General features: G+C 45.5%; 7 protein-coding genes and 3 non-coding genes across 19 annotated transcripts in view; 3 read left to right on the top strand and 7 right to left on the bottom strand.

The window, feature by feature from the left end:
* The window catches only part of LOC139564838 (uncharacterized), a 6,579-nt gene extending 5,409 nt beyond the window's left edge, over positions 1–1,170 (top strand). The window contains exon 2 of the mRNA XM_071384680.1: positions 953–1,170. Coding sequence (XP_071240781.1) covers positions 953–1,170 — 218 coding nt within the window. The remainder of the gene's footprint in view (positions 1–952) is intronic.
* Positions 514–10,377, top strand: LOC139565202 (protein HEG homolog 1-like). The gene is made up of 12 exons (XM_071385355.1): positions 514–1,159; positions 1,361–1,603; positions 1,714–1,820; positions 1,916–1,974; positions 2,220–2,365; positions 2,793–2,930; positions 4,861–4,903; positions 5,120–5,157; positions 5,282–5,369; positions 6,052–6,256; positions 6,646–6,678; positions 7,262–10,377. Exons 2-12 carry the CDS (start codon positions 1,564–1,566, stop codon positions 7,391–7,393), a joined length of 1,029 nt encoding a protein of 342 aa, XP_071241456.1. The 5' UTR covers positions 514–1,159; positions 1,361–1,563; the 3' UTR covers positions 7,394–10,377.
* Positions 10,378–30,518: 20,141 nt separating this feature from the next.
* On the top strand, positions 30,519–63,617 carry LOC139565467 (MAGUK p55 subfamily member 3-like). Of its 5 annotated transcripts, none has more exons than XM_071385835.1 (20): positions 30,519–30,689; positions 43,922–43,979; positions 44,212–44,330; positions 46,134–46,211; positions 46,776–46,856; positions 47,858–47,995; positions 48,234–48,315; positions 49,917–50,002; positions 50,174–50,248; positions 53,141–53,337; positions 54,190–54,254; positions 55,623–55,643; positions 57,434–57,475; positions 58,738–58,803; positions 59,777–59,938; positions 60,415–60,495; positions 60,633–60,726; positions 60,840–60,948; positions 61,244–61,372; positions 61,648–63,617. In XM_071385835.1, the coding sequence occupies exons 2-20, from the start codon at positions 43,943–43,945 to the stop codon at positions 61,825–61,827; spliced, it is 1,842 nt and encodes a 613-aa protein (XP_071241936.1). In that variant the 5' UTR covers positions 30,519–30,689; positions 43,922–43,942; the 3' UTR covers positions 61,828–63,617. The 5 variants fall into 5 exon arrangements, with proteins under 5 accessions (XP_071241936.1, XP_071241938.1, XP_071241939.1 ...); XM_071385836.1 differs by lacking the exon at positions 30,519–30,689 and adding an exon at positions 30,931–31,112; XM_071385837.1 differs by lacking the exon at positions 57,434–57,475 and having other exon boundaries at positions 30,520–30,689.
* On the bottom strand, positions 36,635–42,304 carry LOC139565466 (uncharacterized). Of its 2 annotated transcripts, none has more exons than XR_011672908.1 (2): positions 37,104–42,304; positions 36,635–36,675 (listed from the first exon to the last, which is right to left on the bottom strand). XR_011672908.1 is itself a non-coding variant. In XM_071385834.1 (2 exons), exon 2 carries the CDS (start codon positions 41,342–41,344, stop codon positions 37,433–37,435), a length of 3,912 nt encoding a protein of 1,303 aa, XP_071241935.1. In that variant the 5' UTR covers positions 41,345–41,621; positions 42,050–42,304; the 3' UTR covers positions 36,966–37,432. The 2 variants fall into 2 exon arrangements, 1 of the variants encoding a protein (XP_071241935.1); XM_071385834.1 differs by lacking the exon at positions 36,635–36,675 and having other exon boundaries at positions 36,966–41,621; positions 42,050–42,304.
* LOC139565468 (sterile alpha motif domain-containing protein 14-like) lies at positions 62,199–96,082 on the bottom strand. Of its 2 annotated transcripts, none has more exons than XM_071385841.1 (10): positions 95,580–96,082; positions 89,728–89,780; positions 82,459–82,616; positions 79,791–80,124; positions 79,270–79,369; positions 79,081–79,149; positions 78,776–78,932; positions 74,864–74,992; positions 70,979–71,134; positions 62,199–62,574 (listed from the first exon to the last, which is right to left on the bottom strand). In XM_071385841.1, the coding sequence occupies exons 2-10, from the start codon at positions 89,765–89,767 to the stop codon at positions 62,569–62,571; spliced, it is 1,149 nt and encodes a 382-aa protein (XP_071241942.1). In that variant the 5' UTR covers positions 89,768–89,780; positions 95,580–96,082; the 3' UTR covers positions 62,199–62,568. The 2 variants fall into 2 exon arrangements, with proteins under 2 accessions (XP_071241942.1, XP_071241941.1); XM_071385840.1 differs by lacking the exon at positions 62,199–62,574 and adding an exon at positions 63,843–65,489 and having other exon boundaries at positions 95,580–96,073.
* Positions 96,083–103,676: 7,594 nt separating this feature from the next.
* Positions 103,677–118,824, bottom strand: LOC139564926 (suppressor of cytokine signaling 7-like). 3 transcript variants are annotated; one of them, XM_071384840.1, is made up of 9 exons: positions 116,988–118,824; positions 114,044–114,108; positions 113,733–113,837; positions 110,709–110,854; positions 107,847–108,015; positions 105,567–105,695; positions 105,107–105,242; positions 104,615–104,767; positions 103,677–104,429 (listed from the first exon to the last, which is right to left on the bottom strand). In XM_071384840.1, exons 1-8 carry the CDS (start codon positions 118,553–118,555, stop codon positions 104,638–104,640), a joined length of 2,448 nt encoding a protein of 815 aa, XP_071240941.1. In that variant the 5' UTR covers positions 118,556–118,824; the 3' UTR covers positions 103,677–104,429; positions 104,615–104,637. The 3 variants fall into 3 exon arrangements, with proteins under 3 accessions (XP_071240941.1, XP_071240942.1, XP_071240943.1); XM_071384841.1 differs by lacking the exon at positions 113,733–113,837 and having other exon boundaries at positions 114,038–114,108; positions 116,988–118,822; XM_071384842.1 differs by lacking the exon at positions 113,733–113,837 and having other exon boundaries at positions 116,988–118,820.
* Positions 118,825–120,768: 1,944 nt separating this feature from the next.
* Positions 120,769–140,892, bottom strand: LOC139564924 (importin subunit beta-1). Of its 2 annotated transcripts, none has more exons than XM_071384836.1 (22): positions 140,554–140,892; positions 139,432–139,490; positions 135,853–136,035; positions 135,412–135,612; positions 135,022–135,174; positions 134,684–134,752; positions 134,483–134,572; positions 134,052–134,162; positions 133,542–133,643; positions 131,790–132,014; positions 128,399–128,590; positions 127,785–127,915; positions 127,149–127,296; positions 126,818–126,889; positions 126,255–126,399; positions 125,318–125,400; positions 124,886–124,993; positions 124,426–124,569; positions 123,947–124,052; positions 123,366–123,480; positions 122,688–122,849; positions 120,769–122,290 (listed from the first exon to the last, which is right to left on the bottom strand). In XM_071384836.1, coding segments are annotated over exons 1-22 (2,640 nt in total). In that variant the 5' UTR covers positions 140,594–140,892; the 3' UTR covers positions 120,769–122,289. The 2 variants fall into 2 exon arrangements, with proteins under 2 accessions (XP_071240937.1, XP_071240938.1); XM_071384837.1 differs by having other exon boundaries at positions 134,693–134,752.
* Positions 123,649–123,793, bottom strand: LOC139565576 (small nucleolar RNA SNORA79). Its single transcript, XR_011672942.1, has one exon. It is a non-coding gene; the product is annotated as a small nucleolar RNA SNORA79 (small nucleolar RNA).
* On the bottom strand, positions 124,224–124,367 carry LOC139565575 (small nucleolar RNA SNORA79). The gene has a single exon (XR_011672941.1). It is a non-coding gene; the product is annotated as a small nucleolar RNA SNORA79 (small nucleolar RNA).
* Positions 125,098–125,241, bottom strand: LOC139565574 (small nucleolar RNA SNORA79). Its single transcript, XR_011672940.1, has one exon. It is a non-coding gene; the product is annotated as a small nucleolar RNA SNORA79 (small nucleolar RNA).
* Positions 140,893–142,173: the final 1,281 nt, after the last annotated feature.

The following is a 142,173-nucleotide window of genomic DNA, read 5'->3' as shown; positions in this document are numbered from 1 at the left end:
GATACAGGTACACATGAAACAACAGCCATCAATACAGCTACCACAGATACAAGTACCAAAGAGCCAGGTACACATGAAACAACAGCCATCAATACAGCTACCACAGATACAGGTACCAAAGAGCCAGGTACACATGAAACAGCAGCCATCAATACAGCTACCACAGATACAGGTACCAAAGAGCCAGGTACACATGAAACAACAGCCATCAATACAGTTACCACAGATACAGGTACCAAAGAGCCAGGTACCAAAGAGCCAGGCACACATGAAACAACAGCCATCAATACAGCTACCACGGATACAGGTACCAAAGAGCCAGGTACACATGAAACAACAGCCATCAATACAGCTACCACGGATACAGGTACCAAAGAGCCAGGTACACATGAAACAACAGCCATCAATACAGCTACCACAGATACAGGTACACATGAAACAACAGCCATCAATACAGCTACCACAGATACAGGTACCAAAGAGCCAGGTACACATGAAACAACAGCCATCAATACAGCTACCACAGATACAAGTACCAAAGTGCCAGGTACACATGAAACAACAGCCATCAATACAGCTACCACAGATACAGGTACACATGAAACAACAGCCATCAATACAGCTACCACAGATACAGGTACCAAAGAGCCAGGTACACATGAAACAACAGCCATCAATACAGCTACCACAGATACAGGTACCAAAGAGCCAGGTACACATGAAACAACAGCCATCAATACAGCTACCACAGATACAGGTACCAAAGACAGTGAGACCACAGGTACAGGGATCACAAAGTCCACCATCCCACCAACTGGTCAGACCTCTCTCCCGGTAACTGAGGGTAGTACCCTGTCTTCAACACCCCTCGCCGCCACTACAAGGGGCCCTGAGACCTCTCTCCCAGTGACCGATGGCTCCACGTCCTCATCCCCCACCGCTACCATTACAGGGAGCCCTCATACAGACAAAACCACTGGAACAGAGGGGACTACCGATTCTACAACCACAGCTGGCACTCCAGCTTCGCCCCCCACCTCCAGCTCTTCCTCCAGCCCACCCTCTCCAGGCTCTACCCAAACCCCAGGCAGTAGCACTGCTGCCCCCGTAGACACCTCCACCACCCCTGCCCCCTCTCCCACCATCACACCTACAGGAGGTATGCTTTGAAATGTAATTGTCCGTGTCATATGTTGTAAACATGATTGGATCTGTGTTATGTCTGAAGGAGAACTAAATATAATGCCGCAAACTGATTAAAAACAAAGATATTATCTTCCCTGTGAGATGTTAATCAATGTTGAAACTTCCTTTCTAGTTTGATCTTTGTTATGTCTTTCCTTCTTTTTTTTTACCACAGAAACCCATGGGCAACCAACTAGCAAAACTAGTGAGAGCCCTCTTCCTCCTTTCCACACCTCCACCTCCCCTACCGGTGGAAGTACCACCCAGCCGGAGTCAGCCGTCACTGCTGCCACCTCCCTGCCTCCACCCATCTCCATAGTGTGTCCCTCCACTCCCTGTCCGTATGATAGCATCTGTCTCAACGGCACCTGCCAGTGTATGTCTGGGACCTTCCTCTTAGAGGGCCGCTGTGTACAAGGTTAGTGCTAGTTGTTGGTGTTATAATCAAGACAACGATGGTGATGATGCTGAGGATTATAAGGATAAATGGTGATGATGATGACTCCTTTTTTCCCCCTTCATTTTCAGCCCAAGTGTTCTCTGGAGACCTGCATCTCAACCAGACATTTCAGGCTGAAATGAGCAACCGGTCATCAGTGATATTTCAGCGAACAGCAGCCAGGATCTCAGAGGCAGTAGGTCCCTGAGTCACAACGCCCAGTAGTTACAGTGTATTCTCCTCTCAGAGCCGACGGAGCGGGACAATAATCCTCTCTTATCTTGTTTTTAGCTGAGAAGAGCCTTGGAAAACGAGTCTGGATACAGCCAAACTGATGTCGTGCTGCTGAGGTAGGGTTCTCTACGCTACATTGTCAAGAACGGTTGTTATCCAATGTGTAGCCCACCGTGCCCGACGTCATTTCAACACCTTTTCCACGTTGGTTCAACGTCTTTTCAGTGAGATAACGTGGGAACAACGTTGATTCAACCAGTGTGTGCCCAGTGGGATTTGTTGTGATGACCAGGACATTGGTTTGACCGTGCATTTTATCAGCTGGCTTGTAATGGTGATTATGTACGGTCTTTGCCTACAGGCAAGGCAGTGTGATAGCGACCGTGAACAACGTGTTTAAACTAGGTTCCAGTGCCACCCAGACTTCGACCAATGCCGCTATAGATAAAGCCATACAAGCCTGTGGGTTGACCTGTGGGACCATACTGGAAAGAGCTGCATTTACCGGTGGGTACTGTGCATTACTGCTTCACCCTGTGTAGAAGGAGTGACCAGCAGGGAGATTCTTACTACCTGAGAGCTTGAACCATACTTTCTATTCATAGAAAATAATAGATAGATACCCACTTTATTGTACCAGAGGAGAATGTAAATGCCAAACAACAGTGTAGAAGGTGTAGAAGCTACACCTGCATTGCTTGCTGTTTGAGGTTTTAGGCTGGGTTTCTGTACAGCACTTTGTGACATCAGCTGATGTAAGAAGAGCTTTATAAATACATTTGATTGATTGATTGATTGATTGATTGATTGATTGATTGATTGACAAATTTCCTGACATTCTCGTACTTTGTAGCCATTAAAAAGTCCCATAAAACATGAAGTACCATCACATAGTGTCACTATCCTGACTGGTGTGTCCCTATCCTTTTCCCAGCCACTGACCTATGTGATCAGACCCCCCAACCGTGTGATGTCCGCTCTACTACGTGCGAGTACAAAGAAGATGGAGTGACCAGATGCTCCTGTAAGGCTGGCTACATCAACAGCTTCTACTCAAACCGAAGCTGCACAGGTGAGTACAAACCCGTCTCCAATGGTTCTATCCCTATTGAACGGTAATTCAAGATAGGACTCAGTGATTATATGTATTAGTAGTCTTTGTGGTTGTACGTACTGAGTGCATTGAAATGTTACACAAGACACAAGATAACAGCTTAGCTACTGTATAATAGAGCTGCTGAATACATTCCATTTGATAGAGAGAAAATATTAAAGGAGGTACAAACAGACAGAGACAGACTCAGAGCAAGGTCGAGCGCACTTGGTTTAGCATCAGAGTGAAGAAAATGGGAAAGTTAGCATCAAAAGAATGCATTTGTAATCATTTAAATACTTTTGTGCGCGCACATGCGTGTGCGTGTGCGTGTGCGTGTGCGTGTGCGTGTGCGTGTGCGTGTGCGTGTGTGTGTGTGTGTGTGTGTGTGTGTGTGTGTGTGTGTGTGTGAGAGAGAGAGAGAGAGAGAGAGAGAGAAAGATTGATTTTTATTGTTTATTTCACTCTTGTTTATTATCTACTTCACCAGCTTTGGCAATGTTAACATATGTATCCCATGCCAATAAAGCCCTTGAATTGAATTGAAATGAGAGAGAGAAAACACAAACAGACCCCACAGAGCCCCAGGACAGCAACACAATTAGACCCAAACAAATCATGAGAAAACAAAAAGATAATTACTTGACACATTGGAAATAATTAATTTAAAAAACAGAGCAAACTAGAATGCTAGTTGGCCATAAACAAAGAATACACCATGGCAGAATACCTAACCACTGTGACTGACCCAAACTTAAGGAAAGCTTTGACTATGTACAGACTCGGTGAGCATAGCCTTGCTATTGGTAAAAGGCGGCTCAAGAGAAGACAGGCTATGTGCACGCTGCACACAAAATGAGGTGGAAACTGAGCTGCACTTCCTAACCTGCCAAATGTATGACCATATTAGAGACACATATTTCCCACAGATTACACAGATACACAATGAATTTGAAAACAAACCCAATTTTGATAAACTCCCATATCTATTGGGTGAAATACAACAGTGTGCCATCACAGCAGCAAGATTTGTGACCTGTTGCCACAAGAGAAGGGCAACCAGTGAAGAACAAACACCATTGTAAATTCTACCCATATTTATGTTTATTTATTTTCCCTTTTGTACTTTAACTATTTGCACATAATATGACATTTGTAAGGTCTTTACTATTTTGGAACTTTTGTGAGTGTAATGTTTACAGTAAATTTGTATTGTTTATTTCACTTTTGTTTATTATCTAGTTCACTTGCTTTGGCAATGTTAACATATGTTTCCCATGTCAATAAAGCCCCTAACTTGAAAATGAAAACTGAAATTGAATTGAGAGAGAGAGAGAGAAAGACAGAGAGAGGGTCAAGTGCTGTGTAGACATGTCTCCTCTCTGACCCATGGCACTACAGTATATATCTCTTTAATGTATTCGTCGGCAAAGGGGGTGTTGCCCTGGTAACCAGTTGAAGAATCATGGTCGCTATCTGCCAAGCCAGGGGCTGGATTACTTTTGTCCAGCAGGGAAGTTATGGGTTGGGGAGAACTACTAAAACATAGATGACTCCGTTCCCCACAGGCCCCATGTTAAACTACACATACTGTAGGGCCTGTTCCTCAAATCTAAAATTGTACGTACTGATGTTACAACGTATATCAACTTCTCTAAGAGCAAGTGTTTATTATGTTGGTTAATGTGCAAATTTATTGAGCAAACGTTGGCGAGCTTCACCTGTTCTCTCCTGTGATAGCGGCGCTACAGTACACATAGTGGGTGTTAAGATCACAGTGTTAGTCACCCATGTTAGTTCCTCTCTGTGAAACGGTGACATCACTGTCTCCATAGAGATCCTGTAAGTCACATGGTTCTATATGTAATTCTATGGCTGTCTCTCACCTATGTTTCCTCTTTCTCCATAGCCTGTCCCAGTGGTCAAAGGTCAGAGGGAGACACATGTGTGCCGTGAGTATTTTATTTGAATCTCTTTTTGTTTGGTTGAGACAGGCAGAGTTCCCCTGTTGAGAATGCATTAAAGCATCGTAGATAGCTGCAAGTAAATAGCGCCCCCTTGTGCCCTTACTGTGTAATTGCACCAGGAACTACTGTCACCTAAAACAATGTATTGTGGTCAGATGATATGAAATGTGTATCATGTTTGCTATTATTGTTCTGTTCCAGATGCACGTTTGGCTACGCTGGATTCAACTGCGCTGACTGTAAGTTGGACTAAAGTTCCTCTTACTGAACCAAATGGGTCCAGAGATGTGATAAAAGTTAGTGTGGTGTTTGTATTTCCTTGTTATCTGAAGTGTCTTCATGTGTGTATCTCTCTCTGTGTAGCGGCTCTGTTGGCAGTGGTGGTCATCGCCTGTGTACTGGGGGGAGTCCTCCTCATCATGCTGCTGGCCCTGCTTGCATACTGCTGCTGGTAAGAATATAACACCCTTTTCTCCTCTCCCCTCTCCTCTCCTGTCCCGTCTCTCCTCTCCCTCCTCTCCTCTCCCTTCTTTCTTCTCCCTCCTCTCCTCTCCCTCCTCTCCCTTCTCTCCTGTCCGTCCTCTCCCTCCTCTCCTCTCCTCTCCCTTCTCTCCTCTCTGTCCTCTCCCTCCTCTCCTCTCCCTTCTTTCCTTTCCGTCCTTTCCCTTCCCTTCTCTCCTCTCCGTACTCTCCCTCCTCTCCTCTCCGTACTCTCCCTCCTCTCCTCTCCCTCCTTTCCCTCCTCTCCCTCCTCTCCCTTCTCTCCTCTCCGTCCTCTCCCTCCCCCTCCTCTCGCTTCTCTCCTCTCTGTCCTCTCCATTCTCTCCTCTCCATCCTCTCCCTCCTCTCCTCTCCCTTCTCTTCTCTCCATTCTCTCCCTCCTCTCCTCTCCTCTACCTTCTCTCCTCTCCTCTCCTCTACCTTCTCTCCTGCGAAGCCCTAACCTCCATTCACACTGCCCCTCATCAGAGGCCTTACCACCCTCCTCTAACCATTACTCTGTCAAGTGTTAGCTGCACCCCTGGCTCTACACCCACCCTACAAAATATTGGCGTCTCACCACAATGTATCATCAGAGAGACTTACCGATATAGGGCTGTGCATTTACATTGTCCTATCTGTGTGTCTCGGAGGTACCGGTCGCAGTCGGTGAAGAAGCCTTCAGCAGAGTTCAGCAGCCCGTACCCTGTGGAGGACTTCCAGGGCCCCTGGTCCACCACCCAGGGCATCACCCCAATCCCCCGGGCCAGCACCAACTGGGACTCAGCCCCCATGGAGATGACCGAGGGGGGCAGCACACACACCCTGTTTGACATGAAGCCCCAAACCAACGGAGCGGTGAGTCCCTTGTGATTAAGCCTGTGTTCTTCTGGCCTAATAGATTCTAGACCAGATAAACCTCCTGCTTGTACATTGCCCCAAATTGTAATTGTCCTGTCTGCTTTCCTCTCCCTGCTGTTGTCCTCGGGAAACCTAATGCGCTAACTCAAAGATCTTCTCTGTCTTGTGTGACATATTTAAGATGTTTTGAGGTTTTGTCTCCTTAAATGCTGTGATGCTACTTGTTATTTAACTCCTATATTACGCGGCAAAATCGTACGTAATATTTGATTTGCTTTTTGTGCTACGACTGTAGCTGTCATGGAAGAGAGTGTTGACGTTTGCTAGTTAGATAGCATGTATGTGCTCCCTCCCTTCCTTGCCTGACTCCCGGTGTGTTGCTTTAGGGATTCCACATCCTGCCTAAACGGGGGAAGAAGGTAAGGTTCTAAGTCTAGTAATGCTTTGCTTTCCCTCTCCTTACTAATCAAGCCTATAACCTCTGCTGACGATTTTACTAAACCTACCCTGTCCTTTGAGCTGGTGATGGGAGAGACCGAAACTTCATGAACAATTGATGGAACCGTCAATAGCTTCCAATACCTTATGTGATCCACTTGTTTTAGGAGGAAAATAATTCGTATTTCAATAGTTTCAATAGTTCAAAATATACCGGGAACACAAACGTTCATGAATGGTCAGTTTTGTCATCTTAATTTCATGTATGTTGCTGTTTGATTTGTGCTTTTGTGTGTGTGTCTGCATGTATCTGTGTGTCTGTCTGCGTGTGTGCATATGTGTCTGCGTGTGCGTGTGTGTGTGTGTGTGTGTGTGTGTGTGTGTGTGTGTGTGTGTGTGTGTGTGTGTGTGTGTGTGTGTGTGTGTGTGTGTGTGTGTGTGTGTGTGTGTGTGTGTGTGTGTGTGTGTGTGTGTGTGTGTGTGTGTGTGTGTGTGTGTGTGTGTGTGTGTGTGTGTGTGTGTGTCTAGCGCGATCTCTGACATTCCCGCCTGTCAATGTTTCAGACCGGGTCGTATGACCTGACCTCAGACAGCATGAACACGTTCAAGGGGAAGAACCAGTCTCGCTACTCCTACCTGATGCAGGGCCACGAGAACCCTTACTTCAAACCTGCAGATGAGAGGAGACCCGTATGAGAACCACAGTGACGGGAAGGTGGGGGCTATCGCACAGAAATGGCTAACGATCAAATTGAGAAGTCACTGACTTCTAGTAACTCTGGGTATAGGTACATCCTCTCACTGTATTTGTGTTGAATTGTGTAAAACTTTTTATTTTCATCAGGATGTTCGGATAGATGCCATGTACTGTCTAGGGCATCTGGAGTCATTCATGGTTTAATGACACGACTACAAGGGACTTGACAGCAGGCTTTTAAATATGTTCTTCTGGAATCCATTCTCAAAATCAGCTTTATGATTCAGAACGATTTGGAGTCCAACGTTCATTGACTTCACAGGGATTCACGTCAATAACTGACCCCACCAAAAAGGATTTTGCTCACTACAAATGTCATGGTTTACTTTTGAAACGTTCCGTTCATCTGATCATAGTCTTTATCCTGTTCTGCAATACAAAGAGAGGATTCGGAACAAGATTTGTAACAAAAATATACACTGCTCAAAAAAATAAAGGGAACACTAAAATAACACATCCTAGATTTGAATGAATGAAACATTCTTATTAAATACTTTTTTCTTTACATAGTTGAATGTGCTGACTACAAAATCACACAAAAATTATCAATGGAAATCAAATGTATCAACCCATGGAGGTCTGGATTTGGAGTCACACTCAAAATTAAAGTGGAAAACCACACTACGGGCTGATCCAACTTTGATGTAATTTCCTTAAAACAAGTCAAAATGAGGCTCAGTAGTGTGTGTGGCCTCCACGTGCCTGTATGACCTCCCTACAACGCCTGGGCATGCTCCTGATGAGGTGGCGGATGGTCTCCTGAGGGATCTCCTCCCAGACCTGGACTAAAGCATCCGCCAACTCCTGGACAGTCTGTGGTGCAACGTGGCGTTGGTGGATGGAGCGAGACATGTTGTCCCAGATGTGCTCAATTGGATTCAAGTCTGGGGAACGGGCGGGCCAGTCCATAGCATCAATGCCTTCCTCTTGCAGGAACTGCTGACACACTCCAGCCACATGAGGTCTAGCATTGTCTTGCATTAGGAGGAACCCAGGGCCAACCGCACCAGCATATGGTCTCACAAGGGGTCTGAGGATCTCATCTCGGTACCTAATGGCAGTCAGGCTACCTCTGGCGAGCACATGGAGGGCTGCCCCCCAAAGAAATGCCACCCCACACCATGACTGACCCACCGCCAAACCGGTCATGCTGGAGGATGTTGCAGGCAGCCTCTGTCACGTCTGTCACATGTGCATGTGAACCTGCTTTCATCTGTGAAGAGCACAGGGCGCCAGTGGCGAATTTGCCAATCTTGGTGTTCTCTGGCAAATGCCAAACGTCCTGCACGGTGTTGGGCTGTAAGCACAACCCCCACCTGTGGACGTCGGGCCCTCATACCACCCTCATGGAGTCTGTTTCTGACCGTTTGAGCAGACACATGCACATTTGTGGCCTGCTGGAGGTCATTTTGCAGGGCTCTGGCAGTGCTCCTCCTAATCCTCCTTGCACAAAGGCGGAGGTAGCGGTCCTGCTGCTGGGTTGTTGCCCTCCTACGGCCTCCTCCACGTCTCCTGATGTACTGGCCTGTCTCCTGGTAGCGCCTCCATGCTCTGGAAACTACGCTGACAGACACAGCAAACCTTCTTGCCACAGCTCGCATTGATGTGCCATCCTGGATGAGCTGCCCTACCTGAGCCACTTGTGTGGGTTGTAAGACTCCGTCTCATGCTACCACTAGAGTGAAAGCACCGCCAGCATTCAAAAGTGACCAAAACATCAGCCAGGAAGCATAGGAACTGAGAAGTGGTCTGTGGTCACCACCTGCAGAACCACTCCTTTATTGGGGGTGTCTTGCTAATTGCCTATAATTTCCACCTTTTGTCTATTCCATTTGCACAACAGCATGTGAAATTTATTGTCAATCAGTGTTGCTTCCTAAGTGGACAGTTTGATTTCACAGAAGTGTGATTGACTTGGAGTGACATTGTGTTGTTTAAGTGTTCCGTTGATTTTTTTGACCAGTGTATATAAAATTATGTTTTATTTGTGTCCATTAGGCTGTGTTTAGACTGGCAGCCCAAATCATTATTTTTTCTCTTTTGAAAAATATCTGGTGTGAAAAGATCTGAAGACCAACTAGTTGGGGGGGGGAAAAGGGGTCAGAATTGGACTGCCTTAAACGCAGCCTTATTAAATGAAGAGTGAGCTGAATATAGCTTGTCACAGCCAGTAGTTGTCGCCATTGTTCAGGGTAAAGCTTTTCTTTTTTTTCTTTTTTTACAGTATCCTGGTACATTTAGTTACCTGTATGTCTATGTCTTATTGAAGAGATTACTGATATATTTTATTGAAGATTGGTCCTCCTGCATTGTAGTTTCTACGCTCTCACAATCAACATAGTATTTCAAAGTGATTCATCTATTGCTAATTGCACTAAATTATGTATTTGTGTTTCACTACATGTGATTTGTTTGGGTGGGGGGAATCATAGACACATTCTCAGTGAGAGCAAATTTATTTTTATATTTTTACTTTAGGATTGATTGTGTTTTCATGAGGAGAGATGTGTGTGTGAAGGAGCTGGATCCCTAGTTCAGGGGTTTATACAGTAAAGGGATATTTTGTATTAGTCTGGTCTGGAGCTGAGTAGACCTACTCTACAGTCTATTAGTCTGGCCTGGAGCTGAGTAGACCTACTCTACAGTCTATTAGTCTGGCCTGGAGCTGAGTAGACCTACTCTACAGTCTATTAGTCAGCCTGGAACTGAGTAGACCTACTCTACCGTCTATTAGTCTGGCCTGGAGCTGAGTAGACCTACGCTACAGTCTATTAGTCTGGCCTGAAGCTGAGTAGACCTACGCTACAGTCTATTAGTCTGGTCTGGAGCTGAGTAGACCTACTCTACAGTCTATTAGTCAGCCTGGAGCTGAGTATACCTACTCTACAGTCTATTAGTCTGGCCTGGAGCTGAGTAGACCTACTCTACAGTCTATTAGTCTGGCCTGGAGCTGAGTAGACCTACTCTACAGTCTATTAGTCTGGCCTGGAGCTGAGTAGACCTACTCTACAGTCTATTAGTCTGGCCTGGAGCTGAGTAGACCTACATCCTCTGTTATTAGTACCTTCCCTGCTGAAGCTGCCTGCATCTACAAACGTGCCTGTTTTGATTGGTCTTTTTGAAGAATAGGAAAATTATGCAAAAAAAACTCTCGACAAAGCTTGTTCTCAGATGTGCCAATTACCATGTCTATACACTTCCGCAAAAATATGATGTTTATGGAAGTCTCATATGTCTGTGTGTATTTGTGAGTATGTGTCTTGTGCACAATTTTCTAAATGTATGTACAACTTTTGTAAATGAAACGTCTTACTGCAGAGAATGATGTAAGTGCGATGAAAATATATACATTCGAACACACAACATGACTTTGCCTTACATTATCATGCAGAAAAATGTCGTTAATAAACATTAGTGCATGTATCTGTGTATAGTCCACAGGTTACAAAGGAAATGCGTCTTTTTGCTCTAATCCCAACAACTTCGCTAGATAACCAACAAACACATGACACACATTGTCGAAAGGAGGACCGGGTCAGTCAGTCGCAGTGCAGAGCCCGTGAAGCCATGCCTACTACACTTTAATCAAGTCTGAGTAATTAGGAAATCCTGTGATGTCAGCCTCCAATTTAACTCATTTCATAGACGGAAGAACAGAGCTCTATGTTAGTGCTGGTAATCCACGGTAACACAGGGTGTAGCAGAGGGAGGTGCAGTGGATTTGGATTGAGCCCATATGGACAGAGTTGGAATGGCCCATCCTGCTGGTCCAAATAAATCTCCACTAAATTCATCAGAGGGTAGAGGCTCTGCTCTGACCTTGTTTAGGAAGAGTGCACTGCAGATGCCAGATGTGCTTTCGTGGAGATTTCATAGCAATGCTATCAGATACTGTACTTATTTGGTGTGAGACAACTCATCCTCGATCCAGATTCGGAATATAGAGAGAAGGGAGAGGGACGGAGGACGGATCCCCCTTTTAAGGATCAAGCGATTCACTCAAACGTGAGCAGAGCAACTTCCTGCACTGATATTAATGCTTCTCGGTTTTCTACCTTCTGTTCGTTCAGAATGGTTTGCGTTTCTTCACGCGGAAATGAGGAAGTGCAGTGAAAAAACAACATCTGCTGTGGTGAGCGTCAGGTTCCAACTAACAGACGCTACCTATAAATTCATTTGGCAGTTTTGTTTATGCTCTTTTTTTCAGGAATACATTTGGACTGAATTTCAACATGACTTCAATCTGCAGTCTGCACCAGCCGCAGCAGTGATGTAGGCCTACATAATGCATTTTACACCAGTCTATAAAAACCTGACTGGGTCGCCACACCAACCACAGTGTGAAGGAGGTCCTTCCCTACACATAGCCATTCATGTTATTGTTGTTCTCACAGCGTTTCAACTAGCATCCCTTTATTACACCGGCTGTACTACCTAGGTTGTGTCCCAAAAGGCACTATATTCCCTTCACGGTGCACTATTTCTGACGAGGGCCCATAGGTAATAGTACCTCTACCATTGTCACCCAGGATGGCCTGCTGCCCTGGTCTAACCTCTCCAGAGGCCTGCTGTGGGAAGAGGAATGCCTGTGAATATTTGGCAAGCAGAATGATGTTGTGGCATTAGGACTTAGAGTCGGATCCTCATATGCTCTTAAAGGCAAACAGGGACTCAGACTGGTGCTGGTAATGCTGGCTTTGTGAGGTCTTAATCTTGGCTAGTGGGGCACCAAAGCACACACGGAAACCCCCACACACAGAGGGGGCTGAAATCAGGGGCTGGCATATAAATCTCAATTTGTGTGTACGTGCATGCATGTGTGTGTTTTGTGTGTGTGTGTATCAGTGTGTGCATGTGTTAATCATTCTGTCCTGCAGCTTAACGTCCGTCCCTATTGGCATTCGTTTAAGGTTTTAACACCCTTCTGTCTGTAACTACACCCACACAAATCCTGCAGCCATAGCTCTCGTGAGTGGGCCCTATAGGAGAAAGCCCAGTACCTTCTGAAAGTATTCACACCCCTTGACTTTTTCCAGCCTGAATTTAAAATGGATAACATTTTGATTTTGTGTCGCTGGCCTACACACAATACCCCATTACGTAAAAATGTAATTATGTTTTTCACTTTTTTTTATTTATTTTTTACAAATTAATAAAAAATGAAAAGCTGAAATGTCTTGAGTCAATAAGTATTCAATCCCTTTGCTATGGCAAGCTTAAATAAGTTCAGGAGTAAACATTTTGCTTAAGCAGTCACGTAATAAGTTGCAAGGACTCACTCTGTGTGTAATAATAGTGTTTAACGTGATTTTTGAGTACAGTAACTACCTCATCTCTGTATCCCACACATACAAGGTCCCTCAGTCGAGCAGTGAATTTCAAACACAGATTCAACCACAAAGAACAGGGAGATTTTCCAATGCCTCGCAAAGAAGGCCACCTATTGGCAGATGGGTAAAAATAATAAAAGCAAACATTGAATATCCCCTTGAGCATGGTGAAGTTATTAATTACACTTTGGAATGTGTATCAATACACTCAGTCACTACAAAGATACAAGCGTCCTTCCTAACTCAGGGAAGGAAGGAAACCACTCAGGGATTTCACCACGAGGCTAACGGTGACTTTAAAACAGTTAAATAGTTTAAAATGGCTGTGATAGGACAAAACTGAGGATGGATCAACAACATTGTAGTTACGCCACAATACTGACCTAAATGACAGAGTGAAAAGAAGGAAGCCTGTACAGAATACAAAATAGTCCAAAACATGCATCCTGTTTGCAAAAAGTAAAACTGCAAAAAATGTGGCAAAGAAATTAACTTTATGTCGTGAATACAAAGCGTTATGTTTAGAGCAAATCCAACACAACACATCACTGAGTACCACTCTTCATATTTTTAAGCATGGTGGTGGCTGCATCATGTTATGGGTATCCTTGTCATCGGAAAGGACTAGGGAGTTTTTTATGATAAAAATAATCGGATTAGAGCTAAGCACAAGCAAAATCCTAGAGGATTTTTACAACAGACACTGGGAGACTAATTCACCTTTCAGCAGGACAATAACCTTAAACACAAGGCCAAATATACACTGGAGTTGCTCACCAACACAACATTGAATGTTCCTGAGTGGCTTAGCTACAGTTTTAGTAAGTAGGCTTGAAAATCTATGACAAGACTTGAAAATGGCTGCCTAACAATGATCAACAACCAACTTTGCAGAGCTTGAAGAACAGAATAATGGTCAAATATTGTATAATCCAGGTGTGCAAAGCTCTTAGAGACCTACCCAGAAAGACTCACAGCTGTAATCGCTGCCAAAGTTGATTCTAACATGTATTGACTCAGGGGTGTGATGCGATTTTTCTGTATTTCATTTTCAATACATTTTGAAAAGATTTTGAAAAACATGTTTTCACTTTGTCATTAACGGGTGAGATTTATTTTATTTTATTCAGGATGTAACACAACAAAATATGGAATAAGTCAAGGGGTATGAATACTTTGAGGCACTGTACATGGAAGATGCCTCATGCTATTTAGCCTACATCAGCCCATCCCAGCCCATAGGCACATCCAGTTGAATTAGTGTCCGTGCGCTACACATCCCAGTCTTTTGACCCGCCGGAGCTGTGGGAATGGGGACGCAGTCCAACAACTATCGAACCTGGAGCAACCAGAGCCAGGGCGTCGTCTCGAGGAACGTCCCCTGCTCCTTTTGAAAAGCCTTCTACAGCTTCCTCTTCATGTGTTGAACCGATAAAGAGATAAATTACCCAGAGATCCAGTCTGTCTCATTCAGTCAGACTCACACGGTGAGATAGAGCCGTGGTTTGGACATTTATCACACCACCACTGTCCCAGGGACATGGATTATCACGCCACTATCAGATGGACAGGGACTACATTCAAAACCCCATAGCAGAACCTCTATACCAGGCGGTGTCAAAGGATGGCCCACCCAAGTCATAGGCAAGTCGTAGACAAGTCTGGAACCAACAGAGCCCTGAACAGCTTCTACCCCCAAGCCATAAGACTGCTAAATAGCTAGTTAAATAGTTAACCGATAGCTACCCAAACTATCTGCATTACACTTTTTGCCCTAACTCTTTTGACTCATCACATACACTGCTGTTACTTTTTATTATCTATCCTGTTGCCTAGTCACTTTAGCCCTACCTAAACTGAGTGTACAAAACATTAGGAACACCTTCCTAATATTGAGTTGCACCCCCTTTTGCCCTCAGAACAGCTTCAACTCCACAAGGTGTCGAAAGCGTTCCACAGGGATGCTGGCCCATGTTGATTCCAATGCTTTCCACATTTGTGTCAAGTTGGCTGAATGTTCTTTGGGTGGTGGACCATTCTTGATACACACGGGAAACTGTTGAGTGTGAAAAACCCAGCAGAGTTGCAGTTATAGACAGAAACCGGTGTGCCTGACACCCACTACAATACCCCATTCAAAGGCACTTAAGTATTTTGTCTTGCCCATTCACCTTCTGAATGGCAAACATATTCAATTCTTTCTTTAACCTGTCTCCTCCCCTTCATCTACACTGCTTGACGTGGATTTAACAGGTGACATCAATAAGGGATCATAGCTTTCACCTGGATTCACCTTGTCGGTCTATGTCATGGAAAGAGCATGTTTTGTACACACAGTGTACAGTGCCTTCGGAAATCATTCAGACCGCTTGACTTTTTCCACATTTTGTTACGTTACAGCCTTATGTCAACTGCTACCGGAGGAGATTTGAGTGTTGAAATGTTGAGATGGGATGGAATAGGAACAACTATGTATTGCTAGGGGTAGTAGAGGCACCACAAACAGCTGCATGGAGAGCAGATGTCGAAAGGGCTGCTGTATGGGAGTGTAACACAGGCAGATGGTGGATGTTCATTGTTTACTATCACTATGACTTAAAGTTTAACAGTGCATGACAGATGATGATAATAATACAATCTAGTACATTTCTATGAAAGGGAAGACTGGTACTAGAAAGAGAGCTGGAGCCACCTGGCCTGGTCAACTATTTTATAGCTGTTAAAGGTTAGGATCCCGTCCACTGTCTCCTCTCTCCCTACTCCCTCCCTCTTCTCTCCTCCTTCCTCCCTCTCCTCTCTGTTTGGTGCAGACAGGCAGCAGGCAGACTGTAATTGGCTTAAATGAATGTATCCTACTCCTGCAGAACCGCAGCTTTAAACACAATTAAACATTTCCTAGCATCCCGGGTGGCAGCTGCCAAAACGCTGCATGGTCCACCTCACTGATAGAATTATACCCCTCCTTTCACTTCTTCAGTCATTTGTCCCGCCGATCATACAATCATCCATTTATACATCTGTTTATTTTCTCACCCATCATATCCGGAGGGCCTTGTTGCCCTTTTTGTGCTCTGCAATATTGACTTTTAATAAAAAGCGAAGCATTTGAAATGTAGTGTAAAGGAGAAAACGGGAGTGGATTAAATGAATTCCATGCCTTGCCTGTGGTTTGTTGTTTAAACACTGTATCCGTTCTACTGAAAATTGACCTAATTTGTGGTGCTATGAGTTCATCCTATTTTCTTGTCCACATGCAGTATCTCTGGCAAAGTGACTTATCTATCTGATAGCTTCAAACTCGAATGTGTTCCACTGTTATTGGTCGTATCGGATCACTCTCCTAGCTGTTATCTGCAGCAGCCTGGACAGAGAGGTGGAGATGGAGGGGCCTGAGTTGAGAGCTAGGCCTTGAGAAGGCTGTCTGCCAGGAGCTAATGCAGGGAGTGGTAGGGAGGGAGGAGATAGGCAATCATATCGAACACTCCTGGCTGCTGCAGGGAGAGAAAACAGGGAGGCTAAAAGTGCATTAAGCCTCCAGTCCAGCTAAACGACAGCAATCTGATTTATATGAGAGAGAGAGAGAGAGAGAGAGAGAGAGAGAGAGAGAGAGAGAGAGAGAGAGAGAGAGAGAGAGAGAGAGAGAGAGAGAGAGAGAGAGAGAGAGAGAGAGAGAGAGAGAGAGAGAGAGAGGGAGAGGGAGAGGGAGAGGGAGAGGGAGAGAGAGAGGGAGAGAGAGAGAGAGAGAGAGAGAGAGAGAGAGAGAGAGAAATAAATATGAGGGCAGTTAATATCAGGACATTTCAGCACAGTCGGCGCTGTGATTGCTCCTTTAATCCTTTCCTATTTTTATATATCAAATAATATAACCCCAATTGCTTCACACCCACTGGAAAATCCAATAATAACATCAGTAGTAATCAATTTTCATGAGATCATATTTTATCTAGACTAAGTGTACTACAAGATAAGGGCCATTCATTGAGTGCCTATAAAGGACTGGCGTCTTCCATAACAGAGGAATGCCTACGCTTCCTCTTAAATCAGTACTGAATCAAGTACAACTCTTGACAGAAGCTGATGCTTGGCAGTGGCACAGTCTATGTGCATTCTGTCTTTTTTATCGGCTGTTTGTTTATCTGTCTGAGTCTGTAAGTCATCCAGTCCTTGGAGAGAGTGGGGTGGGTGAGGAAGTGACTCATGCCCAGTGTGGGGGCCTGTTTTCAGGCTAGGATGTGTCACGACTCCCTCTCGACATGATCCAGGGGTTAGATCACGATGTGGCTCCTCTCGAAGGTTGTTATCGGGAGCTGTTGTTCATAGACGTAATGTCTGATCATTTCTATGTAATTGCTGTGATCCATTATGTAATGTTCTTGTTGCAGTGAGTCTGCTGGCTGTGGATATTGTGTTAGATGCTGATAGGCTGTACAGTACACAGTGCATTTGGGAAAATATTCAGGCCCCTTGAGTTTTCCCACATTTTGTTATTTTACAGCCTTATTCTAATGTATTAAATAGTTTTTTTCCCCCTCATCAATCTACACACAACACCACATAATATCAAGGCAAAAACAGGTTTTTAGACATTTTTGAAAATATTGTAATGACCTGACTAGATCATAAATGAACAATTGTCCAGACAGAGGCTTGAGTTTGCGAATTGACGGTTTATTAAACCAACTTTACACAGGCTACTGTTTGGGCCGTAGCACACGCCAAATAGATGACAGATAACCCACAAGCCAATCGTGACCTTCTCTTGTGAAGCCCAGACGTAAGAGAGAGAGAACAAAGGCTGAACCTGGTCTTAACTTCCAATGCTCCACCCCCCTGCCCAACCCCCCTCCACGCCACTCCGCCAACCACCAGGATGCCCGGCATCAGAACATTGCAGGCATTCCCGTGATTGGCAGATAGCAGGTTGATTGACATGTCGGACCCCGCGAACACCGGGTACTGGTCAGTACAACACAACCACCTCCTAGCCTAACACATAACACACAGCTGTCTGTGCGGGTCGCTACACAGCCCCCCCACCACAAAGTCCCTCGTCCCCGAGGGAACAAACAAAGTCTCTGAAGCGACCCGGAGGTCTCCTTTGCCTGCGTGGCCGTGATGGTCGCAGAGTGCCCCTCTGGGAACCAGGGGATGAAGGCAGGGATATGGGGGACAAGGAAGCGGGAACGGGTAATACAGTCCGTGGCTCTGGGGAACCACGCGGTGACACAGGGGGGGAGACAGGGGGAGTGGGCTGTCTGGAGCCTTGTCTGCGGCACCTGAGGGTGGGTGCCTGGAGAATGTCATTGCCAGAGAGGGGAATTGTGGGGGTTCCTGGGGTTTGGGGAGAAGAGGCCCCTCTGTATGGGGCTAACCTGTCCCGGTGCAGTGCCACCTTTCTCCCCCTGGGAGGAAGCTGCACCCGGTACACAACCTCCCCTACCCTCTCCAGGACACTGCAGGGTCCCACCCAGTGACTGTCCAACTTGGGGCATCTGCCTTTTTTCCTTAGGGGGCTGTAGACCCAGACCAGCTCCCCAGCCACAAAGTGCCTTCCCCGGGTGTGCACGTCATAGTTCCTTTTCTGCCTCACACCTGCATTCACCAGCTGCTCTCTGGCGAAGGTGTGGGCTGTCTCCAGGCGGTCCTGGAGTCTCCGGGCATACTCCGGCCCCGGAGGAACATGAGGGCTATCCAGGGAGCGACCAAACGCCATCTCCGCAGGGGTGCGGATCTCTCTCCCCAGCATGAGGAGGGCAGGCGTGCAGGAGGTGGAGTCTTGGACAGCGGAGCGGCATGCCATGAGGACCATAGGCAGGTGCTTGTCCCAGTCACGCTGGTGTTTGGAAGAGACGATGGCCAGCTGCTGTCCAAGCGTTTTGTTGAAGCGCTCCACAAGGCCATCACTTTGAGGATGGAGAGGAGTAGTGCGGGTCTTGTGCATACCCAGCCTCTCACACATGGTGGCGAACACACGGGACTCAAAGTTTCTGCCTTGGTCGCTGTGGACGGACTCTGCAGCTCCAAACCTGCTGAACATCCCCGCTGTCAGGGCGTCGACGATGGTCTCTGCCTCCTGGTCAGGCAGAGCATAGGCCTCGGGCCATTTTGTGAAATAGTCCATGGCCGTGAGCACCCAGCGGTTTCCACTGTCTGTGGTGGGGAACGGCCCAACTACATCCACTCCCACCCTCTCCATGGGAGCCCCCACTGGGAACTGTTGGAGCTGAGCATGAGAGCGGCCTGGGGGGCCCTTTCTCGCTGTGCAGTTGTCACAGCGGCGACAAAAGTCCTCCACATCCCTCTTGTGCTGCCCCCAGTAGAAGCCCTGACGGAGACGGCGCAGTGTTTTTGTGACCCCAAAGTGTCCAGTCCCCACCCCCCCATGAGTACTCTGGAGCACAGCCTCCCGCAATGCTTTTGGGACCACCACCTGCCACCTCTCCTCTCCCGTAGCTGACTCCTTCCATGCCCGCTGTAGCACGCCATCAGCCAGCCGCAGTCTCTCAAACTTCGACCACAACCCTTTGGTCGCGAGTGAGAGCGCTGTCACCTCTTCCCATGGTGGCCTCACCTGCGCCTCTACCCACTGTAGCACTGGCTGTAGGTCTGTGTCCCGTCCCTGCTGCTGCCGCCATTCAGCCACGTCGACAGTCTGCAGCTCACAGCAGACAGGCCCGCTCGCCCGACACACTGTGGCACAGACACCCTCCTCTGCCCGCAGCTCTCTCTCCCGTCCCTCTCTCCGTTCACAGTGGCGGCAGCCGTCTGCAGTACAGGGCCGACGGGACATGGCGTCGGCGTTGGAGTGGCGTGCCCCTGCCCTGTGCACCACCGTGAAGTCATACGGCTGAAGCTCCTCCAACCAGCGTGCCACCTGCCCCTCTGGCTCTCTGAAAGACATGAGCCACTGGAGAGCAGAGTGGTCAGTCCTTACAGTAAAGGGCAGACCACCCAGGTAGTACTTGAAGTGTTTGACGGAAGCCACAACAGCCAAGAGCTCCCGCCGGGTGACACAGTAGCGGCGCTCATGTTTGTCAAATGTTTTGCTGAAGTACGCCACCACTCTCTCCCCCTCTGGCCCCACCTGGGCCAGCACCCCACCCATGCCCACATTGCTCGCGTCTGTGTCCAGGATAAAGGGCAAGGTGAGGTCAGGGGGGGCGAGCACGGGGGCCTCGATCAGTGCACGTTTGAGGGTGTTGAACGCCTCCTCACACTCCACTGTCCAAGTGAAAGCCTTGTCCTTCGGCAGCAGGCGGTTCAGTGGAGCAGCAACGCTTGAGAAGCCCCGTACAAACCTCCTGTAGTACGAGGCCAGGCCCAGGAAGCTCTTCAGCTGACGCTGGTCGGTGGGGGTGGGCCAGTCTCTGACAGCCCCTACCTTGTCCTCCATGGTGCTGATCCCCTCCTTCCCCACTCGGTGGCCCAAGAAGGACACCTCTCTCCTCATGAAGTGGCACTTCTCGGGGTGGAGCTTCAGACCTGCGGCAGCCACCCTCTCCAGCACACGCCGTAGCGCCCCCAGGGCTGACTGGAAGGAGCTGCCATGGGCCAGGATGTCATCGAGGTATACCAGACACTGCTGTCGGGGGATGCCATCCAGCACCCTGTCCATCAAACGCTCAAAAGTAGCTGGAGCGTTGCACAGGCCAAAGCACAGGACCTTGAACTGCCAGTGTCCTCTGTTAGTGGAGAACGCAGTTTTGGCTCTGGCCTCTGGGGAGAGGGGCACCTGCCAGTAGCCACTGCGGAGGTCTAGTGAGGAGAACCAGGAGGACCCCCTAACCAGGTCCAGCGACTCATCGATACGTGGTATGGGGTATGAGTCCTTCCTGGTTACCTCATTCAGCCGCCTGTAGTCCGCACAGAACCTCAGCTTGCCCCCCTTCTTCGGAACCATGACGACTGGCGCCGCCCAGGGGCTGTCTGAGGGCTCAATGAAGTCTGCCCGCTGCATCTCCAACACAGCCTTGTCTGCCGCCTCCTGGCGTGCCAGCGGGATACGGCGGGGACGCATCTTGATGGGTCGAGCATCACCTGTGTCGATCTCATGCTGCACCAGATGAGTCTGACCCACCTCTTCCTCACTCAACGCAAAGCTGTCTCTGAATTCAAACAGCAACTGCCACAACCGTTCCTGCTGCTCGGGGTCAAGACCAACACAGTTCCTCCCCCATATCTCCCTCACTGCAGACAGTGTCCTCTCCTCTCCCATCTGGGGTAGCTGGGCTGGGGGGGTGCGGCCCGGGCTCACAGAGGGCTGTGTCATGGAGGTAGCTGGGGGAATGTAACACACCGCCGTAGGTGACAGGGGGACTGGGGAAAAGTCACACACAGCTGTGGGGGAGGGGGCGCAGCCATGAGTCTCTGCTGCTTTAACTGTTGGAGTAAAGGGTTTGTTGGGTTGAGTGAATGTGACATTAGGGGGGGCCATGGTGACTTCCGTCCCTCCCTGGAAGCTCAGTGTGCCCCTATTTAGGTCTAACTGGCAGCCTGTGCTCCTAAGAAAGTCCAACCCCAGGATACAAGGGTCCTGCACAGCCGCCACCCACACAGGATGACGCACAGTCCTGCCCCCTACTGTCAGAGTCATTATTCCCTTCCCTTTCATGGGTGCCAGCTCACCTGTGACTGTGCGGAGCTGCACAGTTGTAGGCTCACACTGAGTCCAACCTGGCACAATATCTGGCCTCACCAGGGTTACTGTGGACCCAGTGTCCACCAGGGCGGAGCAGGGCACCCCCTCCACAGTGACAGGGACATGACAAAAGTCCCCAACACAGGTCCGGCCCACCACAACAACAGGCTCCATCCGCTTGCCCTCGTCTGCTTCTGGGGGAAGTGGAGCCTTGCTTCCCCGTCTGTGCCGGTGGGCTCCTCCTGAAGATGATGGTGGTTGGGATAGAAAGCCAGGGGTCCGCACTACCCGGTCTATGCGGACCCCGAGCCGTTTCCCTGAGCTCTGGGGGACATGGGGCAATCTCGGCGCAGATGGCCTGGCTGGCCACAACCCCAGCAGACCCTGGGACCAGGGCGTGTGTTTCGTGCCGCCTGTAGCGACACAGCACGAATGAGTTCTGTCATTTCGGCCACCCAAGCAGGCTTTTCCGGCTCCGGGCTGCTCTGCCCCCCAGCTCGCACAGAGGGTGTGTCTCCCTGCACCCCCACCAAAGCCCCAGCTGAAGCCCCAGCCCACACCAGCTCCCTCTCCAAAGCCATCTCCAAGGCTGTCTGCAATGACTCAGGATGAGCCAGCTGGGTCTGTATGCGCAGCTCCGTAGGAGAGAGCGCCTGTATGAACTGGTCCCGTGCTAGCTCGCTCTGCACGGAGGGGGGCATGTGAGCATATGCCCGCCGAGAGAGGCTCTCAATGTCATTAGCTAGCACCCGTAGAGGCTCTCCAGGCTGCCTGCGTCTATTACTCAGTTCGGAGCGCAGTAGCCCGGGCTGTACACACTGTCCATAGCGCCTCCTCAGTGCTCCCACTAAAGCACCATAATCATGCCTGTCCTCGGGGCTAATCAATATCAAACAGGCCAGAGCTTCATCCGTGAGGCATAAAGCCAACTGCAGTGCCCTTTCTTCATCCGACCACCCCCTAAAATGAGCTAACAGTTCAAACTGAGCATGAAAAGCTTCCCAATCCGCCTTACCGGAATACTTCGGGGTCTTAACAGATACGGACGCAGCCGGGAACTGGGCGCCGCCATGTTTGTTTACATCCTGAGCCCCAGATTCCTCGTCACGCCGCGTCGACGTCACCACTTCGGTCCGCCCACCAGAATCCGCGCGAAATACAGTCGACGAAGCACTCATGCCCGCTTCAGCCGCCATCGCTCTAACGTCCTCCCTCAAGCGGCCTCTGCGCTCCGACGCCCTGGCGATCTCCTCAGACAGAACCCCCGACGTCCATTCACACGCACCTCCTTGGCCATAATCGTCCCCTACCTCCACCTTCACTTTCGGATTCCCTCGAAGCATTTTCAATCCCCGTTCTCACCTACGGTAGCTAGCCACATAAGTCAGCTAGCTAGCTGGCTAACTTGTATCAACGTTTTTACTTCTGACACCAATGTAATGACCTGACTAGATCATAAATGAACAATTGTCCAGACAGAGGCTTGAGTTTGCGAATTGACGGTTTATTAAACCAACTTTACACAGGCTACTGTTTGGGCCGTAGCACACGCCAAATAGATGACAGATAACCCACAAGCCAATCGTGACCTTCTCTTGTGAAGCCCAGACGTAAGAGAGAGAGAACAAAGGCTGAACCTGGTCTTAACTTCCAATGCTCCACCCCCCTGCCCAACCCCCCTCCACGCCACTCCGCCAACCACCAGGATGCCCGGCATCAGAACATTGCAGGCATTCCCGTGATTGGCAGATAGCAGGTTGATTGACATGTCGGACCCCGCGAACACCGGGTACTGGTCAGTACAACACAACCACCTCCTAGCCTAACACATAACACACAGCTGTCTGTGCGGGTCGCTACAATATATCAAATAATTAAACGGACATATTACATTTATTTAAGTATTCAGACTTATTCAGTACTTTGTTGAAGCACCTTTGGCAGCGATCACAGCCTCGAGTCTTCTTGGGTATGACGCTACAAGCTTGGCGCACCTGTATTTGGGGAGTTTCTCCCATTCTTCTCTGCAGATCCTCTCAAGCTCTGCCAGGTTGGATGGGGAGCATCGCTGCACAGCTATTTTCAGGTCTCTCCAGAGATGTTCGATCGGGTTCAAGTCCGGGCTGTGGCTGGGCCACTCAAGGACACAGAGACGTGTGTCCCGAAGCCACTCCTGCATTGTCTTAGTATCATAAAATATAGTTAATATAATATTTTTAGTTACAATGTACTAATAAAACTAAAGGTTTCTTTTTCTTTTCTTGTTTTTGGCAAAAAGTAAACATCCTGAGAGCCTCTGTTTTGCATACCCCCCCCCCCCCAAACCCACCCTACTTACATGAAATGGTTCGGTCCTGTCCCCAAGCCAGGTGCCTAAAGAAACGTCTGGCTTCCAAAAACAAAAAGAAAGAAAAGAAAGACAGGAGAGAGAAAAGAAAAGGCGACAGTATTTCACCCTATTTTTCACAAAGGAAGGTGGGTGTAGTCCGTGAGTGGTGGAAATTAACCTGTTAGCTAGCCTTAGTCCATAGTGAAATAGGCTACTTTTGCTCCCATAACATTAGTTACTTAATATCTTCACAGAAAATTCTGAGTGTTTACATTTTGCTCCTCTTTCAGCCGACATTTAATCAATGCAGGCAAGCTTTTCGCAAGCTATTCATACTAAATCAGTTGTCCCTGCCCCTGCCTGGTGCCAGGCCCAACAGATGCAGCTTCAGGCTCAGCAGCCCCTGTCTCCCCCTCCCCATACCCCTGAACCAGCCCTACTCCCAACTGAAGGAGGTGAGCAGCATTGTGTTGAATGACATGTCAGTTGGCATAATTGCAGGGGATCCGTGGGAATTCCTTTTTTTATTATTATGAAAAAACAAAAAATTATTAAATCCTTTTCAATGATAAGAATTAAAACACTGTACTTATTTTTTGTATTTTTGTTTGTATTGGATGCTGGATAGTTTGAAGCATTGAGTGACTCAGTCTGTATAAGTGACAGCCAATGTTAAAATAATACCTTCGTCATATGGCCAAAGTATATTTTCATGGCTTTGATGCAGACTGAAATATGGTCATTTACTGACATCTAGTGGTGGTAATACGCAACTGCAGGTAATTTGGGTCAATATTCTGCAGGATTCAGTGCTGTTTAATTTTTTCCGTGGTGCATGCAGATCATTTAAGTCAACAAAATGGTAGTAACTGAAAATGTGGTTATAATGTTATTACAAATGGTATTATATTATAGGACATATTATCATATGCGTCATGTACACTACAGAGCCAGGACCCTCTTCAAGTGATACAGTTTTGTCAGGAAGGAGTGTGGTTGTGGAGGAAGAGGTGAAATACAGTGCTGGCAGTACCAATGCAGATGATGAGGATGGAGCAAATGAGAGAAGATGCACAGGAAGAGACAGACAAAGTGAGGATGTTGAAAAAAAAGCTGATCAGTGACTTTGCTAGCAAGAAGGCTCGGCGCTGGGCTCTTGTTGAGTAAGGCTGAGCAAGGGCCAGGGATAACTGTTAAATGGCATGGCTATGGATATTGGATCACTACACACATGATTCCCACAGGCTGAGAACAAGATATATCTCAAAGTAATGGCTGGATTGCCATAGAATTTGTTGTGCACAATCAACACCCCAAGTGGAAGAAACCTATTGATTTGGTGACCTCTTGACCTTTCCTCTAGCGCCACCATCAGGCCTTTTCCATTTCCACTTTTACAGCTGCTTATTTTCTAGTTGGTATGTATACTTAGTTCAACAATCTGCTGCTGATTTTACTATTTTGTTTGTTATATCATTCTATAGATGATCATGTTCATTGATTTTAATTGAAGAGGTTAATGTATATTTGAGTTATATTTATTTTAAGTTTTTCATTCATGTTAAGAAAATTTTCTATTCAAGAATTTTACCATTAAAATTACATTTAGACTCGATGGTACGACTTCCGCCGAAGTCGGTTCCTTGTTCGGGCGAGATGGCCTTTAGCACATTTCTTACAGGGGGTATCAGTCTTGCATCAAATAGTGAATTCCACTGTATGCAGAATGTTGCTTGCATGTCTGCACAGTGTTATATTTTCACAGCTCACTGTCAGTAAATATCGTACAGGAAATATTGGACTACAAGAGGGTAGCGAGCCTGCAAAGGTAGAGCTTTTTAAAGCTTTGAATGGGTCGATTGGGTTCTGGAGGTGAGTGGTTACAGCAATTGCGCAGGGTTGGTGTGGCCTGTGGTGGTGGAGCCCAATGTTATATCTTTTCACGGGGCCCAAAATCCCCTGCTTAGGGTTGTTGTCCAATTGGAAGGTGAACCTTTGCCCCAGTCTGAGGTCCTGAGCGCTCTAGAGCAAGTTTTCATCAATGATATCTCTGTACTGTTCATCTTTCTCTCGAACCTGACAAGTCTCCCAGTCCCTGCTGCTGAAAAACATCCCCACAGCATGATGCTGCCACCACCATGCTTCACCGTAGGGATGGTGACAGGTTTCCTCCAGATGTGATGCTTGGCATTAAGGTCAAAGAGTTCAATCTTGGTTTCATCAGATCAGAGAATCTTGTTTCTCATGGTCTGAGAGTGCTTTTGGTGCCTTTTGGCAAACTCCAAGTGGGCTGTCATGTGCCTTTTATTGAGGAGTAGCTTCCGTCTGGCCACTCAACCATAAAGGTCTGATTGGTGGAATGCTGCAGAGATGGTTGTCCTTCTGGAAGGTTCTCCCATCTCCACAGAGGAACCCTGGAGCTCTGTCAGAGTGACTATCAGGTTCTTGGTCACCTCCCTGACCAAGGCCCTTCTCCCCCGATTGCTCAGTTTGGCCGGGCGGTCAGCTCTAGGAAGAGTCTTGGTGTTTCCAAACTTCTTCCATTTACAGTTTTTTGCGAATGCTTACACACTTGTTGCAGAATTTGGCTCATTGTGTCAAAACAAAGACACAACACTTGGAGATAAATATCTCACTTCTACGTCCAAATTAAACTCTGCCATCAAAATCTAACAATCCTTTTTCAAAATGGCATTTTTGCAACAAAATGAGACACACCTGCACCATTTGATTTACTCTTTCAAAGCAGCAACAACACACTGATGTACTTTATACAAAACACTGCTGTCTTTAGTACTTTGTAAACCTTTTTCATTTTTCTCATACAGGCTTCTGTGAAAGATTGTTCCAGAACAGTACATCCACTCACACTTCAATGAACACAAACATAGAAAGGCTTCAGAAAGAAATATATACAGCTTATTTATGGCTTTTGCCATTGCAGGTTTTTAAAACAACAACAAAAACACAAAGAAAAGTAGAATTACAGTATAGTAATCAATACTATATATTACTGTAAACTCACAGAAACAAAAATAATTACAGTAAAATTACAGTGCAATGGTAAACAAAAAGTATTGTAAGGGATGGGGTGGATGGTTTATGAATCCCGCCTTCTGTTAGGGTCTGGCCACATCACCTCATCCACATCACAAACAATGTCCTCCCTGGCTGGGCAACGGGGAAAATACTGCCAGTCCAACCCTGGACTGACCCCACCCCAATGTCTCCGCATGTCTCTTCCATTGCTTGCAGAAGAGGCAGGCGGTCATGTGGTTGGCGGTCATACACTTTCCAACGCCAAGCCGAAAGTAATTCCTCAATCGGAATGAGAAATGTGGAGTAAGGGGGCAAGTATACAACTGTGAAGTTATTGTGGTTGGTGAACCAGTCCCTGACCAGAGCAGCCCGGTGGAAACTAACATTATCCCAGATGACAACAAACCCGGGCTGCTCAGGTCCGTCCTGTACAGCTGCATTATGTAGTGCATCCAGACATATGAACATGTGAGCAGTATTGTAGGGACCCAGGGTGCCATGGTGATGGAGAACTCCTTGCAGACTAATGGGGGCACACAAGGTGATATTTCCCCCACGCTGCCCAGGGACATTCACAACGGCTCTTTGTCCTGTAACATTTCGGCCCAGACGCCTGTTTTTTTAGCTAGATTGAATCCAGCTTCCTCAATGGAAATGAACTCATGAGGCTGTGCAGCTGCATCAATGTCCAGGACTCTCTGTAACAGAAAATGCATACACTGTACCGTGAATATGTTGTAACTCAAAACACAGGACTACAATGTCTATGGGGGTGGGGGGGTGGGTTGGGTCAGACACATTCAGTCAAAACTACAAGCTACCGGCTGTCATACTGTACACAGTAACATCAAAACTGTATTACATGTACTTCACAGCACTATACCTATTTTTTTGTTCATTGAGGAGCATAGACCTAATATTGTAGGACTACGTTGTATTGTACTGTGATGTGCAACAATTACATAGGTACAGTCTAGTGTAGAAAGTTGAAGACATACCTGTTCTCCAGTCTAAATGTCCGTATTCTGGATGCTACCGTGTAGCGACTCAGGTTGGGCTGGACTCTCTGCCCAGCCTCCCTCATCGTCAGGCCATGATTTATGACATGGTCCACCAAAGTGGCCCTAATGTCGTCGGAAATACGTCTCCGTCTATTGCCTGGTCCCCTTCTTTGTTCTTGTCCTCGTCCTCCTCCCACTCCTCTCTCTCCTCCTCTTCCTCTCGCTCTCACTGCCTCCATGTTTGCAAAGTTCTCACCAAAGAGGTGATGTTACCTGAGGTCTATATGTAGCGCTGAGGCTCAGACTAACTGGTGTTCAATTACTGTAGAAGTGTTTTCATGTGTGTGTGGGTGTTGCCAATTTCGGGTATGTTTTGCATTTTGAATAAAAGTGTTTTCCCGATGATTGCAAGAGATTTCATTCTTCAACGAAGTGTCTAATGTAAGAAACAGTGTGTAGTGTTTTGCAGGTGTCTTGCAGAATTGCAAACAAAGTGCAAAGCAGGAAATGGGTTTGTACTTTTGGTGCCTTTGTTTAAGGCATGGTTACAAAAGGTTTGATGCTTTTGTCTAAGCATTCCCTTTCAGTGTTTAAGCAATCGTCAAAAACTGAAAGACTGATGGAGGCCACTGTGTTCTTGGGGACCTTCAATGCTGCAGAAATGTTTTGTTACCCTTCCCCAGATCTGTTCCTCGACGCAATCCTGTCACGGAGCTCTACAGACAGACAATTTCTTCCACCTAATGGCTTGGTTGTTGCTCTGACAAGCACTGACAACTGTGGGACCTTCTATAGACAGATGTGTGCCTTTCCAAATCATGTCCAATCAATTGAATTTACCACAGGTGGACTCTAATCAAGTTGTAGAAACATCTCAAGGACGATCAATGGAAAGAGGATGCACCTGAGCTCAATTTCGAGTCTCATCGCAAAGGGTATGAATACTTACTTTGCTTTTTATTTTAAATTTGCACCAAAAAAAACTGTTTTCACATTGTCATTATGTTGTATTGTACGTAGATTGATGAAGATTTTTATTTAATCCATTTTAGATAAGGCTGTAACATAACAAAATGTGGGGGGAAAGAAGGGGTATGAATACTTCCAAATGCACTGTATGTGGTGACGGGTGGTCCAGTCTATATGAGACATTGAATCCTTCTTTCTCATTCTAACCTGAATGATATGAATCATAGAAACAACACACGATAGGTAGTATTAGCCTGTCTCACCCTCAGCTGTCTTTGTAGACTGAGATATCAGTGTGTCACGTGTTAATTGCAGACCAAGTCTCTGTGACCTATATGTGAAATGGAGGGCCGGCTGAGAAAAGGAAAGAGGGGGAGAGGGATGCTATGAAGAAACAGACAAGCACATAATGTACAGTACAGAAAAACAAACAGATGGTAATGCCCCTTTTTCTATTGACACCCCCCCCCACACACACACACACACACTCCCCAAATCCCTCCATTGGTCCATCCTTTCTCCCCAGAGAGGATGAGGTTAACAGATGCCTGTGAATCAGATAGACCAGAGACCCATAACGACCTCTGCTGTAATTAACGAAGTCTGTTGTTGGCAGGAAGGAGGACACCCCTCGTATCATGTGACCTCTCAGAGGCCAGGGGTGTCATGATGCTGTTATACACACGTATTCCAGGTCAAGACAGCAACAGCGTGTGTCTGTGGGGGTGGGGGTGTGGGGGTGTGTGTGTGTGCTTGCCCCAGTGTCAGTGCACAAAGTCATAACATACAGAGAACACACTAAGACAGAGGAATGGCTGTCTGTCACATCTTCATCCTTTATTGATGTGTGTAGGTCTGTTTATGTTGTTTGTTTGGCGCAGCGGTCTAAAGCACTGCATCTCCGTGCAAGAGGTGTCACTACAGTCTCTGGTTCAAATCCGGGCTGTATCACATCCGGCTGTGATTTGGAGTCCCATAGGGCGGTGCGCAATTGACCCGGTGTCATCTGGGTTTGGCCGTCACTGTAAATAAGAATTTGTTCTTAACTGACTTGCCTGGTTAAATAAAATAAATACAAATATGTGAGAATGTGTTTCTTTATTGGAGAATTATGACTGTCTTTGTGTGTGTCTCTGTGCTGCTCACTTGTTACCCCGAGGACCCTGGGAGAAATCCTCACATGACACAAAAGCACACAGACAACACGTATTACCATGAGAATACAGGGGGGGGGAACCCCTTATTCAGACGCTGTGTGTCTCTGTGAGAGAGCTGCACGTTAGCGGACAAAGGAGAAGCGGCCGCTAGCTAGCCATCGTCCATAGCCTCAGCCAGCCAGCAGCCACAGCACCGACACAGGAGGAGAGGGGGAGGGGACAGCACTCTCTCTCTGTCTCTTTTTCATCCTCTAGACTGACTGTGAATGAGAGAGAGAATGAGCAGAGTATCGAAGACAGCCGGGTGAAGGCAATTAACCAGGAGGGCAGAAAGGAGAGGATAGGAGAGAGGGATTGAGAAAACAGAGGGAGAGAGGGCTAATGGAGGAGAATAGATGCTCTGTTCTGGAGGGTACTGACCATATACAGTATGCCCTGGAAATGTCATAACAGATAGCAATATAAAGATCCCAGCTGTCAGCTCCAATACAGCTCCAAAGCAGTCTCATGAGAGAGAGAGAGAGAGAGAGAGAGAGAGAGAGAGAGAGAGAGAGAGAGAGAGGTAGAGTGAGAGAGCTGGTGAAAGGGGAGGGGAGGGAGGACCGTGAGGGGAGAGTTGAGAGAGAGATTGAGAAGGGAGGAGGCGGACATTCTGTAGCAGCAGGTTTGTGAGCGCAGAAGCCGGGGGAGGAATCGGAGCGAGAGAAACAGTGTGGCTGCAGTGAGGAAGGAGAGACACATACAGAGAGAGGACAGAGAGACAGAGAGAACGGTAAGGAAATGTCTGTGTGTACATTACTGTCATGTTGGCTCCTGATGTTTTGTGTTTCTAGTCTGTCTGTGAAGCGTCAGCTAGAGGAAGACACTCTGTGTTCCTTCTCGGCCGGCCGGCCGGCGACGTGAGGAGCGCAGAGCATCGTAGCACTGCAGAGAGAGAGGAGGATGACAGAAGGAGGGAGGAAGAGGGAGAGAGGGCGCATCAGGCAGAGGATGCTACGCAGACAGAGGAAGTGGGGATGGAGAGAGGGAGAGGAAGAGAGGAAAAAGCAAGTGAGCCTGCCTGGCCATTAGAACGGTGTGGATGTTTTAGAGCGTGATGGAGAAGAGGAGAGGGACGGGGTGTGTTTGACTGACACCATGCAGCAAGGAGGATGTGAAATGTCAACACTGAAGGTTTTCCTCCATATTACACATGGTGAATGGTATTTGGATTCCCTGGACCACACTGCTACTTCTCCTGTGTGTTGTCAACATGAGATTCCTGATGTTGTCACCTCTCTGTGTGTGTGTGTGTGTGTGTGTGTGTGTGTGTGTGTGTGTGTGTGTGTGTGTGTGTGTGTGTGTGTGTGTGTGTGCGTGCGTGTGTGCGTGCGTGCGTGCGTGCGTGCGTGCGTGCGTGCGTGCGTGCGTGCGTGCGCGCTTGCGTTTATGCGCATGTGTGTGCATGCCTGTGTGTGTGTGTGTGTGTGTATGTGTGTGTGTGTGCGCGCTTGCGTTTATGCGCATGTGTGTGCATGCATGTGTGTGTGTGTGTGTGTGTGTGTGTGTGTGTGTGTGTGTGTGTATGTGTGTGCGCTTGCGTTTATGCGCATGTGTGTGCATGCCTGTGTGTGTGTGTGTGTGTGTGTGTGTGTGTGTGTGTGTGTGTGTGTGTGTGTGTGTGTGTGTGTGTGTGTGTGTGTGTGTGTGTGTGTGCGTGTGCGTGTGCGTGTGTGTGTGTGTGTGTGTGTGCGCGCTTGCGTTTATGCGCAAGCGCGTGCGTGCGTGCTTGTGTGATTGTACAAAAGAGACAGGGTTTTGGCTGTTTGCCAAGGTACATGTCCCAGCTGCTGTAAAATACATGTCGATTAGAGGAAGATTGAGGGGCCAGTAGTGAGGGGTAACGTGTGCTGCATCTGAAAGACACATTTGGACCTTGCCCAACTATGCTAACCGCTGCTGTCAGTGCTGTTTAGTGGCAGTGGATTAGTTGAGTGTTTGTGCAGACAGTAGCCAGTGTCGTAGAGCAGAGGTGTTAGACAAGACACAGTCTGCCTCATTATTGATCAGGGCTGTCAGTGAGAAACTGTTCATCACTTAGTCAGTGTGGTGGCAGGGGTACGTGGGTGCAGGGGGGGGGGGGGGGGGTAGGTTTGTCATCACTCACTGATTTTAGAGTTTGTATGCACCTTGTGTCATCACCCACTCACTGACTGTTGTGTAGAATGTTGATGTGCTGACATAGTTAGTTAGAAGCTATTTGGGATTGGCATCAGGCCACGCTCTACAGCAATTGGTGCCTGCAACATTACATTTGGTGCCTGCAACATAACATTTGGTGCCTGCTTTGTAAATGTCACTTCCCACCATATGCATAATATAAACCCACAGGCTCAGAACGGAAGCATTTGACCCTAAAAGTGGGACAGACAGTGTTGACCCAAGCCGTGAACTCGTCCTTCTCCAAACGGTAATCTGTTAAAACAGATTTGTTTCGTCATTTTGGGTACGCACGCGCACCCTACAGCCATAGATCACTGAGCTTCTAGTCTACGTACAGTATGTCCACTGGAGCAGCCCTCTGAGTCTCTCCTCATGCTGTATTCTCACCCAACGTCATCAGCCCAGCCACAAAATCTTTGCTCTCAGAAATCGCTGCCGTTTGCTGTGACGACGCTAGAACGACAACAACAACATACGTTGAGGAGTACGTAACACTCTAAAAAGGGCCTGGTAGGCCGGTAGCATACGGTGGCTGTACTGTAGTAGCCTGCCTGAGGGGCTCTTATGGGTGCAGTGTTGATAGAGAAGGAACAAATGGTGCTAGGGTCGGTTGATAGCAGAGAGACAGAGAGACAACATTATGTTATGTGCAGTTATGTGCAGTGGGGCACCAAGCTCCTCTCACTGCTGTAAAGACGCTATACATTCATATTCACCTAGGGATGGTCCCCTACTCATTTGTCCTCTGCTTCACACTGCTCCTATCCAGTATGCTGGCTTCTGTTCTATTCCGTTAAATCTAGTAGAGTCCTTATAATCTATGCTATAGTATGGATTGTAGTCTTTGATGTGGTTGGTGGTTAAAATGATGAAGATGATGACAATGTTCTGCTGATGTTTCTTCCGGGGCATACTCTAGCCTATCAATCAATCAATCAAATGTATTTATAAAGCCCTTTTTACATCAGCCGATGTCACAAAGTGCTGTACGGAAAGCCAGCCTAAAATCCCAAACAGCGAGCAATGCAGATGTAGAAGCCTATGACCGCTGTATCTCGTTGCCTGGGGCGAAGGGGTTGTGGAGCAGTACGGTGCCTGTCATACAGTATGGTGCCTGTCACACAGTACGGTGCCTGTCACACGGTACGGTGCCTGTCATACGGTATGGTGCCTGTCACACGGTACGGTGCCTGTCACACGGTACGGTGCCTGTCACACGGTACGGTGCCTGTCACACGGTACGGTGCCTGTCACACGGTACGGTGCCTGTCACACGGCATGGTGTCTGTCACACAGTATGGTGCCTGTCAGACTAGGAGACCCCTGCTGTTCCAAGAGAGAGGCTGAGGCTGTGGCAGGTCTACCCAGGCCAAGGTTACAACCTTGCTGTCAGCACAGGAGGTTGGTGGCACCTTAATTGAGGAGGACGGGTTCATAGTAATGGCTGGAAAGGAATACATGGAATGGTGTCAAACTCATGATACGAGTCCATTCACTATAATCCAGCCATTATTATGAGCCGTCCTCCCCTCAGCAGCCTCCTGTGGGTTGTCAGGTATACCCAGGCCTCTAATCAACACCCTCATTATCGCCTGGTTACGACCTAAGGTACTGATGCTTCTGCTACCTTGCTAAGGCACCACGTGGGCCTGCGAAGCGCTGGGTGTGTGCATGTCTCTCTGTTTGTGCGTGTTTCCCTGTCCTGTCCTCAGGTGTCTTTCTGTGTGCACGCCTTAGAGGCCCTTTCTCTTTCTAACCTCCTATTTGTTGTGTATCTTTGTGACTGCGTGGTTTTTCACATGTTCATTTGAGAGGATGATAAGTGTGTTGGAGGCACTGTGAGCCTGTCTTTCCTCTCTTCTCTCTGCAGCGCCAATTCTCTTGGGCTGTCTTTGTGCTTAGATTTATTAGGCATTCACACCCTGTCTTTATTCATCTCAGTCTCTGCACATAAGAAAATGATCTCTCTATTTCTGGTCCCCATCCACTGACTCTGCTGTTCAAAGGAGTGGTTAGAGGGAGGAGGGGAACTTTTAAAAGGATTACATACCCATCGTAGGTAATAGGCACGTATAACACATGTAAGTGAACGTTGATGTTGAAGCTCTCATGCAGGGTTTTGTCAAGAGTTGTCGTTGATTATAAACTGGGTGGTTAGAGCCCTGAATGCAGATTGGCTGACAGCCGTGGTATATCAGACCGTATACCACGGGTAGGACAAAACATGTATTTTTACTGCTCTAATTACGTTGGTAACCAGTTTATAATAGCAGTAAGGCACCTTGGGGGTTTGTGGTATATGGCCAATATACCACGGCTAAGGGCTGTGTCCAGGCACTCCGCGTTGCGTCATGCTTAAGACAGCCCTTGGCCGTGGTATATTGGCCATATACCACACCTCCTCGGGCCTTATTTCTTATGTATACTGCTTCAGTTAGATTGTTACCGACTGTCATTCTGGTGTATCTCCAAGAAAGAATTGTGTTCGTGTTTCTTCTTGTTGTCTTCAGTTTCTTGGTGAACAATGGCCGCCCTTGTGGTGTGGCACTTGGGAATAGAAGTTTCTATTCTCACAGTAGGTACTAAACAAGAAAGAGGCATCCATCGTCCCTCCCTCCTAACCTCCTCATTCTCTCATCTCTCCATCCCTCTCCCACTGTTTCATTCTCTCTGTTCATAATTCATGAGCTGGTTGCTGTCTCAGTAGGAGTTAAGCCTGCTGTAATGATGGAGCATCGCAGCAGCACGGTGAGGAGGGATCTGAAGCACACTAGGAGAATACACTCGGGGTTGCAGCACTGGACCTGTAAAGAGCTATTATTGTACCCGCTTAAACCGTACATGAAGAACGCTCCACCTCACTAGTTATTGTGCATGCAGAGCTGCATGCCGCCTGTCCTTATAAAACATCAAATACAGCGTTTATATATCACATATACTATGCTGTATAACCGTTTCCACGAGTGGAAGCTCTGTTTCTGCCAAGAGAGATGTGAAAGTGGGCCATGGATGTGTCAGTCTTTTGCATGAGAGAGAACAGGGCAATGCATTGTTATCCAACCCTATACTGTGTTTTATTTTGGTTTGACATGGAAGTTTAGCATCAACACCCTCGCAGGTGAGTGACAAACACCTCCATCCATCTCTCCGTCCACTTGCTCTGCCGCCTACCTCCTCCTTTCCCCTCTTCCCCTCCAGCTCCATCTATTACAGTTACTTGTGTTACTCTCTCTCTCTCTCTCTCTCTCTCTCCCTCCCTCTCTCAATTCAACTCAATTTAAGGGGCTTTATTGGCATGGAAAACATATGTTAACATTGCCAAAGCAATTGAAATAGATAATAAACAAGAGTGAAATAAACAATAAAAAATGAACAGTAAACATTACACAAAAGTTCCAAAGGAATAAAGACATTTCAAATCTCATTTCAAATGTCTCTCTCACACACTCTCTCTCTCTCTCCCTCTATCTCTCTATCTCTCTGTCTGTCTAGCTGGTTGGCTGAGTTGATGCTGGGGATTCTGTGTTTAGCTTGAACAAGTCAGGTCCTTTGTGGCCTCACTGTTTGAAGTGCCTGCCTGGCATCTGTGAGTGTGAGTGCGACCTGTGAGTGGATCTGCCTGTGTGTGTGTGTGCGTGTCTGTGTTTTTATGGGTGTAATGGGGGTAATTCAGATGCATAAGATGCACTTGCAGAAGTGGTCATTGTTGTTTATTCAAGCCTGTAAAACTGTTAGTTGAATTTCAATAGCGTTACAATAGTATTGAATCAGCTGTGGCTGTAGTGGTGGCATCAGTGTTAACACGGGCCTTGCTGGCAACAGTGGCTGAATATAGTCTACAGTACAGTGACACTATGCCGCCCACAGTCTAGATATGCGTTCCAAATGGCACTCTATTCCAATAGTGCACTACTTTCAACCAGGGCCCATAGGGCTGTGGTCAAAAGTAGTGGACTATATAGAGAATAGGGTGCCGTTTGGGACACAGTAGTCTGGGAGGGAGTATACCGGGTGGCTGTCTGTGATGTAGGCAGGTTAAAAGATGGAGTGCATAAAGAGGAGTGGAGATGGGGATTGATCCGTAGGCCTGGTGTAATATTACTCTGCGTTACCGTACATTATTCTACCGTATGCCTGGGTTACCCCAGGAGGAGAGGGGGAAGAGAGAGGGCTGGGGGAGCTGGGAGAAATATGCTGATGCTGTATTGGAATCAGTGTTTTTTTTCTTCTTCTGGAACCTTCTTTTAAAAAAGGTTCCAGAAGGGTTCTTTGCGGAGGGATAGGGTTCTACCAAGAACTGTTTTGATATGAAGAACCCGTTTTGGAAGACAAGGGTTCTAACTAGAACCTTTAACATCCTAAGGAACGTTTTTGGAAGAAAGGGTTCTTTGATGATTCTTTGGAAAGCAAGAAGGGTTCTGCTTTTCCCAGTATTCTGCCCTTGAGTTGCGTTCCCATGCAAAACTAGACAGATAGCTAACAACTAAGTCTTCAATAAAACTCCCAAGGCGTGACTTTTCTTGAATGAATATATTGAAAACGTTTATGTTGTAAAACTGCAAAATACAGAAAAGAATATACTTTAGTATTCAATTCAGACCGACATACTGTAGCTGTACATTATACATTTGAAGTTGCATGAATACAAAGCACGTGCTACGGTACCATGCATCTGGCATGATGCCAAACCATATAGCTAATTGCTTTCTCATATGGTAATTGACTAACTCATTTCATTACTCTAATAATGTACAACCATCTATGTAGAATAACAAGGCATATTACACTAGAAACAGTAACAAAAATACAGTATTGTATATTTTACAATTCGTTTGCATGATGCACGAGCAAAGTAATACAGCTAACATCATACATGAAAGGCATTGCAATTTGTGAGTAAATGCAACCAACCAACATTGATATGTAAGAAACTCTATCAATAACAAGATTATCATCATTAGCTAAATGCTTGAATCGAACTTACAAACAAATATTTTCCAAGGCTGAAGCGTGACAAGAAATAACTACACTGAAAGACCTGCACCGTAGCGTTGTTTTTAGCTGCTTCTAAGCGTGCAGAACGAATTCTCTACTTCCTGATTGCGTACAGTCTAAGTACCAGAAAGCTCCACTAGGGGGCAAATAACACCATGGAACACAATGAAAATCCATTTTAACTATTGTAATAAAATAATCTGTTACCTTCTAACAGGATGGCAGCACACTCCCCGCCTGGTATAATGAAATTGTGCCACTATGAAATAAAACATATCAAGAAACAAATAATGTCCTTTCTATTTTTATCTTTTGTCTCTAGGATGCTTCAGAAAGAAGAACAACAATCTCTGAGATTGGTCTCAGAAACACCTTAGCAGCTCCTTGCTTGACAATTTTTAGTTCTACTTTCCTAACCTTTTTGTCAGTACTGGGAAAGGTTTTGACCACAAGCCCGACTGGCCAGTCATTTCTGTGTGCCTGACTGTCTTTCAATAAGACAACATCTCCCACTTTTACATTTGGCTTTTCTGCTGTCCATTTTCTGCGTCTCTGCAGCGTTGTCAGGTACTCCTGTCTCCACCTTTTCCAAAAGGTGTCAGCGAGACACTGGACTTGCTTCCACTGTTTTCCATGAAGGTCGTTCATGCTGAAGTATCCAGAAGGGGCTGAGGTAGCGCTGGTCTTTTGTGTCAGTAACATTGAGGGTGTGAGAATGGCAGGCATGTCAGGGTCGGTTGACACTGACACTAGGGGTCTCGCATTGATTATTGGAGCCACGAACCCAAGGGGGTCATAAAGACTATTCACTGTGGACAGGATGCCTCTCCGCGTAAAAGGCTTCTCATTGTGGGACACCTGGAATGAGAAGCTGTCTGTTTCCAGGTTCCAGGAAAGTCCCAGACTCCGTTGAAAGGGGAGAGGATCCACTCCTAGGTCCAGATCTTTTAAGTCTTTTGCACGGTCCTCCATAGGGAAGGCTTCCATAACTGTTTTGCTATTGGATGCGATCTTGTGTAGTTTCATGTTGGACTCCGCCAACATTGCTTGTGTTTTTCTTAGAATGTTGATAGCTTCTTCTGTTGTAGCTACTGATGTCAGCCCATCATCGACGTAGAAGTTCCTCACTACATATTGCTTGGGTTCTGATCCGTGTTCCTTCTCACCCTGTAGCGCTGCTCGTCTCATGCAGTAGATGGCTACGGCTGGTGAAGGGCTGTTCCCAAATACATGGACTTTCATCCTGTACTCAGTTATGTTTCTATCTGGATTGTTGTCTTCATACCAGAGAAACCTTAAGTAATCTCTGTGATCCTCACGTACACCAAAACAGTAAAACATTTGTTGCACATCTGCTGTTAGTGCAATGCAATCCTTGCGGAAGCGCATTAGGACACCCAAGAGTGTGTTGTTTAAGTCTGGACCACTGAGCAGAACATCGTTAAGTGACACGCCTTGACACTTAGCACTGGAGTCAAATACTACTCTTATTTGTTCAGGCTTTTGTGGATGGTAAACACCAAATATGGGTAGATACCAACATTCTTTGTCTCCCTCTAGTGGCGGTGAAGGTTCGGCTTGGTCGTTATCCAGCATCTTTTGCATGAAGTCAATAAAATGACGCTTCATGTCAGGCTTTTTGTCTAAAGTCCTGCGAAGTGATGTGAGACGGTTTATGGCCTGCTCCCTGTTATTAGGAAGGCGACGTCGAGTGGGGCGAAAGGGTAGTGGAGCCACCCAGTTGTTTCCATCATCCTGGAAAACCTGTTTGTCCATAATGTCCAAAAAGGCTTTGTCCTCCACTGATGGTGCTGGTTTATCATCGTCTTGTGTTTTGTCGAACACGGAACATCCCAGGTTGTCTGTGTTCACAGTTGTGCTTGGATCTCTCGAGTGCACTGTAGAGGGAGAGATGTGTTTCTGAGCTACGCTGTTGTAGTTCTCTTTTACCTGGATGATGTCAGGGCAGGGGCTCAGATAGGATGTGCGACCATTTTGAAGTATGTTTGTCCTGAACACGTTAACATTGGCTGGTCGGTGAGCCGTTCCCAGACAGACCTCACCCACGATGACCCACCCGAGGTCGAGTCGCTGTGCATAAGGAGTGTCGTGGGGCCCATTGATTTGCTCTCGTACCTTGTGTACCCTTAAGATGTCTCGTCCTAAGAGCAGGAGGATGGGAGCGTCTGGGTCCACAGCTGGAATTTTGTCCATAACTGGTTGCAGATGGGGATGATGATATGCAATGTCGGGGGAGGGAATCTCCATCCTATCGTCTGGCATCATATCACACTCTATCAGAGTAGGGAGAGATAGCTGCATGTGTCCGTCTATAGACTCCACCATGAAGTTGACGGCTCTCCTGCCTGAAGTCTCTGTTACCCCAGAACAGGTCTTCATGGTGTATGGAGCAGAGTTGTCATTGATGTTGAAGAGATTGAAAAACTCTGTCTTGGCCAGAGATTTGTTACTCTGTTCATCAAGCACTACATACATTTTGGCAGCTTTCTCTCTTTCCCCAGCCGGATAAGCTTTAACTAGGCATATTTTTGAACATGATCTTGGATTAACTGCCTCACCACAGATCTCCGTACACTTTGAGGTGACAGATAGAAGAGCATCGTCACCTTGCTCCCCGCCATGCTCTTTCTCTGCTGTAGCAGTGTCTGTATTTGAAGGGGCTGGGCCTGGATGCAGAGCAGCAAGATGTCTGTCGCTGTCGCACTCAGAGCACTTGATTGACACCTTACAGTCTTTAGCTCTGTGCTGAGTTGACCCACAACATCGGAAACAAATTCCATTCTCTTTGAGATATGATTTGCGCTCATCTAGAGTTTTGTATCTAAACCCACGACACTTTTTAAGAGGATGAGGTTTGTTATGTATCGGGCAGTGATGGTCAGGGTTTTCAATCTTTGTCTTACTGGGTTTGGTTTGGTGGTCTGAGGGCTCAGATGACACATCGGTTGTGTATACAGTCACAGGTGTCTTGCTGCTGTACCTGGCAGGTTTCTCACTTTTCATAGACACCTGGTTAGTTGAGGTGTAGAGGGTGAAACTGGGGTCGTTTCTAGTTTTCGCCTGGTTCCTGATGAATCTCGAGAAGAACGAGAATGGTGGGAATGCTACCCGATAGTCCTCCTTGTATTTGGATCCCTGTGCAATCCATTTTTCTTGTAAACTGAATGGAAGTTTCTCTACAATAGGGTTTACCCCCCGAGATGTGTCCAGATAAGCGAGGCCTGGAAGGTACCCTTCTACTTTAGCACACTCCAGTTCGAGAAGAATGTCACCTAGTTCTCTTAGTTTGTGATTGTCTTTGTTAGCCAGTTTTGGAAAATCATCAATTTTCTTCAACAGTGCATTCTCGATCACTTCAGGTGTACCATAGCACTCTTCTAGTCGTTGCCAGACCATGTTAAGCCCTGCTGTTGCGTTGAAAATATGGACAGATCTAATTCTGTTTGCTTGCTCAGACGACTCTGCCCCTAGCCACTTGGTAATTAGATCTAACTCTTCCCTGGCTGATAAATTCAAGTCTCTAGTCGCATTGAGAAAGGATGCTTTCCATGCCCAATAATTTTCAGGGCGATCATCAAACTTCAGGAGTCCGGAACTCACCATCTCACGGCGTAGGAGGTACTTGATGAGGTCTGGTGCCACTTGTGACTCAGGGACGCTTTGTGTGTGTGACTGGAAGTGGGCTTGTTTTCCATTTACACCATGCTGCTGTTCATTTCTTTTGAACGGAGAGTCTCTGCTCATGTTCTGTTGTTTGCTACTTTCTGGATTATGGTATGTAGCTGGGTCAACACTAAGCTCTTGTTTCTCCACTTCAAATGGAAGTTCAGCAAAGTAGGGCCTAGCATGTTGTTGCACATACTCACAAGTACGCTGGACTGGACTTAAGGGCTGTGTCCCTGTGTCTAGTTCTTTGCGAAGCTCTCTGCGTTCTGATTCTACAGCTTCTTCAAAGGCTGCAGCTTCAGCCAATGCAGCAGCAGCTGTTCTCTCAAATTGGAGAACATATAAACTTGCCTCGAGGTCAGCCTTTTGTTTCATCACAGAAGCTTCCTTCTCAGCATAGGAGACTTGTGCACGCGCTGCGTCTGCTCTGGCGCGTGCTTTGATGGCTGCAGAACTCACCGTTGAGGATCTGCTTGACTGTTTTGATGACCTTGATCTTGTAGATTGAGACTTGGTCCCAATGTGCTGAAGAGGCTCCTCCATCTCTCTCTGTCGAACTCTTGGCTCTGGTTGTTGTACCGTAGACTGCTGGTCTTCCACAGGAACAGAGGCTTTGTTGGCTGATGAATGTAGAAACAAAACCACCGTGTGTGGTTATTCTTGAGCTTGAGCCCGCCGTGATGATGTTTTTTTACTATTCTGCCCTTGAGTTGCGTTCCCATGCAAAACTAGACAGATAGCTAACAACTAAGTCTTCAATAAAACTCCCAAGGCGTGACTTTTCTTGAATGAATATATTGAAAACGTTTATGTTGTAAAACTGCAAAATACAGAAAAGAATATACTTTAGTATTCAATTCAGACCGACATACTGTAGCTGTACATTATACATTTGAAGTTGCATGAATACAAAGCACGTGCTACGGTACCATGCATCTGGCATGATGCCAAACCATATAGCTAATTGCTTTCTCATATGGTAATTGACTAACTCCTTTCATTACTCTAATAATGTACAACCATCTATGTAGAATAACAAGGCATATTACACTAGAAACAGTAACAAAAATACAGTATTGTATATTTTACAATTCGTTTGCATGACGCACGAGCAAAGTAATACAGCTAACATCATACATGAAAGGCATTGCAATTTGTGAGTAAATGCAACCAACCAACATTGATATGTAAGAAACTCTATCAATAACAAGATTATCATCATTAGCTAAATGCTTGAATCGAACTTACAAACAAATATTTTCCAAGGCTGAAGCGTGACAAGAAATAACTACACTGAAAGACCTGCACCGTAGCGTTGTTTTTAGCTGCTTCTAAGCTTGCAGAACGAATTCTCTACTTCCTGTTTGCGTACAGTCTAAGTACCAGAAAGCTCCACTAGGGGGCAAATAACACCATGGAACACAATGAAAATCCATTTTAACTATTGTAATAAAATAATCTGTTACCTTCTAACAGGATGGCAGCACACCCAGCATGCTCTATTGCAAGGTGAATTTCAGAATTATTTGTTTTAATGTCTGTGTGTTTGCATGTACATTGATTGATTGATACACTTTATGCTCCACAGAGATAAAGAGCATACGTTTTTTTAAACTAGTCCAATCTGTTAGTTGGACTTATTGCACCCGTTACTGAGATGGTTGAGATAGTCTCAGTATTTAATCTTTTCTACCATGGCAGTCATTCTGAATAGAGGTTGCGGGTGATTTAAAATTCCACTTGTTGGATATCCTAACTCTGGCTGGATTCCAATAGGAATTAAACATCACTTTGCAAGCCAGCATAATGTTACTTGCAGGACTGATGTAGCCTGTAAACCAGGAGATTCCTAACACCCCTGTATTAGGTCAGGGGTTCCCAAACCTTTTCACTCAGGCCCCCTTTCCAGCATTGGGGAACATCCAGCGCCCTCCATGAGCATGCGCCACATCTATTTCTATGGGCACAATCACTGTTTGCAGATTTATAGCTCCTTTCATAGAGGGTTCTAGTAAGAACCCTCCAAAGATAAAAGGGTTCTCGGTAGAACCCTTCATGGAGGGTTCTAGGAAGAACCTTTAGATGATAAAATGGTTATTGGTAGGTCCCTTCATAGAAGGTTCTAGGTAGAACCATATACAGGGCGTTCTCTAAAGAACCCGACATGAAGGGTTCTAGGGAGAACTAGATGGTTCAACTTAGCACCTTTTTCTCTAAGAGTGTACTTTAGAAGTAAACACAATATAACATCTGTTTTGGGAGAATGTTCCAGTTTCAGTATGTGCAGTATTTGTTATATTTTGAGGGGTATATTTTGTTTTATATAAGCATTTTGCTTCATCCAGGATATGCCGTAATTCTCCCTGCCAACAGACCAGGGAGCTTTATGGGCATTCATTGTTAGTTTGACAGTGAAGGAATGGCTGTTTAAAGGGGTATATTGTCATGATTCTCCCACAGCGGACAGCAGACTTGAGTGTAAAGGATGTGGTTGTGTTGTTGGTGTTAGTGGACAGACGAAGCAGAAAGGACAGATTCAGCAGACACACACACACAGTCACTCACTCACTCACCCCTCTCACACACACACGCACACGCGCACGCACACGCACACACACACACACACACACACACACGTAAACAAAGCTTCCTTTGCATACCCTGGAGCCCACAGCACAGCGGACACGGTGCTAGCAGTCAATGTGATGAATGGTGCCCGGCTTTGAGAATGTATCACGCTACTTTGCGTCTCTATCTTGTTAACACACACATACACACACACTGAGGTGAGGCGTTGGCTGGTTACTGCACAGGAAGTCTAAGACGCAGGCTAGAACCTGTCTATAGAGGATGTACTGGCATCATTAAGAGTCTACCGCTCTCCAGATCCCAGCACATCTGTTCCAGACACACACACACACACACACACACACACGGAGGTACACACATCATTGGAGTATGCAGCACTTTTAGGATCACCTAAAATTGTCTGCAAAGCCCTTAAACAGTTTTCAACCCAGTGACATTCTCTTTAGGAATAACACAGTGTGTATGAGATGAAGAGAACTAAAGGGAGTATGTGACTCATTTTCATCCATTTTCTCTGCTTCTCTCTGCCAGGCCTCACCTTTTTGCTGACCCATGAAAGAAGCCATGCCGGTTCTCTCAGCAGGCACAGGTGAGATTAAATACACCACACATGCTGCAACCTTTATGGATCAAAATCGAATCCCAGGCTTACTATGTAGCTCAGTTGTCCAGGGTAGCGGGTTTTGACTGAAAATCTCTTTGGATAAAAGTGTCTGCTGAATGGTATCTATTATTATAGATTGCATTACTCAGTCCGATCTGAGGATGTAAACAAAAACGTATCCCAGTTCCTTCACCCTCCCTCCTCTCCTCCTCCGCAGGCCTGCACGAGACTCTGGCCCTTCTGACATCCCAGCTGCGTCCTGATGCCAACCACAAGGAGGACATGGTCTTCCTCAAAGACGTCTTCAGTGAGAAAAGCCTGGGCTACCTCATGAAGGTACACATAAGACTGGGTAGCAGGGGCGCATCTTTTGTTTTAGAAGTGGGGGGACATAACTATATATATACAGTACCAGTCAAAAGTATTATACATGGAACTTTAGATTAACCTCACCTTAATTAATGCAACCGCTGTGTCAGATTTCAAAAAAACTTTACGTAAAAAGCACACCATGCAATAATCTGAGTACAGCGCTCAGAGCCCAAACAAGCCATGAAGATATCTGCCATGTTGTGGAGTCAACAGATGTCAGAATAGCATTATAAATATTCACTTACCTTTGATGATCTTCCTCAGAATGCACTCCCAGGAATCCCAGTTCCACAATAAATGTTTGATTTGTTCCATAAAGTCCATCATTTATGTCCAAATACCTCCTTTTGTTTGCGCGTTCAGTACACAATCCATACTCACGACGCACGGGCAAGTCCATGCGAAAGTTCAGACAAAAAGTCATATTACAGTTCGTAGAAAAACATGTCAAACGAAGTATAGAATCAATCTTTAGGATGTTTTTAACATAAATCTTCAATAATGTTCCAACCGGAGAATTCCTTTGTCTTCAGAAATGCAATGGAACGCAAGCTAACTCTCTCACGTGAACACGCGTAGTCAGCTCATGGCACTCTGCCAGAGCCCTGACTCAAAGAGCCCTCATTCCCCCCTCCTTCACAGTAGAAGCACCAAAATAAATGTTCATTTAAATGTATTCCAGGTGACTATCAATCAATCAATCAATCAAATGTATTTATAAAGCCCTTCTTACATCAGCTGATGTCAAAGTGCTGTACAGAAACCCAGCCTAAAACGCCAAACAGCAAGCAATGCAGGTGTAGAATCACGGTCGCTTGGAAAAACTCCTTAGAAAGGCCGGAACCTAGGAAGAAACCTAGAGAGGAACCAGGCAATGAGGGGTGGCCAGTCCTCTTCTGGCTGTGCCGGGTGGAGACTATAACAGAACATGGCAAAGATGTTCAAATGTTCATAGATGACCAGCAGGGTCAAATAATAATAATCACAGTGGTTGTAAAGGGTGCAACAGGTCAGCACCTCAGGAGTAAATGTCAATTAGCTTTTCATAGCCGATCATTCAGAGTATCTCTACCGCTCCTGCAGTCTCTAGAGAGTTGAAAACAGCAGGTCTGGGACAGGTAGCACGTCCGGTGAACAGGTCAGGGTTCCATAGCCGCAGGCAGAACAGTTGAAACTGGAGCAGCAGCTCATGAAGTTTGTTGAGAGAATGCCAAGAGTGTGCAAAGCTATTATCAAGGCAAAGGGTGGCTACTTTGAAGAATCTCAAATATAAAATATATTTTGATTTGTTTAACACTTTTTTGGTTACTACATGATTCCATATGTGTAATTTCATGGTTTTGATGTCTTCACTATTATTCTACAACGTAGAAAATAGTAAAAATAAAGAAAAACCCTGGAATGAGTAGGTGTGTCCAAACTTTCAACTGGTACTGCATATATATATATATATATTTTATCCAGTTGGATAAACACTCCAAACAGCCTACCTGACCGCTCGGAGGTGTCCGCATGGTCCTAAAGCACATCGTGGCCTCGTTTGTATCACATTCCAATTATAAAACCCAGGGGGACCAAAATACAAATTCAGAATGTGGGGGAGGCATGTCCCCACCATCCCCAGTGAAAGTTGCACCCCTGCTGGGTGGCAACGTTGCCAATGTTAATGGAAGTTATGGTACACCTTATGTTGTTTAATTTGTGTATGTGTGCGTGCGTGTGTGTTGGACCTCCCTGACCTCTCCTGTGATTGGCTGCGTGTTGCAGATCCATGAGAAGCTGAGACAGTACGAGCGCCAGAGTCCTACACCTGTCCTTCACAGCGCCGCGTCCTTGGCTGAGGATGTAAGTTGAAGAACGCACGCACACAGACACACACACAAACACAAGGAACACACACACCACACACACACTGCCAAAGTGTGAAGCGCCCGTCCTATAGAGTCAGTCCCAGTGTGTTTGCTGAGACCGAGGAGCGGTAGAGGCAGGTAGTAAGGTACGGAGATTTATTAGGTTACCGTGCGGTAATGTGTTGTGGTCTGAAATTGCTGATTCATCTAAACACTAATGAGACTCTCTACACATCCTGCTTCTCCTCTCTCTCCTCACGCGAGTTAAGTGGGAAAGTGCTGAGCCATAAGTCCTGGCTGCTTATTCTCCTGTGTGTGTATTTGTGTGTGCAAGCACACTCTGTTTATTGCTGCTTTAGGCAACAGCCGTGCAACTCTACAGTATATATATATCTATATTTGTGGATTCTATTCCAGACTACTAACAGTCTGCTACACTTTCAGTATATATCTGCTACATTTTTCAGTTATATCCCAAGCCCACACTGTTGAACACACAGGTTAATACCAGGTCAGAGGTCATGGTCTGACTGACAGCTCTCTTGTGATTTGGCGGCAGGTGGCAGAGGAGCTGCAGAGTGGACCAATGAGTGTTGAGGAGAAGGAACTCCTACAGCTGTTGACGTCCCCCCATCTCAAGGTAAACAAAACACCCAATACACACAGAGAGACCTGGTTATGGAAGGTGGGGTGGCTATTCATGCATCCATTTGTATTGGATCGCTCAATCTATGTCAACCTCTATGTACACTAAGTATACAAAAGTGTTCCTAATGTTTGGTACACTCAGAATCAGTGGTGGAAAAAGTACCCAATTGTCATACTGGAGTAAAAGTAAAGATACCTTAATAGAAAATGACTGAAGTAAAAGTGAATGTCACCCAGTAAAATACTACTTGAGTAAAAGTATTTAAGTATTTAAAAATACTTAAGTATCAAAAGTAAATCTAATTGTTCAAATGTACTTAAGTATAAGTCATTTCAAATTCCTTATATTAAGCAAAGCAGAAGGCCACATTTTCAATTTTTTATTTACGGATAGCCAGGGGCACGCTCCAACTCAGACATAATTTACCAACAAAGCATGTGTTTAGTGAGTCCCTGTAACGATGTACGCTGCGAGTCGGAAGGAGCAAGTTCAGGGAGTGAATACATTTAATAAATAAACAAACATGAACAGAACAAGAGACAGATACAGAAACAATCACACCTGAGGACGGAACCAAAGGGAGGGACGTAAATAGGGCAGGTAATCAAGGAGGTGATGGAGTCCAGGTGAGTGTCAATAAGGGCTGGTGCGTGTAATAATCAACAGTCTGGTGACCCAGAGGCCAGAGAGGGAATACACGTGACAGTCCCCTAGATCAGAGATAGTAGGGATGACCACTCTTGATAAGTGTGTGATCCTTTTCCTGTCCTGCTAAGCATTCAAACTGTAACAAATACTTTTGGATGTCATGGAACATGTATGGACTAAAAAGTACATCATTTTCTTCATGAATGTAGTAAAGTAAAGTACAGATAGCCCAAAAAACGACTTAGTACTTTAAAGTATTTTTACTTAAGTACTTTACACCACTGCTCAGAATGCAGTTCTGCAATTCTAACATTAATCCTTCTCTCTCTGTCATCTCCCATCAGGCAGTTTTGTCAGTTCATGACACGGTTGCCCAGAAGAACTTTGACCCCGTGTTGCCACCACTGCCTGACGACTTCGAGGACGAGCTGGAGGAGGAGTCAGTGAAGATTGTCAGACTGGTCAAGAACAAGGAACCACTGGTGAGTCATTGTAACAGAGAGGATGACAGAGAGAAGAGATACAATTGTAGAGGATGGGAGGATGAGGGGATGAGGAGATATAGGGGTGGGGGAAGTGCGAAGTGGGACTGGGGCTGTGTTGATTGATTGGTTGATTGTAAAGAAAACAAAAGAATACAAGGAAGGAACAGAAAGAATAGATGGGACGAATGAGGATACAATCCCGGGAGGAGGAAACATCCATCTCTCTCTGTTCCAGGGGGCCACCATCAGACGGGATGAGACCACAGGGTCTGTGATCGTGGCCCGCATCATGAGGGGCGGGGCTGCAGACCGGAGTGGTGAGTGATTCAGTCCCATCCTGTCCCTCTCTGTGTCTGGTCTTAACCCACACTGTCTGACACGTCCTGATTCATCATCCCCTTCCTCTGTAACTTGCACAGACAAGACAGTACGTTTTTGTTGGTCTGTCAAATGAGATCTATGGACTGCTCAGATAATATTGCCATACATAATATGTCTGAAAGCATGGCTAACCGAGACGATGTAACTTCGACAAATAATCAGAGGTCTGGATATAAATGGCCTTCTATGCAGCAGTATACTGTAGCCTAAAGTATGTCAGTGGATATACATTTGAACGGTAACATCCTGTATAGAAACTGCAGCTGGGAGAATCCTCCACTGATGATTCCGAGATGCTGCAGAGATTAAAGCAGCAGCATAGCGAGAGAGAGAGATAATGGTAGACAGAGACAGACAGACAGACGAGGATCTCCGTCGTTATCAGGCTGTTTGAAGCTGTGTTCTGTCTTTCCCCTGAGAGCCAATCACATATCACACATTACACACTCTCTCTCCAACGAGCTGACCGCTGCTGTTACCATGGAAATATCATCTGCAGACGTGCGTGTCTTTAATATGTTTGGTGTGTGTTTAGTGTGTGTAGTGTGTGTGTGTGTGTAGTGTGTGTGTGTGTGGGGGGGGGGGGGGGGGGTCGTCAATAGAAAAAGGGGCATTACCATCTGTCTGTTTCTCTGTACTGTACATTATGTGCTTATGTGCCTGTCTGTTTCCTCTCTCCCTTTCTGCCCTCCCTCCCTTTCTCCCTCTCTACCCTCCCTCGATACCCTCCCTCCTTCTCTCCCTTTCTGCCCTCCCTCCCTCTCTCCCTCTCTGCCCTCCCTCCCCTTCTCCCTCTCTGCCCTCCCTCGATACCCTCCCTCCTTCTCTCCTTCTCTCCCTTTCACCCTCTCCTCCTCTCTGCCCTCCCTCCTTCTCTCCTTCTCTCCCTTTCTCCCTCTCTGCCCTCCCTCGATACCCTCCCTCCTTCTCTCCTTCTCTCCCTTTCACCCTCTCTCCCTCTCTGCCCTCCCTCCTTCTCTCCTTCCCTCCCTTTCTCCCTCTCTGCCCTCCCTCGATACCCTCCTTCTCTCCTTCTCTCCCTTTCACCCTCTCTCCCTCTCTGCCCTCCCTCCTTCTCTCCTTCTCTCCCTTTCTCCCTCTCTGCCCTCCCTCCCCTTCTCTCCCTCTGTGCGGTAATGAGATGAATTGATCCCATCGCTCATCCCTCTTTGTCAGGTTTCACTGTTGTGACTGCAGTAGATCATGACCGAGGAGAGTGATACCACCACTCCCAAGCCCTATTGTCCATATCTCATCCCAGTTAATAGTGGCATGATTGATATAGTACACCTGCTACTGATACAGTGCTGTGCAAGATCTCCTCGATACACGATACGGGGTGCAACCCAAATGGCACCCTAATCCCTATTACAGTCCACTACTTTTGACCAGATTCTATAGGCCCTGGTCAAAAGGAGTGCACTATATAGGGAATAGGGTGCCATTTAGGGAATAGGGTGCCATTTGGAACACAGGCATAGATCTCTACTACAGCTCGCCTGTTGTCTCCCCTCACCACCTCCTCCCCTCCATCCAGGACTGGTCCATGTAGGAGACGAGCTACGGGAGGTTAACGGCATCTCCATCATTCACAAGAGGCCTGATGAGATCAGTCAGCTTCTGGTGAGACTAGAGTAGAATACTTCATGTCTTCCTATTATTTTAGACCACCAGCTCCAGCAGCGCTGTTTTCCCTTGATTTCTGTTGGCAATGCATGCAGTATCAACTCTGTTGGGAAGATGTGTATTTCTGTGAAGCTAACATCCTGCTCCTCTCTGTGTGTTGCCGTTCAGTCCCAGTCTCAGGGCTCCATCACCCTGAAGATAATCCCAGCCGTTAAGGAGGAGGACCGTCTGAAGGAGAGCAAGGTGAGGAACACAACACAACGGTCTGGGCACGCTCAGTGCAGACAAACACAGACACAGCTGCTCTGGAATGGAGGAAGGGTCAGAATACAACCTGGGTTCAGGCTCACACATACAGCAGTAGAGTCAATGGCAGAGGAATTAAAACAGTTTGTGCCAACATGCACTGAGATGTGTAGGTGTAATTCGAGACGTGTTTCAGACGCACTACATGACCAAAAGTATGTGGACACCTGCTCGTCGAACATCTCATTTCAAAATCATGGGCATTAATATGGAGTTTGTCCCCCCTTTGGTGCTACAACAGCCTCCACTCTTCTGGGAAGGCTTTCCACTAGATGTTGGAACATTGCTGCAGGGACTTGCTTCTACTCAGCCACAAGAGCATTAGTGAGGTCGGGCACTGATGTTGGGCGATTGGGCCTGGCTTGCAGTCTGAGTTCTAATTCATCTAAAGGTGTTTGATGAGGTTGAGTTAAAGGCTCTGTGCAGGCCAGTCAAGTTCTTCCACACCAATCTTGACAAACCATTTCTGTATGGACCTTGCTTTTTGCATAGGGCATTGTCATGCTGAAACAGGAAAGGGCCTTCCCCAAACTGTTTGCCACAAAATTGGAAGTACAGAATCGTCTAGAATTTCATTGTATCCTGTAGCGTTAAGATCTCCTTAAACTGGAACTAAGGGGCCTAGACCGAACCATGAAAAACAGCCCCAGACCATTATTCCTCCTCCACCAAACTTTACAGTTGGCACTATGCATTGGGGCATATAGTGTTCTCCTGTCATCCACCAAACCCAGATTTGTCCATTAGACTGCCAGATGATGAAGCGTAGTTCATCACTCCAGAGAACACGTTTCCACTGCTCCAGAGTCCAATGCTGGTGAGCTTTACACCACTCCAGCCGTCTCTTGGCATTGAGCTTGGTGATCTTGGGCTTGTGTGCGGCTGCTTGGCCATGGAAACCCATTTCATGACCCGCCCGACAAATAGTTTTTGTGCTGACATTACTTCCAGAGGCAGTTTGGAATTCAGTAGTGAGTGTTGCAACCGAGGACAGACAATTTTTACACGCTATGCGCTTCAGCACTCGGTGGTCCCGTTCTGTGAGCTTGTGTGGCCTACCACTTTGCGGCTGAGCCGGTGTTGCTCCTAGACGTTTCCACTTCACAATAACAGCACTTACAGTTGACCGGGGCAGCTCTAGCAGGGCAGAAATTTGACGAACTGACTTGTTGGAAAGGTGGCATCCTATGACGGTGCCACATTGAAAGTCACAGAGCTCACCAGTAAGGCCGTTTTACTACCAATGTTTGTCTGTGGAGATTGCATGGCTGTGTGCTAGATTTTATACACCTGTCAGCAATGGGTGTGGCTGAAATAGCCAAATCCACTAATTTGAAGGAGTGTCCACATACTTTTGTATATATAGCAGAGGTGGGACCAAGTCATTGTTTTACAAGTCAGAAGTAAGTCTCAAGTCTTAGCACTCAAGTCCCAAGTCAAGTCCCAAGTCAAGACAGGCAAGTCCGAGTCAAGTCTCAAGTCAAGACCGTCAAGTACCAAGTCAAGTCTCAAGTCCTGAACTTTGAGTTTCGAGTCCTAAACAAGTCATAATGTCCTCTTCGCCAAATGTAATACCACTTCATATTTTTAACAAGTAGAGTAATAGTTAGTATATTACATTTACGCAAATCAAATGATTAAAAAAATATCTATAAATGTATTACTTTTCCATGGAAATACATGGGTAGAAAGACCCCCCCCCCCTCTGTAACAGCGGGAGAGACGTGGTAGGCTGGGTCGGGTCGTGCGGGGTGGTTGCATAGAAATACATCACCTACAACAGCCTTTGCCATGTAGAATAGAGAATCGAGTACAGATCTATGTATTGCATTTCTATCTGGAAAACTGAATCTGAATGCGGTGCCTCAGATGAAATAAACCGCTGTTTTTCATTATCAATGGAGAAAGCTCAAAACTGCAGAGGACAGCAGAGAGAGGGATGGTGGGATTTGTGTGAAGCATAAACACAATCAGAGGTTCAAGCACTCGCCGTAATCAGCAGGTTAGGAAGAGTACACAACCATTCTAGGAGGCAGTCTGCCACAAATGTGCTCATTTGATCTTTTCCAGCTCCAAACAGCGGGGTGGCGAGTCAATCTGTCTAATCTAGGCAAGCAGTGAGGAGGGCACATAACAATACAGGCTCCAGACGTCACAAGCCAGCAAAAAGAAACAAGTTACACACACACTCATAAACACACAACCTCGTGTGATGGATAGCTGTCGGCTCTATTAGCCACGACTTACCGTTCTTTGTGCAGCTTCTAATGTCAAACAAAGTTGGAAATTGTTGCGCCTCCGTCTGTAATTTTCTTCCCGCGTGTTTTGAAGTTGCAATCCATTTTTTGTTGATACAGCGTCGACTTTATATCCGAAAATAATAATTTTGGGTATCATCTTTCCAAGGGCTCCATCTGAATTCACCCGCCGACGTTCCTCTGCACTGCCACGCACAAATTGATTGGCTGCTGTCCGATTCAAACTGTAATCCGTTAAATGAAGAGTTGATGCTCTGCACACTTTTTTTAATAGCATAATTCTTTATATTTGGGCTTGGGGAGGGTATCAAGTCAGGTCGAGTCATAAGGCTCAAGTGCAAGTCAAGTTACGAGTCATTGGTGTCAAAGTCGAGTTGCAAGTCATCATATTTCTGACTCGAGTCCAAGTCATGTGACTCGAGTTTCACAGATAGACTCTGAAATCTATTTACAAAAGCATCACTTTCCCTCTCTCTAGTTTGAGGTGATCTGTCAATTATTTTCTGTACATACCGTATGTATTTCTGAGATGGTTTAACAGTTGTGTGTGTGTGTGTGTGTGGTCTCTCAGGTCTACATGAGGGCCCTGTTTGACTACATCCCTGCTGATGACAAGGCCACGCCCTGTCAGGAGGCGGGACTTCCCTTCAAGCGAGGTGACATCCTGCAGGTGGTAACGCAGGACGACCCCACCTGGTGGCAGGCCAAACGGGTGGGCGACAGCAACCTCCGGGCTGGACTCATCCCCTCCAAACTCTTCCAGGAGAGGTGAGACTATAGGCAGAGACGTCCATGGACAGGTGTTAGCTCATAGCTCAGAGAAGAGTCTAAGTACAATATGAAAATGATCAGATCAAGCCTAGTGGTTGTACCTTACTGTGTCACATTATGCCTCTTATGCATGTACTGTAGGACTCTTATATCATGTGCAGTATGTGGACTGAATTGTTTTCAAAACAGTGCAGATATCGCCATAGAGCTGTCTCTATCTGTTCCATATTCATGTGCTCCACTTTCAGGGGTCAAATGTGTTTTTAAATCAAGTATCAGAGCAGCTTGGATCTTGACACATGGATCTAAACACAGGCTGGAATGGGAACAGTCCGTTATGTCAGTGTCATAATCCCTCAATAGGATGAATATGTAAACATGTGGGGGTGCTCTGCATTGGGGGTATTAACACACCCAAGCCCCAACCCACTGCCCACTCTGTATTCATCTTAGCTAAGCAGGGGGGAGTGATACCGGCGGCTGCAGCCTGATTGCGGACACACACACACTCAAACACTCACACTGTGTTGGATTAATCGTGGTGGCTGAAATACAGAGAGGGGAACCTCAGCCAAGCCATGGGTTTAATCTCTCATACTAGCTTTGCTCCTTTCACTGAAAACACATTTGAGGCAGGGGTCAGTATGTGTTATATCTCTCTGTCTCTCTCATGGTCTAATCTTCTTTTTCAATCTCTTTGCCTCCCTCCTTCACTGCGTCTTTTCCTCCTATCTCTGTTTATCTCTCTGACACTGTCCTGGTCTCTCTCTTTCTCCCCCCCCCCCCCCCCCCTCTCTCTCTCTCTATTATTTCTTCTCTCTTTCTGTCCTCCTCTGTACATTTTCTCAGACGACTGGCTTACCGGATAAAAACGGGCACACTTCCGAACCCTAAATCCCCTAAAAATCCTACCTGTAAGTGTCCACAAATAGGTGCTATCAATAACCTTAAAGGGTTCTTCGGCTGTTCCCATAGGATAACCCTTTGAAGAACCTTTCATGGTTGCAAGTAGAACCCTTTTGGTTCTGGGTAGAACCCTTTTGGGTTCCATGAAGAACCATTTCTACAGAGGGTTCTACATGGAACCCAAAAGGGTTATCCTATAGGGACAGCCAAAGGACTCTTTGAAACCCTTTTTTCTAAGAGTGTACAGATATACAGACACGTGTTCGCTGTTGTACCCAATATCAAACTGAAGCGCAAGCATCTCTTTTGAAGTATAACGTCTTTGTCAGTGATGGTTCATGTTCGTTTTTTATAAGATATAGATTTCTCCACCCGATAGATGTTTTTATGTTGACATTTATTTACCCTTTTTTTGCTGGTAATTGGTGTCCTCGGGAGTATTAGTATTGACTGTTTATTCTCTGCTGTCATGAGGATGTGTTTAGAAAAGGGACGAGAGACAGAGAGAGAGAGGGAGAGAGAGGGGGGGGGGGGGGGAGGAACAAATAGAAAAAAGAGTGAGAGACGGCTTTGGGAGGGGGGAGAAGAGAGGGAGGGATCACAAAGATATGACTTAATCTTTCATGTCTGGTCCATCTGGCCGGTGAGCACAAAGTGTGTCTCTATAGTGAGAGAGACTACAACAGACTAGAACCAATTAACAGGATGAGTGTGTAACAATGTCCATTTTGTCCACTCTGTCTCTCTCCTGCTCTATGTTGTGGGGTAATAGTATTGGGTATGTCTGAATAGAAGTGGCCAGGTGAGTGTTCAATGAGAGCGGTGGCGCTTCGTGGTCCATAATCCACAGGCGATCCGATTAGGTCTGAGCCCCAGGGAGACAACAAGAGCTTAGCAATATGTCAGCTAGCCGGCTATACCATGGAGGCCCATGTCTGTGTGGACTCTCTCTACCAGTCTCTACCAGTCTCTACCTCGCTCTCTCTCTCTCTCTCTCTCTCTCTCTCTCTCTCTCTCTCTCTCTCTCTCTCTCTCTCTCTCTCTCTCTCTCTCTCTCTCTCTCTCTCATTTCCTTGTCACTAGAGAAGCTCCTGAGGTTGCCTTTTTAATGTGGGTCAGAGGCTCGACCCCTCGATGACGTCATAGAACAGAGGCTGAGACAGTTTGTGCATTTTAAAATCTATAATTCCCGTCTCTCTCTCTCTCTCTCACACACGTTTTTCTCTCATTCTCCAACGACTCACCTGCTAGAAAAGGTATATTTTAGAGAATGGAGAGAGGAGATAACACCAATATCCCGTGTCCCGTTGGGGTTTTTGTGTAACTGTTTGTCAAAGATTTCTCATCATCCTCCTTTCCCTCACTGCTTACCTCAGATGACCAGGGATGTGACAAAGGTGGGTATACTGGTGCAGAGATGTCTGCAATCCTCTCTCTCTTCTCTCTTCTCTCTTTCTCTCCCTCTCTTTGTCTCTCTCCCTCACTCACACATAACCAAGATCAGGGAATGAGGGCAGTGTGCCACTAGTTTTATTGCCACTGTCAGTGATTAGACAGGACATGGACATGCAGAGAATACTAGTAAGCATCCACAATTAGGCATAATCAGATACATGGACATGTGGTGACAGTTTATGTTCTATATTACTCTTATATCTCTCATGACTTCCATTTGACAATTTGAGCTCCGTGTTTTGAAACTGCTTGGCATGACTACGAGAGGACGGTTACTGTCTGCTTGCAGGCTCCTACTAGAAGGTATATTAGTAGAGGCATCAAAGCTCTCAGCCGTCTCTCTTTCGTTTGGTGTGTGTGTGTGTGTGTGTGTGTGTGTGTGTGTGTGTGTGTGTGTGTGTGTGTGTGTGTGTGTGTGTGTGTGTGTGTGTGTGTGTGTGTGTGTGTGTGTGTGTGTGTGTGTGTGTGTGTGTGTGTGTGTGTGTGTGTGTGTGTGTGTGTGTGTGTGTGTGTGTGTGTGTGTGTGTGTGCTGCGGGGGTGGATGAGACCCCATGGGTCCTGTACTGCTCTGCTTCCAGCTTAAATCCTCCCCCACTATAGGCAGCCTACGAGACCAGAATAGAGATTCACCGCGATTGCAGTGTGTGTGTGAGTAGGTGCGTGCGTGCGTTCTAATAACGGACTGGGCACACGCCAAAAAATCATACTTTTCAAGATTATTTTAAGCATCTTAACTCAAAATGTTCTGGTATGCGCCCCAACCTTCGTAAGGTATTCACTGTCTAAGTCGTGGACCAGCACCTACCCTACCTTATAAGAACATTACGTAAAGCATATTATGGCAATGCTTAAAGAGCCCATACTTTGAGAGCCTGTACCTTATTGTATGTGTGTAATGCTAAGGCAGGCCTGCAGACTGGAAAGCACGGCCTTAAAGATAGCAATGACCCATCCTCTCCATCATCATCATCATCAGCTTCTATTCTTTTGTTCTCTCTTTTCCTCTTCTCCTCTGTAATTCATCTTGTTCTGTCTACTGCAGTTTGCTATCCTCTTCTTCTCCTCACTCCTCTACTGTGTCTTGGTGACCTGTTCTTCTCCTTGCAGAGGATTTCTCGTTCTCCCTCTCCCTTCTCTGCTGTCGTCTTTTCTACCTGCCCCATTTTTCTCTGTCAGCTATTTTCTAATCAGTATCTCTGAGTTGTGAATCTACCATTGTCAGCACTTTTGTTGCATGTCCAGAGTTTCAGAGACATCAGATATTATTGCTTGGTTATTAAATATTGAATTCAGCAGTTCTGGAGTTGTAAATTGCAAAGGTTTTTGTATGCTAGCTACCATAGCTTTGTGAGCTGTCCATTTCACAAAGCCATGTGTGTGGACCAGGGAGACCCAGTTCCCTTTTCCAGTCGACTGCCTCCAGAAGTGCTCGGTGTGTCTGTGTGGTGTCTGTCAAACCTCCCCCATCATGGCTGCCACAGTGGCTGCGGGCTCCGGCTGAGGGCCTGTCCTGCTGAAACCTCCCTGTTCTGACCTGCTGGCTTAGTGACCTACCCTGCGCCCACCCCTCTGCCCGCCGCCCGCCTGCCCGACCCTGCCTGTCCTGCTTCGGGGCCCGCAGCCCCCCCCCCCCCCTCTGTACCCCCCTCCCCACCCCTCTGGTCCTTCCTCGAGGTTACTTACCCTCCGCTCACCCCCGCCCCCCTCTTCTCCCTGCTTGCCTCCCTACAGAGGACTGTGATTGTGAGGGCTATTTCAATGGACAGTACATAGGTGAGAGCCTGCACGTCTTCCTCCTTCTGCCACCTTTACCTCTTTTGCCGTCTGATGTCTATGTGTCCTCCAGGACCTTGCTGTGTGCTGCTGGCTAACTGAAATGCCGCTTTGGGTTGGGGAACGTATGGATGTCCTGAGGGTGGGACTGGCTGGAGTTGGGGTGTCTGTGTGGGGAAGTGATGGAGAAGGGAGGAGAGAGGTGGAGGAGAGAGGTGGCGGGGGGAGACAATGCTGAGAGGAGACGGAACTGATCCCAGTTCATTTGATAGGGAAGACTAGTATTGAAGGAGAGAGTGTGCATTCCAGCACCAGATTAATATGAAAGAGGGAGGGCGAAAAAGGGGAGTTTAGTCTCTCACTCCTTCAGGTGTCATTAACAAATCGGTCTCGTTACGTAATTAGGGTAATGAGAAAAGTGCTGAAGAGGGTGTGATAGAGTGCGAGTGCCAGACGTGAAACAGTTTTATCTCCAGTAGATATCGAGACACATGGCTGCTATGCGTCTCTGTCAGAGTATTAACAGGCTCATTAGGCTCATTATCAGTTCCCCAGACACCAGAGTAGCAGTCATTTCAGGGCATTCAAAAATGTTACTACTTGCTAATGAGCGTTATCAATTGGATTTAACCCTCAAGCTACCGACCTTGGTAAATACAGTTTGCATCCAGACTGAAATTGCATTGGCACGACAATATAACGCTTTTCCCATAATCCTCAGCCCCCTGCTGCCCTCCCACTGTCCTCCCCTCGCCTCCTTCACCCTTACATGACCTTGAGGCCCCTCCCCTTCCCCCATACCCCAGAAACTGTTGGAGTGAAAAGCAGAGCACACGGAGTGATCTGAACACAGCTGACAGTCAAACACTGCCCTCCCATGGCAATAAGACCAACTTTATTAGTCTACACCTCATTTGAGTGCCAGTAATCAAAGGGGTAAACATGTTTGTTTACCTTCGTAATGACACAGAACACTGACATCAACCAATCAGGTTACTCCTTATATATGGAGATTAAACTCAGCACCCTTGCCTTGCCCCAAACTGAAGCAGTGTTTGGATCCCCCTGAGACTCCCCTCTTGCCTCTTGCCTCTGCTGCTATGGCTGATGTGCACCCCTCGTATCCTCACCCCCTACGAGGGCCCTGCTGCGTTGGACGCATTGCACCCTCAACCAACCAGGCACGTTTTGCTGCTTGTTTCACCCTGTGTGGAGACTGAGGCGCGAGGCTGGTTTGTGTGATGCTCTAATGCCAGTTATAGTCTCTCCTAAGTGTAAAGCAGTGGCGCCCTCCTGTGGCCAGGTGTTTTCCTGGGAATTTTATTCAGGTACTGTTACCGGCTTGTTCCCTCAGGTATTCCCACTGTCCGCAGGCAGGGGGGGATGGGCACCCTTGGGCCTGGAGAGACTGTGTGTGCGGTCTGCGTATGTGCGTGTGTGCGTGTCACTCCCACTACACCGTGGTCTCCAGAGTCCGGCTGCCCTATCCCTCCTGGTCCACTCCTGTAGCTCTCTGTCAAGCAGCATGTCTCCGTTAGTACTGTATACTCTTACATGTGTTACAGACCAGACCATTGTCCTTCCGTGGCAAAGAAGCTCTCTCCTTTATCTTTACTGTAGCATTATTAGCTGTTCGTTGAGAGAAGCCAAGTCTCCTTTAAAACGAGAAAGGAGAGGCGGGAGCTTGATGTTGATAGCAGAAGTGTGTTCGCTTCCCTCTCAGTCCCAGAGCTTATTTCTCACTGTCCGAGTGGAGCTGCTAAACCCCCTTGTCAGATATCAGCTGCATGTGACTGATACGTGTTGGACACACGCGTGTAAATGAGCAGATTCAGTCGATATCTCACAATGCCGCCGGCAGCCCATTTACCTTAGAGATAAGCACGGGTCGGGCTGTCGGAACCTGTAGTACCACGCACTGATTAATGACGGATCACAGCTTACCACTCGTGTTTTAATGGTCACACGGTTCACTGGGGGGTTTTTAATGCATGATTATCAAGGGTTGCACTTTCTTTGTTATTTGATAACCAACACGTGATAGTAATGGTATGGTTACGTTAGGGTTTGATCTGCATGATAGCCTGATATGAAAGGACACTGGTATTGTGCATTTCAAATGTTTGAGAACAACCACAGGCGCTATCTAAAATGCCTTTCGAGAATACGGTTCATGATGTAGAAAGAGCATGTGTTAGACAGTGTATCAAATCACTTGATGATCATATCTGACCTTTTGACCCTGTGCCTCCCTGCCTCACTTTGCTCTCCCTGCTCCTTCCACCTACCTGTCCTGTGCAGCGGGTCTGAGGAGGAGTTTCCGTCTGAGCCGAAAGGAGCGGTCAGGATCCCTCGGAGGAGCGGCCAGCCGCGACCCCACCGACCCAGACTTTGCCACCTACGAGGAGGTGACTCGCTACCAGCACCGGCCCAACGAGAGACCCCGCCTGGTGGTTCTGATCGGTAAGACAACAGCTTCAGGATGACTATGGCAGTGTGGAGTCATTCTACTTTGATGATACTGCCCTCTAGTGGCCAATACTACAAACAGCAACTTCCTCTAGTTGTGTGGTAGGCTTGTGAGAACCAGCCCGATCTCGCAGCACATATTTTCGTTCACTTTAAGCAGTCAGTCTGCTTGACCAGGCCTGTGAGGTCTTATCTACAGTACCTAATGCTATTTAGGTTTCTGATAAGTTAATTAATCAAAGTGCACAACAAACGGCGCATCCAGTAACTAATCAGTTGGACTTAACTTGATGTTGATGCGGATTTTTCTCAGCAAATATCGATTATTTGTCCCTGACAGTTCTGTTTAAATAACTCTGCGTCACTCCCTCTCTCTGCTATCTCTTTCTGTTTCTCTGTCTCTCTCTCTCTCCCTTTCTTTCTTTCTTTCTTTCTTTGTCTCTCATTCTCTCTCTCTCACTCGCACAAAGGCTCCCTGGGAGCTCGTATCAATGAGCTGAAACAGAAGGTGATAGCAGAGAACCCACACCGCTATGCTGTGGCCGTACCGCGTGAGTTACACCTTCTGAATCTCGCCCTCTTCTTTCTACACTGACGGCGACACCCTCTGACACCCTTGTAAAGAACTGCCACACCAGTAAAACCATCACAGCTTTCCCGATATTCCCCCTATCACTTGTGTCTCCAGATACCACCAGGCCCAAGAAGCCTCATGAGAAAGAGGGGTTGGAATACCACTTTGTCACCAAACTGGCGTTTGACGCAGATGCTCTGAGCAACAAGTGAGTTCTCTTTGATACTATATGGCTGATCTGTAGGGCCGTACTGTCCCTGTCTCTATAGTACTCTGCTTTGTTTTGTCTGTTTCGTGCTTAGTTGTGTCCTGTGTGTCCAGGTTCATAGAGCATGGGGAGTACAAGGAGAACCAGTATGGTACCAGTATAGAGGCTATCCGCTCTGTACAGGCCAAGAACAAGATGTGCCTAGTGGACGTGCAGCCAGAGGTAGGGCCAAGGCACATTCTCTGCAGTGAAGCATATCCCATTCTGTCATAACGTCTGTGTCAAACCCTATTCTATGATGGCCCCTGACGTTTCTCCTGTGGTCTCTTGGTGAGAGTACTTCCTGTTTCAGTCAGGCTGGCTGCCACATTCGCTTGTGTCACAGTTATCCGTAGCATCTCTGACATCTCAAGAGGACATTTCTCTGATAGTATCTGTTCTCTAAACCCTGTGTACTCTGTGTGACAACCAAAGCAGACTGTGTGAAATTGCATCTGACTGTGCCCTGGCCCCTTAGGCTCTGAAGACGCTGCGGACATCTGAGTTCAGGCCCTATGTCATCTTCGTCAAGCCGCGTGTCCCGGAGAGCAGACGCCGTCGTAGTGCTGCCACTTCACCAGCAGGGGGAGATCATGGGCGAGTGACGGTGAGACCTGCTGTCTCTTTTTGTTACAGTGAGCGGAGTCTGAAATGTGCTCACATGAATGTATCAATGAGCTATTTAACCTTTTTTTCTGTTACTCAATCTTTTATTTTGCATGGCATGCTTTCTCCTTTCCTAATTTCTCCTCTCCTTAATCTGATATCACCTTTATAGCCTTCCTCACTCTTATGCTTCCTCATGTCTGACTGTCTGTCTGATTCTCCTCTGTCTGTCTGTTTGTCTGTCCGTCCATCCGTCCATCCATCCATACCTGTCAGGATGAGGACCTGCAGGAAATGCGTCAGTCAGCCCAGCAGATGGACCAGCAGTATGGCCACCTGGTCGACCGGGTCCTAATCAAGGAGGACTCAGCCAGCGCCTGCACAGAACTCCGAGGCATTCTGGAGCGGCTGGAGCGTGAGACCTTCTGGGTGCCCCTCTGCTGGGTGCGGACCTAACCCCCCTCTCCCCAACCACCACCCTCCAGAGGGGGGATCACAGCCCCCCAGCCCTTCATCCAGCAGGACCCCTACCCCATCCCTTTTCTGATCTCCTGGACCCCTTGGCTCCATGGGCCAGCCTGTAGGGTGTGGAAGATACTGCCCCAAACCCTGGCCTGATGCCGGGCCAGCCACACACTGGCACTAGGGGAGAAGGGCATGCGGCAAAACCCTTTGGAACATTTCTGTGTTTGGAATGTTCAAAGGGAAAGATTGTTGTTCTGGCTACTCCACCCAACCCACCCACCCACCCACCCACACACACACACACACACACACACACACACACACACACTCTCTCCATTGTTCAAATTCATGTTTTTCATATATTTATTCAAGTTGTTTTTTTATTATTTATGTCAGTCAGTCAGCCAAACATACAGACATCTTTATCGTGGAACCATGTGGAGTGTCATCTGTAGCTTCCTTTGGCCCGCAGTGTCTAGTACTTGAGTTTCCCCTTAATATAATAATATATGCCATTTATCACACGCTTTTATCCAAAGCGACTTACAGTCAAAAACCTCATACAGGAGTCCTGCAGGAAATCCTACACAATTTCTTCACAAAGACAACATGACTGTTTTGTCAGGTTTCCTCACCTACGTCCGTTGCTCGTTGATACAATGCATTCTGAGTGAGGCCTAGCCATTGTTATGTTGTTGAAATGTTATCCAAAAGCCAATCCACCTGCTTCCATTATACCTGGAGAATGAATAGAAATGCATACATAGTACGATTAACCAACACACTCTGTCAATAGTACAGTAGGATAGATGTAATGATACAAAAATAAATATATTATTTTATAATGCTTTATTTTATCAATTATTTTATGATTTGGACGACAACTTAATTATTTAAATCGCAGATGTAAATATTCTACATGCAAATCCTACCGTGCCAACGAACGATCTCGTAGCACTTCAATGCAACCTGCTGAACTTTGACCCTAAGTGTCTAATCCTCAGTGTGAATTACTTCAGTTCTGGGACTCTGGATGTGTGGATGTCATGTACACACACACACAAGTGCACTAAAACATGCTATGCTCCTTTTTGTGTACCAGGGAATGCACTTTGTATAGCTGACATCAGTCACGTGTTTAAGACGCAGGTGCAGTGTGGGTAATAGGGTTTTGAGGAGGGGTGGGGTGTGTTCTATGGTCCATCTTGATCATCAGGGTCCTTGTTAAATTGTTCTGTATGAGTTTTTATCTACAGGCGAGGACACTGGGGTTAGTGGGATATGGACACCTCCAAGTGTGATTGTGGGTTCAAGCCGTCCTTATAAATGCACACAGATGTGACGTGTTTCTTTGACGTTATCGTGGTGTTTACAGAGACAATGTTAAAAGCCATTTCAAGGTTACAAGGTAATACACAAGAAAAACAAATGACTCATGCTAGTCAAACTGTTGTCACTTGACTAAAGCAATCAGCGCCGTTTGGTGAAACTCCACCTGTTCTCAGTCTGTATATTGGCTCTGTCGTTCTGACCTACTGGTGATCTTCTAGAGACTCTGTATTCTCTCTCTCTGTGGGTGTGGGTGTGTGTATGGACTTCAAGTCTTGTTTCATGGTGGAGAACTGAAACTATCAACAGGAGCTTCCAGATCCTCCTTTCTCATCCTGTTCTCTTTTTAACATGCAATGTGTTCTTGATCTTTTACTGTGCTATGTAAACCAAGAAATCCAGAATGTTGACTTTGTAACGTGACATGTATAAAGTGCCATTGTAAAACCAGATGAACCAAGTGCTACTTTGTGTATGTTTTGTTATAGTCAAATCCTACCAAATTTTGAATTGGATTAACCTATTATTTTGAGTTGGACTACATTGTTATTTTGAGTTGGGTTAGGGTTCTAACCACACCCCCGATGTATCAGATGCGTTGCATATCAGTTGTACAAACCGAGTGTGAATCAGCCCACATGTTGAACTGAGAGACCAGAGACCAGACACAGCAGAAGTTTGGGAGTGCTGACATGCATTCTGCATTTTAAAACATATTTAATACATATTTCCATTTGACACAGGAGTTGAACATAAATGAACCAACCGCATCATGGGAGGACGGAAATCAAGGAACGAGTCCTAAGGATCATGTATGTGTAAAACCCGGAGCTAATGTCCATGTCAATGATTCTACTGACCACAAACCAGTCCAAGAATTCCATATGAAAACTGGGCAAAATGGGAATACGGTTTGGATAGTATGCTTGGATAGTATACGGGGCGCTGAATCCTCCAAAGAGGATCGATGTGTCTTTCTTGTCTTGTTCCAGCAGGATTCAAAAACTTCGAGTCTCTCAAGACAAAAACGTCTAAGATGACGATTGGTGCAACGTGGGAGTAGAGACAGAAGATTGACAACACCCAGAATTCTAAAGTGGCCACCTCAGAAGACTCCTTTCAGGAGAGCCAGTCCCATCCCCATACAGTCGTTACCAAATAAATTACCTCAGATAGCACATATGTACACATAAACAGACAGAATATCGTACGTCACAAACATGCACGTACACCACATACAGTATTTATAAATATGCTCAAAAAGCACATCTGTCTCATCAGCGTCTTATCTTGACAATGTCCTGGACAAATCTTCATGTTACTTCAAGTTTAACTCCTGTCCATTGACAGTGGCTTACAGAGTATTGATGCATACTACAATATGAATGTGGTTGGGTGTTACTGGCTTGTGGTTATGAGATTTTTAAAAAAAAGCTCAATTCTGTGATTATATTCTTTGTAAAATAAATAAATGCTAATTTCTGTAATTATATTATTCCTATAATAACTCAGACCATGGTTTAGGTTTTGATAGTGTGTTATTTGCTAGAATGTTCTGTATGCGAGTACAGTCAAATGTTATGGGAAAAGTATGATTTTGTCAATGCATTGAATGTGTGTAGAAGTCACATATAACACATATTCATTTCGAGTAACAAAATATTTGTCATTTTCCACAAGGGTGGATAACCTTACTGATTGACAAAGAAGAACACATTTGTCACAGCCAGGAAGAATGAGACGTGTGAACCCAAATATGGGCGGGACCTATCATGTTGCGTCAACCACTGATTGATTGGTCTCAAACACGGGTTTTTTAAGCTTTTTCACCTCTGGACCCAAATTAGAAATGGACAGTCCTGCCGTGATCTTGGTCTAAAATAAAGCCGTTTGACAAGAAGTTAATGGAGCTTTCATTCTGTTATTGATCATGTGTCAGTGATAGACAACACACTGTCCCGCCCATCACAGGGTTCAAAGCCTCACATCCAAACCGGAGGTACAGTACAAAAGTCTATGTGCAAATTCCAACGTTTTGCACAAAACTCCACTTAGCATCAATGCTATCATGATAATGTGAAAGTTGGAGATGGTCCCCCAGCACCAGTTTCTAGTCAGGAGTATTTCTGTGGTCATTTAGCGCCATCTGGTGGTTATGTCTAGCTTGTGTTTAGCCTGCGTAGTTCCTGTTCCTTTTTGCGCTGTTTCTCTTTCTGGCGTTCCAGTTTGTCCAGAGCCTTGCGCTCCTTTTCCGCTGCTGTGTGAATGTCTTTGATCCGCCTTTTCAGGACACTGCGGTCCGTCGAACTGTTCACTCCCAAACCCTGAGAATAAAATATAATAAAATATCAAATTTGTTTTGTCACATGCGCCGAATAGAACAGGTGTAGACTTTACCGTGAAATGCTTACTTACAAGCCCTTAACCAACAACGCAAAAAAGGAAGAACATTTTGTTAAATAAAAAAAGGTAGTTAGCTATAATAGTTCACAATAAAATAACGAGGCTGTACAAGGTGCACTGGTACCAAGTCAATGTGCAGGTGTATTTATTTAACCGTTATTTTACCAGGTAAGTTGACTGAGAACACATTCTCATTTACAACAACAACCTGGAAAATAGCCAACTGTTAACTGGGGATGATTAGGTGACCGTGATGGTAAGAGGGCCAGATTGGGAATTTAGCCAGGACACCGTGGTTAACACCCCTACTCTTACGATAAGTGCCATGTGATCTTTAGTGACCACAGAGTCAGGACACCCCTTTAAGGTCCCATCCAAAAGACAGCACCCTACAGTACACAGGGCAATGTCTGCCCTGGGGCGTTGGGATATTTTTTTTTTAGACCAGAGGAAAAGGTGCCTCCTACTGGCCACCCAACACTATTTCCAGCAGCATCTGGTCTCCCATCCAGGGACCACCCAAGACCAACCCTGCTCAGCTTCAGAAGCAAGCCAGCAGTGGGATGCAGGGTGGTATGCTCTGGTAATTGGGTGGGAGGTAATTGAGGTATTTGAGGTACGTAAAAAAGAAACATCCTCTCACTGTCAACTGCATATATTTTCAGCAAACTTAACATGTGTAAATATTTGTATAAACATAACAAGATTCAACAACAGACAAACTGAACAAGTTCCACAGACATGTGACTAACATAAATTGAATAATATGTCCCTGAACAAAGGGGGGGGGGTCAAAATCAAAAGTAACAGCCAGTATCTGGTGTGGTCACCAGCTGCATTAAGTACTGCAGTGCATCTCCTCTCGTGGACTGCACCAGATTTGCCAGTTCTTGCTGTGAGATGTTACCCTATTCTTCCATCAAGGCACCTGCAAGTTCCCGGATATTTCTGGGGGGACTGGCCCTAACCCTCACCCTCCGATCCAACAGGTCCAGACATGCTCAATGGGATTGAGATCCTGGCTCTTCACTGGCCATGGCAGAACACTGACATTCCTGTCTTGCAGGAAATCACACACAGAACGAGCAGTATGGCTGGTGGCATTGTCATGCTGAGGGTCATGTCAGGATGAGCCTGCAGGAAGGGTACCACATGAGGGAGAAGGATGTCTTCCCTGTAATGCACAGCGTTGAGATTGCCTGCAATGACAACAAGCTCAGTCCGATGATGCTGTGACACACCGCCCCAGACCATGACGGACCCCCCACCTCCAAATCGATCCCGCTCCAGAGTACAGGCCTCGGTGTAACGCTCATTCCTTGGATGATAAACGCGAATCCAACCATCACCCCTGGTGAGACAAAATCGCGACTCGTCAGTGAAGAGCACTTTTTGCCAGTCCTGTCTGGTCCAGCAACGGTGGGTTTGTGCCCATAGGCAACGTTGTTGCTGGTGATGTCTGGCAAGGACCTGCCTTACAACAGGCCTACAAGCACTCAGTCCAGCCTCTCTCAGCCTATTGTGGACAGTCTGAGCACTGATGGAGGGATTGTGCGTTCCTGGTGTAACTCGGGCAGTTGTTGTTGCCATCCTGTACCTGTCCCGCAGGTGTGATGTTCGGATGTACCAATCCTGTGCAGGTGTTTCACGTGGTCTGCCACTGCGAGGATGATCAGTGCTGTCTCAGGCGTCTCACTGTACGGACATTGCAATTTATTGCCCTGGCCACATCTGCAGTCCTCATGCCTCCTTGCAGCATGCCTAAGGCACGTTCATGCAGATGAGCAGAGACCCTGGGCATCTTTATTTTGGTGTTCTTCAGAGTCAGTAGAAAGGCCTCTTTAGTGTCCTAAGTTTTCATAATCGTGACCTTAATTGCCTACCATCTGTAAGCTGTTAGTGTCTTAACGACCGTTCCGCAGGTGCATGCTCATTAATTGTTTAGGATTGATTGAACAAACATGGGAAACAGTGTTTAAACCCTTTACAATGAACATCTGTGAAGTTATTTGGATTTTTCCGAATTATCTTTGAAAGACAGGGTCCTGAAAAAGGGACGTTTCTTTTTTTGCTGAGTTTGTGTATGTAGGCTTTGGTGTGAAGTACTTAAGTAAAAATACTTTAAAGTACTACTTAAGTAGTATTTTTGACAACTTTTACTCCACTACATTCCTAAAAAAAATATTGTACTTTTTACTCCATACATTTTCCCTGACAACCTAAAGTACTTGTTACATTGTGAATGCTTAGCAGGACTGGGATATGGTCAAATTCATGAACTCATCAAGATAACACGTGGTCATCCCCACTGCCTCTGGCAGACTTACAAAACACAAATGCATCTTTTGTAAATAATGTCTGAGTGTTAGAGAGTGGCACTGGCTATCCATACATTTTAAAACAAGAAAATGGTGCTGTCTGCTTTGCCCCTTTACCCTTACCTACATATTACCTCGACTAACCTGTTCCCCAGCACATTGACTAGGTACCTGTACCCCCTATATATACACACACTGTAGCCTCGTTATTGTTATTTTATTGTGTTACTTTAGTTTATTGAGTAAATATTTTCTTAACCTTATTTTCCTTAACTGCATTGTTGGTTTTAAGGGTTTGTAAGTAAGCATTTCACGGTATGATCTGCACCGGTTTTATTCGGTGCATGTGACAAATACATTTTGTTTTGATTAATATAAGGAATTTTAAATGATTTATACTTTAACTTTTGATACTTAAGTATTTTTAAAACCAAATACTTTTATACTTTTACTCAAGTAGTATTTTACTGGCCGACTTTCACTTGAGTAACTTTCTATTAAGGTATCTATACTTATACTCAAGTATGACAAATGGGTACTTTTTCCACCAGTGCATGTAGGTAGGGGTAAAAGTGGCTAGGCAATCAGGATAGATAATAAACAGAGTAACACAGCATATGTGAGAGTGTGGAAGAGTGTGAAAGAGTGTGAAAGAGTGTGAAAGTGTGCCACAGGAGGTTGGTGGCACCTGAATTGGGGAGGACGGGCAAGTGGTAATGGCTGGAGCGGAATGGTATCAAATACCTCAAACACGTGGTTTGACAACATTCCATTCTCTATGTTCCAACCATTATTATGAGCCGTCCTCCCCTGAGCAGCCTCCACTGGTGTGTGCGTGTGGGTGTGAATCACAGGAGGTTGGTGGCACCTTAATTGGGGAGGATGGGCTTGTGGTAATGGCTGGAGCGGGAGTAGGTGAAATGTATCAAATACATCAAACACATGGTTTCCATGTATTTGACGCCATTCCATTTGCTCCATTCTAGACATTGTCATGAGCCGTCCTCCCCTCAGCAGCCTCCAGTGGTGAGAATAGAATATAACTATATGTACACACAGGGATTTGCCTTAGGCTTCAACTCCCAATGAATGTAAACAGACGTTAGAGAAACAGACACACAACCCTTGACGTGTAGTTTGGGAGTTATGCCTAGTACTTACACTGAACAAAAATATAAACACAACATGTTTCATGAGCTGAAACTAAAGATCCCAAAAATCTTCAATATGCACTAACAGCTTATTTTCTCAAATTTTGCGCACAAATTTGTTGACATCCCTGTTAGTGAGCATTTCTGCTTTGGCAAGATAAACCATCCACTTAACAGGTGTGGCATACCAAGAAGCTGATTAAACAGCAAAATAATTACACAGGTGCACCTTGTGCTAGGAGAAATAAAAGGCCACTCTAAAATGAGCAGTTTTGTCACACAACACAATGCCACAGATGACTCAAATTTTGAGGGAGTGTGCAATTGGCATGCTGACTGCAGGAATGTCTACCAGAGCTATTGCATGTTAATTTCTCTATCATAAGTCACTTCCAATGTTGTTTTAGAGAATTTGGCAGTACATCCACCAGCCTCACAACCGCAGATCACGTGTAACCAAGCCAGCCCAGGACCTCCACATCCGGCTTCTTCACCTGCGGGATCCTCTGAGACCAGCCACACGGACAGCTGAAGAAACTGTGTGTTAGCAAAACCAAAGAATTTCTACACAAACTGTCAGAAACCGTCTCAGGGAAGCTCATGTGCGTGCTCTTCGTCCTCACCAGGGTCTTGACCTGACCGCAGTTCGGTATCGTAACTGACTTCAGTGGGCAAATGCTCACCTATGATGGCCACTGGTACGCTGGAGAAGTGTGCTCATCACGAATTAATACCAGTTTAGACTGTACCGGGCAGATGGCCGACAGTGCGTACGGCGTCGTGTGGGCGAGCAGTTTGCGGATGTCAATGTTGTGAACAGACTGCCCCATGATGGCGGTGGGGTTATAGTATGGGCAGGCATAAGCTACGAACAACAAACACAATTGCATTTTATAGATTTTATAGATTTGAATGCACAGAGATACAGTGATGACATCCTGAGGCCCCCTGTCATGCCATTCATCCATCGCCATCTCCTCATGTTTCAGGATGATAACTGCCCCATATCGCAAGGATCTGTAAACAATTCCTGCAAGCTGATCATTTCTGGAGTTCTTCCATGGCCTGCATACTCACCAGACATGTCACCCATTGACCATGTTTGGGATGCTCCGGATCAACGTGTGCGACAGCATGCTTCAGTTCCCGCCAATATCCAGCAGCTTTGCACAGCCATTGAAGAGAAGTCGGACACACATTCCAAAGGCCACAATCAACAGCCTAATCAACTCTATGTGTCTAAGTGTCACGCTACATGCGGTAAATGGTGGTCACACCAGGTACGGACTGTTTTTCTGATCCACGTCGTTACCTTTGTTAAGGTATCTGTGACCAACAGATGCATATCTGTATTCAGTCATGTGAAATCCATAGATCGGGGCCTATTGAATTTATTTCAATTGACCGATTTCCTTATATGAACTGTAACTCAGTCAAATCTTTGAAATTACTGCATGTTGGGTTTATATGTTTGTTCAGTGTAGTTCACAGATGGCATGGAAGGGGTCACTCTCACCAGCAGAGGGCAGTGAGATCATACTTAAAGAGACCATCTGTAAGTTGTTGTAGGTGGGTGTTAACGTGTTTGTTTTTGAGACATAGAGATACTCTATGTTTTACTTTGATCCTATATGCACTCACCTCCTCTCATCCCTCATCCTCTAATCTCGTCGTCACCTCTCTTCCGCCTTCTCCCCTTTCACCATCTGTTCTCGTCAGCCCACTCATACCCATATGCCCTTCCTCTTTTTTCCTCTCCTCCACTCCATCCATCTGCCATCCTTCCTCTCCTCCATCTGCCCTTCTTCCTCGCCTCTCCATTCTCTGACCCTCTCCATCCATTTACCCTCATATCTCCTCTGCTCCTTGAACTTAGTACCCTTCCTTCTATCCTCCCCACTCCTCTCCTCCCTCGTCTCCTTCCCTGAACCATCCTCTCACCTTGAGCTTGGTGCCGTCCATCAGGAGGAGCTGCTCCCCGTCGATGTCCCTGGCAGTGAACTCTGAGATGTACTGCTCCATGTTCAACCCCTTCAGCCACTGGCACACCTGCTGGGTGCTCCACGACGACACTAGGCACAGTGGCTCGTCAATAGGCTGAAAGGAAGGTTGCCCAAGATATTCAGTTATTCACTACAATTGCATTGCTTCAGCTCCCTAATAGGAAAAATAGCTTTTTTGTGAGGTAGCAGTCTGAAGAGCATGTTCATCCGCCCCCTGGTGGTCATGAATAGCATGAAACAATGTAGCCTTACCCCTCTCCTCAGTGCAGTGACAGAGCTAACGTTCTGCCTTATTACACCCACTGATATGACTCTTTAGGTTGCAGTGACAATTACAAAGCTGCCTCTATAGTCTAGACCCCTGTCATGACGTTGCCCTCTTTGGACACAGCGAGCACCATCCCCCTACCTCGGCACCATCTCTCTCTGTCTCCTACAACCAGGCTGCTGTGGTCAGAGAGGTCGTAAATTCCTGGAGGAGATTATCTCCTCATGGCCACAGTATAGAGAGAGAGTGAGTTTCATAGAGAGAACAAAGGAATTTCTTCCACCTCACAGAACTGGAGAACCGAACGACATTTATGTTCTGGAGAAGGTATAAAAGATCGGTGAAGAATCCAGCTACGAACTGGTCCATTTGGTACAATTTTGTGAAACGCATGGGAGACAATACGGCCACATTACCATAACGCTGTTAATACAATAGCCTCAGTTATGAGGCTTACATCTAATTGTTGTATAAGATGAATGAGTGAGGATGATACTGTTTGTGAAATTGTGTAATGTGATTTTGGTCTGTTTAATGAAGGAAACTCCAATTCCCTAAAAAGTTTCACTAAGTCATTGGCACGCCCCCAGGGGCACAGACAGGACCTGGCGTCATGAGACAGCCTTTTTCTATGTCCCGAATAAAACCACCACCTGGGATTTCTATCACCAGACCGAGCTTACCTCAATTATGAGAGTGCTAAGTGTTGAGACGATTGCTGAATCTTTTAACAATCCCACGTGGTTAAACTCTTAGACTATCGATACCGACAGAATAAGAACAAGTCTTTGATATTAATTACTAGTCTGCAGCTAGGAATTCGGTATCATTGAACGCGAAGACCGACAACCGCCGAAACATCTATTCTATAACGGCATGAATGAATGTCACTCTGAACTATTCATTCTAACCACGACAGAGAGAGAGAGGGTGAACAAACTCTACAACAGAAACAAACTTTTCAACAGAGATCCCGATGACACACTGAGCGTAAATATATATATATTGATTGCAATTATTCCCGAATGAGTGAGCGTTCATGTGCAAAGGATTAGCATTTTAATTGTTATAATTATCACTCCATGCCGGTTTAGCCCACTAGGGCACATCCCCCTATCATTTCTTTGTAACCATATCTACTTTGTTTGTTTGTGTGATGCATTTCTGTGAGTACTTAGTTAGTATATAAATGATTTAAGACAATTGATGTATTGATGACTCATAGTGAAGACTGGGTTCGTGCAGATAACCAACAATTTATGACGTTTGGAATGAGACTAACGTGAGGTAAATAATAATTCATTAATTCGAAGACTAATTGATCAGATATTAAAATATCTGAAAGTTATATTAGGAAAATTATAACTTTGTAATCTGAATATTTTCCTTGATGCCCCGACTTCCTAGTTAATTACAGTTACATGATTAATCAGTTTAATCGCGTAATAATAATAATTACAGAGAATTTTTGATGAAGATAAGTCTTCAGTTTTAATGATGCCAAAGACACGACACCCCCTTGCGTCACACACATGTACGCACGCGCACACAAACAACACTGTTTAACTGATCTAACCCCTAGCCTGGTGGCTAGCATGGTCCTGTCAGGTTGGCTATCTCTGTCTGCCAGGCACTGAGGTGTTCTCAGAGTGTCTCTCCGCCGGTGGTGAAGCACAGGAACAAGTGAAGCGCTGCTAAAATTAACTCAGGGTGATAGAAGAGGATGTAGCCGGCTGAGTGCCAGACGGGCAGGGTTTGCACTTTTGAGACTATTCCATTGGTTCCTTTGCGCCAGACATGCGCCACACAATCAAGTGCAATTAAAGTACTCGAAAGAAAACAAATACTATCTGTACCCAGGTCTGACGTGCATCCTGCATCCTTCTGTAATGACAGCTTAAGGAGATGAGAGGGAGAGAGTCATAAGCCCCTCTGAAAACCCAATATCCCCTCCAACATGCTGAGCTAAATCAGATGTGGTGGGAGAGAGAGCTAGTTTACCGAAGGTAATTGATTCTCTAATCACTGTGCAGCCGTGTCTGACAGCATCTGGCCAGGGAGTGTTTTTGAGGTCGCAGAGCACTCACCATACTCGAGCTGTGTTCAAATACTCACACTAACCGCACTATTTTGTGACTTGAATTGAGTATGCTTATTAGTCATAGTATGGATATAGTTAGCATGCCAAAAGTTCCCGGATGTCGTACTAAATTCGCCACAATCTAAGTATAAAAGCAGAGGACACTATTTCCATACTTTAGGGCCCATAGTACAATTCTTCATGAAATGGGCGTGGCTTCACATCGTTTCCAGATTTGAACAAAATTGCGGAAAATATGCAGTTGAAGTACAACGACAGCGGATATACATATTCATTGCTTTAACTAATTATGACAAATGTTGAGCAATGTAATAAAGTAATGACTTTTCAAATAAGTTACCTTACACGTTAGATTGGCTGACAAATTGTTAGCTACGCTGTCCTTACAATTCACATAGCGTATCATTACAGCAGTAACGTTAGTTGGCTACTTATACATCAAACTTGCCAGTATATTAACTATAGGCTATCTAACTAACTACCCAACGTTTATTGTCTTGATTACTCCATGGACATTTGGGGGCTTTTGTAAATTTGCTCTGGCTATCTGCTCCAATTTCAGAGCACTCTTGTCTAAGAGTTCCAGAGTGCAGAATAATGAATTTACGAGGCTCAACACCTGTTGAATATGGCCAGTGTCAGTAAATGTCAGCAAAAAAGCGTAATTAAATTGTTGCCAGCAACACAGTTACAGTCACCAACGCTCTGGATAACATGAAAACTGCCTAACCAGCTCTGCTAAGGTGAGTAAATTGGTCAGAGTGGTCTCATTTGTGTCTGCAAGTAGCTAGCAAGCTAGCCAATGTTAGCTGGGGTGCATGACTGCCATTGCGTCCAGTGTGCGCTCCGAGAGCGAAACGCTCAGAATTTACAAAACGGACAATCTGACAATGCTCTGAATTTAAGAACACACCCGAAGTCATAAAATGTCTAACTAGTCATTTGTTATGCTAACTAGCTAGCAAGAGGTTGCATAGCAACAGCATCAACTTCCGGTATACATGCGAAGAGCGAGTATGCTCAACTGAAAGCATACTGTTTGTTTACAGTATACTAAAATTAACTTATAGTATGTAGTATATACTCATTAAGTATGTAGTATACAATATGTTAGTATGGGTATTTGAACACAGCTTCAGGCTTTAAAAACAACAGGACCACACACTCTACACTCCTACTGTTATGGATTTAAGTGAACTGTTTGGAACTTCAAATTGAATGCAGTGTGTGCTATAGTATAGTGTAAGCTAGTAGCCACCGGTAACCAAGAAGACATAACTACAGGATGTCCAGTTGTGGTTATTTCAGGTAATGGTACACATTTTACTAGAGAATAATTCACAGTTTTGTTGGTACGCTATTAGAGATTTGAGAACTGAAATCGAGTTTAGATCCATTTAGTCCTAGGCCGAGAATGCCCACTACCACCACTACTGCATTAGGAAGCCCTTTACCTCGTCTGAGGACTGGGAGAGGGTCTGGTAGCGTTGTGAGGAGCGGGAGGACGAGTCGGCTGTGGTCCCACTGGAGGCGTGGGGGGGACTACGGGGGGGCGGAGAGAACTCATCACTCAGGGCAGACTCCTGGAGGGGAGAGAGAGGGAGAGGAGAGAGAGAGAGAAATTATCCAACCATGATAAATTAATACCGTTTTCTCCACATTGTTTCCAGTATTCTTTGACACATTGGGATTAAGTACAAGTGCACAGTGATATTTTCATTGAGTGTGACCACTGTGGTCAAACAGTATTGGATCGATTGATTTGTCCAGTTTAAGATCAATTACATCTGACATTAGAAGGATATTAATGCATTGTTCGTAAACCTTACTTTCAAACAGTTTAAGCTTAGAAAGATCAAATGTTTGGTCACAGCAGTAACACTTCTTTTTTTTTAAATACAGAAACATATTTTGGATTAATTGCCCTCTCAAATGATGCCCCTCCAAACACATATAAATACACAGACACACGCAAAAAAAAGTCACACAGACACACAGCCCTATAACGGCCCTTGACAGTCCTCTTGAGAGCCACAGTACAGAGGTCCAAATCTCCAGTGCAGAGGAGGAAGGCAAAGTCACGAGTATCTGCCTCCTCTCCAGACACCAGGCTTATTAGGGCTACGTCCCAAATGGCACTCTGTTCCCTATATAGTGCACTACTTTTGACAGTGGTGAAAAAAGTACCCAATTGTCATACTTGAGAAAAAATAAAAAGACACCTTATTAGAAAATGACTCAAGTAAAAGTGAAAGTCACCCAGTAAAATACTACTTGAGCAAAAGTGTAAAAGTATTTGGTTTTAAATATACTTAAGTATCAAAAGTACATGTAATTGTAAATCGTTTTTATTTTATTTATGGTTAGCCAGGGGCACACTCCAACACTCAGTCATCATTCACAAACAATGCATTTGTGTCTAGTGAGTCAGTACAGATACCCCAAAAACTACTTAAGTAGTACTTTCAAGTATTTTTACTTAAGTACTTTATACCACTGACTTTTGACCAGGGCCCATAGGGCTCTGTTCAAAAGTAGTGGACTATGTAGGGAATAGGTTGCCATTTGGGGCCCATTTTAGAGCTATTATCCCAGCTGGACAGGCACACAGTGGTAGAAATGTAATGGCCCTCTCTGCTTTCAATGGGAAGTTGCAGCTTTAATTGCCTTGCAGAGCGAAGGGCCCCCGGCCTCCATGCTGATGACTAAGTGCATCTGGGATGCTTTGCATAGCTACTCCTCACTATTAAACCCCATGGATCTCTGTTCTAAATGGCACTCCAGTCCCTATAAAGTTCACAACTTTTGACCCGTAGTCAAAAGTATTGCACTTTATGGGAAATAAAGGTGCTATTTGGGACAGGCCCATGCTCCCAACATGTTGCTACTGGGGCTTTTAGATGTGTCATGGTGCAGGTGTTAGAGAGTATAAACACTCTCCCTGCCCCAATATTTGGGAGGGTTTTAACTCAGAATGGATCAAACCAAGTGAAGCGGAGAGGGGTGGATGGGTGTTTTCTCCCATAGAGGGCTATATTCATGAACTCACCGAACTGCCATTGGTTGATTCAAAAGTTAAAATGTGTTTTAAAGCATATGTAAACAGGGGCATTAGAATATTTATTAGCCACTAAGTGGAAATGTGTTCTGCTACTTTCCTACTTTTGTTAAAAAGTAATCTAGTTGTCTTGACATTGTCGTTGTGGTTAGCTAAAATCATCGCAGTGGTCAAGTCTCCAAGGTGAGTGAATCAACAGCATCGCTTGCATCATGGGATTTCTGCATACAACTGCAAATGTGTGCAAAGAGAGCCATCCAACAAGAAATATATGTATTGTAAGGTGTCCTTTGCATGTGCTTACTGGTTATACGTTTTAATGGCAAGGATATGAACAGGCTACACATGAACATATTAGCAGAAAGAATGTCATCATCTGTGGAGGAGCTATACCTCAATATGTAAAATATCATATTTGTTGTGCTGACAACGGCTTATAAACACCTTTGATTTATAAAGCAATTTGTGCACATAAGCAGAAAAGCTATGAAGCTCAAAGAGCCAGGCATGCTTTTAACTATACGTTTGACAGTGAAATAAATTTGAAAAACTTTGTAATACGGAACACACACCTTGTTTTGTTACATCAACGGTGTGATTGGACGACTATGTATTTCCTACCGGTCCTTTCTGTGCCTCTTAGCTAAACAGCCATTGGCCCACAAGCTTCTGAAATATTATCTATTTCCCTTAGAAATACTTAGGCCTTTGGCAGAGGCTTTAATTAGCTGGTGCAAAGTCAGTGGGAGGCATATGTCTGCCGTCCTGGGTATTGAACAGACAACCACTATACGCCCATCTTCTTCCTATAACCCTGTGCCTCAGCTTCTTTTTTCTGTATATTAAGCTATGTTTTCCATCCAATAGATGCGCACGCACCTAACCATGTAAGAGGAAGACAACACCAAAATCCCTCAACGTGGTCAATCGGATCTATCAACTGAAGTGTCTTGCATCGAAGCTATGTTCTTGTTTTAACTCCTGAAGTCATCCGTCGATTTGACACGAGTATGTGACATTGTGCCGCACAAAAGGCCATCGATGTCCCCTCTGTGTAAATGTGGCCATGCTTGTCGATAAATGTCGAATAGCAGCACCCTCTTGGAGGAAAACTCGCCTTGTTTCCTAATTGGGTTTCAATCCCCTCAGACTCTCCACAGGAGCTGTCACACTATGGGCCGCTTCAGATCAATTCTATATATGTGTGTGTGTGTGTGTGTGTGTGTGTGTGTGTGTGTGTGTGTGTGTGTGTGTGTGTGTGTGTGTGTGTGTGTGTGTGTGTGTGTGTGTGTGTGTGTGTGTGTGTGTGTGTGTGTGTGTGTGTGTGTGTGTGTGTGTGTGTGTGTGTGTGTGTGTGTGTGAGGGAGAGATGGATGGATAGTGAGGGTGGGAGAGAGATGGAGAGAGAAGAAGAGGGGGAGAGAGAGGGAGAGAGGCTTATGAAGGATGACGAACTTGACGATGCTAGTCGCATCTACGCAAGACTGTTTATAGCAGTGTAGCAGTGTTATATCTCTGATGTTTGCTTCTCTCATCTGTTGACCGTTTTCATTTGATGTGCATTTGAAGCTCAGACCCAGTGGGAGACAGTTTTCACCTTCTTGGCAATTCATTTGAAAAGATTTGTTAAAAGCATATTTTGGCATATCTCCAAGGGTAACAGCAGCATCCTTTTCTCGGTTATTTAAACTGTGGAATGTATAGACGGGTTGGTTGTTTAGCAACGAAACCGACGCATGCACAACTACAGTATGGGGAAAAACAGGTGTTGGCCTAGATTGTTGACAACATGTAAACTATATTTCGGCTCCAATGTTTCTTGAAAATATAAATACAGTTACACAATGAGCACTTATCTCTCAAATACATCATTACAGTTGTTGTTTAGCTAGCTATCTAGCAATTTTTCCCCCATTTTAGCATAGAGGTGACAGTCAAAACATCTCAAAACAAGACATGGTATCAAGAACAAGTTTAAACGAGCTGAAACGAGCCACTTACGATTCACCACATGACAGTTTCTTGTCATTGTTGCTAACTATCTGGCCATCCAGAACCATAACAACACACGGCCTTCTGTCCATTTGAAGCGCGCGCATCATTGTCGTGACGTTGTCAGACGTGGCAGAAATCTCAATGACAGACATGAAATGAAGACTAGCCTATATGCTAATGCTAACATAAACACAGGAGGCCTCTGATAATGATAAAAACACAAAGTGGACAATGGTAGTAGTAACACAATAGCGCAGTCTGACCCAAATATGGTATCTGGATGTGTCTATATCTTATTGTGGATGTGAGTTACCTGAGAGTTGGACTTGCAGGGGCTGCAGTCCTGTGAGACCAGTTTGGGGGAGCAGGGCGGGGTTGCCCCGGAGGACACAGAGCCCCTGGCGCTGTCAGTGAACCAGGAGAAAGGCACGAACGAGCCAGAGGACCTGGACGGGCTCTCAGATGACTCCCTGTGCAGTGAAAGAGAGATCTTCAATATGCTAACTGAAAGAGACAAAATTATGCCTCTCATGTGCTAACTAGGTCTAATAGAGCCAACATTTTGCCTCCTGTATTGAAACAGAGGGACAGAGACAAAATGGCTTCCCATGGACTCACCGGCTTCCCATTGACAGTCTGTTTGACTTGTCTTTTCTGACTCTCACATAGGAGCGTCTCAACGTGACCCTTCAGAAGAACAAAAAAACAGTGGGTTAAAATCAACGGAAAGCACCAGTTTTGAAACTGACCAATTTACAATGTGTTTACCATGTAAACAGTTTAAATGTCTCAATATTGAGCACTTACCCCAGGTCCAAGAACCTCCTCTTTGTCTTCTTGTCGAAGATAAGGCTGTTGTTGCCGGGGTCGGCCGGGCTGGTGTCTCGACTGTTTTCTGAAACTAACACTGAGAAACAATGAAAACTGGCAATTGGCACATTAATGATTAGACAAAGCATTTTTTGATACATTAACTCACCATTACCAACATGTTGGTGTGGCCTTAATGGTATGGCAGTAATGGTGGTTGTGTATCAATACATTTATGGCTTAGCCAATAATCCACTTAATTGCTGTGTGTGTGTGTGTGTGTGTGTGTGTGTGTGTGTGTGTGTGTGTGTGTGTGTGTGTGTGTGTGTGTGTGTGTGTGTGTGTGTGTGTGTGTGTGTGTGTGTGTGTGTGTGTGTGTGTGTGTGTGTGCTTTGCCTCTTTAGGCTTAATATACCACAGTTAATATCACAGGGCATTTCATTCTTAGTGTGGGGATTTGGACTGTAATAATTAGGATGAGGATTTTCTTGCCCAATGCGGATGGCTGCCTCTCTTACCCTCACTGTCTGGGCGTCGTGCCCGTCGAATGTAAACAGGCGAGCAGTCCGAACTGGGACACGACTTGGAGGGAGAGCTGTTGGGCGTGGTCACCAGGGCCTCCTGAGACGTGGCATTTGTCAACTGGCGGTACCGCCCCCGAGGGGCTAGCGACCCGGTCCCGCCCTCCTCCGGGGAGCGCCGTAAGGAGGAGGTGTCGAAGGAGAAGACGGGGCTCCGTAAGGTGGGACAAGGGGAGGACGAGGAGAGGAGCGAATCAGGCGAAGGGGAGGAGCCTCCTCGCAGGGTGGAGTGGAGGGGGGAACGGACGGAGTGCAATGGGCTGTCCAGACACTATGGCACAAAGATTCAGAAACACCACAACATGTTTATATGTGAACTGACTGAGACAAACAATAAGCACACCCACCCAGACACACACACACACACACACAGACAGACAGACACACATACATACACGCACACAAGCATGCACTTACATATATATGAACACAATTAGGGACATATGAGTTTGGGTCAATTCCATTCCATCTCCTGTATAGTAAGGAATATTTGGACATGAAATTTGAATGGGAAAATGCTCATTACTGTAGTATGGTACTTTTCAAATTGAGTGCCAGTCCAATGAAATGCCTTGACCCCAACTCTAGTGAGAGAAAATACTCAAAATGACCAAACAACATATGAAGAGAGCGAGACACACTCTCCAATGCCCTCCAAAATAGCCTAGGCCATGGAGACATTCTCTCTTCTGATAATCTCCATATCATCTGAACTGAGTTCAAGGACTAAGAAACGGAATTCATATGGATGGTTGCACTGTCTTTGACCGTCTACAACTAAATGGGTTTGAATCTAAAGAATTCAACCATAAAATCGGATTGTCAAGTGAAGCAGTAAAACATGATTCAATGCCTGATCGAGTCAAGTTTTGTTTATCAACCAATCATGATCTACTCACGAGTGTAGGCATGTACAGCGCTGTTAGTTATAGAGCTCTAGTTGCTTAGCTACATGTGTGCAGTATTATGGTATATTGACCACATAAAATGCTTAATAAATACCTAAAGACTCCCTTGGTGCTGTCTATACAAAGATATCTATCTATACAAATCAAATTGTATTGGTCACATACACATGGTTAGCAGATGTTAATGCGAGTGTAGCGAAATGCTTGTGCTTCTAGTTCCGACAGTGCAGTAATATCTAACAAGTAATCTAACAATTCCACAACGACTACCTAATACACAGAAATCTAAAGGGATGGAATAATAATACGTACATATAAATATATGAATGACCGAGCGACATAGGCAAGGTGCAATAGATGGTATAAGGTACAGTATATACATATGAGATGAGTAATGTAAGATATGTTAACATTATTAAAGTGACTAGTGATCCATTTATTAAAGTGGCCAGTGATTTGAGTCTATGTAGGCAGCAGCCTCTCTGAGTTAGTGATTGCTGTTTAGCAGTCTGATGGCCTTGAGATAGAAGCTGTTTTTCAGTCTCTCGGTCCCAGCTTTGATGCACCTGTACTGACCTCGCCTTCTGGATGGTAGCGGGGTGAACAGGCATGGACTCGGGTGGTTGTTGTCCTTGATGATCATTTTGGCATCGGGTGCTGTTGGTGTCTTGGAGGGCAGGTAGTTTGCCCCCGGTGATGCGTTGTGCAGACCTCACCACCCTCTGGAGAGCCTTGCCGTTGAGGGAGGTGCAGTTGCTGTACCAGGCAGTGATACAGCCTGACAGGATGCTCTCGATTGTGCATCTGTAAAAGTTTGTGAGGGTTTTAGGTGACAAGCCATATTTCTTCAGCCTCCTGAAGTTGAATAGGCGCTGTTGCGCCTTCTTGACCACACTGTCTGTGTGGGTGGACTATTTCAGTTTGTCTGTGATGTGTACTCCGAGGAACTTGAAACTTTCTACCTTCTCCACTACTGTCCCTTCGATGTGGATAGGGGGGGGGGGGTACTCCCCATGCAGTTTCCTTAAGTCCACGATCATCTCCTTTGTTTTGTTGACATTGAGGGAGAGGTTGTTTTCCTGACACCACACTCCAAGTGCCCTCACCTCCTCCATGTAGACTGTCACGTCGTTGTTGGTAATCAAGCCCACTACTGTTGTGTCGTCTGCAAACTTGATGATTGAGTTGGAGGCGAGCATGGCCACGCAGTCATGGGTGAACAGGGAGTACAGAAGGGGGCTGAGCACGCACCCTTGTGGGGCTGAGCACACACCCTTGTGGGGCCCCAGCATTGAGGGTCAGCAAAGTGGAGATGTTGTTTCCTACCTTCACCACCTGAGGACAGCCGGTCAGAAAGTCCAGGACCCAATTGCACAGGGCGGGGTTGAGACCCAGGTGGTGAAGGTAGGAAACAACATCTCCACTTCGGGGGTTGGGGCGCAGTCCTTGTTAGCGGGTCGTGACGGTGGCACTGTATTATCCTCAAAGCGGCCAAAGAAGGTGTTTAGTTTGTCTGGAAGCGAGACGTCCGTGACGTGACTGGTTTTCTTTTTGTATTACCAAGGCAAGGCCCTTGCCTTTTGTTATCACATGCTACAAGGTCATCATCAGACTACAAAGGAATGTGTCTTGTGGGTGTGCCTGTCCCTTTCAAAGTCCATGTCATCGATTGACTGGCTCTCATGCCTGTCACTCACCTTCCTCTCAAGACTGTCATCTCCCTCTGTGGAGCTGACGCTGTCTCGGAAGCGAGAGCGAGAGGGGCGGTGCCTCCTGGCTTTGACGGACAGCTGGGCACGCCCCTTCTGTATGCTGTTGTCCAGCAGCTCTGTCTCTGGGATGGCCTCGTTCAGGTCTGAAGGTAGAACGCAGAGAAAATTACGAAATTCACAGAGAAAAGCTAAAATAAGTACTAGAGACAGATTTCAGAAGTGCTTTTTACAGATCCATGCATAATGTGTTACAAGGAAAGCCCAGACCTAAACATTAGACTACAGCTATTTTTATATATTCCTTTCACCTGGGACCTAGAAAGATAAACTACTGGGCAAAAGCTAAATCCATGCATGTAAAAAAAAATCCTCTAATGTCTGTGTTACGAGAAGGTTCAAGATGAGATTACAACCACCATACCACCTTTGCATGTCACACTGAGGAGTTTAATTGATCAGGCGAAATGTGTTTCTGATCCTCCTCCTGCTCAAACATCCTCTATCTGTGGTGAACCCAGAGGAATGATCCTTTTGCCTTCAACCTCTTGACCCCAATCTGAGAGCCCTTCAGCGTTTCCATCAATTATCTCTCCCGCCCCTCCCCTCATCCCTCCATCCAGCCCCCAAATACATGACAATGAATCTATTTAATCACATTGGGCGTTCTCCTGTGACTGAGTCCGCAGAGGATTGTGGGGGATGAACATTGCCCTACCTGAATACTTGTCTTCAGAAAGTATTCATACCCCTTGACTTTTTCCACATTTTCTTATGTTACAGCCTGAATTTAATATTGTTTACATTTAGATTTTGTGTCACCCGCCTACACACAATACCCCATAATGTCAAGAGGGAATGATGTTTTTAGAAATGTTGACAAATTAATTAAAAATAATGAGCTGAAATGTATGAGTCAATAAGTATTCAACCCCTTTGTTATGGCAAACCTAAATAACTTCTGGAGTAAATTGTTGCTCACTCTGTGTGCAATAATAGTGCTTAACATGATTTTGGAATGACTTGCTCATCTCTGTACCCGACTCATACAATTATCTGTAAGGCCCCTCAGTCGAGCAGTGAATTTCAAACACAGATTCAACCATAAAGACCAGGGAGATTTTCAGACGGGTCGCAATGAAGGGCACATATTGATAGATGGGTAAAAAAGCATACATTGACTATCCCTTTGAGCATGTTATTCATTACACTTTGGATGGTGTAGCAATACACCCAGTCACTACAAAGATACAAGCGACCTTCCTAACTCGGTTGACTGAAGGGAAGGAAACCACTCAGAGATTTCACCATGAGGCCAATGGTAACTTTTAAACAGTTAGAGAGTTTAATGGCTGTTATAGGAGAAAACTGAGGATGGATCAACAACATTGTAGTTACTCCACAATATTAACCTAATTGACAAAGTGAATAGAAGGAAGCCTGTACAGAATAAAAATATTCCAAAACATGCATAAAAAAATGTGGCAAAGAAACTATTAAGTCCTGAATACAAAGTGTTATGTTTGGGGCAAATCCAACACCACTCTTCATATTTTGAAGCATGGTGGTGGCTGCATCAAGCATACCCATAATGAGATATTTCTGAATTTCATGTTCAATAAATTTGCATAGATTTCTAAAAACATGTTTTCACTTTATTATGAAGTATTGTGTGTAGATGGGTGAGATTTTTTAAATTTTATTCTAGCCGTAACACAACAAAATGTGGAATAAGTCAAGGGGTTTGAATACTTTCTGGAGGCACTGTATCGATCCACAAACACAGTGCCTCTAACCCTCGACTAAACATGAGCTTTTTACTTGGGAAGCATTGACACTGTCGTAGGGATTCATGTATTACAATTACCTAATCAAACATGTATGAAAGTCAAAGCCCCGGACAGAATTCAATTGATCTATTACTTGTGAGAAATATTTTATTTTTAAATTTTTTTAAACATATGTAATTCAATTGTACTAGTGTTTTTTATTCTTCCCATCTCCCTCTTCAGGAACAGGTGCATCAGTACAGTGACGGAGAGACACAGAGGGGCCAGATTTGAGTGAGTCAACAGCTAAGTGCTCTTGTTACTGTTGTTGTTTCAGAATGGAGGCCAGTGATGATTCATTGCCGGCCACGCTGCAGTGAAAGTGCCAACTAACAGGATTCATCCGATACCCCTCTCTCACCATGCTGACGCTCAGATCTCATCACAGACTGTACTGCACAGACTGCTCCTACACCAGAGGATCTAACACCAGCCGAGCCAGACTAAAAATAAGATACAACAGAGGAAAGTGGTGAGACCTTTCATCAGCTATGAACAACACAATATCACTGAAGTTCTCTTCTCTGGTGCTCACTGCAGTCATTCAGGTTTGGGACAGATTTTTGAAATATATAGTATATAGTAATTATTATCTTGTCCTGGACAATATTGGGCTAAATACCTGAGAACCTATTTTCAAAGGATCTCACCACCGACACCAAAAGTAATACAACTCGGGGGGAAAAAAATAAGCGAGAAAAAATCCAGGAAGAGAGAGAGAAAATATGACTCAAGTCTTATGCGAGTTGTGTGAGAATTAAGAGGAAATCTAAAGTTCGACTCATATTTCTTGACGTGCATATCCTATTCCCTCTCTCCCGTGGCTGAGTGCTCACTCTAATGTAATTGGTCTTTAGTCATGTAAAAATGCCCAGGCAGCACACCGTCCATGCAGCCTCTCAGCGGGGTTCAGAGACACAGGGATAATGATAAGGAAGGGAGTGTTGATGAACACACTCGGACACCAAGGACATGAGGTGCAATGAAGTATATTTAAAAAAAAATCTATTTAATCTCCTTAACAACACAAATGCGACCGATTTATCTACAACTCATTTAAATACATTGTTTTAGAACAGTTTTTAAAAAATATTCTGAGTCAGAATGTGAGGGAAGGTTTCCCTGAACTGAATTGTGGTGCAGACAACTCCTACTGTTTTTCCATTGAATGCAGACAAACAATTTAAAACAGCATTCCAGTTAATGGTCATTGCACAAAACAAACATCAAGAATGACTCTTCATGTAAACCTTATGCGCTATCGGATTATGCATATGACTCATAGCATTGGCAATAACAAATTGTTATATTGACATTGGCATGTCACTTCTGAACAGTTTGAGTAAAAGGGCAGATCACACTAAATTACCAGAGATCCATTCTCATCTAAGAAAAGCACAACGAGCTCCAAAATATTGCAGCACTTCCACTGGACTCGGTACAGGTGGACTTGACTGTGGTCGGGCAAATATGGACGCCGCGCTCTCTGTCCTAGCTTACGACAGTGTCTTAACATGTGAGGTTGAATTTGAAAATGAAAGTATATATGTCTATATGACTCACCATGGCTACATTCAGTGTCTGCGTCCCAAATGGCAGCCTGATCCCTACATTTGCACTACTTTTGACTTGAGCTCTATGGGCCCTAGGGAATAAGGTGCAATTTGAGGTGCACTCTAAATCAATCTTCGTGCTGCTCAGTGATCCAGTCAAATGGAGGCAGAGTGACATTTTCCATCCATAGTTCTATCATCAGCCTACTGACAAGGAAGGTTGAACCCCCAACTGGCCTTTCGCCCGCTCTGTGCATGTTATGGGCTACATGCTCAGAGATGAAGGGGACCTGTCTCCAATACCTTTTCACGCACCTCACAGTCGACGAAAGGGAACCGTCTTCACTTCAGAAAACACGACTCAACAAGAGCCATCTGCTATCTTACAGATTTATTGTATTCGGTCCAAATTAGCAACAGCTTACAGTACAGTACATATCACCAGGGGTTGTAAACGGTTCAGGGAACAGAACTGAAAACCGGAAAGTAGAGCATTTTTCGAGGAACAGAATCAAAACCGGGAACGAAAGTGATCTATACTATTCTGGAACAGAACCGTTATTTTAAAAGCATGGGAACCGGTTAATAACATTATTTTACGTTCCGGGCATCCATTCGCACAAAAAAAGAACGCAACAAAGCTGCTATGCAAAGCCCTCACTCTTATTCTAGTGTCTGCCTGCCTGCTAACCTACTACTGTTTGATTCAGAAATTAGGAAGAGAGATTTTTTGTTAGAGAAGAATGGGATACATTTTTTCAACGCTAGTTAAGGATACTAAATAGTTATCACGTTTCACATTGGATTTATTCACTACAAATGTTTTATTTTAATTCTGGTGTCGCTCTGCACACACACAAGCTAGCTAGTTAGCTTTGGTACAACGTTAAACCAACTCTCTGAAGTTCAAAGACATTCAAAGTTCCTTTGTAGAAGCCGCTCCTCCAGAGATATAATTCTGATTATTAGAGGTGACTTTTTTGGGGTTCAAACCAGTTCAGAACTTTATTTTGCTGGTCGGAACAGTGGAACTGAAAAAAATATATACTGGTTCTTGTCACGTGTGCTCCCTCTCCGCCCTCTAGGTCACCAGGATGCTCGTTATGTCGCACACCTGTCACCATCGTTACTCGCACCTGCGCGTCGTCAGACACCTGGACTCCATCACTTCCTTGATTACCTTCCCCATATGTCACTCCCTTTGGTTCCTTCCCCAGGTGTCATTGTTTCTGTTTCTGTTTCATGTCTGTGCGTTGTTCGAGGTTCTTGTTTTGTATTATGTTCCGTTTATTTTATTAAAACACTCACTCCCTGAACTTGCTTGCCGACTCTCAGCGCACATTGTTACAGTTCTGTTATGAACGATAAGGGGAAATAAATCGGTTCCAACCCCTGCATGTCACACATCTCTCCAGAAATAGAATTGAGCACAGAAGTGAATTGCTCTAGTAGTGTAGCCGAGTGGTAACGTCCTTGCACAGCAGGCTAAAACTCAAGCAGCACTCAAAGCTAATTTGTCTAGATAGACACCACTGGGTCTAGCTTGGGCTATCGAGTCCAAAACCACAACACTCCAACTCAGTGTGGTAGAGTGTAAGGTTCATTAAATTCAATTTTACGCAATCTGGGGGTGAATGGAATTGAGTGCTTTGCTGTTTCGGATTGGTGCTGCGTTCCTCAAGCTGGTTAGGTGGTGGGGGTTGAGGTAAAGCTAGCAATCAATGCTACGGCTACAGCAACAGCAGAGGGAGTTCCCTGTGGGATGCAAGCCAACCAAACACTGATAATCATCCATACTACAGGCCCCTGATTCAGCCCTAAAACATGTCCTTTTCTATCTCCGTGGGAACGGAACTAGGTTGGAGTGTGATACAGGCTCTGTTTAGGGTTGTACATGTTTGGTTTAGCTCCCTGAGTGGTAATGTAAAGGCTGGTTTATTATATGATACATGCTTTGTATCGGGAAGCAAGGTTTGGTTCAGTATAACTGAAGCCTTAAACAAGCTTTGTATAAAGAATATCAGCGCAAGGTTTGAGTGGATATGAATTCACAGCCTATATTGATTGAACTGTATGGCGTTAGGTTGGGTTCAGTGTGTTATGGGCTGTGTGCTACCACAGCACTGTGACTGCTAGTTCAGTATGACATTGTCTTTGTGGTTCATTGGATGAGCTGTGTATTGGCTGGCTCCGTGATTCAGTATTAGGATGTACACAGCCAGTAATGAAGGCAGACAGGCCGAACTGCCGCAGAGGGAAACTGTTCCGCTCGCCCCCGCCGCCTACGTTCTCTACCGCGTTTCCACTGAGCGAGTCAAGGGAGACCAAGCACAGCGACCCCAAAGACAACAGACAACAACCGCAACAAGCTATTTTACCGGATGAATCCCTCACATTTAAAAGACTGCATTTCTTGGCTCCGGTACATCAACCCTCCTGTTCACAACATTATACGAGACTACAAGGAGGAGTAAAACGGGGTGAAGGAGGATGGTGAACTGAGAGGCCCAGAATCACCTCTCTATTCTGTTTCGTTTCTGTTTCCATTCTGTTACCCCCTGCGGTGCACATGATCCCCCTGCTCTTATTAGACCTAGTCTCTGTGCTAAGAGGCACCATTAAATATTGACCAAACCAAGCCACACCCCCCTCTCATCCCCCATAAGCCATCATCCCACCCCTTATTGGATTCTACACAGACCATACAGTACATAGAGTAGGTGGGAGAAAGATATACTACAACCCACCCCCATTATAGGTATACAGAGCGCACTACCCCCGACTCCATATTTCCCTGTGGGCCTTTCTGGAGAGGTATGAAGGTCAATCTCACAGGCGCATCACTAGAGGAAAGCGGGGGTGGGTGTGTACAGTATATTAAGAAAACGGCAGAGAGCTGGCGAAGCAAACAAGATATGGGCAGTTCAAAAATGTCTATTAGTGTTGCCCACCGCCAACATTTCGAGATTGTCAGGCTAATCCACTGGCTGTTTTGTTTTGTCTAATTTAGTGACTGAATATCTGAAAGATGTGCTGTGGGAGACACACACAGATAAAATGCAAACACACTCTAAATATACCTCACATCCGAAGCAGCGAATGACAGGCAGGTAGATGCACGTTTCAATGTTAGCCAAGTGAATCCATAATACCGTTGCAATTTCTGGTTTTCAGAGCAGTTGAGCTCATTTGGGGCGTCTGGGCCAATAAGACAGTGTCAGAGGGGTAGAGGGGGCAGGGGGGCAGGTATGCACTAGTCGGCACATTGGGGAATTGGACCTGACACCGCTGAGACCCAAACGGCTGAGTCCACACAAAGGGTGATGTTCCACATTAGTGCTGGGGTGTCTTTTTCAGGGAGAGAGAGGTGACCTGGGAGCTGTTCCAAAGGGGAATAGGGAGTATTTATAGGACTCTGACTGAGAGGTAGCTTGGTCACTGCTGGTTACAACGTTATATACAAAAGGTGCTGTGATGTAGAAGTCTGAGTCATAGCCTCTTTAGGAATTGATTTTCTTAAAATAGGACATGGAGTGCTCGTGTGTGTGTATGTCTGCATGCATGTGTAGCCTGACTAGACCGCCCTTTCGGCTGAGAAGGGCAGTCATGAGATTTCATAGCATAGGCCTTCCCACATATCATTACAATAACAGACCCCCTCATGTTCCACAGATTTCCCTGACCCACGGAATTCAGAAAGTTATAGGACCAGCGCACAGCACACACAGCTTAGGTCAGACACACACCACGTCTGTGTGCCTCATATTGTGTATCTTTCTTTGATATACACACAAACTTCGTTTGTGTGTCACATGTACAACGCTCATTAAATGTGCGAGACAAACACACACACTCAGAGAGAGAGAAACACTCACCGAAAACATTTTCTGTCTCCTCCAGCTGTGTGGCAGACATGGCGCAATGGGCACTGTGAAGAGAGAAAGAGAGAGAGAGAAAAGGGGGATAGAATTCTAGATTAGGTACTGTAGAAACATAAACATAACAGACTACAGTGCAGAGAGCGAGAGAGACAGAGCGCAATGTGTCGATGCATTTATGTATATCGACAAGTTTAGTCGGCCTGCAGCCCTTAGCTTAGCTTCACCACCCCATCATCTAACAAGCCTCCTCGTCTCGTCTGTCTGCTACAATGCTTAGCCCCGTGGCTGTTTCTCCCTGGAAGAACCCTCAAGGAAATCACATTAGGAATTCACCAGAAAATGAGCAGCGACCCCCCCCCCCCCCCGCCCCATTTCTACTCACTCACACGCACATAACAACACACTCATGCGCTAATGGGCACGTCTGCCCGGGAGCATAGTCATCAGGGTGATTGATCCCGAGTGCTCAGCTGATCATCACACTGCTGACCCATTTCCCTGCTAGCCAGGTAATTAAACATGCAGCTAAAGCAGAAAGAATGGAGGGATGGAGAGATGAGAGGAGAGCAAAAACACACACAGGGGATTCCACACCTTCCTAAAGAAATGGCTGCATGATAAAGATGGACGATGTGTGTATTTGGGCTGGAAAGGGGTTCACGCATTACATCTCAAATGGAGAGTGTTACACTGTAGTATAAAGTATAGATATTTTAGTGGATCAAATGTGAAATATATATCTTAGACTTAACTCCACAAACAAAACGAATAGAACATCCAGGATCAAATGAAGATAAGTAAGGTTGTGGTAAGATTGTTGCAAATGAAGATGATTAAAGTTGCCCCGAGCTAGCTTGGGTTGTCCTGCGAATCACCCAATCTTGTGCCCCGTTAACCCCCCTATCTTATCTGTGAACTCCAATCGACACTCTGGACAGTATCCTTTAGGTCTATTCTACCTTATCAGAAAACGCCAATGGATGGTAGCTCTGTGCTGTAATGGATGCTTGGGGAACACAGTACTGGTCATTATATAGCTACAGTAACAGTTGTAAGCGTTGGACAGAGTAGTCTGTGAGAACAGTCTGTGAGAACAGTGGCCGATTATTATTATTTTAAACATAGCTGGGCTTTTGTTTTTCTCTTCAAAATCCACTTCTACCAGAACTGGCCTGGGGGTTAATCCAGCCAATAATACACTTACTGCATTAGAGTTTGCAACAAACATCACAATCTGTGATTAACTGCCTCAAGACACTTCATTCTTCGCATTCAAAAATTCTGCACAACTTCGGACAAAGAAAGTATTATCCAAAAGTGCAGCTTCATCATGAATGATGCACCCTCAGTTTTTAGACATTCAGTTACTCATTGAATATGTGACACCAGATCGCTCCATGCTCCTATCATTTGCCACATGAAAGCCAAGCAACCCCTTGGTTCCACCTATGCAGTCTTAGAGCCATGGTCAAAATGGCTAGAAACGGTGCCCATTTAATAGTAATGGACAGCCAGTCATTTAAATCAATGATCATCAGAGAGGAAGGAGATGAGGAAAGGAGACCATTTGATAGAAATGAGACTCAGCCTAAATCTCCCCTGGTTTGTAGATGGAGAAGCCACTAACAGTGTGCTGACTGCACCAGCCCAGAGGGGAAGAGGGGAGGTGAGTGGGCAGGGGGCCCATGAGAGAGAGGCCATCTGCTGCCTACTGCCCGTGGCCCTGTAGACCTGGCAGGACACAGCAGCATGGTTAGCGCAACACAGGAATATGTGTGTGTGGGAGGGGGGTGAATGCTCTCTGTGCATGCGTGCGTGCATGTAGCTGTGAGTCCCGGTAAGAGACAGAAAACATATGGAATGGTAAGATAAGTCCTGTATTTGAAAAGACAGACATCAATAAACAGACAAAAAGGGCAAGAAAAACATGTACACTAGTGGGATGAAAACATCAATGTTAGCTTAATGAAGGAATCATTTACCAGTCAAAAAAGTTGACACACCTACTCATTCAAGGGTTTTTCTTTAGTTTTACTATTTTCTACATTGTAGAATAATAGTGAAGACATCAACACCATGAAATATATTTTATATTTGAGATTCTTCAAAGTAGCCACTCTTTGCCTTGATGACAGCTTTGCATTCTCTCAACCAGCTTCATGAGGTCGTCACCTGGAATGCATTTCAAATCAACAGGTATGCCTTGTTTAAAGTTCATTTGTGGAATTTCTTTCCTTCTTCACGAGTTTGAGCCAGTCAGTTGTGTTGTGACAAGGTAGGGGTTGTATACAGAAGATAGGCGTATTTGGTCAAATACCAAGTCCATATTATGGCAAGAACAGCTAGAATAATCAAAGCGAAATGAGAGTCCATCATTACTTTAAGACATGAAGGTCAGTCTACCTGGAAAATGTCAAGAACTTTGAAAGTTTCTTCAAGCGCACAGGAAAGGAAGACAGAGAGTTAACTCTGCTGCAGGGTTTAAGTTCATTAGAGTTACCAGCCTCAGGAATTACAGCCCAAATAAATGCTTACAGAGTTCAAGTAGCAAACACATCTCAACATCAACTGTTCAGAGGAGACTGTGTGAATCAGGCCTTCATGGTCGAATTGCTGCAAATAAACCACTACTAAAGCACTTGCTTGTGCCAAGAAACATGAGCAATGGTCATTAGACCGGGAGAAATCTGTCCTTGGTCTGATGAGTCCAAATTTGAGATTATTGGTTCCAACCCCTGTGTCTTTGTGAGTCACAGAGTAGGTGAACGGAGGATCTTCGCATGTGTGGTTTCCACCGTGAAGCATGGAGGAGGAGTTGTGATGGTGTGGGGGGGGTGTCAGTGATGTATTTAGAATTCAAGGCACACTTAACCAGCACGGCTACCACAACATTCTGCAGCGATACGTCATCCCATCTGGTTTGCGCTTAGTGGGACTATCATTTGTTTTTCAGCAGGACAATGACCCAACACACCTCCAGGCTGTGTAAGGTCTATTTGTAAGAAGGAGAGTGATGGAGTGCTGCATCCGACCTCAACCCAATTGAGATGGTTTGGGATGAGTTGGACCGCAGAGTGAAGGAAAAGCAGCCAACCAGTGCTCAGAATATGTGGGAACTCCTTCAAGACTGCTGGAAAAGCATTCCAGCTGGTTGAGAGAATGCCAACAGTGTGCAAAGGTGTCATCAAGGCAAAGGGTGGCTACATTGAAGAATCTCAAATATAAAATGTATTTTGATTTGTTTAACACTTTTTTGGTTACTACATGACTCCATATGTGTTATTGCATAGTTTTGATGTCTTCACTATTATTCTACAATGTAGAAAATAGTACAAATAAAGAAAAACCCTTGAATGAGTAGGTGTGTCCAAACTTCTGACTGGTACTGTACGTCCTAAGAGCTTTTTATTGTACGAGTCATCCATTCGATAACCTCTTCTAGTAAGAATTGTGCATCAAAGTTAGTGTATCAATCCATCCTGATGTTGTGGAGAGGGGGAGCGGAGAGGGACATAAACAGAGATTCCTGACAGTGCAGGGTATTGCAGTACACGTAGAGGAAACGCCCTGAGATAGAGCTGTGTGTGGCAGATACAACAGTCAGAGACAGAGACAGCGAGAGCGAGAGCGAGAGCGAGAGCGAGAGCGAGAGCGAGAGCTGTCTGTAGTGTAGTGCAGCAGATGACTGAGATGAGGAGAAAGACAGTGATGAGCAGAACAACATCCTCCAGTGCAGCAGTGCAGACAACAGATGATTGGATAGTAGGACGTGCCGTACTGATGGTTTAAAGGGATACAAACTGCATCTGACTCTAGGGAAGGAAATAAATGCTTATTTGCCAAAATCCTGAAGTCCACCTTTAAAGGTGAAATATACTATACTGATTTTGGTTCTCACTAATCACGTCGCGTGGTTTGTTTGGGAATAATAATGTCATTGCCTTCCCTCCCTGGCGGGATGTCTGAGGGAATCTCATCGTATTAGCAGCAGAATTGAGTCTCGCTGGGCAGACATTGCCCCACTCTGATGGTATGTGGAAAAGGAGGGGGGCTAACAGTCGATTCTGGGGGATGCAATTTAGGCAGCGCACACGCCTAAACCCAACCCCCACTTCCCTCTCATGACCCCATATTCCAGCAAATCTATGGGGTGGCCTCTTCGCAAAACATGCATGAGGTGTGGACAGGACATAGATTGCCACATACACATATATAGAGATACATGCTCTCACACACTTAGCACACACAGCACGCGTTCATACCCTGGTCCCAATACTGAGCATCCCACCATGGATCACTTACAGGGACATAAAACTAGGGAGAGGAGAGAATGAGTGTGGAGGCAATATACTGTGTCTGCCTCCAGGGACTGATCTCAATATATATGACAAACAGGGTTTAAGTGCGAACACACACACTAAACCTTGATGATAAAGAAATCACAAGACAGAAGATATCAACGATAATGGCCTTACGAACACACACACACACACACACACTTTAACACTGTGTGTTATAACGATAATGAGAACTGCCAGCTTCTCAGAGGTTCGATAAAGCAGTACAACCAGTTACCCACTTGAGGAGGAGTCAACGGTGTCAGAGAAGGTAGGGATGATGGATGAAGGGAGGGGCAGGAAATATGGCCTAATCACTTCCTGCAGACAGAGACAGGTTTAGGGGTTGAGTGATGGCCATGGGGCCAGACAGTTGGAGGAACGTGGCCTATTACAAAAGCTCAGTCCTCGACAACTTCATGTACCATGATACACTGTCCACAACTACTACAAAACTACCTTATGTTGAGTCCAAGCTGGCTCCCTATGTTTACATTGCTTCACTTCCTTGTAACCTTTCCATGATAACAGAGAAGTGAGACAATAGGATATAACTCCATTATATTTCTCTAACCAATTGAGTCCTCACAGGTCAGTGCCCATGAAGGAAAGGAAACTAGGACAGGAAGATGTTTCAGACTGCAATGACACAGTCCTATGGGGTGTTATGGTTTATAAGGACGGTGTGTCGTTCCCCATTAGTTGCAGTATTTTATCACTGGACATGATGAGAGGGGGCTTGCTCGTTAGGCTGTGTGAACACGCCGTGTCCCATCTGTGTGTTCACTTGTTACGAACAACACAAACAACCCTGGGGGAAGACAGACACTCACGTGGCGGCGAGAGAGAGATAGAAGGACGAGGACGATGGAGAGACGGAGAAAGAGAGAGAAAGAAAAGGAGGAGGGGAGAGGGAAAGAGAGATGGAGGCAGATATTTAGAAAGAAACAGATACCCAGAAGAAAAATAAACGCATAGAACACATTAATCTCCTACATTTTAGAGTTAAAATATCTCACTTTCAGAGGATTGCTAAATGTTGCAACAGACTTCAGGAGGGTATATACCTCAGGAGAAATCAAACGAGGGGAGTGAAGGAAAACAGTGAACAGTAGCTTTAATAGCCTGACAACAACCCAGACAGAACTACATGGGTCAATGCAGCTGAATATCTAATAAGCTCTCTATTCAGTCAGGGTGAGGATGGCTTGGCGTAAATGACCGCACCAAACGAGACAAACACATCCCAAAGCAAGCACAGCTTGTTCCCAAAAGAGGGGGTTTGTTTCCAACAACAAAAAGCATTGTCGGGGGTTAGGGCTGGCAGGCTCAGAGAGGGAGAGGGAGAGAGAGAGGAGCGAGAGATGGAGAGAGGACAGAGATGATAAGAGATAGGCAGAAACAGAGATAAGAGCAGAGAAGGGCGGAGAGAGAAAAAGACTAGAAAACAAGATCTAAAATCGAGACAACAAGGTAAACAGTCCGGGCGGTAAAGGCAGTGCAGCTCACCTTTAAAACGCGTTCCCCTTAGGTTGGCACTCAGCCGTCATGGCAGACTGGCATTAGCCCTCGACTCCCCTGGCAGCACGGCAGGCCCGACTGCGTATCCCGGGTAACGGCAGCAGCGTTGGAAGAGACAGAACAGTATGTATCCACTGGGCAAAGGCTGGCTGCCTGCTTCCTCCTGCACAACCCAGCACTACAGTGCTCTGCTCCTCCACAGAGCACCGTCAAGGACAGCCGAGAGAGAGAGGGAGGAGGGTGGGTAAGAGAGAGAGAGAGAGAGAGAGAGGGAGGGGAGAGTGAGAGAGGGAGGGTAGAGAGGGAGGGGTGAAAGAGAGAGGGAAGGGAGAGAGAGAAGCAGGAGTGGATGAGAGTGTCTAAGGTAGAGAGAAAGGAAAGAGAGAGGGATGGGGTAGAGAGAGAGAGGGACAGGAGAAAAATCAAGAGAGAATGAGAGAGAGGCAGGCTGAGGTAGGCACACACTTAAGCACAGCTGTCTGGTATGATGGAGACGGCATCGCTCTGAAGCAGGTCCTGGTGATTCAGCCCTGGTGTATGTGTGTGTGTGTGTGTGTGTGGGGGGGGGGGGGGGGGGGGGGGGGTGTAAGAGCCTGAGGGGAGGAGGAAGAAGTGCTGGAGGAGGGGAAAGAAAGAAAGGAGGGGGGGTGTCCGTCAGCAGCACTCCACTCAGCTTATTATGAGGCCACTCAAGGAGATGTCTCTCGTCTGCCTGGGGAGACACTGAAAAGGAGGAAGAGGAGGAGGATTAAAAGTGGATGGATGGAGGATAAAGGAGATGCACTTCTCAAGACAGGTGCATCTGTTACGGTCCTCCAATAGAGATGTCAGTTGCACCTGGCCATTAAGGTGGAGCTCTGGTGAGATACATTATGGCAGGGTTCGGCAACAAGCGTTTATTTTTCTCCAGAAGACCAGGGCCCAGATTCTTCTTAAATGACATTTTTTCCTTAACTATAGACTTATGAAGAAAGTTAAGCAAAGTTCCTATTCCTCAAAAAGGTTATTGGAAACGTTCTACAAATCAAAGTATATTTGTCACGTGTGCTGAATACAACAGTGAAATGCTTACTTACAGGCTCTAACCTTCTTTTTGATACTGTCGCAAAGCTAACTAAAAAGCAGCATTCCCCAAGTGAGGATGGCTTTCACTTCAGCAGTAATAAATTCATGAACTTCTTTGAGGAAAAGATCATGATCATTAGAAAGCAAATTACGGACTCCTCTTTAAATCTGCGTATTCCTCCAAAGCTCAGCTGTCCTGAGTCTGCACAACTCTGCCAGGACCTAGGATCAAGAGAGACACTTAAGTGTTTTAGTACTATATCTCTTGAAACAATGATGAAAATAATCATGGCCTCTAAACCTTCAAGCTGCATACTGGACCCTATTCCAACTAAACTACTTAAAGAGCTGCTTCATGTGCCTGGCCCTCCTATGTTGAACATAATAAACGGCTCTCTATCCACCGGATGTGTACCAAACTCACTAAAAGTGGCAGTAATTAAGCCTCTCTTGAAAAAGCCAAACCTTGACCCAGAAAATATTTTTAAAAACTAAAATCGGCCTATATCGAATCTTCCATTCCTCTCAAAACATTTTGAAAAAGCTGTTGCGCAGCAACTCACTGCCTTCCTGAAGACAAACAATGTATACGAAATGCTTCAGTCTGGTTTTAGACCCCATCATAGCTCTGAGACTGCACTTGTGAAGGTGGTAAATGACCTTTAAATGGCGTCAGACCGAGGCTCTGCATCTGTCCTCGTGCTACTAGACCTTAGTGCTGCCTTTGATACCATCGATCACCACGTTCTTTTGGAGAGATTGGAAAACCAAATTGGTCTACACGGACAAGTTCTGGCCTGGTTTCGATCTTATCTGTCGGAAAGATAAGTTTGTCTCTGAATGGTTTGTCCTCTGACAAATCAACTGTACATTTCGGTGTTCCTCAAGGTTACGTTTTAGGACCGCTATTGTTTTCACTATATATTTTACCTCTTGGGGATGTCATTCGAAAACATAATGTCTTTTCACTGCTATGCGGATGACACACAGCTGTACATTTCAATGAAACATGGTGAAGCCACAAAATTGCCCTCGCTAGAAGCCTGTGTTTCTGACATAACGAAGTGGATGGTTGAAAACTTTCTACTTTTAAACTCGGACAAAACAGAGATGCTTGTTCTAGGTCCCAAGAAACAAAAGAGATCTTCTGTTGAATCTGACAATTAATCTTGATGGTTGTAAAGTCGTCTCAAATAAAACTGTGAAGGACCCCGGCGTTACTCTGGACCCTGATCTCTCTTTTGACGAACATATCAAGACTGTTTCAAGGACAGCTTTTTTCCATCTACGTAACATTGCAAAAATCAGACATTTTCTGTCCAAAAATGATGCAGAAAAATGTAACCATGCTTTTGTTACTTCTAGGTTAGACTACTGCAATGCTCTACTTTCCAGCTACCCGGATAAAGCACTAAATCAACTTCAGTTAGTGCTAAATACGGCTGCTAGAATCCTGACTAGAACCAAAAAATTTGATCATATTACTCCAGTGCTAGCCTCCCTACACTGGCTTCCTGTTAAGGCAAGGGCTGATTTCAAGGTTTTACTGGTAACCTACAAAGCGTTACATGGGCTTGCTCCTACCTATCTTTCCGAGTTGGTCCTGCCGTACATTCCTACACGTACGCTACGGTCACAAGACGCAGGCCTCCTAATTGTCCCTAGAATTTCTAAGCAAACAGCTGGAGGCAGGGCTTTCTCCTATAGATCTCCATTTTTATGGAATGGTCTGCCTACCCATGTGAGAGACGCAGACTCGGTCTCAACCTTTAAGTCTTTACTGAAGACTTATCTCTTCAGTGGGTCATATGATTGAGTGTAGTCTGGCCCAGGAGTGTGAAGGTGAACGAAAAGGCTCTGGAGCAACGAACCGCCCTTGCTGTCTCTGCCTGGCCGGTTCCCCTCTCTCCACTGGGATTCTCTGCCTTTAACCCTATTACAGGGGCTGAGTCACTGGCTTACTGGTGCTCTTTCATGCCGTCCCTAGGAGGGATGCGTCACTTGAGTGGGTTGAGTCACTGACGTGATCTTCCTGTCTGGGTTGGCGCCCCCCCCCTTGGGTGTGCCGTGGCGGAGATCTTTGTGGGCTATACTCGGCCTTGTCTCAGGATGGTAAGTTGGTGATTTAAGGTATCCCTCTAGTGGTGTGGGGGCTGTGCTTTGGCAAAGTGGGTGGGGTTATATCCTTCCTGTTTGGCCCTGTTAGGGGGTATCATCGGATGGGGCCACAGTGTCTCCTGACCCCTCCTGTCTCAGCCTCCAGTATTTATGCTGCAGTAGTTTATGTGTCGGGGGGCTAGGGTCAGAGTACTTCTCCTGTGTGAATTTAAGTATGCTCTCTCTAATTCTCTCTTTCTTTCTCTCTCTCGGGGGACCTGAGCCCTAGGACCATGCCTCAGGACTACCTGGCATGATGACTCCTTGCTGTCCCGTCCACCTGGCCGTGCTGCTGCTCCAGTTTCAACTGTTCTGCCTGCGGCTATGGAACCCTGACCTGTTCACCGGACGTGCTACCTGTCCCAGACCTGCTGTTTTCAACTCTCTAGAGACAGCAGGAGCCGTAGAGATACTCTTAATGATCGGCTATGAAAAGCCAACTGACATTTACTCCTGAGGTGCTGACTTGCTGCACCCTCGACAACTACTGTGATTATTATTATTTGACCATGCTGGTCATTTATGAACATTTGAACATCTTGGCCATGTTCTGTTATAATCTCCACCCGTCACAGCCAGAAGAGGACTGGCCACCCCTCATAGCCTGGTTCCTCTCTAGGTTTCTTTCTAGGTTTTGGCCTTTCTAGGGAGTTTTTCCTAGCCACCGTGCTTCTACACCTGCATTGCTTGCTGTTTGGGGTTTTAGGCTGGGTTTCTGTACAGCACTTTGAGATATAAGCTGATGTACGAAGGGCTATATAAATTGATTTGATTTGAACCAATAGTGCGGAGTGTGTAGGTAAGTAAAGAAATAAAACAACAGTAAAAAGACATTTGAAAATAAGAGTAGCAAGGCTATATACAGACACCGGTTAGTCAGACGTCTTGAGGTAGTATGTACATGTGGGTATGGTTAAAGTGACTATGCATATATGATGAACAGAGAGTAGCAGTAGCGTAAAAAGAGGGGTTGGCGGGGGGTGGGACACAATACAGATAGCCCGGTTAGTCAATGTGCGGGAGCACTGGTTGGTCGGGCCAATTGAGGTAGTATGTACATGAATGTATAGTTAAAGTGACTATGCATAAGATAAACAGAGAGTAGCAGCAGCGTAAAAGAGGGGTTGGGGGGGGCACACAATGCAAATAGTCCGGTTAACCATTTGGTTACCTGTTCAGGAGTCTTATGGATTGGGGGTAAAAACTGTTGAGAAGCCTTTTGGTCCTAGACTTGGCACTCCAGTACCGCTTGCCATGCGGTAGTAGAGAGAACAGTCTATGACTAGGGTGGCTGGGGTCTTTGACAATTTTCAGGGCCTTCCTCTGACACCGCCTGGTGTAGAGGTCCTGGATGGCAGGCAGCTTTGCCCCAGTGATGTACTGGGCCGTACGCACTACCCTCTGAAGTGCCTTGTGGTCGGAGGCCGAGCAATTGCCGTACCAGGCAGTAATGCAACCGGTCAGGATGATCTCGATGTTGCAGCTGTAGAACCTTTTGAGGATCTCAGGACCCATGCCAAATCTTTTTAGTTTCCTGAGGGGGAATAGGCTTTGTTGTGCCCTCTTCACAACTGTCTTGGTATGTTTGGACCATTCTAGTTTGTTGTTGATGTGGACACCAAGGAATTTGAAGCTCTCAACCTGCTCCACTACAGCCCCATCGATGAGAATGGGGACGTGCTCAGTGCTCCTTTTCCTGTAGTCCACAATCATCTCCTTAGTCTTGGTTACGTTGAGGGATAGGTTGTTATTCTGGCACCACCCGGCCAGGTCTCTGACCTCCTCCCTATAGGCTGTCTCGTCATTGTCGTTGATCAGGCCTACCACTGTTGTGTTGTCAGCAAACTTAATGATGGTGTTGAAGTCGTGCCTGGCCATGCAGTCATGGGTGAACAGGGAGTGCAGGAGGGGACTGAGCACGCACCCCTGGGGAGCTCCAGTGTTGAGGGTCAGCGTGGCAGATGTGTTGCTACCTACCCTCACCACCTGGGGGCGGCCCGTCAGGAAGTCCAGGATCCAGTTTCAGAGGGAGGTGTTTAGTCCCAGGTTCCTTAGCTTAGTGATGAGCTTTGAGGGTACTATGGTGTTGAACGCTGAGCTGTAGTCAATGAATAGCATTCTCACATAGGTGTTCCTTTTGTCCAGGTGGGAAAGGGCAGTGTGGAGTGCAATAGAGATTGCATCATCTGTGGATCTGTTTGGGCGGTACGCAAATTGGAGTGGGTCTAGGGTTTCTGGTATAATGGTGTTGATGTGAGCCATTACCAGCCTTTCAAAGCACTTCATGGCTACGGATGTTAGTGCCATGGGTCTGTAGTCATTTAGGCAGGTTGCCTTTGTGTTCTTGGGCACAGGGACTATGGTGGTCTGCTTGAAGCATGTTGGTATTACAGACTCAATCAGGGACATGTTGAAAATGTCAGTGAAGACACCTGCCAGTTGGTCAGCACATGCCCGGAGCACACGTCCTGGTAATCGATCTGGCCCCGCAGCCTTGTGAATGTTGACCTGTTTAAAGGTCTAACTCACGTCGGCTACGGAGAGCGTGATCACACAGTCGTCCGGAACAGCTGATGCTCTCATGCCTGCCTCAGTTTTGTTTGCCTCGAAGCGAGCATAGAAGTGATTTAGCTCGTCTGGTAGGCTCGTGTCACTGGGCAGCTCGCGGTTGTGCTTCCCTTTGTAGTCTGTAATAGTTTGCATGCCCTGCCACATCCGATGAGCGTCGGAGCCGGTGTAGTATGATTCAATCTTAGCCCTGTATTGACGCTTTGCACTATTTCTTATGTTTCTCCTTAAGCAAAAAGTTAAGAAGAAATAAAATCCTAAAAATAAAGTTTGGGGATTTGTTCTTAATCCCAAGATAGCTAAACCCTTGTCTTGAACTCAGGGCAGTGAAAGAATAAACTCTTGAAAGCTATTGAACATGTTTAATTCACTCACAAACTTCATCTGAAAGTTTCAGTATTGATTATTTTAAACACAAGAACATTTAGAACAGTAATCTCAGTAGGAAATATGCTAACACGATTGCCATTGCTAGCTAGATAGCGAGCTAAATTCGTAAGAAGATATTTGAGGACTTCCTAAGAAAATCATTCAATCTTAAGATATTGTTGAGCAATATGAACGTCTTTTTTCTTTTATTGAGCAGCTTCTTAAGTTTTTGCGTAAGAAGTGTTTTGTGAATCTGGGCCCAGGAATTCATATAAAAAGTATTCCCATGAATAAAAAAGGGGCATATGTGATGGTCTCAATGTAATCAAGGTATGAATTTAGTTTTCTTTTCAAATACAATCTCTTTTTTGGTACCGGGTCAATTTGCAGTGTACAAAATATTATAAATATATTCCGGACCCACCTATATCCAGTCCGAAAAAAAAAAAAATCATCGGCCTGCACCTGAACGTAGTTGCCTACCCCTGCTTTATGGAATGTCTGATGTTAGCAAGTATCTCTACATATGACTCCGATGCCCTCACTTGGTTGCATAGTTTAGCTAAACATAGAAACTTCAATTGTCTTTAGACATGCGTCAACCCTGCATCCACATGACCATCAGCAGATATTCGTATGCCCAAGGCCATTATACAAGAACTAAGTACATTGATAAAGGCACATGATCTTTTGACAAATGCTTGCTTCTCGATGGTAGTCATATGTTTTCTCACAGTACCGTGATGTGTTGTGAATCTCTAAAACATCCATTTTCAACAGTCCTAGTCTATCCTACAGGCATTTCCTGGGCCGCTAATACCCGCCTCGCTGTCTAGCACTTAGCTGCGTGTGCACCGGTGGAGGATGCCGAGGGGAGGACGGCTCATAATAATGAGTGTAGTGTAATGGCTGGAATATGTTCTTCATACCATTCCATTTACTCCATTCCAGCCATTATTATGAGCCGTCCTCCCCTCGGCCCCTCCTCTCTCTCATTCCGCAGCTCGGGCCTTGTTGCATTAACGAATGTCCTCCTCGCACAAAGTCCTTGCACACACCCGAACCATCAACTACTATTTTAGTCAAGTCTTCTATTTACGTGCTGCATCTCACACACTAGCCTACATAAAGGACATGCATACTGTATGAGTACACACTCCACCAGGTAGCTACATTGACGAATTCAGTGCACACATACACACACCAACAATAAATACATGCACACCTGCCCACCCTCACTGCTTTGTCAATTTACACATCAGCATACTGTTCCCCTACGGTGATATTGCCAGAGAATAAAAGTTTATCAGAGGGACATGGGGGAGCAAAAGAGCACATACACACATGCATATAGTGCCTACACACCACGCACACACACACAGAGACCAACCACTAAAATATAACCTTGAAAATATCTACAAAATAAAGGTTGGCTATCTCTAACTTATACCAGGTATATCTCAATAAATTGTAAAGGTTTATCATATAGAACGTACGGATATGGTTTGTATACCTCTTCATATGCCATTGTTTCCAACCAGTCTTACCGAAGGCCCTTGTAGGCCTAGACACGGGGGAGATCCTGATGAGATGTAAATGAGATGCTGCAACCACCCTAATATTGTTAGCTACTGTGGGGTGTGTGGGGAGGAGCTGGGAGTGTAGACTGCAGGATGGTATAATTTGGTCCTCCTCAAGGTTCTGGCGCCAACTAGTGTCGACTTACCAACATGACTGTAGTGAAGAAGAAAAATGTAGTGCTGTGGTAGGGTGTGTTTGGTTGGAGAGACAATCACAAGCACAGACAGACAGGTCAATACTCAATCCAAAGTGTGTTATAGAGCAGCGCACTGAACAGCCAACAATATGCCTTTTCTGTTGGTCGCCTTGGATTGAATCTCGGCCATAGACATTAAAGTAAGGCGCTTTTCTCATGTTTTAAATTCCATCAAGTTTTATTATAATTTGTCCTGGTAACGCATTTGCTCAATGACAGTATAGCAAGAGAATTCCAGTTGGATTCCAGAGTTGAGAGCCAACCACGATACCTTCCAGTGATGTTACGCCACCAAATAGCTGTTGGTGAATAACCAGAGTTAACGCCAACACACAGTATTTACACACACACACACACGTCAGGGAGTCAATTCAAAAACAGTGCCGATCAAACCAGTGGCAACCAAATATCTCAAGAGGAAAATTTTTATTTCTCTGTAGTTGAGAATGCATCGCATCAGAAAGGTGGGTACAGTTTCTCCTCCTTGGCTGACATACAATAGACAACTTTTTATGCTCTGGTCCAAACAACCAGCTGTCCCTTTTCCCAGACCTTTTCAGAGCAGGGGTACAAAAAAAGAACGAGTGCATCGTTTTCCAAAAGTGATTTGGTTCCATATACTTCGACTCTCAACTTCGACTCTCAGCCCCGCGGTCAGATATCTTCCTCACTGGCCGGGTGGGTGCAGTTTCCTCATCCCCTGCCCCTCCTTCAGTTTCTGTGGGCCAATCAAAAAGGGAGGAGGGTGGATCATCCAAAACCCTGCCCCAGACATCCGGATACCGAGTCAACCAAGAGCGCTGATTAGTGCACAGTCTGGCACAAGAGGGTTTGAGCGAGACTGTCCCCAAGCACAGTCACCATCAGTCTTCAGGTAAGCTGTTCACGTGTATAAAAAAAACCTGCAACAACAAAGGATAAGGACATCATATGCACTGACCAGTGGCCACACTAAACAATACACACCACAATGTTTTCATTGAAAATATATGGAAAAGTCAATTGTATAATGTACCGAGTACAGTATTTCAGTATAAACGTATTTCACAACACTGCTCAATTGGTGGCCCAAGCGTCCATCACTCACTTGATCCAATGATCTTCCAAATGCTACGTTTGCGACTCCGGCTGGCCAGTCGCCAGTTGGGTGGTCATGTCCCGCCCCATCTCCTTGATTGACATGTACATCTCCTCCTCAGGATCGTAGTAGTAGAACTTTCGCAGGTAGACTATGAGGGGCCTACGGGAAGAGACGGGGTACATTTTATACAAGCCCTTCCAATACAAAACTTTCTGCCTGTGTGTGTTAACGGATAGAAAATATAACCATCCCAATACACACTATCAAAATCTTCCATTATGTGAATATCTTAAACACTCCCACCATTGCACACAAATCCCAATATCTTATCTGCCTTCGGATGTTTCACTTATTTTGTACACTAGAGGGCACTATATCATGGGCCACTGGTCTATATAGGCAGGGCAGTGCATGTACATGTGCAGCCGGAGCTCTTGAATGTGGTCTATATTTTGTTTCTATAATGTGGGCAGATCTATGCGTTGTGTTTCTACGTACGTGGGCAGGGGGAGCTCCTGGATGTGGTCTATACGGACCAGCTGGCGAATGCAGAAGCGACAGAGGTGCTGCAGGGACTTGACACTGCTGAAGCGGGACACTGGGTACAGTAGCTGGACCGGGGTTGGGGGGAGGCCTGGAGGAGGAACCATAGTCATACACATATTAATGTGCATCATTGGCAGGAACACACATCATAAGCATACTAAATTCTACCCTAGATAGTGAACTACATTCTCCACCATATACAAATACAAAAATACAAAATACAAAAAACAAATACAAAAATATAGTAAAGTCAAAACAAACCTATGCTCTAAATAATTATGACAACCCAGTGCTAAATAGGTGTTAGTAATAGCAACTTTAAATGGTGCTGTATGTAACCTATGATTCAGATCCATATACAGTGACAGAGCTGTCATTTAGATGTGTCCCACTCTGATTGGTAGGTTCTTACCTGGGACCCGTGAGCGCAGGAAGTAGAGGAATGTTCCGTTCTTGGAGTGCATGATGGCCCGTTCGATAAACTCCACCACAGAATGACAGCGGTCCTCAAACTTTGGGTGACACCAGAGGCTGAAGGTTCCTGTGAACAAAGAGAGAAAAAGACCAATCAATAAGACACCGTAAAGACAGTAGTTAGCACAACGGCAAGACGACACCATCCAATGGCAAGACACGACGCGAAACCATCCAATGGCAAGACACGACGCGAAACCATCCAATGGCAAGACACGACGCGAAACCATCCAATGGCAAGACACGACGCGAAACCATCCAAAATGTAGACAACGCGAAACCATCCAAAATGTAGACAACATGAAACCATCCAAAATGTAGACAACATGAAACCATCCAAAATGTAGACAACATGAAACCATCCAAAATGTAGACAACATGAAACCATCCAAAATGTAGACAACATGAAACCATCCAAAATGTAGACAACATGAAACCATCCAAAATGTAGACAACATGAAACCATCCAAAATGTAGACAACATGAAACCATCCAAAATGTAGACAACATGAAACCATCCAAAATGTAGACAACATGAAACCATCCAAAATGTAGACAACATGAAACCATCCAAAATGTAGACAACATGAAACCATCCAAAATGTAGACAACATGAAACCATCCAAAATGTAGACAACATGAAACCATCCAAAATGTAGACAACATGAAACCATCCAAAATGTAGACAACATGAAACCATCCAAAATGTAGACAACATGAAACCATCCAAAATGTAGACAACATGAAACCATCCAAAATGTAGACAACATGAAACCATCCAAAATGTAGACAACATGAAACCATCCAAAATGTAGACAACATGAAACCATCCAAAATGTAGACAACATGAAACCATCCAAAATGTAGACAACATGAAACCATCCAAAATGTAGACAACATGAAACCATCCAAAATGTAGACAACATGAAACCATCCAAAATGTAGACAACATGAAACCATCCAAAATGTAGACAACATGAAACCATCCAAAATGTAGACAACATGAAACCATCCAAAATGTAGACAACATGAAACCATCCAAAATGTAGACAACATGAAACCATCCAAAATGAAGACAACATGAAACCATCCAAAATGAAGACAACATGAAACCATCCAAAATGAAGACAACATGAAACCATCCAAAATGAAGACAACATGAAACCATCCAAAATGAAGACAACATGAAACCATCCAAAATGAAGACAACATGAAACCATCCAAAATGTAGACAACATGAAACCATCCAAAATGAAGACAACATGAAACCATCCAAAATGAAGACAACATGAAACCATCCAAAATGTAGACAACATGAAACCATCCAAAATGTAGACAACATGAACCCATCCAAAATGAAGACAACATGAAACCATCCAAAATGTGTGTGTACATGGCTTACATCTTTAGTAAAAAGTGCTGCATGAGAGTGCATGTAGAGTAGGGGCGTGCAGAGTAGTCTGACAAAACAGGATCGTAACAGATATGGGCAATTGTTCTGATAGGATTGTGATTTTTTTTTATTATCAGTGAATGGAAGAAAAAAAACTTTTTGGGGTGCCATCGGGGATCTTTTAATAAAGTGCAAGGTGCTACGTGGTCTAAGTAACTCAACTGATTAGTTTGCCCGTCTGTAAAGAGAAGGGCGGGCAGTACGTTGGTCCTGCTTCTCTGATTGGATAGAGTGAAGCTGTATTTCTCCGTCCATCCGCTTCACTTCATCATTACACCCAATCACTTCTCCCCGCATGTTTCAGTCTGATCATTTCGATTGCTACTGCCTCCTGTTAGCCTGCTATCAACGTGCATAGTATCTAACAAGCGGGGCTAGGGTAGGGGGAAAATATGTAACGCTGATGCGCATTCTGACAGTGACAGCAAACTCGTCTGGCCGTCGCATACAGAAACAGACAGACACCCCCCCCCGCGCGCTGCTCCTTATCTGCAGCTAGTTTGGTCTATAAACATGCAGGGAGATGGGCACTTTGCCAACATCTACTTAGGCATATTAAACACTTCCACGTCTTCTGATCACGAGTATCATCCGATTCGACAATCAACTGTCAATTTCCGGATACGATTACGAGTACAGCCAGATTGGACCAGCCCTAACGTAGAGTACATGTAGCGTGTGTGTGTATGTGCATACCTGCTTGTGTGTGTGTGTGTGTGTGTGTGTGTGTGTGTGTGTGTGTGTGTGTGTGTGTGTGTAACTCACCTCTGTAGTGCTCCATGCGTGTGTGGTGGGTCACTCCCTGGGAGCGGAAGCTGAGGCTGAGGATGTACCGGGGGTCAGAGCTGTCCCTCACCAGGAACGCGCCGTCTGGCTTGGCCTTCAGCTTCATCTCCGCATCCTCCCAGTTCATAGGACCCCAGTACCAGCCACACTATGATCACACAGATGCAGACAAATTCACATCAAATACACACGCAACGCACATCTAAAGACAAGTAGTGTTTGACGTATTTGCCTGTGTTCTGGGATGTGTTTGTCATCCTCTTAGTCTTGTCTAACTGAACCTAGCTCTGGGCACGTTCGTACATTCACTCTGGCTATCTACTCCGACTAAAGAGCACTCTCGTCTGAGCGCAGAATAACTGATGAATTTACATCAGTAAACATCGGCAAAAAAAACTAATTAAATTGTTGCCAGCATCAGCCACCAACGCTCTGGATAACATGAAAACTGCCTAACCAGCTCTGCTAGGGCGAGTAAAGTGGTCAGAATGAGGTGTTCTCTCATTTGTGTCTGGAAGTAGCTAGCAGGCTAGTGCTCGACTGCCGTTGTGAGGTCAGAACTCTCGGATCAACCTTACTCCTCGGCCAGGGAGTCCAGTGTGCACTCTGAGCGTTCTGAATTTACCAACGGACAATCTGACAACACTCTGAATTTACAAACGCCCAGCGCGCACTCTGGCACTTCAGAGTGAACTTAGGAACACTCCTCTGTGTCGGTGCCTAGCACTGTGTCTCTGTGTCTATACTCGGCCTTGTCTCAGGGTAGTAAGTTGGTGGTCTGTTGATATCCCTCTAGTGGTGTGGGGGCTGTGCTTTGGCAAAGTGGGTGGGGTTATATCCTGCCTGGTTGACCCTGTCTGCGGGTATCGTCGGACGGGCCACAGTGTCCCCGGCCCCCCGTCTCAGCCTCCAGTATCTATGCTGCAATAGTCTATGTGCCGGGGGGGCTAGGGTCAATCTGTCCTTCTGGTGTATTTCTCCTGTCTTATCTGGTGTCCTGTGTAAATTTAAGTATGCTCCCTCTAATTCTCCCATCTCTCTCTAATTCTCTCAGAGGACCTTGCCCTAGGACCTTGCCTCAGGAGTACCTGGCCTGATGACTCCTGGCTGTCCCCAGTCCACCTGGTCATGCTGCTGATCCAGTTTCTGCCGTTTTGCCTGTGGCTATGGAACCCTGACCTGTTCACCAGACGTGCTACCTTGTCGTGCTTCTGCTTCAGTTCCAACTGTTATGCCTGCGGCTATAGAACCCTGACCTGTTCACCGGACGTGCTACTTGGTCCCGGACCTGCTGTTTTCAACCCTCTCTCTCCCCCCTCTCTACCACACTGCTGTGTCGACCTCTGAATGCTCAGCTATGAAAAGCCAATTGACATTTACTCCTGAGGTGCTGACCTGTTGCACCCTCTACAACCACTGATTAGTATTTAACCCTGCTGGTCATCTATGAACGTTTGAACATCTTGAAGAACGATCTGGCCTTAATGGCCATGTATTCTTATAATCTTCACCCGGCACAGCCAGAAGAGGACTGGTCACCACTCAGAGCCTGGTTCCTCTCCAGCCTTCTTCCTAGGTTCCTGCCTTTCTAGGCAGTTTTTCCTAGCTTTTCAGTGCTTCTACATGTGCATTGCTTGCTGTTTAGGGTTTTAGGCTTGGTTTCTGCTGATGGAAAAAGGGCTTTATAAATACATTTGATATCCTAGCACCGTGTCTGAACCTAGCACCATGTTCAATGTTCCCTCTTATTTTTTGGGGCACTGAACACATTTTTAGGTCTGCTGAGCGCAAACTTGAATGCTGTGAAAATTCTGTGCAACTTCTGGCACGCGTGTAATGTGAACACTGAGGCTGTAACCATTTTAAGATAGAATTTGATCATAAGGTAGGCCTATCAGAGTGGCCTTCTATAAAAACAATGGAGTAAATCCATCCCATTACATTTTAACATGGAAACAGCAGCCTACAGTAGTAGCCAATGTGTGGTGTTCAATGTAGACCTTCATTCCGTGAGACTTTTGGGGAAAAATGCAGGGCTTGGCATTAACCCGTTTATCCACTTGTCCTTCAGACAAGGTGACTGAAAATGAGTTGTTTAATGCAAGAAACCACTTTACAAAATAAAGTTCATTATTACTCCCATACCATTATTAGAGAATCAGACAAATTATGCTACCCTTTGCCTACTTGGCTTATTCAAGCCCGTCTCAAAATACAACACTGCCGCTTTAAGACAGAAAAATGTTCTTTACCTGACTCGCTTTTCAAAGATGACTAGAAATTCACGTTTTGTGCTCTTGTAGGAAGCAACCACGCCTCCGTTGTTGACTAGAAAATAGCTATAACTGGGCTAATAACTCACTATCAAATAATATGAACAAATGTGCACACGTGGCTACATGCAGCTCTTGCTTTGATCTCAAAACAAGCGCATCTACTCGCGACAACTCATGCTGTAAACACAGTCCAGTTCAAAGTGAATGACACAGATCCATATAAGGCAATGGTCTATTTGCACATCAGGATACTGCAGCTCTGATTTGTTTTGCCGCACTGGTCTGCAGAGTACAGGCTGAGTCGTGCCTGTTAATGCAATAGAATCCTTCTCCGGTGCATTCTGCCTACAAGAAAATCTCTTGCATACTTCGTTTTGTTTCGGTATGTTGATTGGAAAGTGGCTAATATTGGCAATTCAAGTTCAATCTCGTGCTTCTCTGCGCAGGCTGATATTTCTCATGTGCGGCAGTCCCGGGGGAGCTTAATGGAACATTGACTATGTCTGAATCTAGCACTGTGTCTGTAAGAATGTCAATGTGCCCATGTACACGTGACATGTCTTACTTTTTCCAGTTCTCGGAGGCTGGTGGCAAAGCTGCTGGCATCGGGGCGGCTCAGTGGACACAGCATGGGGCGCTGGTCCACCCGAGACGGGTTCTGGCCGCCGGCAGGCAGCGGAATGGGCCGGGGGAGGCCCCGCAGGAACGTATCTGAAACACAGGGCCACACACACACACACTCAGATCCAGGGTTCATCATTCACTCGCAATTGTGGCTAGGAGAACATTCTGTAAAATCGGCAGTAGAAACGCATGGTATTTCCAGAAATTGTTGCCAAGTTAGCCATAAATTCACCCTGCTTAAAAGAAGCATGAGCAAGTGTGTACCTCAGAGAAAGCACTTGTGCGCCATTGTCCTGACTATGTGATCGAACAAAAAAAACGGAACCTCCGTTTTAGGTTAAAATATTGTGTGTAATGACACGTGTGTGATAATATAATGAATACGTCTGTATCATGCATGTACTGGAGTAGCCTATAAGTTAATATCTATTTCGGGTACAGACGGCCATCAAATGGATACAGTCACTTCATCTGCCTCGGTCTCTGACAATCTCACCAGTCTGTCTGAATATAATCACCAAATCATTCAACCAGACACGTTTTAACATGCAAATTGACCCGGCTTAACTGGGCACAATCATACGTCCCGTGTGCACAATGTGACATCTACGATTAAACTATAATTTCGCCATTTTCCAGAGATGGTCATCAATGCTGTCCTTTTCCTGAAATGATAATGAGTATCATTATCTGCCTCTTTCTAAATCTCGTTCTTCATTAGGGATCCCCATGTTCCTTTTCCTTCCCTGCTGCCTCTGATCACACCACTTTGCCAAGGCCTTTCTTTGAGCCAACCCTATTAAAGCAAGAGAAATGGTCTGGGAAACCTGCAGGGGCTTATTCAGGAGGTTGCAATGTTTCACAATGTTCCACAATGTTCAGATATCAATGTAGAAGGATGTATGATTCTGTGTCAGAACACGGAATTGCGAAGAATAAGGAAACGCGTCAGCTCTAACTACATACTATAATTTCTGACTATATAACGTAGCTCAGTAGATAACAAAATAACAATGCTACTAGTCTGTATGTGCATATGCAAATGGTTACAGGAGGAGGAAGAAGAAGAAGTCATAAGGAAAAGCAATAATAGCCCAAACATTAACCCTACTGTATCAGAATATCTGTTTACCAAACTCATTAAAAGTGTCCAGAAACAATACTGGCTTTGCACCAACAAAAGTAGTTCAAATGAACTGCTGGTGGAATCAATGCAACTTATTTTTAACCCCTTCATTACTTGAGACAACTGGCCATCATCTGTCGAGTTGATTTAACAGCCTACCAACTGAAATGAGATCGATATGTCACAGTAAAAGGGACCGTGTACCCTTTCTTAAACGTTTCCTATGATTTTTCAATTCTCCAGCCTATGTCTTTATGGGTCTCTCTGTGCCCCACTGGTAAGCCCCCTTGATCCGTCTTGCCCCGGCTTTGCTCTGACCATTGAGGCTGAGGCTATGCTGGATGAAGGCACGGGAGGGATGAAGCGGCCGCAGGGGCAGCGACTGCACGGAGGCCCCCACGCCACTCTCTAGGAAAGGCCGGGCTGCGGCCCACCACCACCCTGAACTTTACAGAGCTCAAATGACAATGTGGGATTCCTCTGGCTTCCTTTTAAGTTGATCATACTGATGGCTGAATGTCCCACTATAAAGATAAAGGACTGTTGGTGGTAACATTACATAGCTAACATTTTGCCTCAAAAGAACCACAAGAATGGATATTCATTGTTTGTCTCACATCCAAACTGGGCACTGTTGGTGTCAGAAGTGGGATCCCGACACACAGTGATGATACAATCAAGCCACAGAGCGACAATGACACCAGGCAGAGCATATGAAGGAAGCAGTGACAGATCGCCAAGTTGGACAGCCGTTGGCAGAGCAAGGCATCGAGCAAATACCCATCTGTAACCCCATTCCCTTAGTCTCATTTGTCTTCAAATGTTGCTGGAGCTCCAGTATCGTCATCCTACATTAAATGGACAAAACCTCTATCACAACCTGGATGTTAAGCCCCTAATGATTGTCGTGTGTCGAGGAAGTGTGGCCGGATGCCCAGGTCAGAGGAACCAGAATGGCTTTAGTAGCTAGAGGCATAGGTATGAAGTAGGCTAATAGGAAAATGTGGGACCTTTAGTCATACAAAAACGACCTGCACCTCAGCGACGCAAGTGCTCTCCATACCGTTGTCTGATCCTGACTACATCGGGACTTGAGTGTATCTTCAGTCTGATGATGGTCTCAGCCTTGGCATCGACCACGTTACTCGTGCTAATTAGTGCTAACCTACGAGAACACGGTCTTGAAGAAGAAACCCACACCTCGTCTGAGGCCAACAGCCAACAGAAAGAGGAACAGAAAGATGACAGTTGCAATGCAGACAGGAAAGCTAGGAGTAACACACACACACAGAGATAGACAGAGAGAGAGAGAGAGAGAGAGAGAGAGCTTCTTCAACCAAATCAAATTCGGTTCCGCAATTCTGCTCCTGTACCGTAAGTCACAAGGCCGAATGCATTTGAAGTCACAGAAAGCCAATGAGTCACTGTTGTACTGCAAATCCAAGTGGCATCGAACCATAAATGTGTTCGTGTCTGTCCTAACACGTATATGACTATTGAGTTTCTGAAATTGGTTTACACAGTGAAGCGTTACACACATGCCATCTATAAAACATTGAGGCAGCAACTACTGCTATTGAGATTGGAGAAACGAACCACGTTTAACTCCTGACCACCTTTTCTAACCCGCCAAGATATATATATATTTTTTTAAACGTCTGGCCCTTCCACAAATCCTCAATGTACTTTTGTATTTGCGTCAATGTTTTTTGCGGAAAAGGAGAAAAGCCCAGAAAAAAAAGAAAGTGAAAAGGGTAGCAGCAGGGTAGCATATGGAGAAGAGGGTGATGTGACGGAAGAACCGCCATGGAAGTGTAAGCAAGAAAGAGAGGAAAGTACCCAGCAGACTGAGGCTTCGTCTGGGCGGAGGCGGAGGTGTCGGGGGGTGCAGAGAGTTCACCCCTCTACGAGAAATATCCACGTCTACCAGGGACACAGTCTCACCTGGAGGGAGAGATCCAGGGACAGGAAATGAGAAACAGAGGAGGAGGGGGAGCAAGAGATCCTATACAGCACAGAAGTGTACATGCGTATGTGACTCACACACTCTCCCGAGCACAAGCGCCCATTACCGACCCATATACATCGACATAAAGCTAAAGACACATTCAGAAACAGAAGCACACAAACACTCAAGTACACACAATTACCGGTGAAGGCAGGACCGAAGGCCACCAGAGAGAAGGCACTTTGGGGCCTGGAGTGCTGGAGTTTGCTGTGGAGAGACAGAGAGAGAGAGGGTCAAACATAAGAGAAGCCCTTATATAGTCCCAAGAACCAGTATTATCAGCTGCACTTCAATCCCACACCATTCATTCTGAACCATCTCTCTCAGCCTCGTGACTATTCAACCCTTCAACTGTATGAGCTACTATAGCTGGTACAGGAGAAACCAGTGGCCTATTTCTCAAGGGTACACTGTGCCTCAACACCAAGGACTGAGATCCATATCTGCCACTCACCCCTCTGGGATGTAGTGGGTCAGACGCTTGCCTCTGGCTAGAGGACCTGACCAGCCGTGATCTAACAGACTGCCCTCGAATCAGTTTGTTTCTTATTAAGCAGAGTCACTTACACTGACCCTGTGAAGTCTGCAGCCAGCGATGCAAAAGTATCATTGAGGGTCTTGAGGGTGTTTTCTATTCCAACAGACTTGTTTGATACATTTTTTGTATATATATAGCCTATTTTCTGAAGCAAGAAGACATGCTTAAGATTTACGCTATTAAACTGATATGAAGAAGCACAAAGAGCTCCTCTGATTACATGATCCTTCGTTGATTGGAGCATTTCTGTGATGTAACTTCTTGTTTGGATAGCCCTCCTTAGCTTAACTCTTCCCCCTAAAACAAAGCACCACACCACAGTCTTTCACATTTGGGGATTTTTTTGGGAAGCTTCTGGAAGGCCTGGCTGGGTGATAGCTGTGCCTTGCTGGCTGCCAGATTCCTTTACTCTGTGCAGCGGGGGCCTGCTTGTATGTGTGTGTGTGTGTGTGTGTGAGAGAGAGAGACAGTGCTAGTGGGGAATACCCAGCATGCCGCTTGAGCTAAGCCTGATGCACTGCAGGGTAAACAGCAGCTGATATTCAGCCCCCCACGCCGCCTACAAACTCCTTCCCGCAAGCCTACCTCCCTCCCCACACCCTTTCCCCTCGCTTAAAAGAGGAGCCATGTTCGCCGAGAGCAGGGAAAGAGGAAACTGCCTGGAGTGGAACACTGGTTCCCCCATCATGTTCAGTAACAACACATCTCAGGTTTGTGCATTCTCAATCAAAGGGAACATATAGGAACTAAGGGGAGCAGTGCTCAGACAGACAGACGTGATGATGACTGGCTGGGTTAGATCGTGAACCTGACCTAGATTTGACTACAGCAAGTCAGCCAGTGAGCCAGTGAGCATTTGAAGGGTCAAACAAGATGCCAGCTGTCCTGACAGTTTAAAAAAAACTATAATAATAATAATAATAATAAGATAAAAACATGACAGAATTTAGATATTACTATTAGCAGGGCTGTTAACAGAGGGAGGTGCTAGTGTATGCATTTCAGAAGAACTAGGTTTGGTGATACTAGTATCTGGGGGTTTTAGCCTTTTTAATGTAGCCTATATCCCTTATACACCCTGAAAATACCTGACATTAACATTTCTCAAAGGACATGTTGAATGAACGCACATACTGTACTGGCAGTTGGTCCAACATCCACGGGCTGAACTCATTAAAAACCAGCTCCAACTGTTTCCCCTGACTTTTGACAACATAAAGCAAAAACAATGCACTGAGGGCATCTACAAAATGAAAAAGGATATACTGCTATACTACGTTCATGTCCTTGCTATGGCCAGCTGCTTGCTTTGCTTTCAAAAGGTACAGGTACAACATACTGTATTCACGACAAATTTGTTAGGCCAAATCTACATGGCAAATGCCAAAACTAACGCCTAGAAGCCAACATGGGCCACTCTCTGACATTAGATACATGAGGCCTAATCTTACCACTATCCCTCCGCCACAAACAAAGGCCTCCAACGGCATGAGGATGAAAACAAGACATTAGTATGGCAAGCCCATAAGATTCCCCTAGAGGCCTCTGTTGATAACCAAATGGGGTGGATAGCCTAGGTTACATGAACGACAAAGTGGCGAGGTAGCCTTTGCCTGCTGCCCCTGTCTGCCTGTGCTTTTAGCCAACTTTGTCTCTGTGTTTGTTCATTGTCATGATGCCAGACTGTACGGCATTGGCTTGACAACGGTAGAAAAGTCGGCTTCAGCACACACAGTGTAGAACCAGGATGGTGCCGAGGTGTGCCAAGTAATACCAGGAGGTGAAATGCAACATGCACTGTATTCTGGATGCCAGAATATCTCAGTAACTATGGAGCATACTGCCAAGGCTACATAATAGCAGGTGTGAACAAACACGCAACTATGGCAACATTGGTAGACATTTTGAATCTTCACTGAATTGAGAGTTCAGAACATGATAAAGCCATCATGCCTAAGGGAGATTAAGTTAGTAATCAAAGTCAAAAATTATTTGGAGTCATCGCCCTCTCAAACGTTACTGTACTGGAGCATTTGGTCGACTACTCAATAGGCCCAAGTACCGGCATGTTTCTTTAAGAACATGATAAGTTAATCACCTTTCTTGTACTGTTTTCAGCGCTAATCATAAAACAGCTGAATAAGAGTAACATGTGATTTTGTTGACAAGGTGAGCTAAAAGCTCTCATATCTAAATGTTTGTCTCCCACTGGGAAAATTGACTGCGGTTCCATTAACCACTAGTCTACCTTTAGTGCCCGTGGCACTATAACCATCCTTCATTCGACTACTAACAGCTTAACTTCCATGATAATAACTCTACTACGCCCACATTGTTTTAGTGCCTCCAGCACTACAATAATCCCCTGTAAATCCACTAATAGCTTATAATGGTAACTGTGCTAGACCAACACTAGCCGAGACCGCAGTGCTGTCGCGTACCCTCAGCTTCACCACCATGTCCTCTCCCAGTCCCCCCAGCTAGACCAACACTATTTAAGACCCAGTCAGAGACCCAGGGCTGTCCCGTTCCCTCTCCTTAACCTCACCTCCCTGTGTCCTGGTCTGTGCTGGTGGATCCGGAGCCCCACACATCCATCTGGCTGCCCCCGGAGGAGGTGGAGGAGGCAAGCGAGGGCCTCTTGTCCAGTAGGTGACTGGAGCCGCTGCTACTCTTGGTCCGGAATAGTTTGCTCAGACGGATCTTCAGAGAGCCTTTCCTAGACTTCCCTCTGGTCGTCTTCTCGCCCCCTGTTGCCCCCTCTACTACTAAGGGTGAGGCAGCTCGCAACATCACCCCTAACTTCGGCGTGGTGGCCCTGTTTTGGGGCTGGGACTGGGAGGTTTGGCTGGGAGGGTCCTGTGAGGGTATGGTGCCAGATAGGGTGGCGGAGGCTTCCACCGCCTGCTGGCCTGTGGTGTTAGAGGCCAGAGACAGGGACGAAGATGTTAAGGCTGCAGCAGAGCCCAGGGCATCCAACAGGGAGGGACACACCTGGGGGTCACAGGCACAGGCCTCCCCAGCCAGCATGTGTACCTGCCTCATTAGTCCCGTGAGGGACCCGCTGGAGAAAGCCCCCCGCCCCCCCTGCCCCGTGTCCGTCTCGCCCTCCTGCCCAGGGACACCAACTTTAAACTCCTCCCCGCCCATCCCCAGCTCCCCCACTTCCTCCGAGTCCAGGCCCTCCAGCACCAGGAGGGCGTCACTGGTTTCACTAGGGTCCTCTCCGGGGCCCATGCCCCCAGTTGCCGAAGCCAGGATGCTCTGACAGGAACAGCGAGTCATCTCTCCCCTCTCCTTCAGCAGCATCTCTGAGGCCTGGCCCAGCTCCCCCAGCCTCCGGGCCAGGTTGAGCACCGTATCGTCCAGGTGGTGGTGGTAGTTCGTGTCCCATGTTGAACAGGTCTTCCTGGGGTCCAGGATGTCGAAGCGGAGGGACTTGTCCAGGAGCGGAGGCCAGTCCATGGCATCAGTGACCAGGCGGTGCCGGTGGCAGAGCCCATCTCCCTCTCCAGCCAGGTCACCAGCATCTGTGACCACCTTGGACAGCTTCATAAGGGGGTGCCACTGAAGCCTCTGGTGTTGCACATCCATGTTGTTGTCACTGGTCATCATGACACAGACAGAACTGGCTTCCTGTTTATCAACCTCACTTACCTGGAAGCCAGGACGTTGCTGGAGGCCGCAATCAAAAACACCGTCGCTTGTCCTAAGGAGGTTCTGAAACACCAGGAGCTGAGCCCGCGACCCTCTGCCCGCGCCATGAGGGAAGTCGAAGCGGTGAGCCACGGCGAAGTCTGGTGGTTGAGGCGCATCAGAAGCTGAGGGTCGAGTCAGCATCAAGCCGCTGTCAAGGGCTCCCGTCCGGCTCTCGACCTGTGAACTATAGTGCGGGGAGGGATTGCTCGGAATCGCCGGGCCTGCTGTGGAGTTGTTCGGATCAAATTCAAACCCAGTGTTGATATTGTTGCCATGATTACCCAAGACAGCTTTCCCGAATCCGGAAACTACTCCACCGCCCAACGTCAAATTCTCATCGTCCAATCGGTCATATTCAGCCGCAGAAACCAAGCGCATCAAGACAAAATCAGGAGACATATCTTGCGCGTTATTCATTATTACGGCTCAATTCCGTACAAGAAGCGCCGCGTATCGACGCTGTTCTTACATAACATTAAGAAAAATAAATAACACGTTTGCTGACTGCAAACACATCATTCTACATAACGACAGCCATTTGAAGTTCCAAATTCCTCGTGGAGGAAAAAAATATATAAATGTATGCGAATAAACAAAAACACATCTAAATCGTTCCGTCAGTATTGCTGACGCCGATTCCCTCTTCGGAGACAACATGGATGTAATGGGCGGCTGCGCAGAGGCGATATCAATAATCTACTTCTTCTGGTAATAAAGGAGGCCCATACCCATACAAAAACGAAAAACCGCCACCTGCTGGAAAATACAGAGTTTCGGCCCATTTATGCCTCGAAGCCAGGGATAACTGGGGCCAAAATATGTATTCTCCAGCAGGTGGCGTTTTATTTGTTTTGCTCACCAAGCGAGGGGTTTTTGGATGGCGGTCAATAATTATCGAATTTGGTCAACCAAAAATGTAATGGTTTATTTGCCACGTGAGGCTTATTTGTTCGAATATACGTTTCTTAATGCTTTGGTTGTTAACGAGCGTACTGATATAAGTAGGACACGTGACATCCCGGCAACGTTGAGAAATAAAAAAAACTTGATGAGTTGTGCCTGTTGTTCACACGCATATCTGCCCTCTCATTGGCTAGAATGGTCCCACCTGAGCTTGCCTCCTCTGCCTTCCATTTTTGAGGGCATTCCTTTTCATTTTTAGAACGGCCACTTGAGTATCTGGTCAATATAATAGATATTTGTCTCTGCCCATGCCCTGAACGCTTCCTGAAGTAGAAAGGACACCAAAAGCCCCTAGATTCTGGTTCAGTCACACATAAACCCCACCCCCCTCCTCGCTCTTCTACTTCCGTAAAACGCTTGCCTGCACTCTCTCTCTCCTTTGGAACAAAGCACTACTTTCAAGATGAAATTTTAACAGTTTCTTAGATTTTTTTACTTAGTGTGTGCTCTTTGTGACCGTGGTCCTCGAGCTTTTTAGGTGACTGTGTACAACGTCATCAGTTGCTGCTCTGCTCATCCCAGATGTCATCACGCTCTTCATGGTCAAGTATAAATTAACCACCCAGTTTCTTATTTCACTGTGCTATTCAGATGCATTGTATCTCTCTTAGCAAATGTAGCCTTCACAATGAGCCGAGTTCTGCATTTCACCCATTTATAAGGAGTCACATTTCTGTCTAAATCAGCATGGCAGGTTTATGAGACAGCACAGTACCGTTTCAACATTTAAATTGAGTTGTGGGAAAATAAAACCAACGCCTGCAGTTCAGTCAGGTGGGCACTAGAGGTGACCCGATACCTGATAATATATTGTATATGGTAGTTGACAGTATACTGCACTTCCATGTTTATTTCCCATTATCCTTAGGATTGGACATCAGGTAATTAAACACATCTGTGGTTTGGGTCAACTTCTAACATAGCAGCAATTTCAAATTCTGCTCAGATCAAATGTACTTTGTCTATGGTCCCTGTTCAGAAGTAGTGCACTATATGGTGAATAAAATGACAATTGTGCATTACTGGCACTTGAAAAATGTATCATCCTGTCACATTAATTTCTGGAGGGACAAGAGTAATTATGGTTCGCTGACTTTCCTTTTAAGCAAGAGATCATTATTCTACACACACACACAATGCAAGGGTATAAGGGTCAGCAGGCACAAGTGACAGCCATTTACAGAAGAACATTGAAAAGTTACAGTATTAAGTACAATATAGATTTTTATTAGTTTACTAGGTTGGAAATTAAGAAAAAAAGCAGGTTGTCTTAATGTTCACAATTCTATATTCAAGTTGCAATTCTTAATATCATTTCAACACATGACATGGTGTAAATAGCCAAGCCCATGAGGACAATGTTACACAATCCAAAGTGGTGTGAGGACCAAAGTCACTGCAAAAAATATCCAAAATCTCAAATCAAATGGAAAACGCCTCATATCCAACACTTATGCATTGGAGAACGTAAACAGTACAAAACAGTGAAGACAAGTTAAATTGAACCCGATTGATTATGCCAATATAGAAAGATACATTTTCTGGAAGTTTCTGGGGGATCTCTCACCAACCTAGTGTTGCCATGGAAACTGAAGTCATCACAGTGCATTACAAACATTTGCAAGAAACAAAAGAAAATACAGACCAAAGTACCAGAACTGCTTGGGGAATGTTTGATATCATTTTATTGTTTCTTTTCATAGCAATGGAAAAATATAACCTTGTACAAACGTAGTCGATTCTCATTTTAACAGCTTGGTGAGTGACCCTTTTCCAACTAAGTGCAGCAAGAAACCAACAAATGGGAACTGAAACAACCCAATTCACTAGTTCAGCATGTAGTTCAATAGATTTATTTCTGAACGGCATGCTTTAGGCAAGTGTGTGTTTGCTTGTTGTATTTTACCCTATGACGAGTAGTCTAAATTTGGCACTCGTTTTCTACTCCTTGCTCATCTTAACACTAAGGAGATGTCAAAGTGTAATTGTAGTTATTTTGGAAGTGTTCCCTTAGCCTTGATTGATCCTGATGCACTCAACGCATAAATCCTCACCAATTCTTGTTAACAGGGCTGGCAAGAAAGGGTCTGTTTATCTAGAAGCCCACACTGAAAATGAAGAGAAACAACTGATGCCATTAAAATAAAAAAAAATTGAAACAGTGAACATTTGTCAGTGATTCTCTTGCAGGAAATAAACACCTTCTTGCCAATTCACTCAAGTGCTGCCAATAAGTAATCTACCGAGCCCCCACTGCCCTCTCCCAAACAGCATCAGAAATATATCTTACTGAATTTGCGTCAAGCTTTATTATTTATTTGAAATAACCAGGGGGGGGGGGGGGTGTAGAGACGGTGAATCCCCTCCCTCACAGACACACACTTCATCATCCAGGCTGGTCAGCTAGCTCCACCCCTGCATTGCTGTGGGGGCTCCGTGCAGGGGCAGGCTGGGGGATATCAGAGAGGCTAGAAGTAGGAGACGAGGGGGGTGGAGACCGCCTGCTCGTCCCCCTCGTTTCATCTTCCTTCAACTCCAGCAGTGATCCTTTAGGCGCATTTCTAACACCCCAAAAGTTTGTATTTTTCAGATTCCGGTTCAGTTCACGTTTGCGTAAAATTGACCAAGTCCACAAGCATATAGTGCTTGAAGGAACCCCCCAAAAAATGACAAGGGAAAAAGTAAGTCTTCCACAGATCGGTCAAAGAGCAAAATAGTCGCGTTCTTTCGTGTCATGTTTTGTTTGTATTTTCCCTCAAAAGAAACCACATTTTGGCAGTTTTATTTCTCTGCTCTGGTGATCCTGTTGTAGACTAATATTAGTTTTTTTTTTTCAGAAGAGTTCTAGAACTAGCCGGCTACAGTGATCCACGTTTTTGTGTGGAGTCCTTGTCAAGTCAGAATCAGTCCACAGGTGGCCTTAGAAGAGGGGGGCGGGGGTGGCTAAGGAAGTGGTGGTGGAGGTTCAGGGGTGGGGCGCTGCTGGTCTCCCGGCAACTGCTGGAATTGTACTCAGAAGGTGGTGTGACGTCGATCCTCGCTCACTCTCGCTCTCACTCACACATTCTCAGACACTCATCTCAGCGCACGCTTCACTTCTGCTTTAACTCGGACACGACGCAAAAGACAGAAGAAATTCCAGTGGGGCGTTTTCATTGTTGTCCATCTTATCCCCAACCAGCATGAAATCTGTAGAGGGGAAAAGAGGAAGAAAAGCTTATTAGCCGAAGGAGCCAAAGTCCTGTGTTCACGTGCTCCATGCTCATAGAGTGATCCCTCTCATTCGGCTGCTCCAGTGAAATTCTGGTGACTTTATAGATATCAGAATTGGTCACCAAGTTACACGCTCTATACACGCTCTTTCATGAAATCACTAATGGTTACAATTTCACACCATCTCCATAATGAAATTTAAAAAATGGACAAGACTAGCACTTCCTGAATAAGTATCTCCCAATGCAACATTAACTTTCAAACTGTACATAGTTTTTTTTTATCCCTTAGCTATTCCCTTGCTGTTTTGTGATGCCCCAGAGGTGCTGTAGGGGTGACTGTCAGTCAGTAGGGCATTAGGTCAGTAACTCACCAGGCCTGGCTCTTGAGCTTGCGCAGCTCCTTGGTGGCCCATGTGGCCAGCGTCTTGGTCTTGGTGGTCTTGGACCTCCGGCCCTCCGTCAGCAGGTCGTTGATGAGGGGCCGCAGCTCCACCAGCTTCATCACGTCCTTCCCAAAGGCCGTGCACAGGTCACTGAGGAGAGAAAAGAGGGAGAGTCGGACCACATGTAGGACATTTTACGTCACAGGGGAGGGAAAGGGAAAAACTAAGCACGTCACAGGAACATTACTATTTACATACTGCAAAGGGAAGCGGAGGAAACTGTTTTACATTGATCAAGTCGCTGGAAACACGACTTCGATCTAGAGGCCTGCTACCTCAAACAACTCCTTTTCAAGTCTCTTACTGACTGGGTCTGTGCAGGTTTCAGATAAACGCTATTAAAACATCAGGGTTTTGAGTACAAGATCTCACAGACCAGACAGGCTTTCCTTAGATCAACAAAAATGTAAAACAAAAAAAATCCAAATTCATGAATCAGAATTCATCATGAAGTGTCTTTCATGCCTTGAGATCACCTGCCCTCCTCCATGCATCTTAGCCCAAGCTGCCCCTAACATTTTTTATGCGATGTCAAAAGCATCTTCAGTATTATTGTGATCCACAAAGCAAGCGTCACTACCACGGAGATAATCCTAGTTGCCTTACCCTATAAGTCCGGCGGCGTTTGCCACCACGCCGTCAGAGTGGTCCTCGTCTTCAGCGATGTGATGGATGAAGGACAGGATGAACTCCACTCTGGGCTGCACCAGCATCACGTCAGCTACAGGTAGGACAGAACGATGCAACGAAGACCATGTTCAGCGCAATTATGAGAATTAAGACAGGTGACAGATGCCCAATATTCACTCAAAGTTGCCATAATTCTGACGAAGAGGTGATTAAGGATGCGTGTTAGGAAAAGTGGCATTTTCAGTGTGCCACAATGTGCAAGTGTGGGGTCCCGCAAAGTCCAGTGTAGACAATGGCAGCCCTGCTACCTCATGAACACTGGGTGAAATAGACCCTGAGTTACTCTGTGACGACCTTAAAATCCCAGCTGCCACAGCTCAGAGCAGCGAGAGGAACAGGCGTCAGTGGAAGGACTTCTCAGTCTACTGTAAACACTAGTGCAGGAAAATCGTACATTTGGCACCTCAAGACACAATACCATAGTCGGCAAAACACCAAAATACTAGATCCACAAAATCTGTAGATTAGTTACGACAGTGGGAGGATGGCGGACTCACGGTGCACGTTCTCCTGGTCTCCCTTCAGGCCCTGGATGATGCCAGTGTAGGCCTCCAGACAGCCCTCCCGCAGCTCGTTCAGATAGTCCACCATGTCATAGTCCGTCTGCCAGGTGGAAGGAACCAAAACACACAGCAGATTAGAGGGACGGAGGACAGACCGCATCGAGGAGCGCAACTGTCATTGTTATCTATTGACCAATATAATACTAATATCCCTAACAAACTCCGGAAGAGGCAAGCTTAACAAGATTCAACAGAAATGCTCAGGGAAGAAACTTGTGGGGTCCCGCAAAGTCCAGTGTAGATAATGGCAGCCCTGCTACCTCATGAACACTGGGTGAAATAGACCCTGCGTTACTCTGTGACGACCTAAAATCCCAGCTGCCACAGCTCAGAGCAGCGAGAGGAACAGGCGTCAGGGTCAAACGAAACAAGGGGATGCCAATGTGGTAACAGTGCATGTCCATCTGTTCTACCTTGTCGACTTGTGCCTGCGACGCCTGCTGCAGCGTGTCCAGGACGATCTCCAGGTACTTCTTGAACTCCCCTCCGATGGCCAGGGCAATGTCTCCAAACGCTGACAGGATCTGAGGCTTCACTGACCGGTGCACATTCTCATTCTGCAGGGGAAACACACACGCCCTTAGTCAGTACAGGTGAAAAACTATGAGTATCTACAAGACTTAACCTAACCCATATGAACAAAGAGCTGGAATCATAACCCTTTTCTTCCCAATAATCTTTAGTTGTTGTTGTTGTGTCTACGGTCAGCTTGACGCCAAGGCATTTACACGCGTCTACAAAGTAACCGATCAATAAAACAGAGGCTGTAAATTTGCAATAAGACTCAAAATGTATGGTCCTGTACATTCCAGTATTGATAACGGTAGCCTTGGCATTACCAACACAGCTGGCAGAAACTAAAGTGCAACTCACCCCCAGGTTCTCCAGCAGGAGCTGCATGATCTCGTCGCAGTAAGGCAGGATGTTGGACATCAGGGCTCGGCACAGGTCACACACCAGGCCCACCGCGGCCAGACACACCTGAGGGAGGGAGGGCGAGTGGTGTAGCTAGGTGAAATAATTGAGTGTTGACTCTCACAGCAAGCATTACTAGAGGGTACTTCGCTACTAAATCAGTGCATTTCAAGTGTGGGGTCCCGCAAAGTCCAGTGTAGATAATGGCAGCCCTGCTACCTCATGAACACTGGGTGAAATAGACCCTGCTTTACTCTGTGACGACCTAAAATCCCAGCTGCCACAGCTCAGAGCAGCGAGAGGAACAGTCGTCAGTGGAAGGGAGAAATCTTGTTTTTTTACTTTAAGAGATTAATATGAATATAATCCTTGAAAAATCATAGAACCCACTTGATATTCTGCATAATTCTTCAGTCCAATTCCCAGGAAGGGTTTAAAGGCATCCATGTATTTCTGAAAGTCAGCACCCAAAACTGAGGAGGAAACATAGAAGACATTACAGAACAACATTGAATATGGTTACATGCACACAATTATTGTGAATAGTCAAAATGAATGACAATTCGATTTAATTGTTTAAATGCTTTGCAAAAAGAACAATTTCCCTAATAATCCTGTTTATATGGACATATCTAAAAATCAGTCTACCTGCACTTTGATAAATGCAGAAATTCTTCAATCAAAATAAACATTACCATAGCGACCATGTCATTTTTGGAAAGCCTATTTGATTCTGAGTTCGGAGATATAAAGTTTGTATGTGAAAACTATTTCTAAGATTCAAACTTTCAGTTGGTCCAAACTCACTTCACTCGCGCAAAAGATGGAGGCTTGAGTTGCTGGTGCTAGCACATGCACCGATTAAGCCGTTTATATACACCCTAATCTTTCGAAAGACACCTGGTTTTCAGAGCCGTTTTAACTGGCTTATGTTTACTTTGATTGTGACCTTACAGCGATTAAGATAAGCAGAGTAATGTTTTTACATGACTAATGCCATACTCTGCCCACTGCCATAACATGTGACACACCATATACATACTGTAAGAAGCGTGGAAATCAGTTTCACATTGACCAAGCAGCTGGAAACAGGTCTCAGATAAATCCTATTAAACATCAGGGTTTTCAGGGTTTTGAGTACAAGATTTCTCATCACAGACCAGATATGAGGTTTAACTGCTTAGATTCACATAAACATAATCCATCCTACTAAAGTGGGTGGAGGGTGTGAGTAGAAAACCCTGTGTGTGTGTGTGTGTGACCTATCAAAAAATAAAAACGTTAAATTTACCCATCCACCACAGTGTGACCTTTTTAAATGGCTTACCTTCCACCAAGGTTGAGACGGCCATGAGCGCATCCTCCTGTACGCCCCCGGAGCCGGCGGTGTTCTGGAACATTCTGAGCAGGGAGGCCATCACCACGTCTGAGATCTGCAACGCGTCCTGGTGCTGCACCTTCCTCAGCACATTCTATAGAGAAGTGGGGAGGGAAAGGGTTAACCTAACATAGCAAAGGCTAACTGAAACGTTGTTTAGCTACTGTGATGAGAAGCGGGAAAGGAGAACTCCAACCCAGAAGTAGTTTCCTGGCTGGGTGTCCGTCTACGGCACCTTTCCTCATAAAGCCTTCTCCTTTCCTAGTACATTTTAGATCTTGTCTGTGCAGGTCTCAGATTCTTCCTATTGGTGTCATCGGGGTTTTCAGTACACGATCTCGTCACAGATCAGACAGGTACTAAAAATGTGTATCACTTTTTTCCTAAGGCTTTAAAATACTCAAGACCGCTAAATATATCCATGGAACACCCTAGGTATTCTTCTTCTACCTCTAGTTCGGGGAGGTTGAAATAGTTTGAGGGTCAAACTGAATGAAGTCAGCTCGTCTCACCTGCAGGGTGGCACACAGTAGAGACTGGAGGTCGTTGAACTGAATTCTGTCCGACGTGCTCTGGATGTGAGACTGAGGAGAGAGAGAGAGAGAGAGCACATGAAATCAACAGTTCCTTCAATAGGAGTTTATTCAATACAGAAAAGACACCAAGCATAATGTCTAATAGTTTAAAGTAGGTCTCAGATAAATCCTTAAGTAAACATCAGAGCTTTTCAGAGTAGTGAGTACATGATTTCTCATCACAGACCAAAAAGGTTTCCCCCTTTTTACCCCCCCCCCCCCCAATTTATCGCTCTCTCCCATCCCTCCTCTCTCTGTTGGGACCCACCTCCATCTGCAGGACCTGCTGCAGGCGTTCCATGATGACCAGGGTGGTCTTCTGCACGGCTGGGTAGCAGTCCTTGGCGCTGTTCTTCACAATCTCCATCAGGGCCTCGTAGGCCGCGCTACGCAGGTTGTTCTGGTGACCGTCCGGCCTGGTGGACACAGAGGGAAAACATTGATTTATTTCACTTAAAATCATTACTATGCATCAGGAAAACAATATATTACTTGCATTTTATATGATACAGAAATGTGTGCAATTCTTAGCAAAGAAAATTGATGCATTTAAATACATAAACCTGAACGATCTAGGATGACGAGACTGGATAAGAGACTCACAGCCTTCAAAAGCATATGTACAGCTAAGGGCGTCAAAGGATTTCCTGTGGAAGTAGATTTTAACGCCATTCTACATCTCCAAATGCATTTTTGTCATTGAAGGCCTCAGATATTGTGGTAAGGGTTATCCATCACATGTTCAGCGTGGTGCATGATTTCTCATCACAGACCAGAGTTACTCTCCAGCTAACTCCAGAAATCCTCCAGACAAAATGTCTAGTTTGACCTGCAAAGTTGAGGTTTCTAAACCTCTACAGTCCTGACAATAGAAGGTGACGTTCCATCCCCCTGTCCTGCCTACCTGTCTGTAGTTTCTAGGAGTTTCTGGACGATGAGCTCGAAGGAGGAGGAGAGGCAGTACGTGGCAGGCTCCTCCTGGTCCTCCGCTGCATCTGTGGCTTCGTACGCGGCTTCCGCCAGGCTGGAGAAGGCCTGAGGGAGGGAGGGAAAGGAGGGAGAAGGGCATTCATATGAAAACCATGAATCATTATTTTTGGTCCTTAAAAAAACAAAATGTCTTTAGCAGGTCTCAGATACTGTGGTAGGGGTTATCCAGCACATATTCAGTGTGGTGCATGATCTCCCGTCACAGACAGGTATCTCTCTCAACTACAGATACTTTGATGCAACATATTTCACTCGAGTGGGGTGGACAGATCTAAGGCATCCATTGTAAATGAGCAAGTGTCTTTGTACTGTGTGTGCAGTATATCATTGATGCTTGTGGTGATGAAATCCTTATCTGTGGGATTAACAAAGTACTACTGCTGCATGTGTGGTGGAGGCCCACAATGGAAATAAGCTATTCAACGATCGCCGTTATCCTCAATTTTAAATGCATTGTATCCACGTGTTGTCGAATTGCGTTTTTAAAAAGGGTAAAATAAATCAAAAAGCGGCTCTAGCTTGTCTCACCCAGCAGACGTTGGATGCGACGCGTGGCTCGGCCCCCAGGCCCTCGATGAGACACTGCAGCAGAGGGGCCAGGTACACCTCGTTGATGGCCGCCTCCGGCAGCAGCTCACAGATCCTGCCCACCGTCCAGGCCGTGGTGTCCCTCACCACAACACTGGGGTCCTTCATCAGCTCAATCAGCGTGGGCATTGCCTGGGAGGGGAGAAACAACAGCAGATTGGTCATTAACCCCAGTAGTATCAATGAGCAGGGGGGGACGACAACACATGACGTCTCCCCATTTAAGAGCGTTGAGATTCTATGAAAAGCGCTATAGAAATGTAATAAATGATCCTTTATTCATTAAGTACTGTTAACCATGGTTCAAGAGTAAACAGACCGGCATGGATGGGCGGAGAAAGGAAGGTACTGTTAATATAACAGCAGTATTCAGGTGTAGTGAGAGGCATAGGCTGGAAAGGGAGGGCAGTGGACAAGATTTTACAACAGTAGCGTCTGTCAAATATGACAAATAGGGAAAGGGGCCACCAGGGATTGTCACAGAGTCTCTACAGAGTAGGGCTGGGAATTGCCAGGGACCTCACGATACGTTAAGTATTAAGAATCTAAATGTATTTGCGATTCGATAGTGCGAATTTATTGTGATTCGATGTTCCAAACATATTGTTCAACATATGTCTGCTGCAGATGGACAAGAGAGCCATGAGAAAATTAGTTTCAGTCATTCCTACATAAAAAGATGAACAAGCTATGAAGGAAAAACAGGAATTTTGGTGCAGGAACAGCCAACTAGCGCAAAATATATTGCGATATCGTCAAAACGACACGAGTTATCAAAAACAATATTCCGATGTGTAACTTGTCGATTTCCCCCCCATAACTACTACAGAGTATGCCTAAATCCAGCTTTACTGAACTGGTCTGTGCAGGTATCAGATAAATCCTATTTAAACATCAGGGTTGTCAAGGTTCTTGAGTACAATCTTTTTCATCACCGACCAGATACAAGGTTCGATACTGCCTTATTAGATTCACATATTTCCGTTTTACAACGGAAACAAGATTTTATATAAACGTCAGGTAGTCCCGTGTCAGTTCTTTTGAATTTGGTGCCTAGTGAATGACAGGTTTTATCTCTGATTATGGACACTTACACAAGCTTATCACCAGCTCACTCTGAGATAAGCACCCACTTCAGTTCACAGTTCAATAGGGCTTGGGGGGGGGGTCAAGGATTGGGGCATAGTCTGTATCCCAAATGGCACCCTATTCCCTACATAACGCATTACTTGTGTCCAGGGTAGAAAGTAGTGCACCAAATAGGGAGCCATTTTATTTATTTTATTTTATTTTATTTAACCTTTATTTAACCAGGTAGGCAAATTGAGAACACGTTCTCATTTACAATTGCGACCTGGCCAAGATAAAGCAAAGCAGTTCGACACATACAACAACACATAGTTACACATGGAGTAAAACAAACATTTGAGACGTAGCCATACACACAGCCACGAAAGAACATAGTGGTTCAGCTGATACCGCCTCAACAGCCTCTCCAGTCCACCCTACTTGTGAATGCACACGTCTGTAAATACCCAATCACCCTGGAAACAACTTACGGTAGATTGTGGTTCATCTAAAAATTAACTGAAACTTGCAGATCGCTTCATTATTAACCATAAGGGAGTTTAAGAACACACAGAAAAGACTATGCTTTATCTGATGGGCGTGCAACACAAGGAAACTGAGAAATGCTTGCAGCCTAGAGATAATGACCTTTACAACAGATACATTTCTACTTGGCCACAAGCAATTCTCTTCCTTGCTCGACACACCCATCAGACGGTGGATTGTTAAGTATGCATGTTAGTCTATGCTGCTGTGAAACTCCACCGAAACTTCCCCTTGGGAAAAATCGGTAGTATCAGTATACAGCGGTAACTGGTGTAGTGACCTGCATGACAAGGGGTTTGAGCTGGTTGGGCCATGCCTTAGCGATGTGCAGTTAGCGAACGATTCGTTCTTTTTAAACAACTATTTTTACTGACTCGAGACGCATGATTTGTTCCACATGAGTGACTGGTTCATTTTAGTCTTTCGTTTTGACCTGCTAGTACTGGCCGCAGTGAGTCCTACCTACAGCAAGATCAATACACACTCTAGAGACGTGCTCCGACCACCAACCATCGGTCATACGCGCACAGGGAAATAGATCATAAGCAACGAGAAGAAAAATACATGTTTACAGCCGATAATTGATCGCATGGTGCAAGAATGACTGCAATCAATTGATTATTGAATGTCATTGACGCCGTTTTTTTTTGGAACCAGAGCCTCTGCTCAACAAACTCAACAATTAATCATTCTGGGGGCTGCAGTTTGAACATTGTGCTCGTCACCCTCACGGGAGACATTAAAGGTATGCATTCCACCAAGAGTCGTTCACAATCTCGTCCGGTTGGAGCCACAACCTTACCTCGTTTCAAATGAATAAAAAAAATAATCTTATTTGTGCCCCTAGCAATCAACAAATGTACATCGTTTAAAGCAGAGTTTCACATGTCTCAATCACAAATGACAGCTCCAATATGCTCCCTATGGTGAACGAGATGTGTTCAAGAGGCTTGTGGAATCATGACTCGAGTTTTCAGTTTGTCGTTCACCGGTCGGGGGTCCTGCGTGCTCTGGGCATTACTGACTCAAATGAACAAAAGGAGTCGAACGAGTCGTTCACCGGTCGGGGGTCCTGCGTGCTCTGGGCATTACTGACTCAAATGAACAAAAGGAGTCGAACGAGTCGTTCACCGGTCGGGGGTCCTGCGTGCTCTGGGCATTACTGACTCAAATGAACAAAAGGAGTCGAACGAGTCGTTCTTTTGACTGAACGAGTCGACAAGATCCGAGTCTGTCAAAAGAGCCAAACATCCCATCAACACTATGCCAAGAATTTCCTAACAGATAGTCAAGACTCCTCTCCTATCTGATATGTTAGCTGCAGGTTGAGATCATAATATGGTGGCGTTCCGTTTATGTCATGTCTTCATGTCTAATAAAAAGCATGACCTGGCGCACACCCAGAGAAAAGTATTTTGTGCAGAGGTGCTGACTAACAACGAATAAACTAAGATATTTAAAAAATTGTTGCACAATATATATATAAAAACGCCCAGTCATTTATTGGGTAAACCGACGTTTCGGCATCACTGCCTTCTTCAGGGTAATGTCATGAATACTTGAACCAGGTTATGTAGACAAAGACTGCAATTAATGCAAGCAATGACAATAGTGAGGGGTGTGTCATAATTGTTAGGCTAATTAGAAAGAACCGAGCGAAACCGTTACAAGAATATGTTGATTTGTCTTCATGTCTACATGTGGTGAAGCTAGTCACCTGGATGACGAGGGGTTTGAGCTGATTGAGCTCGGGCCCCTCTAGGATGGAGCCGAACGCCATGACGGAGGCGTCGCGGTAGCGCCAGTCGGGGTGCTTGATGTGCTCCTTGATGAAGGGCAACACGTGAGGCACCACGTCGTCCTCGCAGCACGTGGCCAGCAGCATCAGGCACACGCCCGCCGCCTTGCACGGGTTCCAGTCGTCGTCGTCGTCGTTCTCGTCCTGAGGAGGAAGCGAGAGGGGTGAATGAGAGGAGACGCATTTACATGACACGTTATAACATCGAGAAAAGGGAGGGATAAAACCAATGTCTATTGACAGAGGAACATAGACGGGGGGGTGGAGGGAAGGAGAAGTATGAAAGGAATCTATACTGGACTTGCACATAGGAGAAGTGAGAGGAAATACATTTACATAAAAAAGGTATGCCGGGAGAAATGACCCGATTGTGTAGAGGGGAAGGAGACCCAAAGGAAAAAGCATACATTTACATGAACAGGTACCTATTGCATATCAACAAGGACATTCTGCACAAAAGGACACACAAAATAACAGATATCAACACAAAGGACAGACCAAATGGGACACACAAATTCAGCTAGACAAGTACAGTGTCTCATTAAAGCCCCTAATAGATAGACTGGGGTGGCACGTACAGAAATCCTCACCTCCCTGCTGGACTTCACTTGGTACACTTGTACTTATTATAGAATGGGTGGTAGCAGTAGAACACAGTCTTCCTGGGGGACTATCAACTATTTTGTATGTGGTATGACACACAAAATGGTGGCGCCTGGATGGGTGAAGAGCCACCCCCCCCCCCCCCTTAATACGGGCTCCCGAGTGGCGCAGCGGTCTAAGGCACTGCATCTCAGTGCTAGACGGGTCACTACAGACACATTGGTTCAAATCCAGGCTGTATCACAACCGGCCGCGATTGGGAGTCCCATAGGGCGGCGCACAATTGGCCCAGCGTCGGCCAGGCTTCGGCCGTGATTGTAAATAGGAATTAGTTCTCAACTGACTTGCCTAGTTAAATAAAGGTTAAATTAAAAATACATGTCTGCAGGTCTCAGATATTGTGGTAGGGGTTATCCATCACATGTTCAGCGTGGTGCATGATTTCTCATCACAGACCAGACAGGTTTTCTAGGAGGTAGAATCTTAATTGAATCTCAAGATTAAGGATTCTGCCAGCTAGATGCATTAGTTTTGTACAGAGATTTTAATACCAGGAAATGATTCACCCATATCCTTATCAATCAGGTTCTGTCTCACTCTACAGGATCATTCTAGGCTATAAAGGTATTATCGACAGACGTTTTAGTGTCTCTGGCTGACATTAAATCATGTAGAGTCACCACCGCTGCCCTGCTCTCCAAGGACAAACTGGCTGGGGATGCCTTCACTTCCACTGGCTGGCTTACCCTGTCCGGGTAAGGTTTCAACACCCTGTGGCTAGCATTTTTCACATGCTTCACATTAATCCAAATCTGTTTGGTCGATTTCTCCCTCCGCCAACCTCATTAACATTGTTTCACTTAGAATTGTGTGTGGACCGTGCTAGCTAGGCTGGGCTGTGAACTGCAAGGAATCTTGCCTTGTGTTCAACACTAAAAACTGCAGACTGAAATGTGTGGTGTGCACAGACGCTTCACTTGAATTGTGTCCTTCAAATCTGTGCCCTAACGTGTAACGAAGAGGATAACGAGGTGTAAAATGACTGCCGCGGGCTCTTCTCTTGGGTACCTGTTTGGTGAGTGTCTGGGTGAGGATGGGCACCAGGTATTGCAAGGCTCCTTTAGCATAGAACTTGCTGGTGTGCTCCGGGGGCCGGCCCTGCTCCGATGCCTGGGGAGAGAGAGAGAGAGAGAGATGTACCAAACTTAGAGGAACATTTGCCTTTTTGTTGTTGTGCAACTCTCCGTTGTATTTATTTTGCGTCTAAAATAAACACCCTCAAGGTAAGGGTGTCAGCTTAATGGCTGACTAATGGTGTGATAACAAAATAACAAGGTAGATGAAGGTCTCAGATATTGTGGTAGGGGTTATCCATCACATGTTCAGCGTGGTGCATGATTTCTCAACACAGACCAGACAGGTGAGCTATATCGTCACTCAGCAACACGGCTAACTGTGACCCTTTCTGGTGTTATAATATATAAACCGTGTGTACATTTACATTCGTACGCTGCAGTGTTGCCTTGTGTTTAGTTACTCGAGTTAAAAACATTTGAAAGTGCGTGTGGGGGGGCTCACCTCAGTCGCTTCAATGGCCAAATCCATCTCCTCGTCGCACACGTTCGACCAGAACTCGATTCCTTGTAAGGCAACTTCATCAATGTCACTTTTCATGGCTTCTATTGTGATCTGTTAGGGGGGAGGGAGAGGACAGACCAAAGGGAGGGGTCAGGATGTTCATTTTAAAGGAGCGTCCTTGATACGGACTACTGGCCTCGGTGTCCGTGCAGGTCTCAGATATTGTCGTAAGAGTTACACATCAGGCGTTACAGCGTCGTGCATTATTTCTCATCACAACCCAGAGGTCAACAAGCGACGCTACAATATCAGTAACTGATAAGGTTCATCAAGACCTTGGTTTGGAGTTCTGCCTTAAGTTCTTCAGAAATAAATAGAAGCACATCTAAAGACAACAGAGCAAGACCAAGTTGCTGCATGGGGGTGCTTACCGCAAACAGTGCTGGGCCCATGTACGTTTCCATGTACTGATAATACAAAGACATTATCTTCACCAAGTTCTGTAAGGCAGCCACTCGTACCTGTGGGAGACAGACATTGCATTTCACCAACATTGGTTAAGAATATGATTATTGGCTGAAAGCATGAATAAATGTGCCAAAAAAGGTTTTAAATAGAAAAGAGAAACTCACGATACTCACTCTGGTGTCTGGGCACTGTGTGGCCTCGCAGACGACCTGCATTATAAAGTGCCTCTCCGTCTGGAAAACACAAACCCATTCACTGTTATGACAGGCCCATAGAAAAATCATTCAAAACCCAACCTTGTGTGCAGGTCTCAGATATTGTGGTAGGGGTTATCCATCACATGTTCAGCGTGGTGCATGATTTCTCATCACAGACCAGATAGTGAAGTCGATAAACAAGCTCAGATTTGTCCATTTCTGGGGTCACATCATGCAACAAAGGAGGAACTTAAACACTAATATAGTGGGACACAGGCAGGGCGGGGCAGGAGACACAAACACACCTCTTTGTCAAAGTTGGCTTTGGTGAACTCCAGTGAGTTGAGCAGCGCGTTGGTGGCAGCCAGCTTGACGTTGTTGCTGGGCTCCTCCTTCCTCATGCCCTGGATGATTGCTGTCAGGATCTGGTTGGCGTTGTCCTGCAGCTGCTCAGGGTCCTACAGTACAGGGGAGGAGAGAAGACAGTTGTTCATGGAAGTTACGTCTGCTCTGCAGCGAAACATGCATTGGAAAACAAAAAAACAAAAATGTAGTCTAGGTTCGATTTTGGAATCTTGTCTTTGTGCAATTGTAATTGAGGACACAATGTCACAAGTTTCATATTACAGTAGATAGATTGAGGTTATAACCACTGTATCCTCATGTGAGCAAGTGTGTGTGCCAGGGGCACTCACTATGTCCTGGCAGATGTATCCAATGGCCTCCAGGGTGGACTCCTTCATGTGCTCAGTGCTGCTGGGGTCCGTCACATTGGCCACCAGCTGGGGAATGAGCTCGGGCCACTGGGTGACGGGGATCTCTGCGCAGGCAATGCCAGCCACGCACTGGGAGGCCGAGCTGGGCCGGTACGTCTCCGTGCCCAGGGTCTGCAGAACCTGGAGAGGAGTGAAAGGAAGGGGGGGGGGGGTTAGAGGTGAATCAACTGGTGCATTTTGCTGGGTGAAGCCAAGTGAGACGGAGGACATAGGTTCTTATAGGAGCCAAGGGCTTTTGTCAAATTAGTCATTTGGCAAGGTAGGTTTCTGAGGGAAAATAATTTTTTCAGTTCTAGCCAACTGAAGCTAGAAAGTATAAATAAATCTGCACTAAGAGGTGGAAGAGGAGTTTCTCCTTACAAAGTTCTTGATCTCCCTCCGGGCGTTGGCGTCGATGGCAAGCCATCTCTGCTGGTAGCGTGTCTTCACGTCCGGGTCTTTGGAGGTGAGTGAGTTCTTCACCTGCAGCCCTGCGGCCACGCGAGCCACCTGGGTGTTGCCAGGGTTGGCGAGCACCTTGGAGAGCTCCACCAGGAACGTGGGCTGGAGAAAGGGAGAGTGGGTGGGGAGAGTTTTTAAAATGTATTTCTACAAAATCCGACCATAAGACGGCAGTGGTTTAGTAAAACACAGGTAAAGAAAAACAAAAATGGTCATCACCACAGTCCTTAAGTCCCAGGCATGAGTAAGATTTCACTGCAGTGATTCTGAACAATGTTCAACAGTTACATTCAGCAACTGAAGGATGTAGGAGGCTAGTAATCAATCAACAGACATGACGGAGCAGGTTTGTATGCAACAGCAAAACAATTGACACTAAATTCAGTAGACACTAAAGTCCATTCATGCTGCAGTCAGTGAGTGCCAGCAGCGGGCTCCACAAATCTCTTTTGATCCATGTGTGGTGGTTTTAAATCAGATCTAATGCGTTTGTGTAACCAAAACAACAAACTGCTAAATTCATACAAGTCCTGGTGAGTTGTTTAGGTCTCTGTTTCACATATACAGTGCCTTTGGGAAAGTATTCAGAACACATGACTTTTCCCACATTTTCTTACATTACAGCCTTATTCTAAAATGGATTAAATAAAAAGATATCCGTAGCAATACCCCATAATGACAAACCGAAAACAGGTTATTTTTGCAAATTTAAAAATAAACAGAAATACCTTATGTACATAAGTATTCAGACCCTTTGCTACAAGACTCGAAATTGAGCTCAGGTGCATCCTGTTTCCATTGATCATCCTTGAGATGTTTCTACAACTTGATTAGAGTCCACCTGTGGTAAATTCAAATGATTGGACATGATTTGGAAAGGGACACACCTGTCTATATAAGGTCCCACAGTTGACAGTGCATGTCAGTGCAAAAACCAAGCCATGAGGTCGAAGGAATTGTCCATAGAGCTCCGAGACAGGATTGTGTCGAGGCACAGATCTGGGGAAGGGTACCAAAAAAATGTCGGCAGCATTGACGGTCCCCAAGAACACAATGGCCTCCATCAATCTTAAAATGGAAGAAGTTTGGAACCACCAAGACTCTTCCTAGAGCTGGCCGCCCGGCTAAACCGAGCAATCGCGGGAGAAGGGCATCGGTCAGGGAGGTGACGAAGAACCCGATGGTCACTCTGACAAGCTCTAGAGTTCCTCTGTGTAGATGGGAGAACCTTCCAGAAGGACTATCATCTCTGCAGCACTCCACCAATCAAGCCTTTATGGTAGTGACCAGACGGAAGCCACTCCTCAGTCAACGGTACATGACAGCCCGCTTGGAGTTTGCCAAAAGGCACCTAAAGGGCTCTAAGATCATGAGAAACAAGATTCTCTGGTCTGATGAAACCAAGATTCAACTCTTTGGCCTGAATGCCAAGCCTCACATCTGGAGGAAACCAGGCAACATCCCTACAGTGAAGCATGGTGGTGGCAGCATCATGCTGTGGGGATGTTTTTCAGCAGGGACTGGGACACTACTCAGGATCGAGGGAAAGATGAACAGAGCAGTAGAGAGACAATTGATGAAAACCTGCTCCAGAGCACTCAGGAGCGCTGGGGCGAAGGTTCACCTTCCAACAGGACAATGACCATAAGTACACAGCCAAGACAATGCAGGAGTGGCTTTGGGACAAGTCTCTCTCTGCATATCCTTGAGTGGTCCAGCCAGAGCCAAGACTTGAACCTGAACAAACATCTCTGGAGAGACCTGGAAATAGCTGTGCTGCAACACTCCCCATCCAACCTGACAGAGCTTGAGAGGATCTGCAGAGAAGAATGGGAGAAACTCCCCAAATACAGGTGTGCCAAGCTTGTCACGTCATACCCAAGAAGACTTGAAGCTGTAATTGCTGCCACGGCTGCTTTAACAAAGTACTGAGTAAAGGGTCTGAATACTTACAAATGTGATTTCATTTTTTTTTTAATAAATTAGCAAAAATGTCTAGAAACCTGTTTTTGCTTTGTCATTATGGGGTATTGTATGTAAATTGCTGAGAGAGAAAAACAAAGCTATAACATAATGTGAAAAAAAGCCAGGGGCTCTGAATACTTCACGGAAGTAACTGTATACTCGTGGTCTTTAATGATAATGTAGGACAAGAGGGCACCACAAAAGAAGGCCATTTAGCAACACTTGTACCATGACATCTTCTGACTACTGATTTGGGTCAAACTCCCTTCATAGTTTTTGATGTGCCTAGCCAATTATGTGACTGATCATTAACAGAGCTGCACAGTCCAGCAAACAAAGCCATAGACCTTTGAGGTACCTTGCGGTTAAGAGTGTTGGGCCAGTAACCGAAAGTTCGCTGGTTCGATTCCCTGAGGCGACTAGGTAAAAAAACAAAAACACATCTACCAATATGCCATTGAGCAAGGCACATAACTGTAGCTGCTCCTGTATGTCGCTATGGATGAGTGTGTCTGCTAAATGACTAAAATGCAATATATATATCGCTATTATTTTGACTTGAAAAGCTACATAAGGACGTGTGGCCAAATAAAATGGGAGATTACACAATCGATGTTTAGCTTTTGACTACTCTGCAGAATATATAACTTGTACGTAACATGCACAATATAGAGTCTAGCATGAGAAACGTTAGGTGGCAGATGTAGGTACCATGCCACATCCGTTCAAATGAGCCCTGCACACCTTTCATAAACTAGCTTTTTCTATGGGGATCTGCCACTGCCCAAAATAATTAACATAGCATAAATGTTTCGTCAAAAAACAGAGTGCATACACACAAGCTGACTCATATTTCAAAGCTAAATAGCTATGCAAAAATGTAGTTCAATGACAGATGCCTATATCACGCCTTACTTCCTCTTCTCTAGCCAGCTAGCTACACCCTCTTTCACTTTCTACTCCAAAAAATGCAATGGACATCTGTCAGGGGGGAGGAGTGCTCTTGCTCACTAGTAAAAGCCTATCAGGCAGCTTTCCGGTTAACTATTAGTTACATGAATAGCATATGGAACCAAATGCAGCTATAAGATTACAACATGTTAGCCACATGTGTCCATATCAAAACAGGGTAATCCGCCCCGCTAGTGATCCATCACTATCAGTGAACTCATTTTTCGATGCCGGGGTTATACTGCTCAAGTGAAATTAATCTGAATGAATAAAAAAATCGCTGAAAACGCGAATTTATCGAAATTTTGTTAGTTCCAAGTGATCATGCCAAGGCACTGGAATCCAACAATGGTGTAGCTGGTGTGCTAGCTAGCTAACGTGGGTTAATGCTAGGTCTCCATTCATTCGCGAAAGCTGAGGTGTGTGACGCTGCTGCCATAATGTTGCGATGGAGAAAGGGCCCAGTTGAAAACGCCGGCAATTCAATTCAATGCGCTCATGCCCTGTGTTTCTGGCGCCAGACCTGAATGTGACCGGAATATATTATCCGTCTGGACTGATAAAATTTGTAGTTATACAAACCAAATTTTCAATTGCCGCCTGCTCCAGAAACTTCTGTGCCGCCTCCAGTTCATTTCGATCTGAGGGGGCGAGGGAAAAAATGTGAGCGTTATACTATGTGAATAGCTACTGCACTTGTTAGTTAGCTACAACATGAAGCAGCAAAGTTCTGTTAGCATGCATCTGCAATTCCTACATTGCCTGGCTAGCTAGAACGATTAGCTAGCTAGGCTACCACGATTACCTAGCTAACATTAGCTAGTATGTACAGTGCGCACCAGTAATCACATTCACTGCTACTGCGATAATTGGGAAATCTACTTGGGAAATTGTGGGTGTACGTTTCCTGATGCGAGATTAGTTCGTTAACTAGTTAAATTAAATAGACAATTTATCAAGCCTTACTAGTTAGATAGGTGACCCATGTCATGCAACACGCTGGCTACCGGGGATGCTATGCTCACTAGCGGATAGCTACTAGAGGCCAACGATTAAGTTAGCCATCGAGCTAACCAACTCGTATTAAACTATTTAGCTAACGTAGTTCGCTCTACATGTTACATCACCACGGGCAATGCACAAGTGTTTACTTCACTAGCTAGCGTTTACGACCTAATAAGGTTTACATGATCGAGTCCAGGCCTTATCTATTTTTTTTCACATCGGCACATCATGCACATGCTAGTTATAGTACTTAGATAGTAATCTTTAAAGTTAGCGGGCGTGCAAGGCAGGGCCGATTTAGTTGCACATGAATGGCTAGTTAGCCAAGTTAATTGATAGGTAACAATACGTATCAAACCAGTAAAAATATCACATCAAAATGACCAACTACGTGGGTGACAACTTTTTCAACGGATAATACATTTTGACAACTGGCAGCTCTGTCAATGCCGCCCAGATTGAACTATTAACAGTGCTAAAAGTTAGCATGTTAGCGAATTCACCACAAACGCCGCATCCGCAGAGTGAGTAGGCCGTAACATTAGCAGCCTAGCTAGCCTACTGCTAGGCATTTCCTCCTCCCTTTTTCTGATTTAACTTTCACCGTTAGCGTTATCAAATACAGATATGTGAAGTTGCTGGGCCTAAACTCTTCACATGGCAAATGTTAAAGATAAGTATATGGAGCTGTATAATCACCTGGAGAGACAGTTTTTTCGAGGATTGTTATCAGCTCCATTCTGTCCCAACCACTCTACACAGAAGTCGCTAGCTAGTTAGATTGCCGCGCACAACTCAACCCCGGATTATATTTCTTCAGTGTTCAACCAAAGTAACAAGACCGTGGATAAATCAATGAAAGCCGGTGAGAAAAACATACACGCCCAGTATCCCCCAGCCGATTAGTTTACTCTGGATATGCGCTATTTCCAAACGCGGAACCTGAAAAAAAAATTGTTTAAGCAGCAATGCCGCTTGTTCATTCTGTGTTGTCGGGAGGGAAAGGGCCTTGCTCGACTCCCGCGGAAGGATATCACGCGCCGCTTCTATGAAAAAAAAAAAAAAACTCCTCCCTATCTTCCGCGCGAGCGCGTTTTCATGTGCGCACACCTTTTCTGGACCTTAAACATATTCATTTTTAACCAAAACTTGACGCTTGTTCAAATAGGTAAAGTATTAGCCAACTGTTGTATAATTGTTGTCTAAGTTGTAACTTTGCTGTCCTGTACTTAATCAACCATAAAATGATCTGACTTCTCAATAAATTCAAAACCAAATGTGGAGTGGACAAAATGGCTAGCTAGCCTAATGTAATGACATTTAACCGTCATTTAAATTGGTACAACTCATGTATGTATCTAAGTAATCCCCCTATACTTTATTATGTACTGCCTATAACTTTTAATTTCCAATTATCGTGATGGAAATAAGCCATGGCAGAGTGTACTAATAATTATAATTGTACAAAGTTCAAATAAATCGTCCCTTAGCCTGCCATCCAGGGCACTTTTGATTTGGTCAGTGATAGTCTTTGTTGATCTGTCATAGCTGCCCTCCAGAGCTGGCCAGTCGGTTTGTGCACCTGTATACTAACTGATAGCAGCTACATTTTATGGAACGCTGTTTGGGTCTTTGCGTGTCAAAAAATATGCACGTCAAATAACACTATTTTACGCGTTAAATACGCTTTTAATTTGACACGTCAAATAACACCGTTATATTATACAATGTTGTGTGTTCTGAATTTACACGTGCAAGCCAAGCGCCACCACTACTATCAGTAGCACTGTCAAAGCTGTACAAAAAAGTCAGCAAACTGCCACTAACGAAGTGTTTACAATAGCGCTTTGGTAATAAAGCATTATTTGTTCGACCGCAACTTCTGGGGAAGCTAGCTAGCTTTAGCTTGGTACCTAGCTAGCACCAATACAACCAGCCTGAAAACAATGACCAGTAGAAACTGCAGTCATTTTCATTATTCTTAGTAATGATTTAGGAATCCTTGTAAGTATTATCTAGGTAGCCACTTGTTGTTTGCCTATTAAAATTCAACTTCAGTTCATTTAAATAAATAGCTAGCCAGCTACTTAACCCTGTTGCCCAAAGCTAACGTTATAAGCAGTTGGCTAGTGATGCTCGACTATCCACAATAAGGATTAGGCACAATAGTGGAATGTGCGGTTTGTCTTCAAAATAAAAGTACCTATTTGAAATTGATGCAGAAGGTTACAATTGATGGAATTATGCCATATTTAGTCTAGATCATGTTAAACAAGGTTGGAATGTGAAGCAGTGAAATGGGGTATCATTCATATTACA

The sequence above is a fragment of the Salvelinus alpinus genome, chromosome 36, assembly GCF_045679555.1.
Source record: "Salvelinus alpinus chromosome 36, SLU_Salpinus.1, whole genome shotgun sequence".
Lineage (NCBI taxonomy): Eukaryota > Metazoa > Chordata > Actinopteri > Salmoniformes > Salmonidae > Salvelinus > Salvelinus alpinus.
The sequence above is the reverse complement of the archived record's forward strand: the minus strand, read 5'-3'. Positions and strand labels throughout refer to the sequence as shown.

Excerpts from the sequence above, each read along its gene's own strand:
- LOC139565202 (XM_071385355.1), top strand. The coding sequence starts at position 1,564 with ATGTCTGGGACCTTCCTCTTAGAGGGCCGCTGTGTACAAG. Across the intron at positions 1,604-1,713 it reads AGAGGGCCGCTGTGTACAAG|CCCAAGTGTTCTCTGGAGAC; the intron begins GTTAGTGCTAGT and ends CTTCATTTTCAG. Across the intron at positions 1,975-2,219 it reads ACTGATGTCGTGCTGCTGAG|GCAAGGCAGTGTGATAGCGA; the intron begins GTAGGGTTCTCT and ends CTTTGCCTACAG.
- LOC139565466 (XM_071385834.1), bottom strand. The coding sequence starts at position 41,344 with ATGGAGGAGCCTCTTCAGCACATTGGGACCAAGTCTCAATCTACAAGA.
- LOC139565467 (XM_071385835.1), top strand. The coding sequence starts at position 43,943 with ATGAAAGAAGCCATGCCGGTTCTCTCAGCAGGCACAG. Across the intron at positions 53,338-54,189 it reads TCCAAACTCTTCCAGGAGAG|ACGACTGGCTTACCGGATAA; the intron begins GTGAGACTATAG and ends ACATTTTCTCAG. Across the intron at positions 54,255-55,622 it reads ATCCCCTAAAAATCCTACCT|ATGACCAGGGATGTGACAAA; the intron begins GTAAGTGTCCAC and ends TGCTTACCTCAG.
- LOC139565468 (XM_071385840.1), bottom strand. The coding sequence starts at position 89,767 with ATGTCTGCCACACAGCTGGAGGAGACAGAAAATGTTTTCG. Across the intron at positions 79,370-79,790 it reads ACGACGCCCAGACAGTGAGG|TGTTAGTTTCAGAAAACAGT; the intron begins GTAAGAGAGGCA and ends ATTGTTTCTCAG. Across the intron at positions 74,993-78,775 it reads CCTGCAAGTCCAACTCTCAG|GAGTCTGCCCTGAGTGATGA; the intron begins GTAACTCACATC and ends TCTCCCCTCCAG.
- LOC139564926 (XM_071384840.1), bottom strand. The coding sequence starts at position 118,555 with ATGAATAACGCGCAAGATATGTCTCCTGATTTTGTCTTGATGCGCTTG. Across the intron at positions 114,109-116,987 it reads ACAGACCAGGACACAGGGAG|CAAACTCCAGCACTCCAGGC; the intron begins GTGAGGTTAAGG and ends GTCTCTCCACAG. Across the intron at positions 105,696-107,846 it reads ACGCATGGAGCACTACAGAG|GAACCTTCAGCCTCTGGTGT; the intron begins GTGAGTTACACA and ends CTTTGTTCACAG.
- LOC139564924 (XM_071384836.1), bottom strand. The coding sequence starts at position 140,593 with ATGGAGCTGATAACAATCCTCGAAAAAACTGTCTCTCCAG. Across the intron at positions 126,400-126,817 it reads TACTGTGTGCCACCCTGCAG|AATGTGCTGAGGAAGGTGCA; the intron begins GTGAGACGAGCT and ends ACTTCTCTATAG. Across the intron at positions 122,850-123,365 it reads AACGCCGCCGGACTTATAGG|TGACCTGTGCACGGCCTTTG; the intron begins GTAAGGCAACTA and ends TTCTCTCCTCAG.